The 121,896-nt window shown below is 50.5% G+C and overlaps 3 protein-coding genes and 1 long non-coding RNA gene across 11 annotated transcripts; 2 read left to right on the top strand and 2 right to left on the bottom strand.

Moving 5' to 3' along the window:
- Nucleotides 1-5,573: 5,573 nt before the first annotated feature.
- FARP2 (FERM, ARH/RhoGEF and pleckstrin domain protein 2) lies at nt 5,574-68,658 on the top strand. 7 transcript variants are annotated; one of them, XM_054074093.1, is made up of 28 exons: nt 5,574-5,649; nt 10,901-11,134; nt 23,737-23,841; nt 24,979-25,021; nt 27,742-27,820; nt 29,088-29,185; nt 30,458-30,572; nt 38,453-38,600; nt 39,133-39,228; nt 40,387-40,550; nt 40,693-40,761; nt 41,921-41,978; nt 42,643-42,883; nt 52,254-52,432; nt 53,121-53,210; nt 53,860-53,993; nt 55,615-55,696; nt 56,363-56,600; nt 57,036-57,166; nt 59,304-59,372; nt 59,718-59,807; nt 60,459-60,479; nt 60,743-60,825; nt 61,647-61,765; nt 62,453-62,616; nt 64,808-64,915; nt 66,038-66,189; nt 67,002-68,656. In XM_054074093.1, the coding sequence occupies exons 2-28, from the start codon at nt 10,931-10,933 to the stop codon at nt 67,090-67,092; spliced, it is 3,171 nt and encodes a 1,056-aa protein (XP_053930068.1). In that variant the 5' UTR covers nt 5,574-5,649; nt 10,901-10,930; the 3' UTR covers nt 67,093-68,656. The 7 variants fall into 7 exon arrangements, 5 of the variants coding, with proteins under 5 accessions (XP_053930068.1, XP_053930070.1, XP_053930073.1 ...); XM_054074095.1 differs by having other exon boundaries at nt 5,639-5,771; XR_008451174.1 differs by lacking the exons at nt 5,574-5,649; nt 67,002-68,656 and adding an exon at nt 63,909-64,021 and having other exon boundaries at nt 66,038-66,055.
- Nucleotides 68,659-70,708: 2,050 nt separating this feature from the next.
- STK25 (serine/threonine kinase 25) lies at nt 70,709-89,723 on the bottom strand. Its single transcript, XM_054074791.1, has 12 exons — nt 89,583-89,723; nt 88,147-88,273; nt 81,727-81,957; nt 80,497-80,553; nt 79,311-79,419; nt 77,715-77,872; nt 77,255-77,440; nt 76,328-76,473; nt 75,396-75,510; nt 75,033-75,104; nt 73,206-73,342; nt 70,709-71,721 (listed from the first exon to the last, which is right to left on the bottom strand). The coding sequence occupies exons 2-12, from the start codon at nt 88,195-88,197 to the stop codon at nt 71,682-71,684; spliced, it is 1,302 nt and encodes a 433-aa protein (XP_053930766.1). The 5' UTR covers nt 88,198-88,273; nt 89,583-89,723; the 3' UTR covers nt 70,709-71,681.
- Nucleotides 89,724-94,159: 4,436 nt separating this feature from the next.
- On the bottom strand, nt 94,160-95,386 carry LOC128853071 (uncharacterized). The gene is made up of 3 exons (XR_008451308.1): nt 95,322-95,386; nt 94,430-94,497; nt 94,160-94,330 (listed from the first exon to the last, which is right to left on the bottom strand). It is a non-coding gene; the product is annotated as an uncharacterized LOC128853071 (long non-coding RNA).
- A 65-nt stretch (nt 95,387-95,451) lies between these two features.
- BOK (BCL2 family apoptosis regulator BOK) lies at nt 95,452-113,910 on the top strand. 2 transcript variants are annotated; one of them, XM_054074837.1, is made up of 5 exons: nt 95,452-95,604; nt 96,689-97,067; nt 101,472-101,600; nt 108,778-108,941; nt 112,376-113,910. In XM_054074837.1, the coding sequence occupies exons 2-5, from the start codon at nt 96,845-96,847 to the stop codon at nt 112,394-112,396; spliced, it is 537 nt and encodes a 178-aa protein (XP_053930812.1). In that variant the 5' UTR covers nt 95,452-95,604; nt 96,689-96,844; the 3' UTR covers nt 112,397-113,910. The 2 variants fall into 2 exon arrangements, with proteins under 2 accessions (XP_053930812.1, XP_009565998.1); XM_009567703.2 differs by having other exon boundaries at nt 95,453-95,604; nt 112,372-113,905.
- The last annotated feature ends 7,986 nt before the right edge of the window (nt 113,911-121,896 follow it).

Below are 121,896 nucleotides of genomic sequence, written 5' to 3'. Positions count from 1 at the left end.
AAGAGTTGCGCAATGAAACAATCCCTGGAATACTTATTAAAAAAGTCATCCCGAGTTGTTAGTTCTGTGCACGTAAATAAGATGACCGGTAACTGTGGACGGGGACTGAGCTAGCATCTCATACCTACAGCAACACACCTCATAGCGCTGAGGAAACGCACTGTATGCTTTGTGTTCCACTATGTGTGCGTCAGTGCCAGTGGTCTTCTCAACCCTCGCTGTTACACACTCACGGAGGAAGACATTTTGAATAAAAATAGTTAAAATATTACAATACTTTAGTATAACTATCATTAAAATGATGATAAATGGAACTACCCACTCTGGAAATGTTCTTTGCACGTTGCTTTGCCGTCAGCAGCGCTGGAAGGAATGTTACACTCGGGCATTCCTCAAGCAGCACGTTGACTTATGTGCTTACATGCTGGAACAAGTTTTATTTGACTTTAACTTTGTTTAGTAAACCCAAGCTCTCACATTGGTTTGGAGTCGCAGTGCCGTGTTCGCATGTGGCTGTGCAGGCAAACCCCTGTTTTTTATGTGCAATAGCAAAACACAGCTGGATGTGTTTGGGTGCGGATTTTATTTATAACTGTTTTAAGTTTTTAAACCGTTTTCTCTGAATGCATTTCCAATTTATGCCTGCACTTCCATGATATTTCTCTTCCAGTCCTGTTTGCCCACTTGTGCCTGTTCTTCAACAGAATTACTAAGATTTATTCAGTACTGGAAGCTGCTCAAAGGTCTTCCTGGAGCCCTCTCTTCTCCAGGATAAACTGGAGCCCTTCTGCTGTGAGGACAGGCTGGAGAAGAGAAGGTTGTGGAGAGACCTTAGAGCAGCTTCCAGTGCTGAAAGAGGCTGCAGGAAATGGGGATAGGATGAGAGGGAATGGTTTTCAGCTGAAAGACTTAGAGCAGGTCTTATGCTTCTGAGAGAAAGCTAGAAAGGAATTCTTAATGGATTCCTGCATTGGGAAGAAAGGTTTAGTTTGGGTGATTAAAACCCTTTACAGTTGAACTTGCTGTAGAGCCTTTCCCCCAACGAATTCCAAAGCGTGTTTCTCAGGAGAGTTAGAATGACCAGTCCTGCTAACAGCTCGTCCTGTCCCCACTGTACCTGTCCCCTCTTTCTGGAGCTGCTGGATCTGGGCTGCAGTGCATCCTGTTCGTTGGGACACCTCAGAAGGAACAGGCTGGGCACGTGGTCTGGTTTCCTTGGTGTAGCTGAGTCCTACGAGACCAGCTTTGTGCTGCTGGAGCTCGCAGGCAGGCTGCTGTGGAGCACGGGACTCAGAAGGTCTCTGCACCATCCAAAAACCAGGAGATGCTGCTGCCTGCTTGCCTGTCCTTTCACGTGGAGATGGGAATGATGCTGGAATCAGCCTGATGTCCCTGTAACCGGGTGGGAGCATGTGCAGCGAAGTTCTATTTGGAGTAATTCTGGGTCAAATGCAGAAACTGGGAATGGAAGGAGTATGAGGAGGAAGAAACAGTTTGTCTAAGGAGTGGTTTGGTGGCTGTTGTTGGCAGCGTGGCCCAGACACGATAGGATTGCCTGGCTCTGGCTTGCAGCTGGGTAAGGGTGTGTCAGGGTTTCAGGTGTGTTAGGGAGGTTCTACCGCGTTTAGCAAGGCAAGATCTGATGGAGCTGTGTGACTACAAGTTCAGTTTCGGTGCTTGAAATGCAGGAGACAAATGAGGCTCATTTTCACCCCCAGGAATGAGAGCCTGTAAATCCAGCAAGGCAGAGGAGGTGTCCGGCTGTCCCAGACGGAACAACACGCTATTTGGAAACCACCTCTGGCTAGAGCGGGGGTGGCCTGCAGACAGCCTGCTCGGTTGGAGGGTGGATCCCACAAAGCAAGAAGTGTCACGCTTTGATTGCTGTGGGAACGACAGAGCTCCTGGGTAGAGTGAGGAGAGCTGCGAACTCTGCTGAGCCTGCGGGTGACTACTGCTCGCTTCGTTTGAAACCGAGCTGGAATAGATTTGTGGGGATCATGGAATCCCTTTGTTAGAAAAGACCTTTGAGATCATTGAGTCCAACCGTGCCTGTCCACTCTTAAACCAGATCCCTGAGTACCCCATCCACCTGACTGTTAAACACAGGGATGGGGACTCCACCACCTCCTGCACAGCCTCTGCCCGAGAACCCTGTGACAGGGCATGCTGCAATGAGCTCCAGTCTCGGACTCCTTGGATCCTCAGCTCTGCACATATCTCCCAGGGGGTTGTAACCGGTTCTTGGCATGTCAGCTTTACAGTACGGCTGCATTCCAAGAGGAGTCCAAGTTGCCAGATAACAGTTTTCTGCTCACCCACATGAAGAAAGGGATGGCAAAATGTCAGAGATGTATAAGACATGCCAGCCATTAGCAACTTTGCCGTGTCGAGGTATCCTGCTTGAAGTGCCTCGAGCTGGCTATCCTCCTGGCTTTTATTGAGAAACAAATTGGGGCGTGCGGCAAAGAGTAAGAATTGCCTCGTTTTTTAGGTAGAAGCCAAAAAATCATGGGAAAATCCTGTAGGAAACAGAGGAGCTCCCAAGTTCTGTGAAGCGAACTCGCTGTGTTCTGTAGAATGAGTAAATAAACACCCTGAGAGCCAACGCAAAACACTTATTAACAGCTTCTGTGCTGCTTCAACAGCGGCTTTATTAAAAACCGGGAAAGGCACTGCTAGTAAAATGCTTTGTTCAGAGCGTGCCCACTCCCATGCCTCATCATTTGCAGTTCCCCCTTTTTTAAATGGTTTTGATCCATTTGAATTTTTAAGAAGCTTTTCCATGAGGGAGAGCCTAAAGCCTAGGCCAAGCTTTTCTGTAGCGGCGCTTGCTCCAGGTTCCGAGCAGTTTCTCCTGAAGAGAGGCGTGTGGTTTGGCTCTCCCGCGGTACCCAAGGTAGCAGTTACTGCGCTGACTAGCACTGCCTCTGAGAGGCGCGTACCCAAACCAAGAAACCTGTACTTAAAATCTTCCTTTCAGGCCCAGCAAACAGTGTGAGCTACCGGCTTCATCCCCTTGGAACTGCAGCAGCGCGGTGTCGTGGGTAGCGCAGTCCATGTCCCACCCCTTGGTCCTGCCCTTCGGCATCGGGGCAGTTCCGTGCGCTGTCTCCTGGCACAAGTGGTTTGGTTTGGGCAAGGAGGAAGAATCCAGACATAGAATCACAGCATGGTTTGGGTTGGAAGGGACCTCAAAGCCCATCCATTCCCACCCCCTGTTATGGGCAAAGACACCTCCCACTGGATCAGGGGCTCCAAGCCCCATCCAACCTGGCCTGGAACCCCTCCAGGGATGGGGCAGCCAGGATTTCTCTGTTCTGGAGTCTGTGAGCAGGACTGGGCCTTTTGCTCTTTTGCTTCAAGATGCTTTGTTTTGAACCATGCGTACTATTCACTAGGTTTTTGTGTCACTAGGTCAACTAAAAGTTTTTGGTGTTTAACCAACGCTCGTGAAATGCGGGGGGGATCTTTGTCCTATTAGAATTTCAGATTTTGGAGGAGTAGCGGTTTCTGTGTCTTGTTTTTTCCCCCCCAACACTTCCAGCAGTTTTTGATGTGAATCTTTGAAGTGTTGGACAAGCTGGGGCTGGATGAAACCCTCATGCGGCTCCTCTGGGGTAACAAATACCAGCCTGGTTTGATGGAAAGGAAAATTAGATGAATCTCAATGAGGTTTAAAGAAAAAAAATGGTATGTTTGGTTTTTTTTTCCTGTACAGGTGGTGAGGCCCTGGCCCAGGGTGCCCAGAGCAGTGGGGGCTGCCCCATCCCTGGAGGGGTTCCAGGCCAGGTTGGATGGGGCTTGGAGCCCCTGATCCAGTGGGAGGTGTCCCTGCCCATGGCAGGGGGTGGAACTGGATGGGCTTTGAGGTCCCTTCCACTCCAAACCATTCTGTGATTCTATGATTTTTAGGCCTTGCTCCTTCCAACACGATTGGTCACCCTCACAGTGCAGGTTTGGTTAAATAAAATAGCAAAATAAATAGCATCGTCGTAAAAATAACCATTTCCTTTCTGCTCTGTGTTCAGGCTGTTACAGCCAAACACCTGACACCTATCAAAACACCTTAGGATTCCATTTAAAGCTGATTTTAGAGGATGTCTCTGCTTCTCGGCCCACGGGGCCATATGCGTGGGACAGGGTCTGTGCCTCACTGGCTACTGCAGCCTTAAGGGATTGGTTGGCCCTGCAGGAGCTCTGGCCTGGACTTTGTTTCAGTGTGTGTGGCTCAGCAGCCGTATTTCTTTGCACCTCATAGCTTGTGTTCACTCACAATTTTTGCCCTGCTGCTTTAGAACCGCTCTGAGAGCAGCCTGAGCCTCGGGGGCAGAGCGAGCCTGTTCAGACAAGTGCACCCATCGGACTGAAAAAGCTGCCCAGCCGGTGCGGTGCAGGCGTGCGCACAGGTACGAACATCGCTGGGCTTCGTTTGTGTGTTGTAATTGCCACTTGCACCATGAGAGCTAACTTGAAATACAGATACGATTATGAAAGTCAAAGCAAGTGCTTACAAAAAAGGCTGCATCTCCTGCTTTTTTCTGTTAGCAGGCTGGCAGAACACTTTCCTGTGTGCAAGTGCCCACTCCTGCTCGGAAGAATTGGTTCATATTGGAGGTTTAATTTTGGGTCACAGTGTGAGGGGAGGGGACTTTGCCCTTTGGAAGGCTCTGGTGGACCAGTCCTGCCCAGGTGGCAGCCGGTCACAGCAGCTGCTCTGTGGTCCCGGATCCGGGGCTGCCTGTGGGGCCGGGGTCTCGTGTCCCTGTGGCTCGGGTCCAGAGTTGGGGGCTGGAGCTGTGCACAGGGCTGGCTCCCGGGGTCCACAGTCTGGGGTCCACCTAGGGGCTTGGGGTCGGAGGTCCTGGGGTGTGAAGGTCTGAGTCTGGGGTCCCAGGGTCTGAGGGTCTGGGTCTGGGGTCTGAAGCCGCCTGCAGGGTTGGGGTTGGGTATTCTGGGGGCGGCTGGTGGGTCTGGGGTCCTGGGCTGCCCACGGTGCTGGGGTACTGGGGCTGGAGTCCACCTATGGCACTGGGGTCTGGGGTCCAGGCTCCGGGACTGGAGCTGCTGCTGGGTCTGGGGTCCGGAATGCCAGGTCTGGGGTGCGGGGTCCAGGAGCTGCGGAGCGCCCATGGATTGGGGGTCTGGAGTCAGGGCTCTGTAGCCACCCGTGGGTCTAGGGGCCGGGTCTGGGGTCCTGGGGCCTGAGGTCCCAGGTCCACCCGTGGGTCTGGGGTCTGAATGCACCCGCAGGATTGGGGTCTGGGATCCGGGGGCTGGAGCGGCCGGTGGGGCTCGGATCCCGGTAGTGGGGTCCTGTGCTGCCTCTGGCCACGCCCCCTCTATCCCAAAGCCACGCCCTCTTGTCCTAGAGCCACGCCTCCTCTATAACTAAGCCAGCTGAAGCTCCGCCTCTCTGTCTCTAAAGCCACGTCCCAAAACAAGTCCCGCGCCATCAAAGCCACGCCCCTTTCACCATCGCTCTGCCCCTGCACGAAGCCCCGCCCCCTCATGCACAAACCCCGCCCCTTCCTCTGGCCCCGCCCCCTTCCCGTGGGCCAATGGCGGCGCGGGGCGGGACGGGGCGGGTCGTGGCGCGCCGGCGCGCGGCGGGAGCGGCCGGGGCGGCCCGCGGGGCCGCGGGCGGAGGTGAGCGCAGCGCAGGGCCGGGGGGGACCTTGGGCCGCCTTCCCTTCGTCCCGGGGCTGCCGGCACACCGGGATCGGCGCGGAGCCTCCCGGGCAGGGAGGCACCGGGAGGCGCCGGAGTTGGTTCGTTCTCCGCGGTTCCACCGGGTTACCGGGGGGCAGGGGCGGGGCCGGTAACGGGGGCCGCGTGGAGAAGGCACAGGAGGCGAATCCCCGTGGGCCGGCAAAGCGCCATCGCAGCCCGGAAAGGAAACGGCGTCCTGGGCTGTGCCCGGAGCGGGGGGGGGGACTGCCCGCCGGGAGCCCCGGGTCTGGGTCCGCGGCGTAACGGGGGCACGGAGCTGTTGGAGCGGGTCCAGAGGAGGCCACGGAGATGAGCCGAGGGCTGGAGCCCCTCTGCTGTGGGGACAGGCCGGGGGAGCTGAGGCTGTTCAGCCTGGAGAGGAGAAGGCTGTGGGGAGACCTTAGAGCAGCTTCCAGTGCTGAAAGGGGCTCCAGGGAAGCTGGGGAGGGGCTCTGAATCAGGGAGGGCAGCGATGGGATGAGGGGAACGGTTATCAGGTGGAAGAGAGGAGTTGGAGATGAGATCTTAGGGACAAATCTTTCACGCTGAGGGTGGGGAGGCCCTGGCCCAGGGTGCCCAGAGCAGTGGTGCTGCCCCATCCCTGGAGGGGTTCCAGGCCAGGTTGGATGGGGCTTGGAGCCCCTGATCCAGTGGGAGGTGTCCCTGCCCATGGCAGAGGGTGGCACTGGATGGGCTTTGAGGTCTCTTCCAACCCAAACCACCCCATGATTCTATCAGTGAAGGGATGTGAGTTGAGAGCTCCTGCTGAGAGCGCTTCCTCCTTGCAGGCTCCACCGTGTGTGGGTGGTGGGATCCCTTTGAGGCAGGCACGGATCCCAGGCGCTGCTGGTCCTTTGCACCAGCTGCCGGCACGGGCGAGGGACAGAGCTGCAGTGGCTGTCACTGCACACATACCTTGCCTGGAGGAGCTCAAGTGAAGCCCTTGGTGTCCTGCACGGGTGTGTCTTCCGCGTTAGCTTTGTTTCTAGCTTTACTGCCGGCTGAAGAATGCTGCCGTGCTTCTGAAAAATAAGTTTATTCCATCTAAGTAGAAGCAGAAATTCGTTGCAACTTTGAAGCTATTTAAGAAGGCAACAAAAAGTGCATAACAACCTAAATTTTCATAGAATTATGGAATGGTTTGGGCTGGAAGGGACCTCAAAGCCCATCCAGTGCCACCCCTGCCATGGGCAGGGACCCCTCCCACTGGATCAGGGGCTCCAAGCCCCATCCAACCTGGCCTGGAACCCCTCCAGGGATGGGGCAGCCACCACTGCTCTGGGCACCCTGGGCCAGGGCCTCCCCACCCTCAGTGTGAAGAATTTCTAATTTTAATCTCCCCCTTTCCAATTTGAAGCCATTCCCACTCGACCTTGTACAGGTTTTGTTCCCGGTTGCTTCTTCAGACTCTCTTTAGGCTGAGCACAGGAGTCATCCTGTCTCTCTGCTTCAGGGAGATGGTGGAGCTGTGATGCTGCTCTGTGTTTATAGGGAATTATCAGGATAAATACTCAGTTCAAATAAGTTTTGGGGGGGGTGAATGCAAGGAAAGTTTATTTTTTCTTAGAACAGCTACTTTTGCATTTTGGTTTTGCATTGATGTGGGTGTAGATGGGACCTGGAGCGGGAGGCTGTGGGTGCTGTTCGACTCCTAACCCACATCCCTGAGCACCTCATCCACCCGTCTGTTAAACCCCTCCAGGGATGGGGACTCCACCACCTCCTGCGCAGCCTCTGCCAGGGCCTGAGAACCTTGAGGTGTTGGTGCAGGTTGGGCTCTTTAGGGATGTTTGATGGTTGTAACGGTGTTTGTGGCACGAGGAGGTGCTCGCGGCCGCTCAGGCCGGGCTCTGCTTGTCTAGGGAAACAGGGGTTGCTTCTGTACATCATGTTTTCCGCCCGGGTGCGTGTTTGACCTGAAAATCTGAATATACGCTGACTGGGGATGAATCTGGTGGTAAAAGTTGTTAGGGATGTGTCATCAGACAGGAGCCTGAGCCTCTCCGGGCTAACTTTTCACACATGAGGAAGGGCTTTAGCATCTGCAGCTCCTGTTTGACCTTCCCTGGCTGGTAGCCAGAGCCGGGCCAAGCGCCCTGGAGCTCCTCCTTTGGTCCAGTGGGTGCCCAGCTGGCCATGCCCTCAGGAGCCGGCTGCCTGCAGCGGGACAGGAGGCTCTGCTGAAGGCTCTCTGCCACAAGGCTTCTGTGTGCCTCGGCTGTCGCCGCTCGTGCCTTTTCCTTCTGAGTAACCTCAGTATTGGTCCCATCTTCCAGCAGCTCCTTGTTCAGAACAGGATTGATGGTCATTTTAGGAGCGGCTGTCTTATAAATAAATGGCCTCGTGAGGAGCATCCACTGATCCTGGGCAACTTCAGGTGCTTGTGAGCTCCAGAACGGCAGGAGCAAAGTCTTACCATGAGTTAGATTACACAGGACGTGATATGGAGGTGTAGATGACGCCAAGCTGTGGTTTCTGCTCAGATTAACAGTTAGAAGTGTAGCCTGGACCGCTGTCTCTGCTGAGTTTTGCTACTGTGGTGGTTTTAGAAGTTGTGACCTAGTTTTTTTCCTTGTCTGCGTGGCCACCGGACTGGGAAGTTTGGTGCCTCTGAGAAAAGGTCTAAGAAAGAATCTTTCTGCTCTTCTGGCACCTACTGCCGGTCGGTTGGGCAGTGGGCAGGGTATGCATGCCTTAAAGGTGGTCATAGAACAGTTTGGGTTGGAAGGGACCTTAAAGATCAACCGGGTCCAACCCCCCTTCTGTTGGGGTTGTTCAGCCTGGAGAAGAGAAGGCTGTGGGGAGACCTTAGAGCAGCTTCCAGTGCTGAAAGGGGCTCCAGGAAAGCTGGGGAGGGGATTTTTCCAAGGGCCTGGAGTGACTGCACTTGGGGGAATGGCTGTAAATTGCAAGGGGGAAGATTTAGATGAGACATTAGGAAGAAATTCTTCACGGTGATGGTAGGGGTGCCCAGAGCAGTGGCGGCTGCCCCATCCCTGGAGGGGTTCCAGGCCAGGTTGGATGGGGCTTGGAGCCCCTGATCCAGTGGGAGGTGTCTCTGCCCATCTTTGTTGTGTGTGTTGTCAGCTGGGCGTCTCAAGCCCAACTGGCCCAGCGCGGGGTGGGATGAGGGCAGGGGGCAGCTTGTCTCCTCTCCTGTGAGACGTTTGTCTGTACGGGTGTCTGCAAGTATAAGAAGAGCAAACTGAGAATGCTGAAACCTGCTGGTCTGCACGCTGGGACTGTGTTGGAGCAGCCCCCGTGTGTGCAAGGATTAGAATCTACCTCCCTGCTGATTTGGAAGGACACATAGGGCTGGCTCCGTGTGACTCCCCGCAGTGTGCTGCCTCCGTCCTCAGAGCGGAGAGGCACAAAGGAATGTGTTCAGCATCTGCCTTTCTCCTCTTGAGACAAAACACGTTTATTACGGAACAATAACCTCGCACTCCATTGAACGGTTTGTGGTGGCCATGCGAGGGCTGTCCCAGCGTCCGTGTCCACATACTTTTGATTGTTCAGACGTAGCCTGGTATTTGGGAAATGCCGCCAAAAGCACTGTGGAGCCCTGCAGCGTCCCTGTGAGCTTCTGCTGAGCGCGGCTTCGCTCTGTGCTGGCCGGGCGTGCAGGGGTGGTGGCTTTGGGCGTGTTGGGGTGTCTCACAGAGAGCCCTCTGCAGTCATAGAGTCATGGAATGGTTTGGGCTCGAAGGGACCTGAAAGCCCATCCAGTCCCACCCCTGCCATGGGCAGGGACACCTCCCACTGGATCAGGGGCTCCAAGCCCCATCCAACCTGGCCTGGAACCCCTCCAGGGATGGGGCAGCCACCCCTGCTCTGGGCACCCTGGGCCAGGGCCTCCCCACCCGCACAGCACAATCTTTCTCCCTCTTATCCAAATCTCCCCTCTTTCAGCTTAAAACTGTCCCCCTCATCCCATCCCTGCCCTCCCTGATCCAGAGCCCCTCCCCAGCTTTCCTGGAGCCCCTTTCAGCACTGGAAGCTGCTCTAAGGTCTCCCCACAGCCCCTTCTTCTCCAGGCTGAACAACCCCAACTCTCTTGGCCTGTCCTCGCAGAGGGGCTCCAGCCCCTGGATCATCTCTGTGGCCTCCTCTGTGCTCACTCCAAGTCCCCCTGGCAGTACTGCCGCTGCTCCCGTAGTGCCGTGGCGCTGGGGAGAGGCACACAGCCCGCGTTCCCCGTGGCAAATGAAAGATTTGCTCTGCAGCAACTGCCAGCAGCATGAAAGCACGGATCGGGATGCAGGAGCCAGTCTACTGGAACTTGTTGAGGTTTCTGTAATTGAGATTTTTGCTTGCTGACTGAGCCTGAGCCCGGCGTGGGTTTGCTGGGAGGTGGAGGGGTGCTCCCTGTGTCGGGGATCTGCCTTGCGAAGGCGCTGAGCAGCCAGTGGTGGTTGGAGTAGTTACGGTTCTGCGTGAGTCATCCTTTTGGGAGATGAGGAAAGTTTCTTGTCCCTCATATCTCGGGTGCGGTCCGGCAGTGTAGGGAAGTCAGTGGAAGGGCTGGGTAGCAGCTCGAGGCAGAATCCTTCCCTGCCCTCCGACGCCTGCTCCAGTGCTGCCAGACCTGCGTTAGGGAGCTGCATTGGCAGAAGAATTCATCAGCAATGATGATGTTGGTGTGCAGGGGGGCAGAGGGCACAGGTCTGAGCATCCTGTTTTCTCACCATGTTTTGGAATAGAGTCGTAGGCTGGTTTGGGTTGGAAGGGACCTCAAAGCCCATCCAGTGCCACCCCTGCCATGGGCAGGGATACCTCCCATTGGATCAGGGGCTCCAAGGCCCATCCAACCTGGCCTGGAACCCCTCCAGGGATGGGGCAGCCACCACTGCTCTGGGCACCCTGGGCCAGGGCCTCACCAGTCTCGTGGTGAAGAAACTCTTCCTTATGTCAAGCCTAAATCTGCCCCTCTCCAGTTTGTACCCACTCCTACTTGTCCTATTGCTACAAGCCTTTGTGAATAGATTTGGAGTTTTTTTTCCACTTATTATTCTTCCCATCAGATGGGTTTTTGACCAGAGTCTCATCAGCTTTATTATTGCTTTTAAGAGCAGGATGAAGACCATTGAATAAGGACTTTGTGTGCGATTGTGCTTCAGCAGTAGCTTTCATGTGGGACATCCATGAAAAACAACCTTTCAGGCTTTAATCTTCTGTTTTCTTCCAGGTTTCCTTAGACTCTGCTCACTGCTGAAAGATGGGAGAGATTGAGGGAACATACAGAGTTCTACAGACCCCCGGCTCTCGTTTGGGTGTCCAGAAGAGCGCGGGAGTGAGTACCTTGGAGCCGGGGCAGAACCTCTCCACTGCCATGGCCTCATCGCCTGCCAAAGCGCACGAGCGGGACCTGCCCATCAAAATCAAGATGTTGGACAACACGGTGGAAATACTTGACATTGAGGTGAGAGATTTGAATCCCATTTCACATACCTGTAGCCGCTGATTTATGACAAGCTCCCAGGATGTGGTGCCCTACCGAGCTGGGGCTTTCTCAGACGGTGTCTGAATAAAGATTCCTGTAGGGATTTTACCTGCTTACAAGTAGTTAAATAAGCAGCGCGTCTTGTTGTTTAGAAACTTCTAAGTATAGCAGATGTTTTATGTTTCTAACAGACTTTGAACACAATCACATGCTGTAACAAGAAGCTTTAGCTGTTATTTGCTTTGGGGGAACACTAGCTCTCTGCTGCCAAACTGTTGTTGCTTCTCCAGGTGTGTGCAGCTTGGTCAGTTTGGCAGCTGGGGGAGCAGAAGAGGATTTGTTTAGTTACTGCTTTTTATTGGTTATTGTAAAGCTTTGTATCCTCTTTGACATTGAGGGGCTGGAGCGCGTCCAGAGGAGGGAACGGAGCTGGGGAAGGGGCTGGGGAACAGGGGGTCTGAGAGGTGTCTGAGGGCCCTGGGGCTGTTTAGCCTGGAGAAAAGGAGGCTGAGGAGGGGAGACCTCATCGCTGTCTGCAACTGCCTGAAAGGAGAGTGTGGTGAGGTGGGTGCTGAGCTCTGCTCCCAGGTGACAGGATGAGAGGAAATGGCCTCAAGTCGCAGCGGGGAGATTTAAATTGGACGTTAGGAAAACTGTCTTCATGGAAAGGGTTCTCAGTCTCTGTCAGAGCCTGCACAGGAGGTGGTGGAGTCCCCATCCTGGAGGAGTTTAACAGACGGGTGGATGAGGCGCTCAGGGATCTGGTTTAGTAGTGGACAGGGACGTTTGGACTCGATGATCTCGGAGGTCTTTTCCAACCAAGTGATTCTCTGATTTTCCTAGCTTCCCCATGGCTTTTCCTGTGGCAGCTCGAGCTGCTGTGTTGTCTTTGATCTCCCACTGAGGGGAAGCCCTTTGGCTGCGCTTGCATCTAACAGCCTTGGAATCCTTTTTCACCACTGCCCAGCTGATGCTTGGGTGGCTTTGCACTCCTGTCCTGGAGCTCTGCGCTCGCATCTCCACTGTTCTCCAATCTCTGAGCACCCTCCCTCCGTTCTCACCTGTGCTCAGGACAGTTTCCTGCTTTTGACAGTACCTTGGTTTTTGAAATTGCCTTCACCTGCTTCTCCTCCACCTGCTGGAACAGTCTTGACTGTATCCTTCCAGTTATCTTCACTGCTCTCTGGCTCCCAGTGCTGGCCTCGTTAGTTCCATCCTTCTATCCCACAGCACGTCGTGAGGCTTCCCACCCAGCCCAAATCCAGCTGTGGCTCAGCTCTTTACAGCATCTCAACTCCTGACTGCCTCTTGGCTATAAATAGTATCAGCCTGATGGAATTTAGTTTGGATATTTACGTGTCACGCTGTGCTTCACATGCACAGAACAGAATCTCCTCGCTATTGGCTGGTTTTGACTGCTGGGAGTCTCGCAGGTCTGACCGGTAATGCTGTTTCCGCTCACCTCCGCTTCTCTGGGGTGGTGCTGTTTAACCACACAGCTAAAACATCCCCTTGGGACCACCTCGCTTCACACCATCGCTGTTGTGGTCACCTTGCTGCTGGCTGCAGCCTCTCCGCTCTGGCTCCGTGGGTCCCCATTCCACGGGTCTCTTTTCTGTCGTCGTTCCTAGCCTGGTTGTTTGTTGCCTCGCTCCACTGGCTCCCTGTCTTTGTAGCTTCAGAGGCTGTAGGCTGCTCATCTCTGCGTTCAGTGTCCTTCAGGGCCCTGCAGGACCATTCCCCGACCGACCACAACGCAGTATTTCTATCACTGCTGCTGTGTTTCCCATTGCAACGAGAGGTTTTTGTCGTGATTCAGGCCCAGCCTGGCCAATTGCGGCCATTAAACTGAGCAGCTGGGCTTCCAGATCCCTTCCCGTTCATCCCCAAGGAAAGAGGAAAGCAAAATGAGAGGGAGAAGACTTGTGGGATGGAAACTGAAACTACAGCTTTAACGAAATAATCATTATCATAGAATCATAGAATGGTTTGAATTGGAAGGGACCTTAAAGATCATCTAATTCCAAGCCCCCTGCCACGGGCAGGGACACCTCCCACTGGCTCAGGGGCTCCAAGGCCCATCCAACCTGGCCTGGAACCCCTCCAGGGATGGGGCAGCCACCACTGCTCTGGGCACCCTGGGCCAGAGCCTCCCCACCCTCATGGTGAAGAAATTCCTCCTTCTGTCTAGTGTAAATCTGCCCCTCTCCAGTTCACAGCCATTATCATCATTGTGATGATGAAAAAAATAATAGAAAGTAATAAAATCTATAGAAATACAAGATCGTGCGCCCACCCCACCCTTCGATGACAGGCCTTTCTGCCTCCCAGTGCCCCGTGCGATCGCTGTGAGAGACAAACACACTCTCAAAAACGTGCAGTTCACTTTCAGACAGTGAAGTTACTCAGACGAGAGTGAGTTGGAGTCAGAAAATTGGCTCTAATTTAGGGCAAACCATATGTTTCCCACAATGAGAGCTATGTTATTTTTCTCTTTTTACCTGGAAAGCTCTCTCCGCTTGCAGCATCCACAGAAACACCTGAATTTGGGTGGCCAGTTAATGTCATGCCGCTCTTTACGAGCGCGGTCGGAACCGAGCAGCTTACAAACCTTTCCTGGTGGTGTGAGTGGGGAGGAGAAGCGCCTTTGTTCATCTGCCGAGCGTGGAGGACAAGTCCCATAGGCAGCAGCCGTAGAATTTGAGCCCTGCTAAGGCGCTGCCGACATCTCCTTTCGCTTCTGTCCCAACGAGGTAGTGAATGAGGGCGAACAGGGGAGCGATGTGAAGCTGCTTCGTGGTCTGTTGGGTGGCTGGTGGGATAGCGGGACCTGCGGGCTGCCCTTGGGGATGCGCAGCTGACAGTTCTCCTTTGAGTTTCCATGTTTGCTCTATGGTTGGTGTCGGCTGGGGCAGACGTGGGTCTAAAAACCAGGAGAAATTCCCTGTTAAGCAGCTGTCCCGGTGGGACCGCGGCTCCGGTCGCTGTGCCACTGCCCGCTCTGCTTTGTTTGTGCGGTTTTTTCCGCCGGGTGTAGAAGCGAGAGGTGGTGTTGTCTCCATTACCGCCTTCGTGGGGTTGGGGTTTATCGACTCAGGTCAGCGTAGTGGGGTACCGAGGCTTTGCTGATCGGTGCCGTGGGCACCGCTTTGAACGGAGATGGGACTTACAGCAAAAGACGGGGCTTTTCCTCTCTTCCAGCTGTTTTCCCTTCTGCCTAAGCAGTGTGGAAAATAACTTTATCGCAGAGAGAAGTGGTGTATCGGTGAGAGAGGCCTCTGGAGCCGGGACCTTGTCGTGCAGTGTGAAGGGAGGCTGATGCAGGAGCCCTGGCTGCGGCCTCGCTTGTGGAGCTGCCCAAAACGAGCCGCATCAGCGATTTTAAGTGGGCAGGATAAACAAATAGCTGCAATGACGGTGCAATCCGTGTGGCTTTTCCGTGTTATCTGCTCTTTTCCCTGAGATGTATTTAAGACCTTTCATAGAATTGTGGAATGGTTTGGGTTGGAAGGGACCTCAAAGCCCATCCAGTCCCACCCCTGCCATGGGCAGGGACACCTCCCACTGGATCAGGGGCTCCAAGCCCCATCCAACCTGGCCTGGAACCCCTCCAGGGATGGGGCAGCCCCCACTGCTCTGGGCACCCTGGGCCAGGGCCTCACCACCCTCAGCGTGAAGAATTATCTTCCTAATGTCTCATCTAAATATTCCTCCTTCCAATTTAAAGCCTTTCCCCCTCATCCTGTCACTCCATGCCCTTGGGAAAAATCCCTCCCCAGCTTTCCTGGAGCCCCTTTCAGCACTGGAGTTTCTCTAAGGTCTCCAGGCTAAGTCTGTCCAAGTGGGTGGTTCCAGGGGAATGATCTGAAAATTCAGTTTAATTCAAAGGAGTCCAGGTTTTACAATAGATGTTCTCCCAGCTTTCCTGATTTTCTAAAGACATTAAACGTGGAGGCTTTTGATCAGCATGAAAATATAGTGAGTCAGAAGTGGAAGAGCCTGGGCTTGGTTTGAGTCGCTAAAGTGACTGCGTGGTGTAATTACACTTGTGTGGTGCTGGAGGACCATAGGTTGTGCAGCAGCAAAGGACACTTTGGACTCTAAGAGTTTTGGGTATAGAGAGCTGTGTTTTATCCTTGCTTGAACGCTTTTGCGCTGATTTGCGGTAGAGTTAAAATGGGAGTGTATTAAATACAGAGAATATGGGCTGTGGAAGGTGTGGGGTGCAGCATGGGCTCCTGGATGGAGTCGATGGAGGGGATTCTCCCCCTCTACCCCACTCTGGTGAGACCCCACCTGGGGTCCTGCATTGAGTTGTGGAGTCTTCAGTATGGGGAGCACATGGATCTGTTGGAGAGAGTCCAGAGGAGGCCATGGAGATGATCCAAGGGCTGGAGACCTCCCATACTCAGGACAGGCTGAGAGAGTTGGGGTTGTTCAGCCTGGAGAAGAGAAGGTTCTGGGGAGACCTTAGAGCAGCTTCCAGTGCTGAAAGGGGCTCCAGGAAAGCTGGGGAGGGGCTTTGGATCAGGGAGCGCAGGGACAGGACGAGGGGAAGGGTTTCAGCTGAAATAAGGGAGATTGAGATGAGATCTCAGGGAGAAATATTTCCTGTTCAGGTGGGGAGGCCCTGGCCCAGGGTGCCCAGAGCAGTGGTGGCTGCCCCATCCCTGGAGGGGTTCCAGGCCAGGTTGGATGGGGCTTGGAGCCCCTGATCCAGTGGGAGGTGTCCCTGCCCATGGCAGGGGATTGGAACTGGATGGGCTTTGAGGTCCCTTCCACCCCAAACCATTCTGTGATTCCCACTCCCGCAGCCTGTCCTTGTACGGGAGGCTCTCCAGCCCGTTTCCCTAAGAACGTTGTCAGGGCTGAAGCAGAAACTGTGCAGCTTAAAATGCTGTTACAGAGCAGTTTGGGGTAAATTATGCACCCGTTAAAAACAACGAGCGTGCCGTGGGCACTGACGAACATTTCTGATGGTCGTTGCAGAGGCCATCCCTGCTGCGGGCCGGTCGAGCTCTGGCCTGAGCTGCCTCCTGCCTCTCCCTTCGCCCGCTCAGACCTTCCCTTCATAAAGGCTTTTTTCCCTTCTGTACTGTAAAAGCATTAACAGCTTAAATATGTGGGAAGTGGGAGGGCCGGCTCCTTCGGAATCCTATTAAGCGCCGTGCTGAGGGAACCGAGATGCTGTGTTAGATTCGTGTTGTTCTTCCTTGGCTGGGAAGAAGCAGTCAAAATTCCAGAAGGAATCAGAGCCAGATGTTTGTCGTTGCTCTGCTTCGACTCTCCTAAATATGGCAAATAAGCTGCCTTAAGACTTATTTTTGTCCGACCTCAGCAGAGAAAGTTAGTAATTCACTGTTTAAAATGTGAGTTATTATAGGGTTCGAAAAGGAAGTAATTGAGGCTTTGTGCTGTGTGTGCTGCCTGATTCTACTGCCTATTTTTTTAAGCCTGTTATTTTGTGTCTGGGGGCTCGACTTTTTCGATGCTAAGTAGGAATGTGGTATTGGGTGGGGAAAGGTAAAAGTACGAGGACATTGAGGGGCTGGAGAGCGTCCAGAGAAGGGAACGGAGCTGGGGAAGGGGCTGGAGAAGAAGAGTTCTGAGTGGGGCTGAGGGCCCTGGGGGTGTTTAGCCTGGAGAAAAGGTGCTGAGGGGAGACCTCATCGCTGTCTGCAACTGCCTGAAAGGAGGTTGTGGTGAGGTGGGTGCTGAGCGCTGCTCCCAAGGGACAGACCGTAGGATGAGCGGAAATGGCCTCAAGTTGCATCAGGGGACCTTCAGATTGGACATCGGGGGAAATTTCTCCACTGAAACAGTTCTCAGGCCCTGGCAGAGGCTGCGCAGGAGGTGGTGGAGTCCCCATCCCTGGAGGGGTTTCACAGATGGGTGGATGAGGTGCTCAGGGATCCGGTTTAGTAATGTACAGGGATGGCTGGACTCGATCTCAAAGGTCTTTTCCAACCAAATGATTCTATGAACCACAGCCATTTTATCGACAGACATTTGGGATGTGTGTCTTTTATGTTTTGTTTTGTTTTAAGGAAAGATGTGAACTTGAATTGTATTATAAAAACAATTTACTTCTCTACATTTTTCTGGGCATTGTGTGTCCCATTATGTGAAAAAGGATTTGAGTTACGCAGCAGCAAAGGAGAAACGATCTCAATATTCCTGTCTGAAAAGTCTATTAAATGCACATATTGTAACCCAAAATCACAGAAACAGTTGAGTAAAATGGTGATCATGTGTTATCACGGCCCTGGACACATGGATGCGATGGATGGAGGTCACACTGGTCTGGCCACGCTGTGCTGTACTCTGTGAGCTGCACATGTGTGTGCATGGGTGGAAAACTTGTCTTGAAAGGGTGAGAAGAGTGAATTGAGGAACAGCACAAGAGCCACATTTACTTCAGACTAAGGTGGTGTAACACTGAACTCTTTTTTCTGGTCTCTTTAATTCATCGTAAGTGTGCTCAGAACTTTCTGCCTGTGATTGTTCTGTCTAGATCAAATGTGATCAAGTAAAAGAGGCGTAACTTAATGGTCTTGGCATACGTGTGGTGGTACAATTCCTGTGCTTGATTCCTCTTGGGCACCTTCTGAAGTAACTGGTGTGCAACTCTGTAGAGAAAAGGCTGTTTCCTTGTTGATTGCCTTACTAATAATCATGGGATGGTTTGGGTTGGAAGCCCATCCAATCCCACCCCTGCCATGGGCAGGGACACCTCCCACTGGATCAGGGGCTCCAAGCCCCATCCAACCTGGCCTGGAACCCCTCCAGGGATGGGGCAGCCACCACTGCTCTGGGCACCCTGGGCCAGGGCCTCCCCACCCTCAGCTTGAAGAATTTCTTCCTAATGTCTAATCTAAATCCTCCCCCTTCCAATTTAAAGCCATTCTCCCTCATCCTATCAGTCCAGGCCCTTGGAAAAAGCCCCTCTCCAGCTTTCTTGTAGCCCCTTCAGGTACTGGAAGGTCACTATAAGGTCTCCTTGGAGCCTTCTCTTCCCCAGAATGAACAAGCCCAACTCTCTCAGCCTGTCAAGGAGGTTTGGGCACAGCACCTGGTGGGGCTCGAGCACAAAATGGGAGCGGTAAAATACCAACGTCACTTTAAAAGAAGGAAGAAGGACTCTGTTAGACTTGTCTAGCACCTCCTTCCACTGAAAATCAGGATGGGTGAGCGTCGCTGTGCCCCTCAGCCCGCTTGGGGCAGCCGGCCTGAACCCAGCGGGGTAGGAAAGACTGGAAAGTGGGAAAAGAACAAAGCTTCGGCCTTATCTAATCTCGGCTGTTGGTATTTATTAACCCATCGCCATGGTATTGCAGCTCTGCTCAAAGTACAGTGGGCAGTGATGTTGGGACAGCTGGTGCAAGTTTGGTTGTGCAGAAAACGGAAGATAATTTTGCCCTTTCCTGTCAAGATACCTGATTAGTGTAAAGAGTCTTTCACAATCATCCTAATTCCTTAATGTTTTAAACATTCCTTCGGCTTCCTCAAGCGCTCTGCCAGCCTGGAGTTACCGTAACGTCATGTAGGGAAAGCCCAGATCAAATCTGGTTGATGTGAGCATGGATGATGATTTTGAGGCAAAAGCGTAATTACTGGAGGAAGGGTAGCAATTTTAGTGATCTTTTTTATGAACGAAGGGAAGCAGAGTAAGGACTTCGTTTAAAATCACTTAAAAACATAGTTTTATCTAGAAACACACACACACATGGGTGAAGTGATCGTAGAATTATAGAATCATGGAATAGTTTGGCTTGGAAGGGACCTTAAAGATCATCCACTTCTAAAGCCCTGCCACGGGCAGGGACATGTCCCACTGGCTCAGGCTGCCCAAGGCCCATCCAACCTGGCCTGGAACACCTCCAGGGATAGTTTGAAACCATAGAATGGGTTGGATTGGAAGGGACCATGGAGGTCATCCTGTCCAACTTCTCTACAGTGAGTAGGGACATCTCAGGTTGCTCAGAGCCCCATCCAAGCTGACCTTGAACGTTTCCAGGGGTGGGGCATCCACAACTTCTCTGGGCAACCTGGGCCACTGCCTTACTGCCCTCGGTGTGCAAAATTTCTTCCTTATATTTAGTCTGCTTCTCTTCTTTTAGTTTCAAAGCATTGCCTCTTGTCCTATTGCTACAGACCCTGTTAAAAAGTTTTTTGCCTTCTTTCTTATTAGTCCCCTTTAAGTATTGAAAGGTTGCAAATGTTTTAAGTGATGCTGTGCAAGCTCCTACAGTACCTGCGGTCTGAATGCTCCAGGAGGCCAGGCGTGTTGGAAGCAGCGGGTGTGGGGAGTGCAGTGGTCGCCACAGATGTGTAGGGTCTTGTAGTCGCGTTTGGTGAGAAAAATGGGTTGGAACTGGATGGGCTTTAAGGTCCCCTCCAACCCAACCCATTCTATGAATTTTTCTGAGGCTCCCCTTTTGCTCGTGGTGCTGTTGGGACCCGAATGTTGGCCAAATACTCAACCACGTTGCTGTTGGTTTCTCTCTCTGCATGTGCTACTTCGAGTGCTCCAGGTATTTTGGCACGAGAGGGCTTTCAGAACTCAGGACCATTTTTTTGTCTCTACGTGCGATCTATCTAAGTGCACATTTCCCAGTCTTGTTCACATAATTCCCTCCCTCTTAGGGATCTTTTCCCATGTCAACAGATTGTTGTTTTCCTGCTTTTGGGCATCCAGCAAGTCTGGCCTCTCTGGAAAAGCACGTTTGTTGGGTAGAGCTGGTTTATTTGGCAGCAAAGCGCTTCAAGAGTGCTTGAACCTCTAAATGAGCACGGGGTTTAAAGCTAAACTTAAATTAAATGAGCCAGAGGCTTACATTTCTAGAATAATTTGTCTGGCTGTGACTTGATCCAGTGGGACGTGTCCCTGCCCAGGGCAGGGGGTTACAGCTGGATGGGCTTTAAGGTCCCTTCCACAGTTCTTTCATTCTGTTTAGAAAAAATGAACGACAAAACTAATTCCTGTAATCGTGGGACAAAAAATTTTGGGGAGAGCCTCAGATACTTTTTTTTAAAGCTATGCCCAATATGGGGTTTAATAATGTAACTTAAGGCAGCCCAGAGATTTGTATTTGATTTTGCAGCTTCCGTACTTGAATAAATCTGGTTTCAGTGTAGAGATACCATGGTACTCAACCTTAATAAAAGAAGTACATTTTCAAGGTGAAAATACACGCTATTAGAATTTCTGAAGGAGTAATGGAATGGTGTTTGGGGTGGTGTTGTGTTCTTGAGGTTCTGACTGTGACATAAGGAACGCCAAGTGGCTGCGGCTCCTTGGAGCCTCCTCGCCGTAGTGAAATAACTGGTAGCTGAGACCCATCACTATGTGAGAGTGAAGAAAACAAGACGCGTATCTAAAATACAATTGTATGAACAGAAAAAAATGAAATAATTAAAGCTGGAAGGTATTGTTAAATGTTCAGATAATCAAAATGAAACAGTATTTAGGCAGTATTTGGCCAAGCACCTGACACCAGCGTTGGGTGCGTCTGTGTTTCCAGGTTCCCACTTCTGTGGGAAGGCAGGGACCGTTTAAATTTGAATCATAGAATCACTAGTTTGAAAAAGACCTTTGAGATCAACTCCAACCGTCGTTGTCTACTACCAAACCAGATCCCCGAGCACCTCATCCACGCATCTGTGAAACCCCTCCAGGGATGGGGACTCCACCACCTCCTGGGCAGCCTCTGAGCCCTTTTGGTGAAGAAATTGTTCCTAATGTCCAAGTTAATTGATACAATCAAAGTTAAAGAAACTAATAAAGTCCTGTAAAAGAAGACAGTTATTCTTTACTTTTCCAGTCTATGGATGAAAACTAGATATGGGGCTGTCACTTCTTCTTAGTTTTGCCATGAAATCAAGAAGTTAACGGATGGTATTCCTCGCTGTCCAATATTATTTCCGCCTTTCTAATAAATGCGGCTTACATGTATTTTTCAATGTTCATAAACGCAGCTCTTGTTTATACGGGGCTTTTAACGATATTGGTTAATAGGGAGCTGTGAAGGCATTTTTTCTGTATCACGCTGGCTTTGGACAGAGATCTAAGAGATGACAAAGGGGCCGGGGATAAACAGAGCTGTAAACTCACTGGAGTGTTTGTATACTTCTGGCTCCGAAAGGAAATGACAAATCCGGTGTCGCAGCCACGGCTGGATGCTGGTTGCCATGCTTGGAACTGGCCAACAGACAAACCCGGTTGTTAGGAAAAGCGCTAAAGTGCACCAAAAATGGGGGAAGAAAGGAAAATCCATGAGTGGTGAAGGGGTCTCCATCGAAATCTATTCTGTTTGCTCTTCCTGTGGCTGCCGGCGAGCTGCTCCGTGGTGGCCCCTTGTCCATAGGGATGTCAGATAGAAACATCTCCCTCTCTTTGCGGGAGAGGAGTCATCCCGACTCCTGGAACACAAGCCCTAGGGCAGCCAGGTTTGCTGACGTCGGGGCCAGCAGCTCCTCCAGCTTCAGCTGCTCACTTGCCGTTCCATACCGCTGCTTCAGAACGCTTTAAAACTCCGTTTTTTCCAAACACTTGGCCTTTGGGCTGATATTCTCCCTCAGCGTAGCTGCTGCCAAAAGTGGATTTCATTTTTGGAAAGTCTGAGCCAGGGCAGTTTGTCCATTTTTGAATCCGAGGATCCTACTCGTTATGGAAATACCAGGTTTGGTTGGGTTTTAAGTTGGAATCTGTGGAGGCAGAGAGTTAAGATGTTCTGGCAGACGTGTTTGGGAGTTACCAGGGAAGAACCTGTTTTGGTAATACTGATCTGCGGTTGGCGGAAAATCCAAGGTTGGGTTTCTGTCTGCAAAGCTCGAACACTGTGGTCGAGGGAGGAGCTGCCCTTAGGCTGTGGGAGATGATGTTTGAGAGAAGGGCGAAAGCAGTGGGATGGTAAAACAAAAATAATGCCCTTCTCACTTGTTTTTTTTTTTACTTACATTTTACTCCACTGTCTTAAAAATTGCGGACGTTGAATATGTTTACTTTTCTGACTGAGTGCAAACACAGCAGCTCTGGTTGGAAGGGGAAAGATTTAGATGAGACATTAGGAAGAAATACTTCATGATAAGGGTGGGGAGGCCCCGGACCAGGGTGCCCAGTCTAATCTAAATCTTCCCCCTTCCAATTTAAAGCATTCCTCCTCATCCTACCACTCCAGACCCTTGGAAAAAGCCCCTCCCCAGCTTTCCTGGAGCCCCTTTCAGCACTGGAAGCTGCTCTAAGGTCTCCCCACAGCCTTCTCTTCTCCAGGCTGAACAACCCCAACTCTCTCAGCCTGTCCTCACAGCAGAGGGGCTCCAGCCCTCGGATCATCTCCATGGCCTCCTCTGGACCTGTTCCAACAGTTCCATCTCCTTCTTGTGTTGGGGATTCCAGGACTGGACATGGGGCTCCAGGTGGGGTCTCATAGAGCGGAGCAGAGGGGGAGATGGAAAAGCGTGGAACAATTCAGTAATTCAGTAATAGCAGCAGTCGTTGTCTTGGCAGCATATAAAGAGTAATTGAGACGTTTGGAATGGAAAGTATGCCATGGTGTGAGTTTGTACTGAAACCAGGACCTTTCTGCAGTCATGCAGCTTCTAGCTCTGACGTCAAAACTACAGGAATTAAGTAATTGCTTAAAAGATCTTGCTTTGTGCTGCTTTTATGCAGCTTAAGCAGTGATGTGGGGCTGCCGGCTGTCTAACTTTCATTTTTGACAACCTCCAAACGTAACGCACGACCTAAGGACTAAAGAGCTCTGACCAGGGCTTTCCACAGCAATAATAAAAGATTGTGTTCTGTCTCAAGTATTTATTATGAAACAAATGCTGTTCTTTTAATACTGTGGTGGTGTTACAGTTATTGCTGTTGCTTTGAAGGAAGTACTGGGAAATGGGATATGGCTTAGAATGAGGTTTCTCTTAATTCATAAACGACACCTCTGCTGTGAGGACAGGCTGAGAGAGTTGGGGTTGTTCATACTGGAGAAGAGAAGGCTGTGGGGAGACCTTAGAGCAGCTTCCAGTGCTGAAAGGGGCTCCAGGAAAGCTGGGGAGGGGCTTATTAAAAGGGCCTGGAGTGACAGGACGAGGGGGAATGGCTTTAAATTGGAAGGGGGAAGATTTAGATGAGGCATTAGGAAGAAATTCTTCAAGCTGAGGGTGGGGAGGCCCTGGCCCAGGGTGCCCAGAGCAGTGGTGGCTGCCCCATCCCTGGAGGGGTTCCAGGCCAGGTTGGATGGGGCTTGGAGCCCCTGATCCAGTGGGAGGTGTCCCTGCCCATGGCAGGGGTGGCACTGGATGGGCTTTGAAGTCCCTTCCAACCCAAACCGTTCCCTGGCTCTAGTCTATGATTCTATTCTGTGATCACCCCCTTCCAGTTGTTTGGCTCCTGTGACTCCCGTTGGTGCGGAGCTGTGCCTCGGTATTGGATGTTCGCCTGTTCCAATGGCAAAAGCAATGTGAAAGATCTTCCAGGTGTTTTTCTACAGTTTCTGAAGCTGCTATATTTTTTTCTGATTTTCTGTTGGCTCCCTCAGCTTCAGCTCACCATGTTTCTTTATTTTTTACTTCTTCAGTCAAAATATTACGGCCAGACGTTACTGACAGAAGTTTACAAGCATCTGAACTTGATTGAATCGGACTACTTTGGGATTGAGTTCCAGAACATCCAGTCACACTGGGTATGTACAATTCCCTAACAGATGTGATATAATAAGAAGAGCGGGTAAATGCGGTTGCTTACATGTCAGAAGTTCCAAAGCCTGTGGGAGCTTTCAGTAATATTGACCCTTTGATTCATGTCAATCTACTTCGCTCACCAGAACGACAACGAGATAAAGCAGAGGGGAGGAATCAGGTTCTAATTCTTGGTAAATCTCCAAACATCTTTAAAGCAGTTAAATAGTTGCTGGTGTTCCCACCTTCAGGGATGTTGCTAAAATCCTCCTTCCCTCTGAAAGAAGGAACATCAACTCCATGTGTCCTTTCTGGAGTGTTTGTAATATCATATTGCAGTGGGTAATTCTGGTAGCGTTCAGATTTACCTTCGATTAATCCAGACTTCAGTTAATTTCCCTGAAGAATCATTATGAACCTCTTTACAATAAACACAAACCTCTGCAGACACACAGACCTGCAAGGCTGTCATCACTTGGTTGAAAAGACCTTTGAGATTATCATCCGACCATACCTTTCCACTACTAAACCAGATCCCTGAGTGCCAAGAAAGCTGGGGAGGGACTTTTTCCAAGGGCATGGAGTGATGGGACAAGGGGGAATGGCTTTAAATTGGAAGGGGGGAGATTTAGATGAGACATTGGGAAGAAATTCTTCATGCTGAGGGTGGGGAGGCCCTGGCCCAGGGTGCCCAGAGCAGTGGTGGCTGCCCCATCCCTGGAGGGGTTCCAGGCCAGGTTGGATGGGGCTTGGAGCCCCTGATCCAGTGGGAGGTGTCGCTGCCCATGGCAGGGGTGGGACTGGATGGGCTTTGAGATCCCTTCCAACCCAAACCATTCCATGATTCTGTGACTCTCGAGCCCGGCTCCAGCCGTGTCAGCGTGGTTTCTGTCATCTTTTGCTGACGTGTCAGTTCTGTCCAGATGAGCTTTAAGCACAGCTCCGTGCTTTTTCTATGCGTACATGATAAATGTCGTCTCAAACAGGTAAGGACATGTTTTTTAAAGCAAAGGAATTGCTGCATTACTGAAGTGAGGAAGAAATGCATGCTAATACATTCCTGCTTGATTAGCATTCACTTCAGATGTTTCCGTATTGTATTCAAATAGGAATGTCAATTTGGAATATTTTTTTTCTTTCAGATTTGGCTGGAACCTATGAAACCGGTTATTAAACAAGTACGGAGTAAGTAGTTTTACAAAAGGAAGTTTTTCTTCATTTGCATCTGCTTTATGTGGGTTGCTTTCACAATTGCTGCTTGATTTACTGGTTGGGCTTCCCTGCAAATTGTCCTTGGTGAGGGGGGGTGGTTCCTGTCAGAGCATGCAAACCCAATGTATTCCACGCGTGGAATTCCATGGTTGTGGGTGGAATGGAAACTTAGTGAAGGTGGGATTCTTTTGCACTGATAAATAGTGAGATGGATCGAATCAGTTGGTGTTAAGTGGAACGTGACATCAGCTGCTTGTGAGTTTTTGTAAGTTGTGTTTTCTTATGATGGGAAGAAAATGGAATGCTCCAGCCTCTTGTGCTCACTGTGTGGGTGGAGGTGGCATCTGACAGGCTGAGAGAGTTGGGGTTGTTCAGCCTGGAGAAGAGAAGGCTCTGAGGAGACCTTAGAGCAGCTTCCAGTGCTGAAAGGGGCTCCAGGAAAGATGGGGAGAGACATTTTCCAAGGATCTGGAGTGACAGGATGAGAGGGAATGGCTTTAAATTGGAAGGGGGAAGATTCAGATTGGACATTAGGAAGAAATTCTTCACGCTGAGGGTGGGGAGGCCCTGGCCCAGGGTGCCCAGAGCAGTGGGGGCTGCCCCATCCCTGGAGGGGTTCCAGGCCAGGTTGGATGGGGCTTGGAGCCCCTGATCCAGTGGGAGGTGTCCCTGCCCATGGCAGGGGTGGGACTGGATGGGCTTTGAAGTCCCTTCCAACCCAAACCATTCTGTGATTTTATTTGCTTCTGCAGCACAACTCCTCCTCTTTTGTGAACTTGCACTTGGCCTTGTTGAACCTCATAAGGTTCACACAGCCCCACTTCTCCAGCCTGTTTGGGTCCTTCTGGGTGCCATCCTGTCCTTCTGGTGTGACAACTGCACTTGGGGTCATCTGCAAACTTGCTGAGGGTGCCCTCGATCTCACTGTCTTTACCATCAAGGAAAATGTAAAGAGCATTGGTCCCAGGATGGACCCCCGAGGCATCATTATGTCTTTAATTTTAGTGTTTATTGCCATTTAATGTTAGTCATACTTGGAACACTGCCAAAATCGCTCCCACGGCAATGCTTTCTGTTAATTGGTGTGAGTAACAGGCAGGTCTCTCCTTAACCTTGGGAAGGTCTTCCGAAGGCTCTGTGTATTTTCAGAAATATCATGTAAAATTTGGTTTTCCTCCCTTGGTGCATCTCAAGAACTACAAAATCCTTAGCATGGCTCTAGCCTCGGCCAAATGTGAGTTTTGTGTATCCTTACAGGATGTTATTTCCAGCCTCCTTTCACTTCTGGGTATTCCACTGTCATCAGGATGAGGATTTTAGGGGCTTTGGTTCACCAAAGCTTTGGTGGCGTTGGAGGCTGCAGCTGCTCTCTGAGAGCTGGTTCTCCCAGCGACCTGATAGGACGTAAGGTTTGTTGCTCCCTTGTTAGCAAACGAGAGGGTGTATGAGAAGAGGAACATTTGGCCTGTGGGAATCAGACAGAAGAAATCCATGTACTTTGGGGTTGATGGACTCGTCAAGCTTTAAGAGGTCGTGGTACTCGCAATAAATGAGAGCAGACTGGCTGGTGCTCACCAGCACGCCCAGACAAATTTGATTGTGTTTTTATTTGGCTAAGCTTGCCTTGAGCCGGCAGCGGCACGTGGAATCCCGTCTGGATGGGGCTGGAAGGCACCTTGGGAGGTCACGCATGAGCAGGGCTGCCTTTGAGGTTCAGCCAGGTCCTGCGATGCATGGATAGGTTCAAGGCCAGGTTGAACGGGGCTTTGAGCAGCCTGGTCCAGTGGGAGGTGTCCCTGCTCCTTATGTCCAGTCTAAATCTGCCTCTCTCCAATTCAAAGCCATTGCCCCTCATCCTTTCACCACAAGCCTTTGTGAACAGCCCCTTCCCAGTGTTCTTGTAGCCCCTTCAGGTGGTAGAAGGTCACTATAAAGTCTCTTCAGAGCCTTCTCTTCTCCAGGTGAACAACCCCAGCTCTCGGTCTGTCTTCACAGCGGAGGGGCTCCAGCCCTCGCATCGTCCTTGTGGACACCGCGCCAGGTGGCTCAGCAGGCTGGGTCGTGGCACCCAGACCGTTAACGCAGCCCAGTCACAGTTGGGTTTTCTTGTTGTAACACGTTACACGGAGCTTTATGGACTATTCCAGAGAGTGACTTAGGATTCTGTGTAGATGTAAGCATTGTTGGCTTCTCCCTGTTGTCAAGATTGACCAGAACACTTGAAAATTAGAAGACATGGGTATTTATGGAGATGCCGGGAGCATGTGGGAAATACACTTTCATCTCTGCGGTGAGCCAGCTGGGTCTGGCCAGACCCGTGCATTCAGCTCATCACAGCTCTGGTGGTGAGAGAGCTTGTGGGATGTCTCTGTGCCCTCCTCCCTTTTGGAAAGGCCTCACTGGGTCACCTGGGATGCCTCTGTAGGTAATCAAGGAAGTACTTTGGGGCATTAGAGCTGTCTTGTTGCATGAAACTATCTTTACAGCATTTACACAGCAGGCGTGCCTCGGGAGTAGCATGGAACTTGCCTCTGGAATCCATCTGCTCCATCCCATTGGCGCGGGCAGCCTGTACCCATGGGCCTGAAGCTGGCTGAACATTGCGTGCAGGGTGTCTGCGTGTCAGGAAATACAATGTGCGTATGCTGCTGAAGAAGAGGAGCATTTTGTGACATGCCTGACTTTTCTTCTAGGACCAAAGACTACAACGCTGCGTCTGGCTGTGAAGTTCTTCCCTCCAGACCCGGGTCAGTTGCAAGAGGAATACACCAGGTAAAGTATTTTGGGAGGAGCTGGAGTTGCGTTACCTACTGGAAGAAAAGGCAGGTAAGAGTATGGAGGACATTGCATCTCTTCCTGAACAAAACTCGCACTGCAGATCGGCCGAAGAGCATTGCTCGGCTGTGGCACGGAGTTAGCAGACATGGGGTGGGGAACGATAGTGGGAAAAATACGTTTCAAAAGGAAACACAGTGCCGGGTCAGGCTCACCAAGCATCACAGCATCAGAGAGGCAGGAGACGGCAGATATGACTGTATTAACAAACGGCATCTGTATAAAACAGTGCTGGAATAGGTCCAGAGAAGGCCACGGAGATAATCCAAAGGCTGTGGAGCACCTCTGCTATGAGCACAGGCTGAGAGAGTTGGGGTTGTCCATCCTGGAGGAGAGAAGGCTGCAGGGAGACCTTAGAGCAGTTTCCAGTGCTGAAAGGGGCTACAGGAAAGCTGGGGAGGGGCTTTTTCCGAGAGCCTGGAGTGGCAGAACGAGAGAGAATGGCTTTAAACTGGAAGTGGGAAGATTTAGATGAGACATTAGGAAGAAATTCTTCACGATGAGTGCAGCAGTGTCAGAAAAGGATGTTCAGTTTCTCACTGTCTTTGTAGACTGCAACATGGGAGTCCTGGAACTGAGGAGATGAGCTGAGTGCCAGCAGAAAGGCTTGCTCTTTTTCCTAACAAGCTATTGGAGTCAGAGATGTCCTCCCATCCTCATTGTTACAGATAAAATTGCTTGAAGCGTTCATTAAGGTTCTTTCCAGCTAAAAATTATGGCTGATATATCCCTTTACGAAGGAAAGTTGTTAAAAACATGGTTTTCCTTCTGTTTCTGTGTCCATGTGTGTTCATTTATGCTGGTGAATTGTGCTGAATTAGGCAGGGCTGGTTTAGGTTCATACAATCACAGAATCGTTTGGTTGGAAAAGACCTTTGAGATCATTGAGTCCAACTATCCCTGCCCACTACTAAACCAGATCCCTGAGCACCTCATCCACCCATTTGTTAAACCCCTCCAGGGATGGGGACTCCACCACCTCCTGCGCAGCCTCTGCCAGGACCTGAGAGCCCTTTCTGTGAAGAAATTATTCCTGATGTCCAGTCTGAACCTGCCCTGGTGCAGTTTGAGGGTTGACCTCACCATGTGTGGTAGCAAGGCTCCTGTACACCAGGAGCTGCTGGCTTTATAGATGCTGCACCATTGTTTCTCTGTCCTTTTTGATGTCACCCTTGTAACGCGAGTGTGTGTCACTCCCTCCCAGGTACCTGTTTGCGCTGCAGATCAAGAGGGATTTGGCAGAGGAGCGCCTGACCTGCAGCGACAACACGGCCGCGCTCCTGGTCTCCCACCTGCTGCAGTGTGAGTATGGGCTGGGGGCGGTGGTGCCGTGCTAACCCGAGCTGTGGGTCACTGATAGCATTTTCCATCTCATGGGGTTTCTTCCTGAACGAGCGATAAGGCTGTTGGTTCTGGATGCTGGGATTATCGTCAGGGCTGCTGCGGGGCGAAGCAGCCGGGGCTGATGTACGAGAGCGCTGGGGCTGCGTGGAGGCTATGAAACCAAAGCCCTTGCGTGTTGTCTGTTTTCCCTGGCTCTGCAATCCAGAGCACTCATCTTCCAGACAGCTACTCCTGGCTGCAACCTCGCTTCCTTGGCTTCGTTCCCTGTGGCTGGGGGGAGATCCGTGTATAGAGATTGGGCTGAAATCAGATGAGAAACGTGCCAGGACAAGTTTGGCAGTAGGGCTGTCAGCAGCTTCCCTCCTCGCTGGGAGTGGAAGTGGAAATAGGAAGCAATTGATTTGGAAGCTCTCTGTGTTGCTGCTCACTCTGTCTGTAGTCACCCAAAGACCTAAAAATCATAGAATCATGGAATAGTTTGGGTTGGAAGGGACCTTAAAGCTCATCCAGTCCCACCCCCTGCCATGGGCAGGGACACCTCCCACTGGATCAGGGGCTCCAAGGCCCATCCAACCTGGCCTGGAACCCCTCCAGGGATGGGGCAGCCACAGCTTCCCTGGGCACCCTGGGCCAGGGCCTCCCCACTCTCATGGTGAAGAAATTCCTCCTTATGTTCAGTCTAAATCTGCCCCTCTCCAGTTTATCCCCATTGCCCCTCATCCTATCACTCCGAGCCTTTGTGAACAGCCCCTCCTCAGCTTTCTTGTAGGCCTTTAAGATGAACCTGTTGAACAACTTGAATGGGTTCAGGCAGCAAATCACTCCGAACACGGTGGTTGCAGATCTGTAACCTGAGCTGTGGACGTGGCCTCGGTGCTGCAAAACCACCAAACCATTCTATGATAACACTGCTTTCACTTTTTTTCTGTGTATTTCCTTTTGGACAATGTCTTCAATTGGTACAAGTCTCACATCTTTAGTTGTTACAAAGCCTCAATTTCCCACACGATGTTCAAATACTGCTATAATCCCTGGGAAGTCTGCTTGGGGTAAAAGTGAGGGAGTTGTGCCATGAAGCTGGAAACAAAGCAAAAGCATAAATTTGAAGCTATTAAAGGAAAATCCATTGTGTTGGGGGGTGTCTTTGTGATTCTGTACCCTGTGTTTTCTGTCATTGCGCCTCTCCCATTGTTTCTTCTTATTCTAACCTTGGCTTGTTTTCTGTAATAGCTGAAATAGGGGATTTTGATGAATCGGAGGATCGAGAACACCTTAAAACCAACCAGTATTTGCCAAACCAGGAAAGGATCGAAGGGAAGATTCTGGAGTTCCACAGGATGCACGTGTAAGTGAGGATTAATATATATCCCTAATGTATACCCCTTGGGTGGCCTCGCTTGGCAGAGGGCGACCACTCTGCGCTGTTGGATGGTGTTAAGTTCTGTAAGGGAAACAATGCTTACATCTAAGAAGAAAAGCTTGACGTAGCCATGGGTACGTCTTGACGACAGAGGTGTTGGGCAGTCATTTTTATGAGGTGGTTTCATAGAATAGAATTCTAGGTTTATTTGGTTGGAAAAGACCTTTGAGGTCATCCAGGCACTGGACGAGGCTGCGTAGGGAGGTGGTGGAGTCCCCATCCCTGGAGGGGTTTAACAGATGGGTGGATGAGGTGCTCAGGAATCTGGTTCAGGAGTGGACAGGAATGGTCAGACTCAATGATCTCAAAGGTCTTTTCCAACCAAATGATTCTATGATTCTGTGTTGTTGTGAAGCTTACTGCTGCGAGATGCTCTGGGGTCTAAAGCTGCCAGTGGCTTCGTGAAAGGTTTTGATGACAACACAACATTGGCTGATGACTTTCTGATTTGAGATGAAAGGTGTGATTTTGTACTTCTGGAATAAGCAGAGAACAGTCCTTTCATACCACGTGCTTGGATCCAATGGAGTTGTGTCTGCTTGCAGGAAGTCCTCTTGGTTTCCTTCTCTTGATGGAAAGGTTATGGTTGTCTCCTGAGTGCCAGTGACCGGTGGTTCTATTAATTAGGTGTGAACTTTTCTTTCAAACAAGTTACTTCCAATCGTTCTTTACAGGGAGGAAGGTTTGTGGGTTTGCCTGTCAGGAGGAAGTGAGAGGAAGATTATCAAGAAAAGACTCCTTGCTTCCCAAGTGTTCTTTTCAGGAGTTGAATGAGAATTGCATCTCACACAGCTGTGTTATGAAAATGAGTTATGAAAATGCTCATTTTGAAGCAGTATTTTAAAAGTGCACATTCGAGCTGTGTTACAGTTAAAAGCTGAGGTGTGTAGTTGGAAGAGGTTATGAATGGAGGTTAGCGGTACACGAGTGCCTTGAACACAGGTTTTGAACCCTCAATACCTTCAGAGAATTCTTCTGCCGGGACTGTACTCTTGGAAGCACTGCAACCCTCAACCAGCCGTGACTGCCTTATGGGTCTCTCCTCGCTTCTCTTACCGAGGAGGCACTCGCCACCCTGTTCCATCTCCAGTAGCTGTGAAAGTACCATGTTTTCTCCAAATGTAGACACGTTTTTCCTCATTTCTGTTATAAAGAACTTGTGGGAGCACAGACTTCATGCATTCATCTCCTTCCTGGCAATGCTCAGTGGAGTTAAATGGACAAAATACTCTCTCTCTGATCATTTTATGCATTATGTTTTTACTTTTGCGGTTTTATTTTCATTTTTTATTTCCTTCTGTTGCTTTTGTTATTCCCCACTTCCCTTTAACAGACTGATATTCTCTTCCACATCCGACTGCTTTGACACAGACTTCCCATACAAACAGCGTCTCCAGGCAGGGAAGCCCATTTCTGGCTGGATGGCTCATCTCCAGCTTGCTGCTGTGTCGTCTTCCTTCTGCCTCCATTTTCCTTCTTTGCAGCACTTGCTTTGCTTTGGGCCCCCTTACTCGTCTCCGAGCGTACAGGAGGTTCTGTGTCCGATCAAGTCGGGAGCATCAATCAGGTTTCCTCTGGCTGGAGCTGCGCAGGACTCCTGCCGGCTCTTAGAACGAGAAGAACGTACAGCCGAATAAAACAGAATCTGTTTTGTCCAGTCCGTCCTGTATCAAAGGAAGAGAAAATAGATTGAGAAGGTTGTGTGCAGGAAGATGGGAATTTAAAGCTTGTATTATCGTAGAATCATAGAGTAGTTTGGGTTGGAAGGGACCTCAAAGCCCATCAGTTCCACCCCCTGCCGTGGGCAGGGACACCTCCCACTGGATCAGGGGCTCCAAACCCCATCCAACCTGGCCTGGAACCCCTCCAGGGATGGGGCAGCCACAATTCCCTGGACAACCTGGACCAGAGCCTTCCCACCCTCATGGTGAAGAAATTCCTCCTTATGTCCAGTCTACACCCGCCCCTCTCCAGTTTAGACTCATTCCCTCTCATCCTATCACCACAAGCTCTTGTGAACAGTCCCTCCCCAGCTTTCTCATAGGCCCCAACAAGATCATCCAGTTCCAACCCTCCTGCCATGGGAAGAGGATATTATCCTAAAACCCCTTTAATTTTTTCCTTCCACTTCTACAAACGCTTTCTTTCACTTTCTCAAATATGTTTTCTATACTTAACTTCGCAAATGCAGCGACAGTAAACAGTCTGAGTTATGGGTTTGGCACAGCACGTTACTTAATTGCTTCAGGAAGAGCCTGAATGAATTTTAGTTATTTTATTTCTATAGTTTATTAAAAAAAGAGGTTTCTGTTTTGAAGGTGGAGCATTGATGGTGGTGCAGTTAAATCCTGGCACCCCAGGCACTCAGAATGCAGTGCCCGCTGCCTTCCTGCGAGTACAATCCTTGCTGCGGGGGGAGTGTGGGTCCAGAATTAAAGCCAACCCGATTTGCTTGCCTTCAGGTGGCTGTGAGGGTTTTTGGTGAGTGCATTCAGAAATCGGGAAAGAGCAGGCAGATTTGATAGGTGTGTGTTTGTGTTTACTCTTATCCCTCGCGCCCTTTCACAACTTGTTAGCCTGATTGTCCATCATTTCAGTTCTTTTTGAAAGCAGGATGCTCATAAATAGGTTTTAGATTAGAAAAATGATAACTTTAGGTTACTGCATAGCCTAAACAATTTCTACACATGCAGTGTTTTCATAGTTTGTCTTTAAAATTCTGCATTAGCCCTTGGTTTTAAATGCTCTGTAAATCACCTAACATCGAACAGCATTGATTTGGGCTCACTCTCCCCATCACCACGTGAATATTGTAAGGGACAGCCAGTGTGGCAGCGGGGTTGGAACTGGATGGGCTTTAAGGTCCCTTCCAACCCAACCCATTCTGTGATTGTATTTGTCTGACGGGTTTGTGGAAGGAAACTTGATGCTCCAACCTGTTGCGCTGGCAGCAACTCGTAACGATCACCTGCTGTGCAGGGACCGAGGAGGACTAAGTAGCTTTATCAGCTTAAATGGATGGACAGAATTAGCCAGGGTTGCTTCCAGGCCGGTGTGCGCAGCTTAAGTGCCGTAAACGTTGGAGGATGATTACTCGGGAACAGCTTCTCGTCCGTACCCATTTGTGGGGCAGCATGGGCTGCCCGGCGTCGCTGCCGACTCTCCCCATCCAGGCTCGTCCGGTGGTCAGTGCAGGCAGGTTGAGTGCATGAGAACACCTCCAAGGGATTGATTTGGTTTATTCTTTGAGGTGTGTTGTGCTTTGGATCACGTCTGATGGAACGTGGCGTCACTGTCGGTGATTCTGCACCAGTAACCCCACGCTGCTTGTGAAGAATTGTTAGTACCAGATAGCTCCAATTTTCTAGCTCCCGTTCTAGCCTAATTTTCGTTTGCCTCCCCTTCCAACCCTTCTCTCCAACCTCCAGCACCCTTAGCATCCTCAGCATCCTCTTTAGAAGACAAAGCACCGCTTTCACGCTTAATGCCGCTCTGTTCAGAAGAATTACAGCAGGAATTAGTGTGGGTTGGAGCTACATACGGTGCTCAGAGTGTAACTCAGCAAGCTCTGCCCAAAATTAGTAGTCATTATCTACCTTTATGGTCTTGTATCTGTAATAAACAGGAGCCATGGTACTGCAGCTGTTTTTGATGTGGAAGAAATGCTGGGAACACATAAAGCTAGTGTAAACGTGCTTCTTCTGGCATTGCTTATGTCAGGGAGCGGAGAAGAAATCTGCTTTGCCAGCTGAAGCTCTCAAACAGAGCTGGAACGTGTGGTGGTGACACCGACAGACGTGCAGCTACACTGATGTAGGCTGGCATGTCTTTTTCCTTTTGTGATAGGAGTTTTTTTCCACTATGGTTGTTCTTCACAACCCTGCTACGCATACACGGTCATAGAATCATGAATGGTTTGGGTTGGAAGGGACCTTAAAGCCCATCCAGTGCCACCCCTGCCATGGGCAGGGACACCTCCCGCTGGATCAGGGGCTCCAAGCCCCATCCAACCTGGGACTGACGTTTGGATAAGGTTGGAATTAAGCACTGAGCTTGTAAAGTTGGGAGCTTCTCTGAATCGCTGCTTTCTCCAGCTGGTAAAAGAAATTTTTGGATTTCCTGTTGTAATGCTTTAGATTGTTTTTTTTCCCTCTGGAATGAATAAGGCGATAGAAAACTGTTGAAATCCTGTCGTCAGATGTGTGTGCATTCAGGCTTACTTTCTCAGTGTGTTTCTCTGTGTGTGCGTTTCAGTCTAAGAAGCATTTCACTAAGAATCAAAGAAGCTTTGTTTCTTCTAAGAGCTTCCATTTTTAAAATGTTAACATGCTAAAGGAGTTTCGTCATTGCTCTTGGAATTTTAGAGACCGTTCCCAGATGCAGTTAATATGAATTGTCGTCATCCCTGTTTTGGATCAATTAAAATGTAATCGTAATTCACTTTAAGATTCTCAATTTATGTTTAAAAGAAATCTGTATGGACCAAAAAAGTTGTCTGTTCTGCAGCATGACTCCACTCTTGTGAGACCCCACCCAGAGCCCTGTGTCCTGTTCTGGAATCCCCAACATAAGAAGGAGATGGAACTGTTGGGATGGCTCCAGAGGGGCCATGGAGATGATCCGAGGGCTGGAGCACCTCTGCTATGAGGACAGGCTGAGAGAGTTGGAGTTGTTCAACCTGGAGAAGAGAAGGCTCAGGGGAGACCCTATAGTGGCCTTTGAATACCTGAAGGGGCTACAGGAAAGCTGAGGAGGGGTTTTTTTCCAAGGGCCTGGAGTGATAGGACAAGGGGGAATGGCTTTCAGTTGGAAGGGGGAAGATTTAAGTGAGACGTTAGGAAGAAATTCTTCACGGTGATGGTAGGGGAGGCCCTGGCCCAGGGTGCCCAGAGCAGTGGTGGCTGCCCCATCCCTGGAGGGGTTCCAGGCCAGGTTGGATGGGGCTTGGAGCCCCTGATCCAGTGGGAGGTGTCCCTGCCCATGGCAGGGGTGGGAATGGATGGGTTTTGAGGTCCCTTCCACTCCAAACCATTCTATGATTCTTTGGCTGTAGGTGATCCCACGGAGGTGTTTTTATGGAAGCTGCCTGGAAAGGCAAGTCCGGGTAGCAGGAGGATGTATTTAGTGCCAGTGTTGTGCTTGGCACTACATAGTACCTGAAAATAGATTGTGCGATCATCTAGTTTAATGAAATGCAGATTTAAGGAGGGAAGGCCATTTCTTGGAAAACAAGATTTTTAACATTTATCTGACTGCGTGTGCAGGAATCCGATCTGCTTTCAGCACCACTTGGTTGTAAACAGAATACCAATGCGTTTTTATCTTTCCTACACCATTACATTTATCCTGCCAGACTTCCATGTTGCAGGAACAGCTCAGTCAGTGCTCTTGCAGTGGTGGCTCATGCAGCGCTTTCTTGGAAGTAGCGTAATATCTGTTGTTCCTCATCCTTTTCCGTAGGGATCAAGGGTCATTCTGTACAGCTGTGGCTGAGACAGCCTGACTGCTCCTAGTGCCTGGCAGCTCCCGTGCTGCTTGTGTGTCCCTGGAGAAGAATCTCCAGCTGCAGCGAGTTCTTCTGGACCCTCAACATAAGAAGGAGATGGAGCTGTTGGAATGGGTCCAGAGGAGGCCACAGGGATGATCCAAGGGCTGGAGCACCTCCCATCCGAGGACAGGCTGGGAGAGTTGGGGTTGTTCAACCTGGAGAAGAGAAGGCTCCAACGAGACCCTAGAGCAGCTTCCAGTACCTGAAGGGGCTACAGGAAAGCTGGGAAGGGACTGTTTACAAAGGCTTGGAGTGAAAGGACGAGGGGCAATGGGGATAAGCTGGAGAGGGGCAGATTTAGACTGGACATAAGGAGGAATTTCTTCACAATGAGGGTGGGGAGGCCCTGGCCCAGGGTGTTCAGAGCAGTGGTGGCTGCCCCATCCCTGGAGGGGTTCCAGGCCAGGTTGGATGGGGCTTGGAGCCCCTGAGCCAGTGGGAGGTGTCCCTGCCCATGGCAGGGGGTGGGACTGGATGGGCTTTGAGGTTCCTTCCGACCCAAACTATTCTGTGATTCTCTTATTCTCCTTACACCTACATTTGGCTGCAGCCTTTGCCTCGCGTGTTTTCAGTTGAGAGGCTGCTGTTTGTCATAACGACTGGGTTACTTTGCAGCATAATCGGGGCTCCGTCAGCTCCAGGAACGTTTCCAGCCTGCGTTTCCACAGCTGCGTGCATTTGTTCTTGGAGTATCTTGACCCCCTGTGTTGGGACCCCTGACCGCTACAACCAGCTTCACCAGGTCATCTCAAGGCTTGTGAAATCACACGTTTTGGGGTGGTCCCTGTTTTGGGGTCTGGTGGCGCAGAGCTCTCTACCACCTTCTCTGTCTTGAGCAAGAGGCAATTCAGGCCTTGCTCCTCTCCTGCTCCCTGAACTCGTTCTGCTCCGCGGGGCAATTCAGGCCCTGCTCCTCTCTTGCTCCCTGAACTCGTTCTGCTCCGCGCTGGCTCTGCTGAGGAGCCAACCCACAGTCTTCAGCCACCCCTCCTGTTCTGGACAGCCCATCGGAATGTGCCCTGTAATCCAGTGAACTCCCCCTCGTGGAGAAAAAACAGGAGAAAGGAAGGAAAAAAAAAGAACATACAGGGCTGTTTTGTCATGCAAGAAAACAAAATGTCAGTTGTTTGTTTCCAGCAAACTTGCAGAGACATAAACTGAGGCTGTGAGGGTTGCGTGCCAGCGCCTCTGAGAGCTTCCATAGTGCTTGCTCAGACCTGGTGCACACCAGAACGGAGGGGCTCCGCATCTGCACATCTTCCTCCTGTTGCCAAAGTCGTTCCTTCAGAAACCATTTTAAAACCTTCTGGATTCCTTCCAGTCAGGAACTCATGCAGCTAAAGGGTGGAGGAATGCGCTGCACTAGAGAGCGCTGGTGTAACGGTTCTGCTGCGGTACCAACACCACTGTGGGCACTTGGCTGCTGTATTTGTGTTGTTTCTACCTTGTTGGCTGCGTGGCTCTATTGTCTCCCACTCTTTACCTGGTTAATACGTGTACAAGCAAGCAGAAGGAGCATTGTGGGTTCAATTCTGGTTTGTTCAACTTTCTTGTTTCTAAATTAGAAAAGCTCTGAACCAGTTCTGGAATCCCCAACACAAGAAAGACATGGAACTGTTGAAACGGGTTCAGAGGAGGCCACGGAGATGATCCGAGGGCTGGAGCACCTCTGCTATGGGGACAGGCTGAGAGAGTTGGAGTTGTTCAGCCTGGAGAAGAGAAGGCTGTGGGGAGACCTTAGAGCAGCTTCCAGTGCTGAAAGGGGCTCCAGGAAAGCTGGGGAGGGGCTTTTTCTAAGGGCCTGGAGTGACAGGAGGAAGGGAATGGCTTTAAATTGGAAGGGGGAAGACTTAGATGAGACATTAAGAAGAAATTCTTCACGGTGATGGTAGGGTTGGTCCTGGCCCAGGTTGCCCAGAGCAGTGGTGGGGGTTCAAGGCCAGGTTGGATGGGACTTGGAGCCCCTGATCCAGCGGGAGGTGTCCCTGCCCATGGCAGGGGGTGGAACTGGATGGGCTTTGAAGTCCCTTCCAACCCAAACCATTCTGTGATTCAGCTAAGGTTTGTTCCAGTGTTTTTTAGGTTGGTCACCTGGCATTATATACTGTTCCTGTTACAGAAGTTTGAGTGTAACACTTTCCTTGGAGGGAGGCGGCTCAACCCAATGAGATATAGAACTCCTGTTTCGTGCCATGGTGGCAACGTTGTAGAATCAGGTTGTTCTTAAAACTCTGTTTCCTTCTCTTCCTAACTACAGGGGTCAAACTCCTGCTGAGTCAGACTTCCAAGTGCTTGAAATTGCTCGGAAACTGGAGATGTACGGCATCAGATTTCACCTCGCATCTGACCGGGAGGGCACCAAAATTAACCTGGCCGTTTCCCACATGGGCGTGCTGGTATTCCAGGTGAGGTGGGAGAGCGGGCTGGGGTGTCTCTATCCGCTGGCACATCTAGGGAGCCAGTTTCTCATTTTAACTTCACACGTGGGAGATGGTTTGAAACCTTAGCACGTTGTTACGGTCGAGGGAGTGCCTTTTCAACCCCCAGAATATTGTTTAGTGCAGTTTGTCTTTGGTGCACAGAGAAGAGCATCAAACCCCACAGTGACACCAAAGTAGAAGATTTTTTGGTGTCTGTTTGAAAGTTGCCTGTGGGTTCAGAGAAAATCCTAAGTTCGGGTGGCACAGGCCTGGAACTGTTATTCTGGAATTGTGGTACACGGAATCATAGAATCAAAGAATCATAGAATAGTTTGGGTTGGAAGGGACTTTAAAGATCATCCAGTTCCAGGGAATATCATCACCAGGAGTAAAGCTCCAAGAGAATGCGCTGGGAGGTGGAGGTTTGTGCAGTGCACGTGTCTGTCTGTCCGTCACAGAAGGCTTTTTGCTGCTCTGACTTCTGAAACTTGTGCCAACTTTTATCGTTTTACTGCAGGGTAACACGAAAATCAATACGTTCAACTGGTCAAAGGTCCGCAAACTAAGCTTCAAGAGGAAAAGATTCCTTATTAAACTCCACCCAGAGGTTTGTGTAAGTTTTACTGTAATAACAGGCTGCTCAGTGTTTGTGATTTTATAAAGCCGCTTCTGCGGGGTAGGCTTGGCTTCATCGCTCAAGTCAAAATCGTCCCTTTTTCACCCCGTGTCTGTTGTCTTGGTTTTTTAGGTTGCATGTATCAGCCTCAGCCTGTCCTTGACACAGGCATACGCATGTGTAAACATAAGATAGAAAAGATTAAACCCAAGTATTTTATTGAATCGTAGAGTCATTGTGTTGGAAAAGGCCTTTGAGATCATGGAGTCCAACTGTCCCTGCCCGCTACTAAACCGGATCCCTGAGCCCCTCATCCACCCGTCTGTTAACCCTCTGGGGATGGGGACTCCACCACCTCCTGCGCAGCCTCTGACAGGGACTGAGAACCCTTTCTGTGAACATGTTTCTTAATGTCCAATCTGAACCTGCCCTGGTGGAACTTGAGGCCGTTTCCTCTCGTCATATTGCCTGTCAATGGGGAGCAGCGCTCAGCACCCACCTCACCACACCCTCCTTTCAGGCAGTTGCAGACAGTGATGAGGTCTCCCCTCAGCCTCCTCTTCACCAGGCTAAACACCCCCAGGTCCTTCAGCTGCTCACAGAACCCCTGTTCTCCAGCCCCTTCCCCAGGTCCATTCCCTTCTCTGGATGTGCTGCAGCCCCTCAATGTCCTTCTTGGAGTGAGGGGCCAGAACTGAACCCATAATTTGAGCTGCGTCCTTGGAATAGTAAATTCTCAGAAGTAGTAAATCCCTGAGAGTGCTTCTTGTTGTAGCTTCTTCAAGAACACTGCTCATACAAACGATGGTGGTTTTCTGGAAGTGGTTCCTCTGAGAACTTGTGGAATATGGACTGCTCAAATGATCATTCTGGTAGAGGATCCCTTGATTCTGATGAGCATAACCTGCTGCACCTTGGGAAGGGGTTGACAGCTGAGATTATCCTAGAATCATGGGATGGCTTGGGTTGGAAGGGACTTTAAAGCCCGTCCAGTTCCAGTCCCCCTGCTGTGGGCAAGGACACCTCCCACTGGAAGGTTCATTTTGTTCATTATGTACATTATGTTCACGTAGAGTTGTTGGCATGTATGTGTACACTCCTTTCATCCTCCACTGCCATTTCATTTGCTGCTTAACTTTTATGTTTCGTTCCCAGGGCCCGTATCAAGATACGCTGGAATTTCTTTTGGGAAGTAGGGATGAGTGTAAAAACTTCTGGAAGATCTGTGTGGAATATCACACGTTCTTTAGGCTGTTTGATCAGCCAAAGCCAAAGGCTAAAGCAGTGTTCTTCACCAGAGGGTCGTCCTTCCGATACAGGTAGGGAGAAACCAGAACAGGTTTATTAAAGCTGAGTTTCTTGTATTTTAGAAAATGAGATCAAAAGGTGTTCTAAAGTCATTCCATCTCTAATTCTTATCCACTGCAATTCGTAACTTTTGTGCTTTTGTTGGTTTCACAGCGGACGGACGCAGAAGCAACTGGTGGACTATATTAAGGACAGTGGGATGAAGAAAACCCCGTATGAAAGGCAAGTACAAATGATTCTTTAAGGTGGAATGTAGGTGGAACTTTCACAGTGCCCTTTTCGCTTATGGCAGTGTTTGTAAATGATGTATGGAGGCGTGCTCGTTTGCTGACTTCTCCGTTACTGCGGGGTTGCCTCCTGCTTCAGGGAGCTGAATTGAAGTTAATAAATTAATAGTTTTGTGATAAAATAGAATCAGAATGGGTTGGGTTGGAAGGGATCTCAAAGGCCATCCAGTCCCACCCCTGCCATGGGCAGGGACACCTCCCACTGGACCAGGGGCTCCAAGCCCCATCCAACCTGGCCTGGAACCCCTCCAGGGATGGGGCAGCCCCCACTGCTCTGGGCACCCTGGGCCAGGGCCTCCCCACCCTCAGTGTGAAGAATTTCTTCCTTAAGTCTAGTCTAAACTAGCGGAACTCGGGTTCTGGGAGTCTGAAATGGTGACTGTAAATACTCATGTGTTTGTAAACAGATAAAGAAAGAAAGAAAGACATTGTGACTTCAATATAAAATTGTCATTTACTTACTTGACTGAAGTGTGACATCGCGTCATTCCTGTGTGGGAAGCTCTTCATAGTCTTTCATCTGAGAGATCATAGGAACTGAATAGGAAATGTTCAAAGTTTGCATTAATCAATAAATACTTTTAATGTCTTGGACTCCAGTTGAGCTCCTTTTCTGTACAAAAGATTGATTTTTCTAGCAAATTATTGACATGGAATGAATCTAAGTGTGAGTAGGATGCAGAGTGGCACTTTTTGGGGTGTAATGATGAATTTTTGATGCCACGAATTGTAAGCTGATCTTAATAGTGTTACAGATGAGCTTCTGAAGCTGTTGATTTGTAGATGTTTATACAGATGACAAAGGCAGGAGTTAAACTAAGTGCTGTTTAGCCCGTTCTTCTGCCCCAAGTTGCTCTCCAGTCCTCCAGGGTTGTGGATGATCGGTTCTTACTGTATTCTGTTTTCTGTATGTTTTGTACTCCTGCATTAACTTAAACTCTCGTAAGTTTATAGATCTTGAACTGGTTATTACCAACCATGATAAAGTACCGCTTGAGAGGTTTCTCTTGCCTACTAGAGTGGAAATAGCCAAGCAGGAAGGGGGACGGCTGAGTGGTGTCTTGGCTGCTCACAGGATGCTCTCTGTTCCGCAGGAGGCACAGCAAAGTCAGAGCGTCCACGCGTGCTTCCAACACCGACGTGCCAAAGCAGGTCAGTTGAGCAGTCGGGGAAGGTGACGGTGAAGGGAAGGTGACCCCAGTCACCTGTCTGTGTGGAGCTGCTTTCACTCTGATCTCTGTCCCTGCTGTGCGTGGTTTTTCTTGTCTTTGCAGGGAGTGTCAGTTTTTATAGTCGTAGCAAACGGGGTGTGAAGCGAGTAATACCTCTCAGAGTTCTGCTGAACTGAAGGGCTGTCCTGCTCTCCAATGTGTTGTTATTTGGGAGGGTTAGTTTGTCTCCGAGGGCCATCTAACTGCTTTCCGTGGAAGCCCCGAGTTCTTTGTGTAGGTGCCTTCTACAACCAGGGCAAGAAATAAGAGTCTCACTGAAGGCACATGCTTTACACACGAGAGGTTAAGGAAGCATCGCAGGGTTTTGCTGCTGTTGTTTTTGTATTGCTTTCCCTTGTGGATGCTCTTTCAACAGAGGCTGTAAAATACATGGATTTAATTTTCCATCCAGTTATCAGAATTCAGGAGAAGGATCTTGCCTGGGGCTGCTGGATCTGTTTCTTTATGCCGTGTTTTGTTTGCTGTGAAGTGAGCTCTTCTGAAGCACGGGTTCCTTCTGCATCAGGAACTGGATGTTGCGTTTGTTTTTTATGTATGATAAAAATCATTTTATCTGTTGCATTTCTACTTTTTTTCCCTCGTAGAGTGTCCTGCTCACTGAGGGCTCAAGAGCCCCAGGGTCTCCTGCCTCAGCAGCTGCCCCCTTCCACTTGGTTCACTCATCAGCCTCTCCGACTCCTGTCCTGCCCATCTTTGCAGAAACCAGCCCTCCCTCTTTGGACCCCCGAGCACCATACACAAGGATTCCAGAAAAATCCACTGCGGCGCCTGCAGAAGAAGCGGGGAGGAAACTGATGCAGCAGCCCGGATCTCCCGTGCTCCAAGGTGTTGGGTTTGGTAGTGTTGGAGGAAACTGTGACCCTGTGTGTCCTGTTGTTGTGAGTGCTCGTGCTTTAGACGTAGATGTAGAGAAGAGTTGGAAGGAGAGCAGGGCTGCTGTTTGTAGAAATGACAATGATGCAGATGACTTCACTGCCGGTGGTTTTGTTGCTGAACAAGAGCGTCAGCGCGGCAGTCGGGGCGCCCCTCTTTTCCCCTTGACAAATTCTCAGTTACAGGTGTCGGAGGAATTTATCGATGATGACCCGGCAGAAATGTCCTTTTTCGCTGGGGGCTCTGAGGCGTTCTCGTACGTCTACAGTGGGTTAGAGTTGAAGGGCTCTGATCTGTCTAAGCATGTCTCGGACCCACCTGGGTTAACCGCAGACGCCCTTCAGCAAAACCCGGTCTCCTCCCAGTCGAGCCCAGACAGGTACTCCACCGAAGCGGTAGATATGAATGTGGAAGATGAGTATGAATTTGAAGACGGGAGTGATTTCAATGGCAATGAGAGACCCTCGGCTACCTCGGACCTGTTTGAGGTGAAGGCGCAAGCAAGCAGAATGCAGAGCCTCCTGAGCCCGTCTGAAACGAGTTCGCTCATCAACAACCGCTCGGAGAGCAGCTCCCTCAATAATTTGCCACTGAACGGTACGTCCTCCCTGCACACATACAGCTCCGCCAACCATTCCGAGGCCAGTTCCATGGTGAACTTCCCCGCCTACTCGGTCCGCTCTGAGTCCAGCTCAGCCTTCCAGTTCACGGACATCATTGACCAGTTGGAGCAGCTGAGTTATCCGCCTACCACCACAGAAGACTCCAGCAGCACAGACACAGACACCTGGGACTCTGAAACTGCTGCACCACTGGATGTAAACCTTTTCTTTAGTAACCCTTTTGCTCAAGCCACCGGCGAGAACTTTGCTTTTGACTTTCAGAATAATATCAAGAATGTCACACAAGAAGACTGGGCCGAGAAGGCAGATGTCAACTGATGGAGTCTTGATTTTTGTGATGGGTCCCTCTGTGCTCTTCAGGCTTAGAAGTCAAAAGGGTACGATATCAGTCGTATCAGAACTCTAATCCAGTGGCTGGATTTCGAATCACATAATGTAGTTGATTATTTCTGCCATGTGCCTTTTCAGTTTCCCTCAAAGCATCCTGGCTTTGGTGCTGCGCTCTACGCATCTCACTGCATCCAGAATGTGTCCTAATAGGCTACGATTATTGCAAAATACTGCATTTAGGAAAAATACCACTGATTTCAGAGAAGTCTGGCTCTTGCAGACATAGAATCATAGAATGGTTTGGGTTGGAAGGAACCTTAAAGCCCATCCAGTTCTACCTCCCTGCCATGGGCAGGGACACCTCCTGCTGGATCAGGTTGTTCCTCAATTTTCCTGGAGACTCTTTCAGTCCTGGAAGCTGCTCAGAGGTCTCCCTGCAGCCTTCTCTTCTCCAGGAAGAACAACCCCAACTCTTTCAGCCTGTCCTCATAGCAGAGGTGCTCCAGCCCTCGGATCATCTCTATGGCCTCCTCTGGAGCCTTTCCAACAGTTCCATTTCCCTCTTATGTTGAGGACCCCAGGAATTGGATACGGAGCTCCAGATGAGGTCTGACAGAGCAGAGCAGAGGGGCGGAATCCCCTCCCTCCACTGCTTTGGATGCAGCCCAGGACATGAGTGGTTTCTGGGCTGCAAGCGCGTGTTGCCAGCTCATGTCTAGCTTCTCCACCAGCACCTCAAGTCTTTCTCCGCAGGGTACATCACAAAGTACTGTATATTGAAAGGCTTTTGGCTATAAACGCATCTGTAAGAGTCTGATGTAGGATGCTGTTCCTTCAGCAACCAAAGGCAACAGCCAGTTGTGCACGTGCTGTTAACAAGCAGCCACATTCCGTAAATTCGCTGTTTTCCTGCTCTGGGAGTCTTCACTTGGGGTTTTTTTTTGTTAAAAATGGACAATCTTCAAATCGGCTCTGAAGGCAAGTTTTAAAATGCCAACCTGTGCAACCTGTCTGCAGCGTACTTGGGAGGAGGAGTAAACTGTGTGGCAATCATAGAATCTTCGTTGGAAAAAACCTTTGAGATCATTGAGTCCAACCGTCCCTGTCCACTCCTAAACCAGATCCCTGAGCACCTCATCCACCGTCTGTGAAACCCCTCCAGGGATGGGGACTCCACCACCTCCTGTGCAGCCTCTGACAGGGCCTGAGAACCCTTTTGGTGAAGACATTCTTTCTGATGTCCAATCTGAACCTGCCCTGGTGCAACTTGAGGCCATTTCCTCTCCTCCTATCGCCTGTCACTGGGGAGAAGAGCCCACCACCCACCTCACAACCTCCTTTCAGGGAGCTGCAGACAGCCATGAGGTCAAAGAGGGAAGTGATAAGTTTTAAAGTGGGAATGTGTACACAATCCAATGAAGACAGCAGGCACCAAAACTTCTCATGAAGACAGTCCTGGTGGTTTGTGACTTCAGAATGCCTTCAGCAGCCCAACAACAAACCAGTGCCCTTCTGCTCCGCGGTGGTTTGGAGATACACGCACAAACTATAAAAGCACTTAATCCCCACGGCGTTTGGTCTCACCTTCTGTTCTTTATTTAATCACTCAGTGTAAAAAGTGCTTAAGAATTCATTCATTCATCCAAGTGTCCTTTGTCTGTGGAAGGCGGGCAGTGGCGAACCTGGGGAGAGCTTTAACTTTGTCTTTATAGTACAAGCTGCCTTCAGAAAAACGCCGTAGCCGTTCTGAGAATGGAGCTGTTGGGAGGAGTGGATGTTGGGAGCGGTCGGTTTGATGAAGTGCTTAGGGACATGGTTTAGGGAGTGTTAGGAATGGTTGGACTCGATGATCCAATGGGTCCTTTCCAACCTTGTGATTCTGTGAGTCTGGTGGCTTTTCTGTGAGACCTAGTCTGTAACTTTGAAAGCAGGTTTCAAAAGATGGTTACCGAACCGGTCACATCTAATTTAGCAGGATTTATTGAGGTGAGACAGTAGAAGTTGTGAAACGCCCTTCCTGTTTGCCAATGGGATGTTTTGGGGTGTGGAATTCCGAGCTTCAGCTCATAATCGCGTTTTTCAGAGTGTTTTGCTTTTGTATGAGCAAGGATGTGAATCGCGTGATGGCTGTGGAAACCCTGTGATGGAAACATCTCCTACCACCACTCGCTTTTGGGGCTCCCTGTTGCTCAGGTTTCAATGCTTGGCAGACAGTGCCGTGCTCGGACAATCCCCACCTCCAAAACAAGTACCCGGAGGTCACAATGCTTGATTTTATTCATATCAGTTTTCTAAATGTGGTCTTAACACTAAAAGACCTTTGTTCTTTACCCAAACGTGTAAAAAATACTGTTTTTTTCTGACAAGGCTGATAACTAGAACCTCAAGGGGATTCCTCTCACCCTACGGTAGAACACAGGGAGGTTTTACTCCTTTAGTCACCCGTGTCCTCTCGTTGAGTTGTTACCAAGGTGTGATTGTTCTCCACTTGCTTTTCTGTCGCGGTGACTGTGTTGGAGTGGAATCGCTGGTGTTCTGTGAGAAACCTGCCCGCGTTGCTGGGGCCACAGAACTCTTAAGTGTTAGTTTGGACCTACGAGAACGTACAACAGCTTGGTTGCTCTTTTTGTTTCTCAGTATTACGTGTTAGGTTTATTTTTTTTCTTCTGTTGAACACATGTTCTGTCTCTTTGCGACTTCATTCTGACCCACGGGGGTGATGTTGGCAGTGCGTGATGTGCCGTCTCTAAGTAGATGCGTGGAGGAGCTCTTCAGTTGTGCCCAAAGGGGCGTTCAGTTGTACCTTGGGAGGTGTTTTTAGGCAGTTTGTCTGATTTTCTTCCCACAGCCAACTGCGTTGTCTGACTTGAAAAACAGAAACAAGGCTTCTACCTGAAAATTCTCTTACAGGGTGTAGAGTCATGGGCAAATGTGTAGATGAAGATTTAATTTTCATTTCTTTGATCTTTTAAAATAAGAATCGGCATTCAGCAATTTACACATAACCACGTCTGCTTCTGTTTTGTGCCCTGGTCACACGCATTCTCTCTAAGTGAGTTAGGATGGGTTAAAATGGGAATAAACCCAGCTGCGTTCTTTACGTTTGCAAAAGATCTTGGGGAAAAACTGCCTGGGTTTTCAGCAAACAGGTTGGCAATCCTGAGGGAAGGCCTGCCAGTACATTGCCTTGCACTGCAGTCAGATCAAAAAGACGTCTTCAGTCTATTTCTTAGAATCATAGAAAGGTTTGGGTTGGAAGGGACCTTAAAGATCATCTAATTCCAACCCCCCTGCCATGGGCAGGGACACCTCCCACTGGATCAGGGGCTCCAAGCCCCATCCAACCTGGCCTGGAACCCCTCCAGGGATGGGGCAGCCACCACTTTTCAGGGCAATGTGCCTCACCACTCTTCAGCAATGTGTTTTTGTTTTCATCGTAGAGTGTTGACACTGCTGCATCTCAGTGTCCAGAACTGATCCCTGGTTTTCCTGAGCACACAAGTTTTCTTTACAAGAAGGTGTGTGGCGTGCTGGCAGGTCTGAGGTCGGTACCAGCCCCTTGGGACCTTTGCAGGCCCTGAGCAGTCAAACCCCCAGTAGGAATCGCGTGAAAAAACAGGGAGAGTACTTAGGAAAAACCTGAAGATCTCTGTCGAGTATCCTGTGCACTCTCACCTTGAGAAGAAAGCTTTTAGGAGCAGATGAAAGCTTCGGTGAACCATCACTTGTTGGTGGCAAGTGAGTGGCCATCCCCTCTTCCCAACACTCTCAAATGCGTTCCCTTGGCAAATAAGTTCCCTCACGTGTGATGTCGGCCCCCTTTGGGGGAGCCTGGGGGGACACACATAGGTACCTACATTTCTAGTTGACCTCCAGGTTTTCATGCTGTCTTTTTCCGGTGTGGAGAACCACCGGTTCTGCCAGGTTGGCTCTCCTGACTGCCTCCAGCAGCTGTTGGAGTGGCAGCGCGGCGAAGGGAGCGGGGCAGAGCCATCCCTCCTGCTCCTCCGTGGAACAGGGCTGGTTCCCACCCTTCCACTGCTCCGTTTCCCTGTTGCAGCCGTGGGCAGTGCGTCAGCGTGGTGGCCTTTCAGAGCAGGTTCTGCTGGGGAGTTTTGCTTTCCTGTGGTGCTAAAGGGCTTGAAGAAATGTGTGTGTGGAACGGGTGATGGCATCGGTCCCGGCAGCCCTGCGTGTGCTTCAGCGCTGTTATTGAGGATAAAGCGCCGCTTCAGCCCGTGTTTCATCTCTGTGTATGCAGTTACTGGAACTCTTTATTTGCTCAGGACACGGGTCATGGAATATCCTTTGACCTACCCAAAGTGAAACTCGGTTGCCTTCACTAACCCGCGTTATCGACTGTGTGTAGACTTTGTAATCTTAATGTACTCGTTCATTACTCAAGCAAAACGCGCTGTACGTTGCCCGGGACTTCTCAGATCGGGCTAGGGCGAGATATGGCTCTGCTCTCTACTTTCACTTGAATTTCCAGTGAGTTCAGAGTTGATGGATAACACCGAGCATCCTTTTTCCTGTGTATTTGCGTTCTGGTCGGAGGTGATTTTGTTTAAGAGATGAATTTTTTCCAGTTGGTGGCTTGGTTTGGGGTTTTTTAATTTGATTTTTTTTTTTGGTGATGGTAGTGTTTGTTTAGTTGCAACTCTTGATAAGGGTAAGATTGCCTGGAGACACTAATAAAAGTCCTTCTAATCGTATGCTTTTGGGTGCAAAGCTGTCAGTAAGTCATTCCCATTACTGTCATTTTGCAAAGAGTTCTAAGCCATAATTACCAAGTGTTGATTGAATGAGGAATGCCGTGTTCCGTGCAGTCCTTTAGCTGTCCTCGCCTGTGGTTTTCAGTAGATCTCACATCACACGTGTCCCAAAAGCTGTGTGTGGGTGGGTGGGTGCGCGCCTCTGCTCGCTGTACGACTGCGGGGAGACGTTACAGTTCCAAACATGCATCATAAAATCCACTTCATTTCTGCCCCGCTGCGGTGGGGTGAGTCTACCAGGAGAGCTTGGTGGGTTTCCAGTCTGGAGTGTGGCTGATTGAACCGGGTCGGTGGGGAAGGTGTTGCTATAGATTGCCCAAAGTCACCCTATTCTTGGCTCGGACGCCCCAGGCTTGGCTGGCAGCCAGGAGCGCGGCTTGCGGCAGCTCCGCTGAGCACTAACAAACCCGGAATGCCCCTTTTATTATCGGTACGTACGCCCGCCGTGGTTAGAGCGACTCCCCGATCCAATAGGTGCTGCTCTGTTCAGGAAAGGATTGCCTTAAGAAACCAAAGAGGGCTGGAATTTCTTAATTGATCTCTTGAACTTTTATCTTTTATACAGCAAATGTTTTATTGAATTACATGTTGGGATTTTTCATACCTTTGTGTCTGTTCAGATTGCTGGTTATGAACCTACAGATTTGTACTAATTCATAACTTTAATTGTTTATGCAATAAAATAAGGAAAACTTTGATATAAATGACAACATGGGCTTTTCAGCTTTATTTATCGTTACCCTTGTGTTTGAAATAGAATAAATATTTGCTTTCCTGGCCAAGGCATTTTAGAGTTTCATTACCAGATTTCTCCAGGCAGATTTCCTCCTGTTCGCTTTGGTGAAAGCGGAGCACAGGTGGGCTTTTCAGCTTCCTGCTTTGTGCAGACCTTTCACTTTGGATACAGATGGGTTGTGGTCAGTGAGGGTGGGGAGGCCCTGGCCCAGGGTGCCCAGAGCAGTGGGGGCTGCCCCATCCCTGGAGGGGTTCCAGGCCGGGTTGGATGGGGCTTGGAGCCCCTGATCCAGTGGGAGGTGTCCCTGCCCATGGCAGGGGTGGCACTGGATGGGCTCTGAGGTCCCTTCCAACTCAAACCATGCCATCATTCTATAGTGACATGACTGGGAATTTGTGTAATGAGAAAGTGATGGTTTAAGGTGAGGAGCTACGCTTGCCCCCCTCGCTGCTACAGAAATGCTGTTGGATAATGGGAAGGAAAATTTCAGTATGTGCTTCTGTCATCTGCCAAGATATGCCATCATATTGAGTTTATATCAGACATTTAAATATTAGCATGAAAGATAACACGAGCTACTCTGTGATATTTTGTATTCCTCTCCAGAAAAGACAGATTTTGGAAGCTGTGTTGACCTTGGGAAGTCCCTATGCAGAGTTTGCCATTTCGGTTGGGAGCAAATTCCAGCCGTAGCAGCTCCTTTCTGACTTCTATTTTGTTTCCATCCGAAAAATGAGGAGTGTGCTGTTCTCCCATCACCCTTGGCGCACAGGGAAGGACCCTTCTGTCCCAAAGGAGCGATGGAGGGTCCTTCCCTTCCTCCAGCCAAGGAGGGGCTGGCGTTGGTAGCTCATCCCCTGCCAAGCTTGGGCAGAGGGGAAGCTTCTGCTCCCTGGGTGCTGCTTCTTGTTTCAGGCTTCCCAAGGAGCTGAACTTGCCTCTTGTTTCCATAAATCCCTCTGGCTTTGAGCAGTGGAGTTCTGGCTGTCAGACACAAATGAGCAAGGGTTGGCAATGAATTTAATGGCCAACTTCCTCTGCTGGAGGTGATAAAATCCGCAATAACTTGATGGAACTAGGCAGGCAGCGGAGTTTGTGTAGAGCGAGTTATATCCCTTTTGCTCCCTTTGTATCCAAACACTCGGGCTGTCCAGAAACAGCTCAAGTTACAAACTTTGGAACGTGTCACTACATCGTGTTAAATTCCAAGAGTTTAAGGAAGCTCCTCGCTCCTGTAAGCTCGGAGCCGATTTGTTTGAAGCTGTTGTTTCAGCATCCCTGACGTGGAAAAGCAGACTTCCAATAAACTCCTGTCCCCGTGTAGGTGAAAGAAACACCAAACCTTGGCGCTTCCCTGTGCTGAACGTTAGAAGCAAGGTTTTAAAGAATGAGGAAAATACTCGGGCAGAATCAAAACTCCAGAATGGCTGTACTTGACTAGTGTATTAATAGTTAACTCCGCAGCCTGGACGAGCTGAATCTCTTCCAGGTGACGGAGCGTAGCACTGTTTAGCTTCCTGCATTTGTCAATGTGCAAACACGCGCTGGGGCTCCTCGCCGTTGTCATGCTGCCGGCGCCCTGCCCGGGCGTTGCTTCCCGAGCCGCTCCTGCCAGCAGGGAATCGGGAAACTCCTCACTCCTCTTCCTCCATCTCGCGTGCCCTGGCTCTGTGTCCACAGATACTGGCTATCCGCAGGGGATGGGAGGGTTTAAAGCCTTTTGGGATGACTTTTAAGTGGTTTTGGAATGGACGGCTGTGCTGTCGATTCTTCTTTGCCTTCAGTCAGGTGGTTTAGCTCCTAATCTCTGCTTGGGATGCGCGACACCCGTCCTGGGGAGCCGTGCGAGTGTGGCTGAGGGCTGGAGCAGCACAGTGCCCGCGGGAGATGCTCCCGAGCGGGGTCCCCGTTCGGTTGCCTGCCTGTTTATCATAGGGAAGAGCCCGCAAAAGAAATAGCTGAGCTTAGGTAGGAATTTTATGGGTGTAGCGTGAGTTACGGGAACGTCTGTGGCCTTCGCGAGGTCCCAAAAAGCAGAGGATCTTGAATAGTGGTTTCCCCTGAGGGGCGACTGTGGGTTCTTTCTGGAGAGGAGCAGAAATCACCGTAACGGCGCCTGATGGGTCAGAAAGCTCTACGGGGTCCACAAATTACATAATATAAACCAATCCACAATTAATAACCTAAAGCGAAGCAGCGCGTGTTACTCCCTCTTCAGACAGGTTTAGCTGTGCGAGAGGGTCGCTTCCTTCTGGTCAATACTGCTGTGAAACCCTTCTCCTTTCGGATCCGTAGTGCATTCTATTCACGTACTTAGAGGTACCAGGAATGGAATCTCTCGCATGGTCCCTCTTTGCATAGCAATAGGTTTTCCTCTCCTATCAGTACAATTTTGGAGATTTCCTGTTTTCTGAATGTTTTTTTTAATGAGTTTTACCTTCTGGAGTTTTTTCCAAAGGGGAGAGCAGTGGAACGACTGCTCCCGGCTTTTCCTGGGATGAAAAGGAATTCTTGTTTTACAAAGGAAAGATGAAAAGCAGTGTTCTTGTTGCTGCGGTTTGCTCCTGTGTTGTGAACCCTGCTGCTACTCAACAAAATCCAACAGGATTTGAGCACTTTTTTCCTAACCACTGAACGATTTATCCTTTCCCTTTGTTGCTGTGTGTCCGCACCGCGCTGCCCGGTGAGGGCTGGGTTGTGGGGAGCGCTCTGTTTGCTTGGAGTTTGGCTCTTAGCTCTATGGATGTCTGTGCCTCGCGGTGGGTTTTTGTTCTTTTGCGGTTTTTTGAACACTCTGACACTGCAGTTACGGTTCACGCTAACAGCGGGGAATCATCCAGTCTCGTTCTCTCCCCCAGGCCTCCGCGTGGACCCTTCTCCTCTCTCTTCCCTCGTGCTGAAGAGTCCCTTGGGCTTGAACCCGGCCTTCCAGGTGAACTCGACCGTGACCGGCCAAGGTTCTTCTCCTCTCCTCAGTCCTGTCCTCAGCGATGCCGGTGGTGCCAGGATAGAAGAGGACGATGAAATGAAGCGTAAGGTAAGAATGGTGTGACTGGGAGTTTGTGTAATGAGAAAGCGATGGTCTTTCATAATCTCATGTCCTTTATTTTTGGCCTCTGTAAGTTCACGGTAGAGTGGGTAGAGCTCCTCTCTTTCAGCTGAAAACCCTTCCCCCATGTCCTGTCGCTGCCCTCCCTGATCCAGAGCCCCTCCCCAGCTTTCCTGGAGCCCCTTTCAGCACTGCAAGCTGCTCTAAGGTCTCCCCACAGCCTTCTCTTCTCCAACCTGAACAACCCCAACGGTCTCGTACAGGAGGTGCTCCAACCCTCGGGTCATCTTCCGAGGATTTGAATAAAACCTGCAAGTGGGAGTGGAATAGTTTTGGAAAAGGACTGTATTGTGAACCTGCTCTGCTGCCTTTGATTAGAGAAGTGCTTAAAACTTGGAATAAAGGTTTCCATGTTTTTGTAAAGCGCTCCCTTGGTTTTGGAATGGAAGTTCATATATTTGATGTATAATTGACATTATTTTCTAATACTCTTGCAAGAGAAATGGTGTTTTATGGGAAAGTCAGTATTTGAGGATATGGTACTGGGTGCAGAGTTGCCCTGTTAGGAGTCATCTGCTCTGTTTGCACACATTGAGGGCTCAGGTTTGGGTTCATGCTTAGTAATAAATAAAGCATTTTTATTTTAATACTTATGGATTGCGTTGTATTCTTTCAGCGGTATCCCACTGACAAGGCATACTTCATAGCAAAGGAGATTCTTGCTACAGAGCGGACGTATCTGAAGGACCTGGAGGTCATTACAGTGGTAAGGGGGTGTCCTTTCTTTAATGCTGTTCCTTTTCTTAACAGATTTGTAGTTCTTAATTTGGAAAAACTTGGAATTTCTTCCAGGCAACAGTTTGATAATAAAGCGTAATCCATGAGCCACGTAGATGTTACATTCCTTGCTCTGTAGGTCCTCGTGCAGGAGAGCAGAGGCCTTCTCTGGACTCGTATCGTTAGCTCCAATAGCTACATCGCGTGGCATTCTGATTTGTAATATTCAATATTCCAGAAAGCAGGGAACCCAAAGGGATAAAAAGTGCAGGTTGTGACATGCAACGAGGTGTCTGCAGCTGCTGCACAGCTTGCACAGGGCTGCAGGTTTTGTGGGAGAGCAGTTGTGTCTGTTGCTCGGTGATTTAGAGCTGTGAGCAACTGTCCCATCACTGCATGAAGAACCGTGCTTGTGCCCAGAACCCATAATAAGCCTCATATTTGTAATATCTGGCAAGGAAAGAAATGATAACTTTTTATTTTCTCAGATTCCATCTTCCCTAAGTGTTTCTCCTTCCTCCCGACTCTTTTCCTCTGCACACAGCCTCCTCCCCTGTTGCTGCAGGAGCAGAGTTTTTGTGTTAGCGATTAATTTCTCAAATAGAAACATTTACCATAATCAATGATGTTTCCGACAGTGGTTTCGCAGCGCAGTCATCAAGGAGAACGCGATGCCAGAGGGCCTGATGACATTGCTCTTCTCTAACATAGACCCCATTTATGAGTTCCATCGAGGCTTTCTGAAGGAGATTGAGCAGCGGCTGTCTCTCTGGTAAGCATTAATAGCGTGAGGGCAGCGAGCGGGGGCACCTTTTCCCCCATCCTCACATCGAAACCGTACCTAATGTATTTTCAAACTGGTATTTCTGCTGAAATAGAATCAAGGAAAATGTATTTTAGTAAATGATAGCTTTAGAAAAACGACTAAAGCCATTTTGCACAGCCAGTTTTTCAAGCCTGGCCTTGTACGTAATGGAGAATTGATAGAATGGTTTGGGTTGGACGGGACCATGAAGGTCATCCAGTCCAACCCCGCTGCAGTAAGCAGGGACATCTTCAACCAGATCAGGTTGCTCAGAGCCCCATCCAAGCTGACCTTGAATGGTTCTGGGGATGGGGCAGCCACCACTTCTCTGGGCAACCTGTGCCAGGGCCTCACCACCCTCCGCACAGAGAATATCTTCCTAATGTGTAGTCTAAACCTCTCCTCTTTTAGTTTATACCATCACGCCTTGTCCTCTGGCCACAGGCCTTGCTAAAAGGCTTTTCCCCATCTTTCTTAAAAGCTCCCTTTAACTACCGAAAGGCTGCAATAAGGTCTTCTAGGAGTCTTCTCCAAGCTGAAGAACCCCAGCTCTCTCAGGCTCTCTTCACAGGGGAGGTGCTCCAGGCCTTTGATCATTTTTGTGGTGCAAGTTGTGCACCAGACCAAGGTTGTGTGATTTCAGAGCCACTTAGGTTGGAAAAGACCCTTAAGATCATTAGATCCAACAGTAAATATAACCTCAAAGCGTCTCTCTCACCTTAGAGAAGAGAAGGAACACCAGGTCAAAACATAATGTGTGTGGTTTTGACCCCTTGCAGCTGATGGACCTCCAGGTGAAAATCTTGGAGGTGCTCTTAGAGTTCAGTTCTTGCGGCACAACTGATTTCAAAGAGTGTGGGTTTAAGTCTTTTAACCTTTAATTACTGATCTGAGACGTAATACATGAGAGGGTGATTACCTTTCCAGAGGGGTGCTTAAGGTAAAGGAATTAGGAGCACAAATGAATTCAGGGGATCACGTTATGGATTCAGATGACTGAGAGTTTCAACACGGAAATAGATTTTGTTTCATAGATTCATTTCTATTCCTTTCTCAGTTTTCTAAGCGTGGCTTTGTGTTTGTTATTTTGTGCTTCCATGTTTCCTCTACCGAGTTTTCAAGCTGAACAGTGAAATGGGAACGTCAAATGGCTCAGATGAAGGGGTTAATGTTTGTACTGATTCCCTTGGTTTTAACAAAACAGTCCTTGAAAATACACAGAAAGCTGGGAAGCATTTCTTAAAGGTTCTATCTAGGAATTTCTAGGTTTAGGCTAGACATAAGGAAGAATTTCTTCACCATGAGGGTGGGGAGGCCCTGGCCCAGGGTGCCCAGAGCAGTGGTGGCTGCCCCATCCCTGGAGGGGTTCCAGGCCAGGTTGGATGGGACTTGGTGCAGCCTGGTCCAGTAGGAGGTGTCCCTGCCCATGGCAGGGGTGGCACTGGATGGGTTTTAAGGTCCCTTCCAACCCAAACCATTCTATGAATCTATGATCTTGAAGTACTGGGAGGGTGGAGGGAAGAAAATGGAATTTCTTGACCCCCCTTGTACTGCGCCTCCTTATTTCATCTCCCTGTGTGTGTTTTAGGGAAGGGAGAACCAACGCTCATGTGAAAGGAGATTATCAGCGCATCGGGGATGTCATGCTCAGGAACATGCGCACACTGAAGGTGGGTGAGGGATGGGAGGAATAGGATCTCAGGATTGTTGATTTAGACTGGAGGTAAGGGGGAAATTCTTCCCTATGAGGGTGGGGAGGCCCTGGCCCAGGCTGCCCAGAGCAGTGGTGGCTGCCCCATCCCTGGAGGGGTTCCAGGCCAGGTTGGATGGGGCTTGGAGCCCCTGATCCCGTGGGAGGTGTTGGAAGTGGATGGGCTTTAAGGTGTCTTCCAACCCAAACCATTCCATGACTCTGTGACTGTAGGTGAGCAGAAGGAGGTGGTTTTAAGGAAGCTGCCTGGAAAGGCACGTCTGGGTAGCAGAATTTGTTTAGTACCAGTGTTGTGGTTGGTGCTTCAAGGGAATTGTCTTGGAATGGCAAAGCATCACCAGTGGTGCTGATGGTGGAGACACGGCTGCAGTGAACAGGAGACCACCAAGCAAATAGTTTTATTTTTAATACTCTTTTTTTTTTTCTTCATATGAAGCCGTTGAAACTTACAATGTTCTTAATTGTATTTTTGTCAATCTTTATGACTGTGCATGCAGTTGTAGATCATATAATCATGGTCAGAGCCAAAAGCAGAGCGGAGAGTGGTTGTTTTTTCTTATTCCCTGTGGAATTTGTTTGAGACTGTTTTCTTTTGCTCTCAGTAATTCTTTGTACAATCCCACAGGAGTTTACCAGTTACCTGCAGAAACACGATGAGGTCCTGACGGAGCTGGAGAAAGCAACCAAACGCCTAAAGAAGCTGGAGACGGTTTATAAGGAGTTTGAGCTGCAGAAGGTTTGCTACCTGCCCCTCAACACCTTCCTGCTCAAGCCCATCCAGCGGCTGATGCACTACAAGCTGATCCTGGGGAGGCTCTGCAAGCACTACACAGCGGAGCACCGCGACTTCCCCGACTGCCGGAGTGAGTGAGCGCCCGGCCACGCACCTGCAAGGCGGGAACCGCTTCCCCTGTCTGTGCCCTGGGGGAGACAACGGGCGTTACAGCCGCCCATCCAGTGTAGCTAATAGAAGCACAGAATGGGTTGGGTTGGAAGAGACCTCAAAGCCCATCCAGTGCCACCCCTGCCATGGGCAGGGACACCTCCCACTGGATCAGGGGCTCCAAGCCCCATCCAACCTGGCCTGGAACCCCTCCAGGGATGGGGCAGCCCCCACTGCTCTGGGCACCCTGGGCCAGGGCCTCATCACTCTCATCGTGAAGAATTTCTTCCTAATGTCTAATCTAATCTTCCCCCTTCCAATGTAAAGTCATTCCCGCTTGTCCCATCCCTGCCGTCCCTGATCAAGAGTCCCTCCCCAGCTTTCCTGGAGCCCCTTTCAGCTGTTTTCCTTACAGATGCGCTGAAGGAAGTCACAGAAATGACATCTCAGCTGCAGCACAGTCTCATCCGCCTGGAGAATTTCCAGAAGCTGACCGAGCTGCAGCATGACTTGATCGGAATAGACAACCTCTCGGCGCCCGGCAGGGTGAGAGCTCTTGCTTAGCGTTCGGAGCCTTTGGTGGGTTTATTGCCAGGGAAGTGCCTTTCAGCCATGTGTTCTGCCCCGGCCCAGCCAATTGTGGCAGCTAAAACCGAGCAGTTGGCTCCCAATTCCCTTCCCTCCAAGGAAAAGGGGAAAGGGAAACGAGAGGAAAAAGACTTGCGAGTTGGAACTAAAACTATAGCTTTAATGAAATCATAGAATCATTAGGTTGGAAAAGACCTCTGAGGTCATTGACTCCAACTGTCCCTGTCCCTCCTAAACCAGATCCCTGAGCACCTCATCCACCCGTCTGTGAAACCCCTCCAGGGATGGGGACTCCACCACCTCCTGCGCAGCCTCTGACAGGGCCTGAGAGCCCTTTCCATGAAGACATTTTTTGTAACGTCCAATCTAAACCTCCCCGCTGCAGCTTGAGGCCATTCCGTCTCGTCCTCTTGTCCTCTCACCTGTTTCTTGGGAGGAGAAATCAACACCCACCTCTCTACAACCTCCTTTTAGGCAGTTGTAGAGCTCACTGAGGTCTCCCTTCAGCCCCCCCTTCTCCAGGCTAAAATAATAGTACTACTACTACTAAATATATACAATCGCAAATCCGCCCCTCCCCTCGATGACTCCACATCACTGCAAATGCTGCAGAGGGGACAGGAGGGAAAGGGTCCGAGGTGAGGAGGGAGCTGGGCTCAGGAACACACGGATCTGGGATAAGGGCAGACAGACAGATGAGGTCCTCACTGGACATTGGCCATCGGAGAACAGAATGAGACCCTCGTGATCTCTCAGTTTTATCCCAAGTGTGATGTACACGGGATGGAATCCTCTGCTGGTCCGTGGGGACCCCTCTCCTGTCCACCCCTCCCTGCAGGTGCCGCCCTTTCCCGCCCCTTTCCCTCGCGGCTCCCCCAGCTCCAGGATGGCCTGGGTTTCTGCAGGAATAAGGACAAGCGCTGGCCTTTCTGCATCCCAGTGCCCCGTGCGATCACTGCGAGAGGCAAACACTGTCTGAAAGACACGCAGGTGACTCTCAGACAGTGAAGTTACTCAGAGGAGACTGAGATGAAGTCAGAAACTGATTCTGCTGTAGCTTAAAGCACAACAAGAGGCACTGGGGGGTATCCCGGGGTTGGTGCTGTGTGTGTCAGTGGCAGGAACTCTACTGGCAGCTCTGCCAGACGCAGCCTCTGCCTGTGGATGGCACAGAGACCGTGGCGAAGGCGAGAGCCACCTCCCTAGGCAGCGCTGGTGTCAGGGGATCTGTGTTTCCAGGAGTTTGTTTAGTTCCTGCTTGGATTTTTGTTTCTTTGTTTCTGATAGATGTACTGAGCATCAGTACAGGAGCATCACATATGCTTTGGGGATGCTATGGCAGTGGCTGCGGTGGGATGTAAGTGAAATAGGTGAACTGCTGGTGTCCAACAGGAACTCTGCTCCTTTTCCTTCTCTTGCTTTGTTGATTTAAATGCTGGCTGCAGCAAGGAGCTGATTCCTGGTACAAACAGAAGGAAGGGTGTCATCAGGGGTTTGACCAATCTGTTAGTGATTATTGCTGGGCACCAATCACAGAATCATGGGATGGTTTGGGTTGGAAGGAACTTCAAAGCCCATCCAGTCCCAACCCCTGCCATGGGCAGGGACACCTCCCACTGGATCAGGGGCTCCAAGCCCCATCCAACCTGGCCTGGAACCCCTCCAGGGATGGGGCAGCCACCACTGCTCTGGGCACCCTGGGCCAGGGCCTCACTAAGGAACATTTCTCCCTGAGATCTCATCTCAATCTCTTTCAGCTCAAACCCATTCCCCTCATCCTATCCCTGCCCTCCCTGATCCAGAGCCCCTCCCCAGCTTTCCTGGAGCCTCTTTCAGCACTGGAAGCTGCTCTAAGGTCTCCCCGCAGTCTTCTCCAGGCTGAACAACCTCGACTCTCTCTGTCCGCACACCAGAGATGCTCCAGCGCTTGGATCATCTCCGTGGCCTCCTCTGGACTCGCTCCAACAGCTCCGTGTCCTTCCTGTGCTGATCAATCAACATCTGCTTACTCTGAGATGAAAAAAAATAAACCCATGAAAATTCTCTGTGTTTGGGAAAGATCGAGCTTTGTGTAACTTTTTATTTTCCACTGCAGGAGTTTATCCGGGAAGGCTGCTTGTACAAGCTCACTAAGAAGGGTTTACAGCAGCGGATGTTCTTTCTGGTAAGTTTTGCTTCTCTTTTTCATAAACCCAAAGTCTTCACAATAAAATTGTTGTGAAAGCGTGTTTCCATGAGCTCGTGATGGTGACAGAAAACTCACTCGAGGTGTTTTTAGCTGGAGTGGGACTGTGACCACCCCGTCTATTCAACACATTTCCTTAAGAGCACAGACGTTTAACGGGCTTCTTAAATTAATTGCTTCTCTTGTAAATCAACAAAAGGAAAGCAGGCTGAACTTTTTTCCTGTATCTGCAGTGGCCTTTAGAACTGTTTTTCTAAAAGATGTGAAAGTACGTGGCGCTCCTGCTGTCTTTGTAGCATTGATTGGTTCTTCCTGCCTTTGCAGTTCTCGGATATGTTACTGTACACAAGCAAAGGTGTTACGGGGACAAACCAGTTCAAAATTCACGGACACCTTCCTCTGCATGGCATGTTGGTAAGTGGTTTCCAGTTCTGGTGCAGCATTAAGGAGATGGCGTGGGAGGCTGAGGCATCGCTTCAGGGTGTGAGGACCAAAGCTGCTCCCAGCCCAGCGACAGCCTGTGGAGCTGCCCGCGATGGGCTGGACCTTCGCGTGCCCCAGCCCGTCTGCAGGCGATTATGGAATCATGGAATGGTTTAGGTCAGAGACCTCAAAGCCCATCCAGTCCCACCCCCTGCCATGGGCAGGGACACCTCCCACTGGACAAGGCTGCCCAAATTCCCATCCAACCTGGCCTTGGACACCTCCAGGGATGGGGCAGCCACCACTTCCCTCAGCAACCTGGGCCAGGGCCTCCCCACCCTCATCATGAAGAATCTCTTCCTAATGTCTAATCTCAGTCTTCCCCCTCCCAATTTAAAGGCATTCCCCCTCGTCCTGTCACTCCACGTCTTTGTAATGAGATTGTTCCTTCCACTGCATGAGCAAAACAGCCGGAGCGCGCTTCTGACTGTTGGTTTTTGTGCTGCGGCGAGAGGCTGATCTGGAAACAAGGATTTGTCCTGGCGCTTTCCCCCTGTGCACACACCCAGGCACACAAGCAGCCCTCCTGCCTCCCCGCCCCGCTGTTCTAATGGGACTGTTCTTTCTGTCTTTGATTTGCAGCTGATAGTGCTCGACCCGCCGGTAAGTAATGAGCTGCGTCCTGCTCAGAACCCTCTTGTTCTGCCCTGCTGGATGTGGTGCTGTGCTGCTAGAGAGGCGGCAGTAGAAACGTTCGATATAGACCCATGTAGAGCCAAAATAGACTCGACGTAGGTGGTATCCATAAAAGAGTAGCTGTGTTCACTTCCTGCAGCCAGGGTGTAATCATACTGTGCCAACGAGGGCGGTTCCAGTGTTCGTCAGTCACCAAGCAGTGATGAGAAAACCCTTTTCCTTCTCTGCAGGTGGAAGAGAGCGAGAACGAATGGGCCGTCCCACACTGCTTCACCATTTATTCAGCACAGAAGACCATCGTGGTGGCAGCAAGGTAGCGTTTCTTTTCCTTCTGGGTCCCTTCTCCAAAGAGTTTGTGTTCGATCGTGTGGTGCAGAGCTGAGCGTCTTTCATGTGTCCCCAGGAGAGCACAGCTTCTGAACAGACACAGGACACTGCCCAGCTCCGTTATCAGTGCTGGGCTTTGGGAAGGATGGTTTATCTCGCCCAGCAGCGAGGTGGCAGTGTTTATAAATCCCTATAGGTATATAAAAGACCTTTGAGATCATCGAGTCCAACCATCCCTGCCCACTACTAACCCAGATCCCTGAGCACCTCATCCATCCGTCTGTGAAACCCCTCCAGGGAGGAGGACTCCACCACCTCCTGCGCAGCTTCTGACAGGACCTGAGAACCCTTTCCATGAAGAAAAATTTCCTGATGTCCAATCTGAACCTGCCCTGGTGCAATTTGAGGCCATTTCCTCTCATCCTGTGGCCGATCACTTTATAGCAGAGCCCACCACCCACCTCACCACACCGTCCTTTCAGGCAGTTGTAGACAGCGATGAGGTCTCCCCTCAGCCTCCTCTTCTCTAAGCAGAAGATTGTGGCTTCTGGCTGGCTACTCATTCACTTTGCTGTAACACCTCAGGTTTTAATGGTTATTCTAGTCTTGTTTCAAGCCTTGAAAGTAGAGGTAAGGGCTGTGTGAGATCAGCTTTCTGTCTGGAAAGCTTAGGGGGGAATTTTAACGTTATTTCTATTTGTTTAATGGGAAGAAACCGCTCCGGTATCAGGCAGTGATGAGTCCCTCAGGCAGCACCATCACGGTTCCAGGCTGGGGTGGTCTCCATTCACACTGTTTGTCTCGCAGCACCCGCTTGGAGATGGGGAAGTGGATGGAAGACCTGAACATGGCAATTGAAATGGCCAAGAAATCCACTGAAAAATCTGACATGCTGCTGGAAAACTCAGTGTGCAGCCGCTCCAACAGTAAGTGGGGTTCTCTGCCCTCTTGAAAAGCATTGGGGTTTGTGTCCTTGTCGCTTTTCCTGTTGTGAATTTGATGACATAAGTGAGCTATTTTTATAATTCATATGGTAATGGAGAGCTATTATGCTTTTATTTTGTTTTAATCAAAAGAAAGATCCCTGTTGTCCTAGGTTGGTGTTCCTGATAGCTTCAGATGCAGCAGAGATGCTCCAGTTGCAGAATTGCTAATTTTATAAGGCCCTTATTCATCTCTCCCATAGATTTTTCTCAATTTATCCATGTAGTGCATTTTCTTGTCCGGAAACGTGATGTCTTTGGAGATCAGCAAGTTCTTTTATAGCCCAGCGTTCTCATGCCTGTGTCTGGTGGTGGCACGGAGGTGCTGAAACCTCTAATGTCCCTTCTTGGAGCACTTCTCTCTACTCCTCACTGAGAATCGACTGAAGATGAGATGTGGGGATGTCTGTCTGTTTTACACAGTGCTGAGTCAGCTGCTTCAAGCAGAGCCGAGCAATGAAAGAAAGCCACAGAGATCTGCTCCGAGTGGCCTTCAGGAGCTGGGCCGCCAATTCAACTCAATGTATTTTAGAACTGCAAGAGAAAACAATTTTTCTGAGGAATCCCTTCTTCTCTTGCTCTTTGGATTGCACAGTTTTCTTAAACCGCTGCTGAATTCTCCTCCCCCAGGATCCTCTGATGAGGTCTCTCTAGAACAGGAGTCCGAAGATGACATACACTCCTCTCGTAGCTCCCTGGACAGGCAGAGCCACCACCGTGCCAACACCACCATGCACGTGTGCTGGTACCGCAACACCAGCGTCTCCATGACTGACCACAGTGTGGCTGTCGAGGTACCCGCCGGGGGCAGCTCTCACCTCTCGCTCTGTCCGTCCTGGCTCGCTCGGCCACCACTCACCCTCCGCTCCATCTCCGTCTTGGCCTGAGCGGCATCTTTGTGTCTGCGGGAGCGCGCGGGCCGTTAGGAGGCTGCTGCATGTCCGCTCCGCTCTGTGCATGTCTGTGTGGCTGCGTACAGGCGCTCTGCTCCCCGTGCTGCAGGGTTTGGCTTTGGCAAAGACGCCAGGAGGTCAATTTTAAAGGAAGCCCAGGATATCCCGGGAGGGAGTTGTTCCTCAGGCTTTCATCAGCCTTGCGGGAGAGGGTTACCGCTCCATGGTGTTTCCCGCTGTGCTGAGGTCTGCTTGGCTCCTGTGCTGCACCTGGAGCTAAGAAAGGTGCTTTAAGCTCGGTGGGAATAGGACTCCTCTGCCCTTCCCTCGCTGGAAGGGTGAGCAGCAGGTGTCAGGAGGTGCCGTGTCGCAGCAGGGTCACGTTCTGCTGCACAGAGGTGTATTCCGGGCCTGCTGAGCTGCTGTTACCTTGGTCTCACCACTCGGCACGGCTCGGCGTTGGGTGGAATCCTGCAGGATTCGGGGCAGATGTCGGTTCGGTGCTCCTGATCAGGGCGCCGCTGGCACCCGCGCTGCGGTTTGGCTTCCGGTGGCCATTGGGCAAGGTCGGGTGGGGAGGACACTGCCTGGAGGCCAGCACGCTTGGAGGACTTCCAGCAGCGGGAAGGACCTTAAATACCATGAGGAGATAAAGGAGGTCACTAACTTGCCCAGCAGCAGTGGGGCAGCGTGTGGTATCCATGGACTGGGACCTTCCCACCATTCCTGCCCAGCTCCAAAGGCACTTGTTCTTCGGTGGGAGGAGCTGGAAGTGGGCACTGAAGCGCGGGGGCTTTGGCGATGGACAGAGCGTGTCAGTCAGCTCAGGAAAGGAGTCCTGTAGGTGTTACCTGGGCCTAAGGTCCAGAGGAGGGGCATTTCAGCTGGCAGAGACTGGTTTCTGTCGGAGGGGTCAAGCTCTTTCCCTGCTGAGCGCCTTGTGAAAGGCACCATCGTGCTGTTCTGTACCCGGAGCACGAGACCTCCCTCGTACCGGCTCTGAGATTCAACGTGTGAGGTCTTGCAGCTCCCTCTCACTCTCATCTCTTCCGTGCTCTAACAGTGTCATTGTTTTTCACAATCCATTTTCCATTAACAGACGCCTTCCTTGCATCACTTCTCTTATCCTAATGTTCTGTTTTTCTCTCCCCCTTTTCTCTGCTCAGTTTTCTGCTCTCTTGCTGTTTCTCCAGAGCTTCCTCCTCGCTATTTGCTGGGCCAGGCCCAACGGCCCAACACAATCACCCATGTTTGTTGGTACCGGAACCAGAGCCTGTCCCTGTCTGATTACCTGTGCATGATCCAGGTAAAAATGCCTCTCACATTCTGTGCCAGTGGGGAGGAGCCGTGGGATGCCAAGGAACCGTGGGATGCCAAGGAACATGTACTACCACTCGCTCTGTGATTGCCCAGTGAGCCACGAGTGAGGATGTCCCAGCCAGCGGCAGAGCTGTCGCGTTGTTGGCGCAGAATATCCTCCTCCTTTTGCTTCCCAAAGTGGTTCTCTATATAATTCTGCTGCCTATCCTGTCTTTCTCGAATTACACAACCCATCTGCTGTCATTCCATGCTGTAGGTTTTGTTATCCTGCTGCCCTGGGTGCCTCTAGCTCCGAGGCAGGGATGCTCAGCTCCTCTGCAACCTCCTTGCCGCGCCGGGCTTGGCTTTGCGTAGCTGCCACACGTAGCTTCTCCACACTCTGCCATCCTCCGTTTCCTCCTCTGCTTTATTTCCCTTCTGTGTGTTCTCCGTGGGCGTTTTTGCCTGTGGAAAGGGGTGGCTGAAGGGACGGGCGCCCTCGTGGCTGTCAGCGGTCCCCTGCCCGCAGGGAGGGCCGAGGCCGCGCAGCACCTCCCGTGCAGTGCCTGACGCTGCCGAGAGACAACGGGAATGCCGTTAGTGCGGGGAAATCACTGGGTTGTTCATCAGGAGATAGCTGGGAATTACTGAACTGAAAGTACAAAGTCACTCAGGCACCATGTGGAATCTCCAGGAGGCCTTTCCCAACGCGGGAGCCGGGGCGGGGGGACAGAGCAGGCGGCTTTTCAGCAGCGGCCGCTGGGTTCACGGTGGTGTCTCCGTTCTGTGCTAGAACCAGCTCTCCGGGTACTTGCTGAGGAAGTTCAAGAACAGCAACGGTTGGCAGAAACTCTGGGTCGTCTTCACCAACTTCTGCTTGTTCTTCTACAAAACGCACCAGGTGGGTGAGCGCCGCGGAGGGGACGGCGCCCGGGGCGTGGGGCACCCGGGGGCGCTGGGCTTTCCGCTGCGAGTGCAGCTCCTGATCTTTCAGGGAGAGTAATGAGTGGAAGAGGAGGGAGTTCATAACAAAGCTGTGCTCTGTAGGGCCACGGGCGCTTCTTGCAGGATGGGATCAGTGTTTGCCCTTCTGTTGATGGTACTGAGTCTCTGTGGGGGAGGGGGGAACACCTCCTCATGCAGCGACCAAGGGAGGAGAGGGAATCTCCAGGAGGGTCTTCTAGTGGCCCCCCAGTACTGAAAGGGCCTCCAGGAAAGCTGGATGGGCGCTTTTTACAAGGGCCTGGAGAGATGGAATAGAGGAATGCCTTTAAATTGAAAGGGGGAAAGTTTAGATGAGACATTAGGAAGATAATTCTTCACAGTGAGGGTGGGGAGGCCCTGGCCCAGGGTGCCCAGAGCAGTGGTGGCTGCCCCATCCCTGGAGGGGTTCCAGGCCAGGTTGGATGGGGCTTGGAGCCCCTGATCCAGTGGGAGGTGTCCCTGCCCATGGAAGGAGATGGAACTGGATGAGCTTTGAGGTCCCTTCCAACCCAAACCATTCCATGATTCTGTGAATCGCAGCCCTTGGTCGCTCCCAGTCCGTTGTTGTCCCTGCGCAGCCCCAGCCCGGTTAAACAGACACCAGGGATTGTTCCGCCCTCGGCCCCTGCTTTGGTAACAAACGGTGCTGCAGTGCAGCCTGGGCCTTTTCACTGGATTAACCCAAGAAATTGTGTTTATTTTCGTTCAGGCGTCTTGCCTGGAGAGCACGTTTCTTTGGGGAGGGGTATTTTCCATTTAGTGTTGGATCTGCGCTTGGAATCCAGAGAGCGGGTGTGGGGCAGAAAGCCCGGGAGGCAGTGCCAGGCAGGAGGACAGAAGGAAGTGACCATAAAACCAGTGACAGGAGTTGGGGAAGGCTTCATTCTGAGCTCTCAGAAGCCTCACAAAAGATAAAGGCTGCTCCTCCTCCCATTCTCACCTAAACAAACCCATGAAGCCCTTACCTGTTCCGTACGTTGGGATGAAGTGCGCGGCCGGGGATGCCTCGTGCTAAGGGCTGGGCTCTCGGCTGTTCCAGGACGATTATCCCTTGGCCAGTCTCCCGCTGCTGGGCTACGCGGTCAGCTCCCCGGTGGAGGCGGATGGCATCCAGAAGGATTATGTCTTCAAGCTGCAGTTCAAGTCCCACGTGTATTTCTTCAGGGCTGAGAGCAAATACACCTTTGAGAGGTAACGTTCTGTTTTCTCTCTCCATCTTGGTATTTCACCTGCCAGTTACTCGCTGGCTGGTCGCCCAGAGCCCCCTCTCTGCCCCGGACGACCTCTCTGTCAGAGGGACCATACGGCACATTCTCAGTGATGAAATTCCCCCTTTCCTCCTTCCGATGGTGTCTGGTGATCCCTCTTTCACCAGAGCCGTCCTCTCCAGGGAAGAGCTGGTGGTGGCACCCGGAGCTGTGGCTCTGCTTTGTCCCGTGGAGCTGAGGGGCGGTGCGGGCTGAGGGGGTTTGAGGTGCTCAGCCCCGCTGGGTCTTGGCAGTCAGATTTCTGGGTTATTGAGAGCTGGTAAGGACGCTTTTTCTTCCCTCCCAGTCTCTGCAAACAGGAGATGTAACACACAGCTGAGAGCAGCGAGGGCGGTGCTGCTTTTCCCTTCGCTGCTCTCTCTAGAATTCTGTTTAGCAGTGCTGTTGGGGCCTTCCACACGCGAGCCAAGGGAAATTGTGTTCACGCTGAGGGTGGGGAGGCCCTGGCGCAGGGTGCCCCGAGCAGTGGGGGCTGCCCCATCCCTGGAGGGGTTCCAGGCCAGGTTGGACGGAGCGCTCAGCACTGCAGAGCTGTCAGTCCGTCAGGCACCGCGTTCTGCCGTGTATTTTCTACATCTCAAGTGATGCCTTTGAAGAGTTGGTGTCCTAAAAGATAGAAAGGGAGAAACCGCCTCTCCTGTGTGGTGTAGGGAAGGGGTACAGCTCATTGCTGAAGGACAGGATTTGTGCGTCGGGGAGTGATGGGCTGAGCATTTCTCTCATCCTTTCTTGCAGGTGGATGGAGGTGATCAAGAGAGCCACCAGCTCTCCTGCCAGGTCGAGCCTGCTGCTTCCCAAAGAGGAGAAGAACAGTCACACCGACTGAGGCGAGGCAGAGCTGGGTCTCTGCTGGGAACGTACCAACGGAGCCGGGGGGAAACAGGAGTCTCTGGAGGTGGTAAAGCGAAGAACCAGGAGGCTCGTTTCTACCTGATATGGAAAGTGGAAGCGAGGGAGGTGCAGATGGGGATCACACCCATTCCCGATGCTATGGAAGAGGGTCAAGTCCATTCCAGTTTGAACCTACTTAGAGAGAACCTAACAACTGCAGAGCTCCGGTGTGCATCCTGGAAGGTTGATTGTTCCGGTTGTAGCTGTACAGTAACGCCCTTGCCTGCCCCGAAGCCAAATGCCACCCTGGTTGTACGTTGTGACTGGACAGTCAGCGTGCACAGGAGGGATCCAGAAACCCGGCTCACAGTTCCGTTCCCCTGGCTTGGCGTGGCTCTACCACCGCTGTCCTGCTGCTCTCGGTGTCACCCTGCCGGCACCGCCGTCTTGGAGGACCAGGGGAGCTACAGCTGGATTGGCTTCAACACCATTTGTTTGGAACAGAGACTGCAGCGCTCTCAGAATAGCTCCGCTCTTTGGAAACGGCTGTGGGAGCGTTTCTCCATGGAAAGGGGGAGGATGGAGCCTCTGCTAAGCTGTTGAGGTTTCGGTATTTTAGGGGTTGGTGCAGGCAGGGTGCATGGTTTTTCCTCTGAACTCAGCTGTAGCGCATGCTGAGAGGGTCAATGCTGTTCTCGTGTCACAGCTCTGGAGTTCCTTTATCCCATAGCAGGCGTTTCTTTAAGGCACAGGGTGGCAAACGCTCTCTGCCCTATGTGGGTGATGTTTTCAAGGCATTTAAGCAATATAGGAGAACAAGCTGCTCTGAAAGTCACTGTTGCTTGTGATTCTATGTCATGTAAAGACTTCTGAAAATCCCTATTCTTACCTTTAAATTTGGGGTGGGATCCATCTTCCGTTTGTCCATTTTTGGAGCATTAGTGTCTCTGGACTCTTATTAAATCTCCGTAGTAAATCCGAAATGGTTGCAGTTTGTTCTGTTTTTGTGATGCTGTCATCTCTGGCTGCCTCCACAGAAGGACTGAAATACGCCAAGTGCCACCGGGCGCTGCTGGACGTGGCTTTGATGGGCTCCGGGGACTCTGCTTTTATATTAGATAGACAATCGTTTGTGTAGTAGAAGGAGCAATGAAGTGGTGTAGTGAAAGCAAAAGGCAAGTGTTGCATGTTCTGAGGATGGAGGAATGTGGAAGTTCACACAGGAAGTTCAGAAGCAGCGCGTACGTTCTCCAGGGCTGGGTCAGGTTCTGGTCTAAAACGTGAGATGAGGATTGCAGGGAGGGACTTCCAGAGGGATTTTCCAGACTGCTCACAAACATTTGCATCCTAGAGAAGGCGAGCGGCTGCAGATCCAGCCTTTGCTGTCACCATCACAATGGCCGTGTCCCATGTAAGTTAAATGTACTTAATTTATTAGTATCTTCATCTATTTTTTTTAATTACCTGTTGTAGGTGTGTACGTGTGGTTTGACCGGGTCTGGTCTAACGCAGCAGGATGTGTCTGTTGAAAGTAAATAGCGTCTTGGTATAAAACTCTCTCAGCCTTTTATTCCTCGGAATGGAGAGATTTCGTGTTGATAATCAATGTGTCTTTGCATTCAGTGGTTTTCCTGGATGATCCCGCTGGTCCTTTGTCACGGTCACATCCTGAAGTCTCTCGGCAGAAGCGTTTTCCTCTTTCAGGAAAGCTTTCCCATACAATTCCTGCCCTTTGAGAGTCTCTGTGGGAGCAAATTGCAAGTGGAGGAGCAGGGCCTGGGGGCAGCTGGGGGTCTCTGTTCTTCACCCCGCCTTTACCTGCACGTACCCGTGGTGGCAGTGCTTTCTCATGCCGGGAGTTCAAATATTTGGTTAAGAGTGTTCAAGTTATCCCATTGTCTTCCAAGTCTGTGGGTCTCAGCTCACCCAGCATCAAGCTCTGCTCCATCCACAGCAGAGCAAGCACCGAGTCAGAATCATGGAATGATTTGGGTTGGAAGGGACCTCAAAGCCCATCCAGTTCCACCCCTGCCATGGGCAGGGACACCTCCCACTGGATCAGGGGCTCCAAGCCCCATCCAACCTGGCCTGGAACCCCTCCAGGGATGGGGCAGCACCACTGCTCTGGGCACCCTGGGCCAGGGCCTCCCCACCCTCAGCGTAAAGAAATTCCTCCTTATGTCCAGTCTAAATCTTCCCCCTTCCGATTTAAAGCCATTTTCCCTTGTCCTGTCACTCCAGGCCCTTGTAAGAAGCCCTTCCCCAGCTTTCCTGGAGTCCCTTTTAGCACTGGAAGCTGCTCTAAGATCTCCCACAGCCTCCTCTCCTCCAGGCTGAACAACCCCAAACCCCTGTACAGAGAGCAGCTCAGCAGCTCTGGCGCACAGGTCCCTGTTTGACGCGCACGAGGCTGAGAGACGCAGGGGAAGACCAAGACGACCGCAGAGAAAAGCAACTTGGACAATCACTTTTTCCTTACCAAGACAAAAGTCACAGCAGCCTTATCTGTTTTGTTACTTTATTGAAAGTGGCAGATCCCTTTCAAGGTTTTTAAAAACTAAAACCGTTGTTGCTTTGAATACTGGACAGAGGTTGTGGGGATTGTTTCCTTTAAAAAGTTTACTCGTTACACTGCCGTGCATGTGAGTAACAGTACAAGGTACCTTACCAACACAATTTGCTACCGTCATGAACAGCGACTTTAAAAGCAGCAGGAGCCCTTTCTTTCTGCTTGCCTGCAGCCTCCGCCTCCCATCTCCGCACGTTCCCTGTCTGTACGCCAACGCTGAGGAAAAATGGGTTTGTTCTGTTCCTCATAAACGCAGGCTCTCCCCACGCCGCCCCCGCTCCGGAGCAGCTCTCCAGTGGGATCAAACAGCAGCACCTCTCTCTACGGGACAAGTGCACAGTGTTCGCTGAGCCCATCTGTGTCCACCAGAGAGGAAGAGGAAAGGAGAGTCACAGGCTGAAGTGAACACTGCACATCAGGATGAGGGACACATGGTCCTTTGGAGCTACCTTTAGCCCAGCACTTACAATCTGCAGGTCAGAACCCAAGTACCAAAGCCCAGGCCTCGTTGCTAACAAGGCGGGGCTCTCTTTTAAACAAGTGCTGAACAGCTACAGCCGTTGTTCTCCATGGCTTTGGGTGAGCCACATCATTCACACGACACCCAGACAGAGAGCTGGATACCTATGGTCTTGCTGACTCGATGGGAATATCATTACAGTTAGAGAGCAGATCTCTAAGCAACCAGACATCACAAGTTATTTTCCTAATCCATTTTTCTAGACCTTTCAGGTGCAGATTTAAGATCTGTGCCTTTTCCTGAATTAAAGGTTTGACTTATAAATGCGTATTACACAAAAGCAAAGCCACCTGGGGACGTCACCACTCGAATGCTTTAAGCAGCCACCATGGCAGCAGCTGCTTTAGCTTCTCTGCTGGCAACCACCATCACAGCTTGTCCGTCGGAGCAGAGCCCTGGCTTCAGATCCCCGGATGAAAGAAGAGTCTGAAAGGGAAAGCTGAGGAGGGGACGGAGGTCTTTGGCAAACCCCGACTCGCACCGCAGGGATGCCATCGCTGCCAGCCACCCACTTCATGCCTGCCTGCAGAGGGTGAGTCTCTTGCCTCAAGAACCGCAGCGTGGTATCAGCCTTTTGAACTGGAGCCCCTTTGGCTGTGGTGTTCCCCACACACCCTTTTTAAATCCTTCTGCAACATTTGGGGATGCATGGTAGGCATTTGCTCAGCTTAGAGCCCAGGGCCACCAAACCTGTGTACCGAGCTGCCTCAGCTGCAGAAAGCAGCAAGGAAAGGAACTCCAACAGCTCCCAAACCAAACGTGGCCGCTCTGGAGACCCAGGCAGGTCCGCTGTTACCAGAGTCAGACGAACCGAGGCCTAATGCAAAGTGATGTCCCAGAGCCAAGAAAAAGCGCAGTCAGCAAACCCACTCTCCTGTGAAAGGACAAGCTGGGAAAGAACAGCAGCACAGTAGTAGCTCAGACGCTGCTGTACCAGAAAGCTCTTTGCTACCAGGGAGCGAAGGAGTTGAAGCCATCCTCCAGAACAACTGGAGAGCTGCTCTCACTTTCCCAGAGGCTGGAATGTATGGAGAGCTTCCAAACATACCTGCACTCACATGCTACTGCTCACAAACACTTCTTTGGGAAGGGCAGGAGGCTAAACCTATCAGACTTGCCTTTGAAACATATCGCAATGGAAGAGAATCTCCCTCTTTTCCAGCAGCCAGGCATTTACCAATAACAAGCTGTGAATCAAACCAAGCCAAAATGGATACATCCATAGGGAAACAATTAAAAACTGCATTGATTACATTGTAAAAACAATTAGACCACCCCTCTCGGGTTCTGCAAAAGGTCTAAATTGTACTTGCATTGCAAACCCCACCCTGGGTTATCATGGAAAGAGGTGTGATATGAAGGCTCTGAAATGTCCTGGAGTCCGTAACGCAACGTTACATCCAACAGCGGATGGTGGTCTGGATTACAGATGTAGTTCTGATGAAATTGGAAGAGATCCTTCCCCCCCTCACAATAGCAGCAGGGAATGCAGGTGTCAGCGGGCAGAGGTCAGGTGGTTCCGGCTGTGTGAAAACCTGCAGGGAAGAGAAACAGGAGGAACTGGTCACGGTTGTCAAACCCTCGCCTGGAAGTGGCCCACGGCACCAGCCAGTGTGTCTGCGGATGGAGGGGTACGTCTGGATGGGTTTGTTTCCACTGCCAGTTTTTTAGATATAAAACTCTTGAAAGAATAAAACCAGCATTTTAACAAATGGTACTTTTTTTCACACCTTTAGGATTCAATTTTAGACTAATAAGAAATTTTGAGCACTAACGCTTTCCAATAAGAAACCAACCAGCATCTCTGAGGTTTTGCAAACCTCCAAAGGCCCGGTCCCTTGCACTGAGGTGCGTTCCAGCAGTGCCCTTTCTGGGCTGGCAGAAGTGAATGATCCCAAAACAGTGGCCCTGCAGGTGTCTCGGTGCTTATTGGCAAGTCCCTTCTCCTCAGGCATCACCAGGACACTTTGTGACCTCTGTGGCTCAGCCAGAAGAGATGAGTGTTCTCTTTCTGGCTTTAAATGATTATGAGACGAGGGATCTAAACAGCCCCATTGAACATTTGCTTGAAAGCTTGAATGACTTCATAGCAGAAGCCTTGAAGGATGCCCAGTATTTTTGGTCCTTAATATCTAAGGCTCTTTGCTTGACAGCATCTGCTGGATACTTGAGCTAGAGACCACACACTAAGCCAACTTAAACTCATCAGAAGTGCTTACAAAGCCCAAATTCAGGGGTGTCACAACTAAAAAGCTTGTGTTGTTTTTACACGAGCAACCAGAGCACAGAAGGGCTCCCCTGGTCACATGTATAGCAAAATACTCCAGCCTTCTGACCAGTGAGAGCCCAAACGTTCTGTTTCTCAGCTGACGAGGAAAGGGGGAGGTTTCGGATAGCCTGCTATGAAAGGGAGGAAATTAATGTTAACTGAAGCCTGATAGACCTATGACGGGGATCTGACATTGCTGCCTGCGCTACATGGATGTGACTGAACTCGGTGGAGCAGCAGAGGCAAGACTGAAGCAGCACGGGCTGAGCCACTTACCACACTGCACTCCTTCACCGGCTGAACCTGGAACTGGCTTTAGGGGAAACAGCTTCCTGCTACCTGAAGCTGGGCAAGCAGAGCGACTGGCTGCATGTCGAGCTGTAAAGCACATTCCTCACAATAACACAGATGCTTACTATTCCAGAAGTAATCCTGATGACATTTTTGCACAGTCTTCACCACCAGTAGGATGTCATGTACATCTACACGCAAGATGGAAGTGAACAGCAGCACATCTGTGCTCTGCAACATTCAGAAAGCTGTTCAGCGTTAGAGGGGACTTCTGAGGCAGGAAGAACTGCTTCCCTTAAATGAAAAGCAGCTAAAAGAAGTGGCTTAGGGACTTCTAGGTCAGCTACTGCCCCTTTTTGGGAGTCCGCTCAGCACCAGCCTTCACCGCATCTCTGCAGTAGGACAACAGTTCAGCTCACTGCCAGCTCCACCCCAGCTCCCTCTCCAAAGGACACTCACCTTTGTACCCGCTCCACCATGTGTGCTATCAGTTTGTCAGAGATGCCTGGGCAGGACTCCTCTGCCAAGCTAAAGGCGTTCTCCAGCTCCTCCATAGCTCCCACGTTGCCTCCAGTCTGCTTGTGCTTATCTTTAAGCTGCAAGCCACAAACAGTGCGTTAGTTCCTCCCCTCATTGCAGAAAGTAATGTCCCTTTACCCTTTCAGTACGACTCCACAAGGATGCAGGAGGGCACCCACATCACTCTTAATAAAAAGGGGCTTTTTGTAGCTCAGGAAGATGGAATTAGGAGAACATCAGGAAAAACTTCTTCACTGGAAGGGTTATCAAGCACTAGCTGAGGCTGCCCAGGGAGGTGATTGAGTCCCCAGCTCTGGAGGTATTTAAAAGGTGGGTAGATGAAGTGCTTAGGGATATGATTTATTAGTAGACAGGTATGGTTGGACTTGATGTTCTCAAAGGTCTTTTCCAACGTAGAGATTCTATGAGTTCCAATGCCTGGAGTTCAGACTTTCCCCAGGTACTAACAGCAACTGAAATCCTTAACAAACAGGCCCTGATGTACACTGCAACAAACTAAATGATTTTAGAAATGGATCCACAGCCCTGAAAACCCCTATGCAGTAACAGAACAAAGAACTGCAGCTGCACCTGAGCCAGTATGGTTCCTTGGCTGCTAACTGGCTGTTGCTCAGCACCCAGATGCACACCAAGGCTGGCAGACAGGTAGGGCAGAAAACATCCAAACACCAGGAGTTCATTACCACCACTTCTAACAACGACCAAAAGGGCTGAGTTGTTCCAGTTGTTCCAAGGCAGACTGTGGATCCTGAGCCACTTGGCCTCCAGCGCTACTCCTGAGAGCGAGCTTTCCCCCAAGGGACAGGGAAGTGAAGCTCATGTGCCAGGACCTCCATGTGCAGCACCTGATCTAGATGAAAAACTTCAGCTCACTTCTGTCACAGTTAGCACATTCTGACTAGGCCTCACCAGCCATGAGTCCACTTGCAAGTGGTTCCAGTTGTTAACTGGAAATAGCTAAACCACTGTCAGTAAGGAACTCCTGGTGGGTCACTGGCGCCGAGCCTGAAGGAGTCTGTCATCAGAAAACCCTGAGTCAAACCCTCTGCAGCAGTCCCCCACCTCCCGCCCAGCAGCAGCTCGCACAGCAGCCCCTTCCCTAGTGAGCAGCATTGCTCAGTGAGCTGAGCAGAAATCAAAACTTTCTGTTGATCAAGCAATGTCTGCCAGCAAACCGCTGTCCAGTTCAATTAGGCTCCCGTTAAGCTATGCTGATTAAAGGTCTTTACATAAGCCACATGGTTCTTTGCCTGCAATTCTGTTGCTATGAGGACAGGCTGAGTGAGTTGGGGTTGTTCAGCCTGGAGAAGAGAACACTGTGGGGAGACCTCAGTGCAGCTTCCAGCACTGAAAGGGGCTCCAGGAAAGCTGAGGAGGGACTTTTTACAAGGGCCTGAAGTGATAGGATGAGAGGGAATGGCTTTAAATTGGAAGGGGCAAGATTTAGACTAGACATTAGGAAGGAATTCTTCACAATGAGGGTGGGGAGGCCCGCCCACAGGGAAGTTGTGGATACCCCATCCCTGGAAGTGTTCAAGGCCAAGTGTATTGGAGAGGACACTCCAGGGACATACTTTCCAAACATACGGCACAGACCTCAGAACAAAGGCACAAATGCTTCATAGTCCCTGAACCCTACTGGGCAACTCATCCTACCTTCCCTCTCTAATTAATTCCCACTTACTTATCCATGTCAGATATCTCTTCATCTCCAACCACCACAGACACCAAGAAGGTTCTACTCACCTCCCCAAAAACTGGGTGAACAAGCGTGGAGAGACACTGTGACCGCGGTTGCCTCTTGATGGATTCAGTAGGCTAGAAAGCAACAGGAAAGGAAGTTACAAGCACAGGCAAAGGCTCCCAGGCTCATAAACTACTAAGCCTTTGTAAATCCACAGCACCTCGATGGCAGCCCCCTCACTGCTCTCAGGAACGCCACAGATTGCAGCAGCCTTACAATGTGGAAGAGGTAACTCTGGGGCATTAGCCTTTGATACCAGACTAAAGTAGATTCTAGACAGAGCACAAGCGACTGGGAGCTTCCCTAAGACCCTCAAAAGCTTGTGTAGTTTAGTCTATTTCTGAAGGAACTGATAGCAAACAAACCTTCTGGGAACCATGAAGAGCCATTCCTTTGTGCAGCTTGCTCAAGGAGTTGGGGCGAATAGTTGGTGGGAATGTCCAGATTGGACCCTGGTCTCCATCCTCTGTGTCTCCATCACTGCAAATGAAAGGGGGAAGGTCAAGACAAAGCCTCAGCTCCATACATGGGGCGTTTTACCCATGCATTCCCATAGTTCAAGCTCTCCCCGACCTGACTGTTGCATTGCCACAGCACTACAGGCGTTTTCCTATCCCAGAAAAAATCCCCCAAAGAAACTGCTTCGGTCTCTACAGCCCACAGACAGCACCACAGTGACCTGAACCTCATCATTTTCCAGATCATCACAACGAGCTCCTGCGCCAGCCAGCTTAAAGACAGCTTCAAGTCCTAGTTAAATCTAGAAGAATGTCAAGACAATTGAAACTCATGATTTGAGGGGCCAGGCTTTGACGTTACAACCTCCCAGAGGTCACAGGGAGTCACTCACTACAGATACAAGCTCTGTGACACCAGCCTGGCAACAAAGTGCCCTTTCCCACCCAAGTCTCACAGCCTCACCATTCTCCACATCAGCAGCAAAGCTCCCTATCGGTGAAGACACACACAGAGAGCTGTTGTCATAGTTACTAAACCCTGTAGCTCTTTGAAAGGCAATGTATTTAACTGAATGCACATAAAATACAGGCATCAAGAGCCTTGTTCTACTAGTAATGCACATGCTAGATGTTTCTTGCTACTTGTGATTCCTCACACTCAGCAAAGAGGCTCCCTGGGTTAGTCTCCTGCTCCCACAAACGGATGTTTGCAGGTCTCCCTGCACAACCATAAGATCTCCAGCCCGGGTGGGGAAAAGGACCTAAGCTGTTTGCAGCAGGCTGCCCTGGGGCACACAGGGTATAGCTGGGGCACCCTTTCAAGCAGAACACATACGTACATATCAGAATCACCAGAACTGGAATCTTCTCCATGGCCTTCTGACTTCCAGCGCTTGAATCGATCTATCAGCTCCATTAGAAATGAGGTTTTCTTGGTGTAGCGTGTGATGAACTTGTGCTTTAGCAACTCTTTAGCTGTCGGCCTCTGCAGCAAACAAAGAAAGCATGCTACCATCTCTGCACACCAAGCACGCAAGTGCACTGACTACAACCCTTGCCAGGCTTGCCCATCCATTCTGCAAGCTCAGAACTTCCTTCTAAGCACGGCCAGCAGGGCGAGGGAGGTGATTCTCCCCCTCTGCTCCTCTCTTGTAAGACCCCACCTGGAGCCCTGTGGCCAGGTCTGGAGTCCCCAACATAAGGAGGTGGAACTGTTGGAACAGGTCCAGAGGAGGCCACAAGGATGATCCTATGGCTGGAGCCCTTCTGCTATAAGGACAGGCTGAGAGAGCTGGGGTTCTTCAGCCTGGAGAAGGCACCAGGGAGACCTTAGAGCAGCTTCCAGTGCTGAAAAGGGCTCCAGAAAAGCTGAGGAGGGGCTTTTTACAAGGGCCTGGAGTGACAGGATGAAGAGGAATGGCTTTAAATTGGAAGGGGCAAGATTTAGATTAGACATTATAAAGAAGTTCTTCCCAATGAAGGTGGAGAGCCCTGGTCCAGGTTGCCCAGAGCAGTGGTGGCTGCCCCATCCCTGGAGGGGTTCCAGGCCAGGCTGGATGGGACTTGGTGCAGCCTGGTCCAGTAGGAGGTGTCCCTGCCCATGGCAGGGGGTGGAACTGGATGGGTTTTAAGGTCCCTTCCAACCCAAACCACTCTGTGGTTCTGTGATTCTCTAACCCTCTCCAGGAGCCATGCGCCAAAAGGTCTTCCTGCTAAATAAACCTGTGATACTTTACCCAAATTCACAGGCGGACAGCAACACTCACAAATCTAGGATCCTTATTGAGGCAGGCTTCCACAAACTCCTTGAAAGGCTTGCTGTGGTGACCCTCAAGTGTTGGAGGGTTATTTTTGGGGATCAGGAAAAGAACCCTCATAGGATGCAAGTCAGAATTTGGAGGCTCTCCCTTTGCTAGTTCAATGGCTGTAATTCCAAGAGACCAGATGTCTGCCTGAAAGAAGAGCAAGAACAGTGACAGCACAGAACAGCAAGGAGCAATTCTGAAGCATGGAAGCATGCAACCTTCAGCACAGCTGAAGGGCTGATGACATCAAATCAGATAGGGTATTTCACACCTAAAAGACAAACTTCTTCCACTGACTCTCAACCATGACAGGAAAGCATCATTCTCACAACAAGCAGAACTCCCAGTTCCTGCATTAACCCTCACACCATCTCCTATCCAGCAGCACCAAGCAGCAACCCTCCTTCTGCTTCCAGCTCACCTTGAAGTCATAAGCAGACTGTTTGATGACCTCTGGTGCCATCCAGAACGGAGTCCCCACAAAGGTGTTTCTCTTGATCTGTGTGTCTGTCAGCTGTCCAGCCACCCCAAAGTCAGCCAATTTCACATCTCCTTGTTCCGAAAGCAGTACATTGGCAGCTGTTCACACAAATGAGCATTAACTCCACTGGTTTCTGAATCACCTCCAGGCCCCACAGAACTGAATACCAAGAGTGGACCTCTGGTGGCATCCTCCTTTGCCCCAGTGAAAAGCTACTCAGGTTCCCAGCCTTATACTTATTCTCATGCTCAGAACCGGACAAGAAGGGGACTATTTCTAGGGTAGCAGCAAGGAGTAAATGTGAAGGGCCACATAATCAACTAGATGTGATTCACAGATGCACAAAGAGGAGAGGGCAACATGGCTCAAGATACCCCAAATAGTCTCAACTGTTTTCCAGAGTAGCATTCAGTGCTGGTTAAACAGCAGATGCTCTAAAGAGCTCACACGTCCTGGTGTTAAGCTGAATGAGTGGGAAGTGGCACAAGAGCTCAGGTCTTGGGACAGGGTTTTTTTTGTAGGACTTTTCATCCCAAGAAAGACTCTACCTACAGACTTTCAGCATTTCTCCACTCTTCTGGCAGTCAATAGCCCTGCATAGCCTGCAGGACTCGAAATGTGCAGTCTCACACATGCAACGGAATTTTTTCTCCATGTCTCTCTGCACAAGGTTTCTCTGCTTGCTCGTTCACATCTCCTCCTGCAGAGGGTCGGAGCAGCACTCAGCCATGGCCACATCTCCCCAGTGCTGTCCTCCCACCCTCCTGCTGTCCTCTGAAGCTCTGTGCTTGGTGCAAGACTGCTCTTCGGGAGGCAGACTCCAGGCCTCCCTATGCTGCACACGGCCAATGACTATAAAAATCAGTGACAGGGTAAGCTGACACAAGCTGTCCTGATTTTCTAGGGCTGTGAACCCTGTGTGAGGACAGATCGCCTTCACAGTAAGTTATAACCATGATAACCAGCACACAAGAGCCTCGGGGTTCAGCAGTAAAACAAATGTCCAGACGTAACGGAGAATCATCTAAAATGTGAGTGTCCTTTGCCTTAGCCCCATTGCCTGTCCAAGCTACAAACGCCAGAGAAAAGCTACAGATCCTTACTGTTACTCTAAACCCTGGAGACATGAAAAACATGCAGTGCAATAAAATTATAAGCATCAGATCATAGAATCATAGAATCATAGAATCATAGAATCATAGAATGGTTTGAGTTGGAAGGGATCTTAAAGCCCATCCAGTTCCACCCCCTGCCATGGGCAGGGACACCTCCCACTGGATCAGGCTGCTCATGGCCCCATCCAACCTGGCCTTGAACACCTCCAAGGAGGGAACATCCACAACTTCCCTGAGCAACCTGGGCCAGGGCCTCCCCATCCTCATCTTGAAGAAACAAGATGCAGAAACAAGTAACCCAACAGCAAAAGCAGCACTAAGAAACAGTCTTTGAAACCTCTGAGATTATTGCTGTGGAATACTTCTGAATCTGATGTTAGTAACATCCCTTATGAGAGAGTGCTGAGCTATCTACTCTCACCTTTGATGTCCCTGTGGATCTTCCTCTCCGAGTGTAGATAATCCAAACCCTTTAGGATCTCTCTCAGGATAGTAGCTATGTAAGTCTCCTCCAGGGGTCCTGGCTTCAGCTGATAAAGAGCAGAGAGATGACTTAAAAGAAGTGACTGATGCCTAGGATTTTCTAGCATCTCAGTTTGTTCCTTGGCAACCTTGGCCAAGCAGGTCCTATTCAGCAGGAAGCACCCACTGCAAGCCTGGTGTGCCTTCTGCAAGTGGAATGCTGGACTTTGCCTGCGGCAACTTCAAATAGGAAAATCTTTGGGGATTTCCTGTTAGTCTATTAAAAGTTTTACAGACAAACCAGCAGGATGCTCACCTCTCACTTTGGCCTGGAAATACATTGGTGAACAGAACATCTGAACAGTTTCTCTTGTTCAAGTCTCTCTGCTAGCATGTAAGAACTGAATTTCAGCCAGTGCAACAGTCCAGAGAGAGCTTCTACCCTCTGGCTGTGGAGTATTGGATCAAAGCTCCCCTCTAAACAGGTCCTGCTTTCTCAGAGCAATAACCGAGACTCTGACACTCAGGTGACTGCTGCTGCTGACAGCCACACACCCTCCAAGCCAGCACAGGCTCAGCAGTTTTCACTACAGGACCTAGGTTACTGCTCTGGAAAAACAGGCTTTCATGTTCTGATGAAAAAAGCCACATCTTGGGACAGAATACAGCACAGAACTTTGTCTATGTGTTTGTTCTGCATTGGTATTCCCTTAAGATCTGGGGTAACTTGGTAAACATAATTTGCATTATCAAATATCTGGGAATCCTGATCATGGAGCTGGTCCTGGCTAAGCCTGATGCCATGCAAGCACTAAAAAACAGCATCAACTCTTTGCAGGCACAGAACTTCAGAGGAAAGATGGATTCACACTGTTCAAAAACAGTTGGCCGCTGTTGCATTTCAGTTTGCTGACTCTTCGCATTACAAAGCGGCAAAGCACACTGGAGAGCAGTGCTTTGACAGCTGAGCTCCCTGCAAACACTTTCTCTGTCACAGGACGTGCATAACCAGCGTGTCTGCCCCAGTCTGCCTGGCCTTCAGGCACAGGGCTGTCAAAAGACGGTGTGTGGCAAGTGTGTGTCTGGCTTAGAGGCATTTCACAAATCAGGGCTCCAGCTGTCACTTTTCATGGTCCAGAGCTTACCAAATCCAGAGCTGAACCTCCTCCTAGGTACTCCATGATTATCCACAGCTTAGTGCCCTGCAAGCAAGAGCACAAACCAAGAGCAAAAGCAGTAATAAAAGCAGGCAGAGAAGTGAAACACCCCAAAGGCATGAATAGTCTGGTACACAACCCCAGAGATGCTGCACACCGCAGGTCCCAGAGGCTTAAGAAGGGAGCTCCCAGCTGTCTTTCCTGCACTGCACAGCACTGTAAAGGTGGACCTGACCCCAGTACATTTCTTTCTCTCAGTCTGCAGTTTTATCTGAGCAAGCTTGATTCCCCTGCAGGCACCAGGCTACACAGCCCACAGAGATAAGCTTATTCTCAGGTTGGAGCCATTTCACTTCACTCCAACAGCTCTAGCTCATCTCCTTCTTGACAGCTGTAGCCTTTGATCTCATTAACAGGACAGTCAGCTTGAGGGTACAATCAGTAAGACGCTCTTACTCCTCAGAAGAGAGGTTTCCAGACTGAGCTTTACAGGGCCCTGGTAGGAGATAAGCAGCAGATCTATGAGACCACCTTGCTGCTCTTTTCAGTAGAAGGCTGAGAAAATGCATTATGGCCTTTGAAAGATATGTAAGGAATAATCTGGATCTAAAGAGCTCAAGAGCTGTTTGCTACAGACCCAGTGTCACATGAGTATAGCAGCCAGTGTGTGGCTTCCATTGGGATTCAGTACTGGCAGCTTCCATCAGAGGATACCTAAGCCTGTTCTAAACGGAAGTGGTATAAGCATCCTGCAAAGGCTGTTTCCATTCTTTTCATCATTTCTGATGAAATGATGCTCATAAGATCACAGAGTACACTTTCGAACTCCTCTTCTTTCCAGAAGCATAAAGGCCCCAGTGGTACTACCTTAAACTCATGGTATTTTCAATAAATATTCTACAAACTTCCTTTTTAGAACAGTCAGTGCAGGGAGGGACTTGCCCCTTCAATGAAAGATCTTCTCTCCAGTGAAATGCCCCGCTCTTGGGACCACACTGCACCTCATTTCTATGTGCTCTGTGAGTGCCTGGAAGCCCAGCCTCCTGTTAAGACAGCATAAATGTGGCGAGCAGAGCCACTGCTGTTCCTGCTGCCACACCAATGCTCACAGACTGGGCCCCTTTCAGTTGCGTGTGCCACCACTGGCTGCAGCACTCGCAGAGAAACCCACCCCATTCCCAAACTGCCGACAAGAGAATTGCCACGGCTTCATCCTACCTTCAAGTAGGAGCCATAGTACCGAGTGATGTACGGACTATCGCACTGGCTGAGCACCGTAATCTCCTGCTGAATGTCCTCAATTTCATCCTCAGCCTCCTCCAGATCAATGATCTTGATAGCGACCACCTCCTTGGTGCGGTTGTCAATCCCTTTATACACTTCCCCAAAGGATCCTTTGCCGATCCGCTCCAGCTTGGTGAACAGCTCCTCAGGATCCACCCTGGAGTGCTAGAACAGAAAGCAGAGAAGGGGAAAAGCCCTTTAGGTCCCACAGCAGCCTGCAGAGCACCACAGACACACAACTCATCTCCCTGACTATGCACGTGCTGTGTTAATTCAACCAAAACTCACACATCCTAAAAGGTCTCCACATGCTGAGAAACTTAACACAGAATATATCCAAGACGAGAAGAACTAAATAAGCCTTTTACATGAGCTTTCTGCCCCTTTGGATCATAGTGGGAGAGGAAGGGGAGAGAAGCCCGGCAGGAGAACATCAGCAAGTATCTCTATGGAATGTGTTAGCTCCTTTGGGACAATACTGCTCAATTACAGGCATTAAAGTGGTGCCAAAGCAGCTCCATGGGTTAGTGCTTGTTCACATCCAAATAAAAAGGCAGGCAAGGTGTATCAGAACTAGCCTTCGTTTGAAGATCTGGAAGAGAAAATGGGCAGAAGCAAGAGGCCATGGGAATTTCACAAGGACACTTCCCTAGTCTGCCTTTCTGCATTCAAAGACTGGAATGATCTGAAAGATTTGCAACCTCCCTTGATTATGCAGAGGGTAAAATACTCCAGTAACACAAATACCAGTTCACACGAGATGTCTTCTCTGCGACAGCCCAACTGCCAGGCAGCACCCAGCTCTCTCCCCATGCTTGCAGAGGGAGCCTCCCACCTTTTGGAAGGTCAGCAGCAAGGAGGCCAGACACCTGCCTGTCCCAGAGGACTGGACTCCACCTCCAGACCTGCTTTTCTAGAACAGATGCTCCTCTGGCTGGCACGGCCAAATACAAAAGCAAAGAGCATTCTCCTCATGAGATAAGCACAGCAACTAGAAAGCTACTAACACAATCACTAGAGAAATACTGACTCTCTAATAGCGGCTTCAAAAGTTAACTCTTTATTAAGATGAGTGTGAAGAAGAAAGGGAAGAGATCAGAATAATTTCCTGATGCTATTGCATTCTGTCTAGCTGCAGGCCAGGAGGCCACGCTGTATTTCGTGCTACTCAAAGGCCCATTGCAATTAGTTTTTCTACCTCTTTTTAAAAATAAATCTAGTTTTCTTAAAAAAAATAAAACCTGGAAAATACAGCCCGACCTGCAGGAAGTGGCTGAGCCATTACCACGAGGCTGCCACACCCAGAAATTCCCAATCTCACTTCTGACGCCTCACCCAGAGGGACCGCTCCCTTGCAAGGACCTGAGCTGGTAGAGATTGGATCTGAACACAGGGCAGCTGCGCTTTTCCATCTCGCACCAGGTTGTAGCAGAAGGCCAGCACTGTGCAGCCCAAGGTGCTGCTTAATGATTAAGCCAGTCAGGCATTCCAGGTTGTTTGCCTTCTGGGCTCAGTGCGTTGCTACACAGAGTGAGCCAAGCCCAGAGTGAGCCTTACAGTCAGCTCACTCCGCAGGATTTCCACCTGCATGCCAGCCCAAGATACAGAAGGATAACGAAATATCCTTGTGCACCCATGACAACACCCAAACAGGCTGTAGTTTGAACAAATGCACTGGAAACAGACTGGAGGAGATATCCAGAGATGAAAGGAACTGGAGATAAATAACAGTGACTGGGAAGAGAGGGGCAGGCGAAAGGAAGAGGATCTGAGCTTAAGAAATGCCAGGAGATAACACCGAAATGACGATTGTGCAGGAAGAACAGTCCAGCTAGGCCAGTCTCACGAGAGGCCAGGAGCAGTTTTCACCTTTCAATCACCTTACAGGAAGGGGTAGCAGGCCCAGATGTTGGCCTGCACAGTGACCTACTGCACTGTAACAACACCACTAACCACATCCGCCACTCCACGCATCAGGGGGAAAGGGAGAGAAAGGACCATCTCCGAGAAGCACCTGGCTCAGCTGTTAAAGGAAACACTATCCACACAAATCCTGCAGGGAAGCAACCTTGCAAGAAAACCTTCCTCCCACACAGGGATTTTTTCCATGAGAAAAGACATGGCAAGGTGTAAGTTACTACTCTGCTCCTCAGCCTTGCACTGAACATCAAAGGATCAGGGCTGATTCTCCAAGAACAAGACATCAAACATAAGAACACGGGCTCCTGCAGGCAGCTTTAGAACACCATCATGTTTATGTATTGCGCTCTGTAATCACAGGCAGCTTTGGAAACAAGCTTCCATGCTTCAATGTTGGTTTATCCTGTTTTCTATGGAACAAAGAAGGTCACTTATGGGTGGCAAAGGAGACAAACCTTCCTGACAAGCACATGGAAACTGTGATCCAGTCACCCAGGAAAACAACTCTACTGGGCAGAAGAGGCAGGCCCACCACGTTAGGTTGGAAAGGAAGCTTTGTTTGTAAGTGCTGGATTTACCTTCCCAGTACCTGCCACTTGAAAAGTGATCTGGCAACATCTCAGAGCTCTCAGGTGACTCTATGGAGGCCTGAGGATGTGCAGCCCTTCGCAGAGCTGCCAAAATCACACAAATCATACCCAGCAACTGCCAGAACCCAGTGAGTGAGCGTGGGGCAGTGCTGGTTGTTCCAGCTGCGGCTACCATCCCCTGGGCGCCTGCTGTAGACCAGTCTCTGCTAACCAATTTCCTCCCCTTCTGTAAGCATGGAGAAAGAAACAGGCCAATCCCCAATTCCAGCAGCCCAGTGGAACACCTTGGACACCAAGGAAGACAACACCAGGTGGCATTTTCATGGAAGCAATCCTGAATTCCCATGACATACTGAGACAGATAAAATTACGCTGATCTGCAGGATGCCTGCACAAAAGCTCTCATCCATAAAACAATTCTTGTTCGAGCTGCCATGTGGTAACTTGCTGCTGTTGGGCGAATGTTCAGACTGTTGGGCGTATGAGCCTCAGCACTCACCAGGCAGCAGAATGAGGAACAGAGAGCTCTGCACATCCACAGCTCTGTCACAAGAGAAGCACACTGCCACACTTGGGGGGCTCAGAGGAGGAGAACGCATGCTGTGTCGTCTGGCTCTGCTCTGCTCCAACAACTGTGCACCTGCAGAGCACTCAGAGCACTGCTGTGAGGGGTATAACAAACAGGATCTGTCCCTTTTCTACATATGAACTGATCTAACGGCCAGTCTTGTTGTGAGCGCATCACCCTGAAGCTGCACGGCAGCAAATACACCTGAAAAACTTCATCAGCAGAAAGTAACAGAATCTGGATGAAACACTTTACACCTGCATTACTGAGCACAGATAATCCAAAGGAGCTCATTAATTCCTGTCAACTTTGCCACTGCTCACCAGCTCAGGACCTTTCCTTTGTCTTCCATGCTCACAGAACCTGCCAGGGCTGCAAACCAGAGTGCCAGCCCACAGGCTGAAGAGCTAGTTGACCAACTGCTGTTCCTTGTTCTACCACAACACGTAAAACCTTCAAGGGATGGGTCACCTCCTCACATCATTTTGCTTAACTGAATGTTGCACAGCAGTTCTTGAGCAAAATACCTCTCGCTGTTCCTCGTGCTGCGAGCAGTCAGAATGAAGAGGATTTGGGGTAGAGCACACAAACTGCTATCATGGTTGTAGGTGAAAGAAGGATGAGGACAATCTACTCGTAATGTGCCCCACTTCTGCCCTCCAGGATCTCATCTCACAGCACAGGAATGCTCTGTTGTGACAGGTGGAGGGGTTTTGCCATGATGCCATGGTCTAAAACAGAGCAGCTCATTGCAGACATCAGGAATTAAGAACTGCAGTGTGTTATTACATAAGCCTGGCAGTAACAGCAGCTGCTTCATGGGCAATGAATGGGTTTGGCAGGTCTGCCACCTCCAGCTGCAGAGACATCATAGCCACAAGCCTTAAGAGGTGACTAGAAAAGAAGAATAAATATCTACCCACGTTTCAAAGCCACTACCTGGCAAAATATGCTGCATGTCGGGAACAGAAGCAAACGCCCTTTGAACCAGCTCAAAGTCTTCTCTATAGGCTCTGTCTGGCTTGAACCGAGTCTCAAAAGAGTCATTCAGCATAATGAGCCAAAGTCAAACCTGCATTTCCTGCGTAACACACTGAGAAGTGCCTAAACCCTTTTGGAAGCGAGAGTCCCTTGGTTCGGGGCAGGTCAGGATCAGTGCTCTGTATGGAAGAAGTTTGAAACAGAAATAGATTAGCAAGGCCACAATGCTTTAAGAGCCGAAGCTGACTGGAAGTTTGGTAGTCTCCAAAGAAAGGTTGATACAAAACTACAGCAGTATTCAGTGTTACTTCTGACTAGAGCACTTTCAAACCAGCCAAACAGATATCACTTTCCTCTGCCAAACATAGTGGAAGGGTGAAAATAGTGAAAGCTCAGCTCCTGACCTTCTTTCTGTCATTGCCCTCTCTCCTTCAAACTTCTCATCCAGCCTTCACCCACATCATGTGCTACACACCAACCTCTGGGCCACCAGCAGAGATGCCTGCAGCAGGCACCGTGTTCCCTTTGAGGAAATCAGCTTTGTATCTGGAAGCATTTGAAAACTCCCCTGTCTATATGAAATCTGTGCACTCTTCTTTTTAGCTGCTAAATCTGAGGGGTTTGAACTTCTGCAGTATTGACAGGAGGGAAGTTCGTGTTCAATACCTTGAAAGAGGAATTTGTCTGTGACTCCAAACTCATTTCACAGATTGTGTCTTTCTGCTGCAAGGGAGGGAAGCAGTACTTAGCTGGAGAACTGGAGTGGTTTCTTCAAGGTCACATAAGGAACAACAAAATTAGAAATAGAGCTCACATAAGAGCTTTAAACACTAACTCAAATACATCATTTGTTGGGAGCAGACAGAGTGCCAAAGACCACAGGCCCACTGTGCTGTATGCACACAGCAATGGGCAGCCAAGAAAAGAGAGCACCAGCTACCTGAGGCGGGGAAATTGAGGCAGAGGGAAAGCAACCCAGGGATTTGCTTTGGGTAACCCTGCACATCACCAATAGAACTGGAAATCAAAGGCGAGTCAAGCTTCTGACATCCCAATCCAAGTCTCAGTCTCTCAGCTTTCAAAGTAATTCCCACCATGCCCTGAAGTCTGGTGGACAGAACTTCAGGCCAACTCATACTGCCCCTCCCAGCAAGCCTCAGTTGCAGAGACTATGAGGTGACATCAAGGATTCCTGAAGAGACCCAAGGAATGGACAACATGGACTCTTTTCCTATTCCAGGACCAGACAGAGAGACATGGGGTGACAGAATCTGAGAATGCCTGACATTCACTTAATTTCAGTTAGACAAGTTCATTAGTGACCGTCATGCAAAAAAGGCTCCAGAGCAACCTCCTCTGCAGCTACAGAACTCGGTTCTCAGGACCAGACAGTACCCTCTCCTACTCCATCCAGTCCTCTCCCTGTGCTATGACTCACTCCAGCACTGTATCTGCATTTAATTCTATATATACTTTGGGGAAACAGTTTCTGTGAAAGACAGCATGTGAACTAGGGTGCACTGCAAATCAAATATGAATCGGAAAAGGCTTTGAGAAAGCATCATCTCAAACCACCAAGGGGTTTAGTATTATAATTCTACACCTCGGAGCAGAACAGAAAGTGCCACAAATTCGCATAAAACATGGTTTAACAAGACCTGTGTTCAGTCCTGACATCTGCTGATAATCAAACACACCCCACAACCACACTCAGAACAAAAGATTCAAGCCAACACTATTAACGTGCTTTAGCTTTTAGTCCCAAGTCATGACGTCATCCTTCCACATTCCTCTTAGGAAAATGTCATCACAGCAACAGGATTTAACCACATTTAACGAGGTTGATATCTCTCGCAGAACAGCCAAACGCTGAGTGTCAAATATTGCTGCCTCTTATGCATTAAGGCTACAAGCACTGTTTTTCTCGGGCTACTGTTAGGAACACTTCAGTAAGGTATGTCTAGCACAGCCTGCACACACAGCTTTTCTGTTCCCTTTTCTAGACCTGCCCTCCCCAAAATACTCAGAGCACAATGATTACTGTCTCCCTAGGAAGAGAGGAGTTAATCTCAGAGAAAGGCACCATAACGGGTGAAGAATTTCCTTCCTATATGGCTGGCAACCTAATATTGTCAGTCCAACAACACCACAGAGTAAGACACAAATCAGTTGGCTCACAGAAGTAAGCTGAGATGTGTGCAAGAGAGATAAAGTGTGGCAAAAAGGGATTTTCTGGGGGTGTTATGTTTGCTCTTGACACAGGAGCTTAGAACAAACTTTTTAACCGCCGCTTACCTGGCTGGCAAATTCTCTCAGGTGAGCCATGCCTACGGGATGGGCAGACATCCACTTCTGCCAAATCAAGGAGGGTTGGGACTTTGTAGCAGAGTGGGAAAGCAATGCTTTCTCATCCACCGGTCAACTGTGATAGGGAAGAACAAAACAGATTCAACTCGAGGTCCTCAGAGCCTGGCTCATTCCCCAAGAGCTACCTTCATCTTTTTTCCCTCCTTGATTCACAGCTCTCATTGAACCTACCAGTCCATTCTGAGGATGCCAGCCCCTCCTTACAAACCTCATTTCTCAATCCTTTCCAGACGTGCCTGGGCCTTCCAGGCATATCAAGGAACCTCACTTTAATGATCCTCACTGACAAAGCCTCACGTACTGTCTTTGCCACTATCACCTCAGCACGCTCCCCAGTGTTAACAGCTGCCCCTGCAACACCATCCCCTCAGCACCGCTCTCAGTGCAGTCCACAGCACTATCCTCAGATGCCCCTTGCCTCCTGCTGCTCCCCAGTAACCTCACAGGGAGGGAACCCCCCCCAACACCTCTACATGCAAAGATCAGCTCCCCACTACACTGCTCCGTCCCCAGAGAACCCCAGCCCCACACCATTTCTGGCACTCCCCACCAGTGCTCCCCTGTTCTGTCCCCAGACCCTCAGCCACTGCCACTTCCCCCCCAGGGTTCCCCTTCATCCCACTCCCCTCCAGACACCCTTGGCCAGGTCCTCACCAGGGACCCCCACCTCAGTGCTTGCCAGCACAGCACCCTTGGCTCTCCACAGCCCCCTCAGCATTCCCCCAACATGGGGATCCCACCTCGTGCCCCCCTGCTGTTAAGGGACCCCTCATCCCATCTCACACCTCAGGCCCCTCTTACCTCACTCCCAAACTCTCTCCCTTCAGAGACACCTCACCTCATACCTCAGCGCCCTCCAGCTCAAGGACCACTCACCTCACACCTCGGCCCCTCCTCAGGGACCCACATCCCACCTCACACTCAACTCCCCCCCCCCCCCCCCCCAGGGACCCCCTCAAACCATAGCCCCCCTCCTCCTCCCAGCTCAAGGACCCCTCAGCTCACACCCAACCCTCCTCTCAAGGACCCTTCACCTCAGCACCCCCTCGCTCAGGGACCCCTCACCACACACACCCTCACCCCCTCCTCCCCTTAGGGACCCCTCACCCCAGCTCACACCTCAGCCCCCCCCCCTCACCTCACACCCAAACCCTCTTCCCTCAGGGACCCCTCACCTCACACCTCAGCCCTCCCTGCTGCTCGGGGATCCCTCATCCCACCTCACACCTTAGCCTCCCCCTCCTCAGGGACCCCTCATCTGATATCCAACGCCCCCTCAGGGACACCCCACCCTCAGCCCCCCCGCCCCCTCCCCGTCATGGCCTCCTCATCGCGCCCCCCGCCAGCCCCGCTCCGTGCCGCACCTCCTGCCAGCGGGGCCGCCGCGCGGTGCCATGCCGGGCCCTGGCGCACGGAGCCGCCGCCGCCCCGGGCTGCCCTGGGACGCCGAGCTCGGCCGCGGCGGCGGCGGGGAGGGGGAACGGGGAGGGACGCTGAGCCCCAATGCCTGTTGGGAGTTGTAGTTCTCACGCCGTGCCTACCAGCGGCAGCCGGGCTCAGATGGACTACAATGCCCGGCGTGCTCCGCGCAGGGCGCTGCGGCGCAGGGCCTGCTGGGACAGGGAGTTCTCCGGCGCGGGCGGCGGAGGGGCAGGGGCGGGAGCCAGGCCACCGCGCTGCCTTCTGGGAGTTATAGTTCTTTTGCGGCGATGTTCGGCAGGGAGAGCGCGCTGATGGACTACAGAGACCGGTATGCCCCTCGCGGGGGGTGGGGAGCGCGGTGGCGCAGGGGCTGTTGGGACAGGGAGTCCTCCCACTCGGAGCGGGGTGGGATCGCGGCGCCCTCTGAGGTGGCGGCAGTGATTTCTTTGCCGTCCCGGCTATGCTTCTCACTCCACGGTGCCTCCCTTTGGGCTAGCTCCGTCGCTGTGGCTTCCTTCCCTGCCGTGAGGGCGAGAGGCTTCCCGTGCCCTCCCTCCCCTTCTGCTATCAAGATCCATGGAGATTCCAGCAGAAAAACACTGCCAACGCCCCCCCCCCCCCCCCCCCCCCCCCCTCCCCGTTCATCCAATGCAAACAGAACAGTCTATATCAAAGTTCTCCTTTCTGTTTTCCAAACGAGTAGTTAAGGCAATTTTCTGTCCCTGGCAGAAAGCTCTGGAGACCTACACCAACGTGGTGAAAAGGAGTACCTTAAAAATAACCGAAGTTGATTTTAAAACAGGCAATGTGTGCTCGCAGCCCACCACCCGTGTCCTGGGCTGCATCCAGAGCGGTGGGACCAGCAGGGAGGGAGGGGATTCTGCCCCTCTGCTCTACTCTGAGAGACCCACCTGGAGCCCTGGGTCCAGTTCTGGAGTCCCCAAATTAAGGAGATGGAACTGTTGGAACAGGTTCAGAGATGATCTGAGGGCTGCAGCACCTCTGCTATTAGGACAGGCTGAGAGAGTTGGGGTTGTTCAGCCTGGAGAAGAGAAGGCTGTGGGGAGACCTTAGAGCAGCTTCCAGGGCTGAAAGGGGCTCCAGGGAAGCTGGGGAGGGGCTCTGGATCAGGGAGGGCAGGGACAGGATGAGGGGAATGGTTTTCAACTGAAAGAGGGGAAATTGAGATGAGATCTTGGGCAGAAATGTTTTGCTGTGAGGATGGGGAGGCCCTGGCCCAGGGTGCCCAGAGCAGTGGTGGCTGCCCCATCCCTGGAGGGGTTCCAGGCCAGGTTGGATGGGGCTTGGAGCCCCTGATCCAGTGGGAGGTGTCCCTGCCCATGGCAGGGGTGGCACTGGATGGGCTTTGAGGTCCCTTCCAACCCAAACTGTTCTGGGATTTTATGACGTGATTTGCTACTGCAGCTTTAGGTCCCTTGAGCATGGAGAGCCCTGAAAAGTGGTAACGCTTTCCTAGTGTCAACAGAGCTGTGGAGCGCAGTGCTTGGCCTCAGAGGGTGTGCTGGGTGGTACATGCTCTCCCTGAAGGCACAGTTACTCAGCAGGATAGATGGGTTAAAACTTCACTGTAAATAATGCAGTGGAATAGCTCTCCCAGCGCTGCAGCACTTGTTCGGGAAGGAGTCGTCCCCAGCCCCATTAGTATGCTGAGAGGCTGAAGTGGTTTTCTGTGTCATATTTCTGGAGAGCAGTGATGTGGAAAAGCAGCATTGCTGCATTGCGTGGTTAAGCAGGAGCGCTACATGAATAGAAGGAAAGTCATCTTCCTGATCCTTTGGATTTATCACCTGCCCTGCTTTTGCACCACAGAGCTTTCAAGCCCCAGGAAGGAGTGTACAGAGAGAAGCAAGAGTTGGACTTCACCAGCAGTTTTCATCTTTGCCGTGCTTTACAGTTTGTGTCTGGACTTGGTCGCTGAGCTCTGTGTGCCAGATGCTACTCAAGCTCACCCTGAGTCTCTGCTTGAACATGCAAACTACGTTAACAGTTTTAAATGGGGACATTCTCCCCACTCAGCTTTCTTCTTGGTGGAGGCTTTGAATTGCCCCAGTGAGCGCCTGACCTGAATTTAGCAAAGTGGCAGCAGGGTGCGCTCTAAATCTAAGTTGCTCCTCCGTTCGGGTGAGGCACAGGGCTGGTTCTGCTCGGCATGGGTGCATCACAGCCACTGGTAAGCCTTGCTTTGGAAATAATGGACTGCTCTGGGCCTCAAATCTTGCTCCTTGTAGAAACGCAAGGGGAAATTCAAAGAGGAATCCAAACCTTTACATGACAGATGACATTAAGCTGATTCTGTAGAAATCCACTTGCCTTGATGATAGCTCTCTGTGACATCCCTGCCTGTACAGAAACAGCAGCAGACTGTTGAAGCTGAAGTCCTCTCATTCCTGCTTTCAGACTTTATCACTACAAATCTTGCAATATTGGCTGCATGGAGCTTTCTTTCTGCTGATATTGTGGCTTTCAAGGCTGTCTTGAGTGTTCAGCAAAGAAAAGAGCCTTTATCTCCCAATTCTGCTGGCAAAGTGGAATAAGCAAGAGTGGGGCTTGCAGCTGTAAAGCTCAGAGTGCAGCTGACTCTCCTGTTGGCTCAGCAGCCCTTTGCTTCCCACAGTGACAGATCATAGAATCGCTTGGTTGGAAAAGACCTTTGAGATCATCGAGTCCAACTGTCCCTGTCCACTACTAAACCAGATCCCTGAGCACCTCACCCACCCATCTGTTAAACCTCTCTGGGGATGGGGACTCCACCACCTCCTGCGCAGCCTCTGACAGGGCCCAACACCCTTTCGGTGAAGAGGTTGTTCCTGAATGCCCAATCTGACCCTGCCCTGGCACAACTTGAGGCCATTTCCTCTCATCCCATCGCCTGTCACCTGGAAGAAGAGCTCAGCACCCACCTCACCACACCCTCCTTTCAGGCAGTTGCAGACAGTGATGAGGTCTCCCCTCAGCCTCCTCTTCTCCAGGCTAAACACCCCCAGGTCCCTCATCCACCTCTCATAACCCCTGTTCTCCAGCCCCTTCCCCAGCTCTGTTCCCATCTCCAGACACACTCCAGCCCCTTAATGTGAGGGGCCTAAATTAAAGAAAATCCTTAAATTAAACTAGCATTCTTCCAAGCTGAGAGCAGGGAGTACTTGTTCTTCCAAGCCAGGTGTCTTTCTAGTGGTAGACAGCAATTGGAGAAGGTGAAGCTGAATTCTGGGCTCTTGCAGGCCTTTAGGCTGTGCCGAGGGGAGGAATGCATGTAGTTAACATCATTCCTGGAGGAATTTTTGGTTGTCTACTGGAAGTTGTATGCAGATGGATGGACCCCTGTTCTCTGAGTGGCGAAGGATAGGTTCTGGCATAGTCTATCCAGGGGGTGGATCTGGCACTCATGGACCAGGTCAAGAAAGAGTCCTTTCTGGAACCAAGGAGTACCTGAGGGAACTAGTGTAAATGCTCCTTGAATCAGAGAACAAAACGCTCTGCTGGAACTGATAGAAAAACCTTCTATAGGAAATCTGGGAGGGGCTCTTTATCAAGGTGTGCAGGGATAGGATGAGGGGGAGCAGTTTTCAGCTGAAAGAGGGGAGATTGAGATGAGATTTTAGGCAGAAATGTTCTCCTGTGAGGGTGGGGAGGCCCTGGCGCAGGGTGCCCAGAGCAGTGGTGGCTGCCCCATCCCTGGAGGGGTTCCAGGCCAGGTTGGATGGGGCTTGGAGCCCCTGATCCAGTGGGAGGTGTCCCTGCCCATTGCAGGGGTGGCACTGGATGGGCTTTAAGCTCAGATCATCAACCATTCAGCCCTCATGCAGTCATAGCTACACTGGGAACAGTGGGATTGAATGGTTCTGCACTCTTTCCTGATACTCCTTTGCCACAAGGGTTTTCCAGTATAGATCCAGTGTCTAGCATTGTAGCCTAAACTTTCTATGGAAAGAGCAACTCACATTATACTGTCAACTCCTCCGATGGTAACGCCCTGTTTTTCTGCACTCAACTGAGAGCAGAATGCTGTGATTTTGTCTATTTTTACTTAAAAAGGTATCTTTCAGTGTGAAGCTGTATTTTTAGTGCGTAAATAATATAGGTAGAATACCATGCACTGTTGGGGGGGGTTTATACACCACCTCTCGTGTTTGTCTTTGCTGCAGTGTGGAAGTTGAGGGGGTGCTGCCTGCTGTGACAGTCGGGCAGGGAACACGTGGGATGTGGCACTCACAGATTGCTGGGAGGCACCGTGGCACTTGCATGTGTGCCAGAATTCTGGGAAACATTATCATTACAAAGCACTCCTGATATTTAAGCAATCATTTTTATTTCAGAGCTGTTCTGAATCGGCACAGTTTCAATAGGGCTCCTGTTTCAAACTGCCAGCGGCTGCAGGAAGCTAAAACCTAATTTTTAATGATTTTTCAGCCATCAGAGTTGCAAGCCCAAAAATACAGTTTTCCAAGAGAAAGTTGGAAAAAAAAAAAAAAAAAAAGAGAAAAATACAGTTTTTCTGCAGAGAAGTCACTCTTGTGAGACCCCGCCTGGAGCCCTGTGTCCAGGTCTGGAGTCCTCAACATAAGAAGGAGATGGAACTGTTGAAACATGACCAGAGGAGGCCACGGAGACGATCTGAGGGCTGGAGCACCTCTGCTATGAGGACAGGCTGAGAGAGATGGGGTTGTTCAGCCTGGAAAAGAGAAGGCTCCTGGGAGACCTTAGAGCAGCTTCCAGGAGCGAAAGCACCAAGCTATAGCTCTGTTAATCACCTCCATCATTTCGGACTGACCTGGCACGAGCAGCAGGACATCCCACAGACTTGAAAACAACTGGCCAACATCAACTTTGCAAAAGCCACTGCAGGAGAGCACCGAGAGTTGTCTCTATTTCAACAGTGCATTACTTGCTACCTGTTACACAGGGTAACCTGGTGCGGGAACTCCTCTCCATCTTGCATCCCAGTGTAACCCAGTGCGGGAACCCCTCTGCATCCCTCACCCTAGAGTAACCGGGTGTGGGAACCCTCCTCCATCCCAGTGTAACCCTGGGATAACCTGGTGTGCGGAACCCTCCCCATCCCTCATCCCAGTGTAACCCGGTGCGGGAACCCCTCCCCATCCCTCATCCCAGTGTAACCCGGTGCGGGAACCCCTCTCCATCCCTCATCCCAGTGTAACCCGGTGCGGGAACCCCCCTCCCCATCCCTCATCCCAGTGTAACCCGATGCGGGAACCCCCTCCCATCCCTCATCCCAGTGTAACCCGGTGCGGGAACCCCCCTCCCCATCCCTCATCCCAGTGTAACCCGGTGCGGGAACCCCTCCCCATCCCTCATCCCAGTGTAACCCGGTGCGGGAACCCCTCTCCATCCCTCATCCCAGTGTAACCCGGTGCGGGAACCCCTCTCCATCCCTCATCCCAGTGTAACCCGGTGCGGGAACCCCTCCCCATCCCTCATCCCGGGGTATCCCGGCGCAGAAACTCCTCTCCATCCCTCATCCCGGGGTATCCCGGTGCAGAAACTCCCCTCCATCCCTCATCCCGGGGTATCCCGGCGCAGAAACTCCTCTCCATCCCTCATCCCGGGGTATCCCGGTGCAGAAACTCCCCTCCATCCCTCATCCCGGGGTATCCCGGTGCAGAAACTCCCCTCCATCCCTCATCCCGAGGTCACACTCTCACCCACAACCCCCACCCGCCGACAAGAGAGAAGAAATCCTCCTTAAGAGCGGCGAAAGGGGAGGAGAGGGCGTTGCTGTGGCTGTCAAACCCCTCCTCCCCGTTAGTTCATCTTCCTTAGAAGGCGAAGGGCAGCGCCGCCGCCGGGTCTCGAGGGGCGCGGGGCTCCCGTCCCGGTGTCTCCAGCCCGGTGTCCCCAGCCCGGTGCAGGCGATGTGCGGCTTCCAGAGACACGTGAGAGCGAACCCAGAAAGGAGACACTGATGGGGAGAGCGCAACGTGAGAGGTAAATGCATTTTTCCTTGGGAAAACCCCAAAGAAGTAAGTTTATTTCATTTGAGACTCGTTATTGTATGCAGATGCCTAAAACCGGGGCTGAAACGCGTTAGTGTCTGAATAAAGGCTTCGCTCTGACTTCAAAAGCAGCCAAGTCAGATCAGCAGATGAATTTGTGTGTCTCTGATGAGATTTTGATTCTTCTCTTTAGGCGTTCACACCTCAAAACTCTTCTAAAACCAGCTTTTCTGTTTTGCTCTCCTTGCTCTTGCTGGAGGTTTTTGAGAAGGTGTTCAGTGTTGCTTTTGGGGGGGAAAAAGAGTGGCAGAACCAAAACCTAAACTGAGGGTGTGGTGAGCTGTCTCCAGCGAGTTTCCAGTGCTCCCATACCCCTCTTCTTGCAATAGTGCCCCTGCTCTTGTGGTACTGGATCCCTGACCTACTGAGCTGGAATGTCTGCTGACATCTGGTTGAGCTTCTTGTAGCTGGTATTTGGGATTCTGGATTTTTTTTTCCAGTTTAATTGAAACAAGCCAAGCTTTGTCTTTGCATTCTATGGATGGTTTCCACGCTCTGACCGTCTAGGCTCTCTGATGAGCAATTCTAGGAGTGCTGAATCTGAACTAGAAAAGAAACACCTTGATAGCTCAAACCTGCAGCTCTTCTGTGGTTTGTGCTGCCGGTGGGGGTCAGAGTGGCTGCAGGACCTAACACTTTGTCCCATGTCTGTAAGATGCACCAAGACAGATGTCTTGCAAATATAATCATAGAATCATTTGTTTGAAAAGACCTTTGAGATCAGTCCAACTGTAGCCATCCACCACTAAACCGGATCCCTGAGCACCTCATCCACCCCTCTGTGAAACCCCTCCAGGGATGGGGACTCCACCACCTCCTGGGCAGCCTCTGCCAGGGCCCCAGAACCCTTTGGTGAAGGCATTTTTCCTGATGTCCAATCTCAACCTGCCCATGTGCAACATGAGGTCGTTTCATGCTGTCCTATTGCTTGTTACTACTGACTTTAACGTAAATTTAAGATGTAACACTTGGGTTTCTGATTTACTGCAATGCTTATAGATGCTTTTATTCACCAGGTAAAATGAAAAACCAGCCTTTTGAGAGTAGCTGCTTGGGGCTGTGAGAAACCAAGAGCCTGGAGGCTTGCTGCTCAGCTCCTGCAGGTTCTCATCTGAGGCATCGGGTCAGCCTTGCAGCAAGCGTGTGCTGAGGTGTGGGTTCTGCAGACAAGTATGGAAGTGCTACGTCGTTCCTCAGTCTTTGCTGCAGAGGTGATGGAGGTTTTTGACAGGTCTCCCACCGACAAGGAGCTTGTGTCTCAGGCCAAGGCTCTCTGCAGAGACTACATCAATTCGAGGCTGATTCGAGCCGGTGTCAGCTGGAGCAAACCTGAGCACAACGTGCCGGTGCCCGGCGGGAAGCTGGCCGAGGTGTCCACCATACTGCTGCGACTAGGTGAGTGCCCGCGGGAACGGGTGGGAGTTGAAAGTGTGTGGAGCGATTCCAAACAACCTCCTGGAACTGATGAGTACCAAGAGGCTTTTCATGTGATAATATCGAGGGGTTTTTTGGCTCTGCTTTGGGCATTTAGATTTGGTTTTGATGATCTTCCCTACTCCTTTGCTTGCATTCCCTGGGCCCTTGGAGGACTGCTCAGCACAGCCTTGCTGCAGAGCTACTGCTTCCTGAGGACTTGAGACAACTTCAAAGTATGATGCAGTCTGAGAGAGCCCAGCAACAAACTTATTTTATCTGCATCCAACTCCAGCTGTGTAACAGTTTGCACTGGAGTTTCAGTAGTCTTTCTCGGCTTGGTGCTGTGACAGGTCTTGCCGTGTTTTCACCAGACACAGGTGACGTGGCTGCCGTGACACAACCCAAGCTGGTAGAGCCCAGCTGCCTTGAGACTTGGGCTTCACCAGTGGCTCACCCAGCTGCAAGGACGTTTAATTTGGGGGTAGTTGCTTAGACCACACGTATTGGAGATTTTAGAAAAGCCAGTTTTCAATGGCAGGCTGACTGTTTAATTTTCCTTTGCCTACCTTTCTCATTCAGCAAGACATGAGTTCTCTTGCTTTGTGTGGGAGCAAGGAGGAGTTGGCTGATGTTGCCCAGCATACGTGGCCATTCGGTGCCCAAAGCAGCTGGACCTCACAGCTCAGTGGCTGCTGGGGCTGCAGCGGGAGGGATTGGAAGGCTCTGCCTGCAGGCTGCTGCAGGAAGCTCTGGAGCTGTGCTTGCACCACAACCACCTTCAAAATACCATTTGCCTGTCCTTTACTATAGGTTTTAGCCTCCTGCGTGGTCAAATCCAGCTGTTTGTGTTTTGCCATCTCGACACCCTCATTCCTGGAAGCTGCTCTCCACACCCCTCTTTGCCTGCCGGGTGGTGTATTAGTTCACATCTGGCTTGGGAACTACACTGCCATTTGCATCTAATTTAATTACACCCGAGTTCAGATAGGTCTGGTGAAGTAACGTTTAGCTGGGCCTAACCAACTCAGGACTGAGCTTCTCTCCCCACTTTCTCCTCTTTCTTTCTGTTTCTGTTTGATACTATCCTACATTTCTTCGTAAGGCATAGCTATGTTTCTTTTAACTAACTATTTTTTTCTTTCATTCATTCTTTTTTTTTACTTTTTTCTCTCCTATGCTGACTTTACTTCTATTTTTGTTTTCAGTGATTGTTTGGTGTTCGGGTTTTTTTTTGTTATTCTGTCAATCTCATTGCCTAATTGTTCTCCACTTCTTCTCTGCCTGGGTTGGGGGTTGAGATTTGTTTGCTTTCAACCAGATCTTCTGTGGGTGGCCAGGAGCACAGTAAAGGGCAAGCAGGTGGCAGACAGGATCTGAAGGCGTCTCCTGGATGACTCTCCTGTTACTTATTCATGTCCAGATGGAAAGATTTGGCTGATAGTCCCAGGCACTTGGCGCCTTCTCTGAGCAAATCAGTTTGGAGAAGCCCTGTGGTACCCATGCAACAAGAAGGGTGAGCAGTCCTCCTTATTAGGATGAACAGTTGTTCCTGAACTGTTTGTTCAGAGATGCCACCTGCCACACGACCTGTGACTTTCTTTTCCCCTTTGTGGCTACAAACCAGTACAAGGCCAAGTGGTACCACAGAATCACTGAATGTTTGGAGTCAGGAGGGACTTCAAAGCCCATCCAGTCCCACCCCTGCCATGGACAGGGACACCTCCCACTGGATCAGGGGCTCCAAGCCCCATCCAACCTGGCCTGGAACCCCTCCAGGGATGGGGCAGCCACCACTGCTCTGGGCACCCTGGGCCAGGGCCTCCCCACCCACACAGCAAAACATTTCTCCCTAAAGACCTCATCTCATCTCAATCTTCCCTCTTCCAGCTAAAAACCATTCCCTCTCCTCCTATCCCTGCCCTCCCTGATCAGGAGCCCCTCCCCAGCTTTCCTGGAGCCCTTTTCAGTGCTGGAAGCTGCTCTAAGTTCTCCCTGCAGCCTTCTCTTCTCCAGGCTGAACAACCCTGACTCTCTCAGCCTTTTCTCATGTGGGAGGTGCTCCAGCCCTCGGATCATCTCTGTGGCCTCCTCTGGACTGGCTCTAACATATCCATGTCCTTCCTGTGCTAAGCAGTGTAACAAGCCAGGCCAGTTTTTAATCCGCGCTAGTGCTGAGGAGCCTGTAGAGAAGCGAAGCTGGAGTGTTTCCTAGCCCTCTTGCATGTGCCAAGGCAGTAGAGTCTGAGGGACTGGCTGATGGGTCAGCAGAGGTGCTGGGCACAAGCGATGCAGTTACAAAGTCTTGGGGAGCTCAGTGAAGCTTAGAAGCTAATTAGTGTAATTAATGAGTCAGAGGTGGTAAAACCTAATGGTGTGGCCGCATGAAACAGCTCAGACCAGCCTGCTGTATGTGACAGAGGTCTGCTTTAGCCGAACTTGACTTTCCTGTGGCCAAGTCCAGCCAAGTGCGTTTTCACTGCTGCACAGAGCTTCTGCATGTGGGAATTGTCGTTGCTGCGCTGCTTGTTCCTCTGTGATTACTGGAGGAAGGAGAAGCACAGAAATTGCTCTAAATGTTGCACAGCGCACAGCTGGACATCTGAACATGGGCACTGAGGACTGCCACCAATGTGATGTGCTGCTGGAAAGGTCCTGAGGCTGCCCAGGCAGAGATTCTCTTCTTCCCCCAGCGCTCTTGCGTGTTCTGTGCCTTGCTGCAGGGCAGGGCTGGCTTTAGCAGCATAAGCCTCCAACCAAAACGGGTCCTGACCTCGTCCAGAGCCTGCAGGTACTGCTGTTCAAAGCTGTGACAGTGGCAGGCTACCAAGTGCTGATCCCTGCCTCCCGTGCCTGCCCCTCGGCCAGACACAGGCAGGGCTATCCCTGTTTCCTGGCATTTACAGGGAAGCCTGGGCTCTCCCTGTGAGGAGAAACCAGCTGTGGAGTGGTGTGAGTAATGTCACCTCTTATCAGGGTGGACCATGTGTTTCCTTTTCCTGTGGGATTGTGTGGGATCAGCCTGCATGCACAAAGGACCTGGAGAGCTAGTCTGGGATTCTGTAGAGCTGGGCTTTGCTAGTGCTGTGCTGAGAGCCAAGGACCAATTGGGTTCGGAAGCTAATGACTGTAACTTGCTCCTGTTTGGAGTGGCATTTTCCTTTTCAGTTCCCATCTCAATGAAATTCTTAGGAGGATCTGAAATAATTACTTCTGAAGTCTCTGATTGGGTCAAGTCATTTGGGTCTTGGAGTGGGATGTCAAGCCGTTGTCACAGCTCTCCTCTTCCCCTGGCTGCTCCAGAGCACCCTTGTGTGGGAGGGGGGCAGAGTGACCTTCTAAACCTAAAGGGAAGAAGCCCTTCCATGCACAAAAGGCCTTGGGTGCACGCCATGTGCATTGTGTAACACTCCTACAGCAGCCGTGCAACCCTCCGTAAACATTGGTGGTCACCTATAGAGAGATCAATCCATTGGAAGCTGGGCTTTAGTAATTCTACTCCTCAAAAATGGTCTGGTTTGCTACAGGGGAAAAGCTTTACTGCTGTTGCCCAAGCTCCTTAGCTCAAGAGTCTGGGAGGACGTTCTCTGCCTCTCCTTGGTATTTCCGTCTTGGTCTTCTAGCTAGCCTTGCACCTCCAACCACTTCCCACCTGGGAGAAAACAACCTGGAGGCGAAAGCATGTGTCTGTGTGCATTGGGAACCTTGTTGCTGAGGAGCCAGCCAAGCAAATGAACATCTCTTTAACCATTTGGAGGAGAGAGAACTCTGGATCATCCCTCAGTGCCCGTGTGAGCGTTAAATAGCTGAGCTGATAAGTCTGTTTGCTCAATTCACGCTGTGCAGATCTGGGTGGATCCTTGGCTTTCATCAGCCCTCCAACATTCTTGAGCTGCTCTCATCTCAAGGCTTTTTTGTACAAGTCTGGGATGTTGAGAAAGGGCATGTCTGTGAAAAGCTTACATCAATATTCATGCCTGCTTTGGCATCGCTTGTCTGAGGTCGTTCTGTGTTGGGGGAAAGAGGCAGCCTGGAAACATCATTTCTATCAGGGATTGCTGCAACCACACCACTGGTTAGAGGGCCACTGCCCATCCTCTCTCCTTGTAGGAGGCTCAGTCACAGGGGGTATTATTATTATATGGTGGGACTTGAAGATCTCAAAGATCTTTTTTCAACCTAAGGATTCGATGAAATCAGGGTGTGGGTGGCAGAGGGTTGCATCTCAATGCCCCTAAGCACTCTGCTGCCTGGTTAACATCAGGTGGAGCTGGGGTTAAATCTCTTTGGCTGGAGGAATATTTGGGGTGGCCCCAGTGGTAATTCCTACATGGTGAGAGCAGGACTTGGTGTTCCACGTGCTGACTCCTGACTGTTTGTTTCCAGGGGACGAGCTCGAATACATTCGCCCCAACGTCTATCGGAATATTGCCCGCCAATTGAACATTTCACTGCACTCGGAGACGGTGGTGACGGACGCCTTCCTGGCAGTCGCCGCACAGATTTTCACTGCAGGTACTGTGCCCTGACAGATATGCAGACAGGGCTGGGCAGAAAGGAGCAGGATGGAGCCACCTCTTAGGGAAGGCGTGTTTCTGGGATGACCTGCAAGGTGGGGCACGGTTTGTGAAAGGGCTGTGGGCAGTTTGGCAGCGTGCCCCGCTCTAACGATTTAATGAGAGCTCTGTTGTTCTGACAGGGAAATGCCCTGTTTTATTATATCCTCCTGGCAGGTTCTCGTTCATTCTAGAAGGCACCTCCTGCCCTTCCTCATTAGGAGGTGGTGTTACCTCATTGTACAGGGAGGTCGCTCATTCCAAGCTTCTTTGCTCACCGTTGGCAACTGGAGAAGATTCATTACATGGGAGTCTCCCTCGTTCCAGCTCACGCTGCTGATGCTAAGAGCCAGAACCAACTCATCACAAGGGAGTTCCTCTCCTTCTGGCTCCTTTCCCACCCCTGCAATAGCCAGATCCGCGATGGAGCCCGCTGCTTCCAGTCGTTTCTTCTCCGTTCTCAGTCTCTGAGAGACCGGAGTCTTGGCCCTCAAAGCTAGATCTTCTGGACAAGGTGGTGCTTTGAGCTGTCTCGCTACTGAGACATGAATGTTGTTCTTCTGTTTGGTCCTAGAGGTGATTGTCAAGAGCAAAGACAGGCTCCGTGCTGTGTTCCTGCAAGGGAAGCTTCCCCTGAAAACAGTCCCTGCCTGTGACTGGGAATGCAGCCTGTTGGAATCACGGGAAGAGAAAGGTTTTGCATAGAGATTTATGTCAGGCAAGTCTTGACACAGGTTTTCTGCAATGTCTTGTGTTGTCCATTGAAGCGGCAGTAGATGTTAGAGACTGGAAACAAAACAGAGACAGCCTCTTGCTCACAGTGTAGTGCCGCAAATACACTGGATCCATTGGCGTGGGAAGTGTCACAGTGACTCTTGTTACTTTGGGAGTAGTTGGTGCAGGATAAAAGTCCAGTTGTTATGCTTTCGCGTAGGGTTCCTACTCAAACCCTTTTTCTCTTCACCACAAGCTGTGCTGCTTTGGGTGTATCAACTGCCCGGGAACCACGGACAACCTGGAGGAGCCCTGTGCTCACATCCCGCACTTCAGACCTGTGGTGTGATGTGGTGGAGAGCCCAGATCCTCCCTGGAATCACACCAGTGGAAAAAACAGATCTCTGAAAGGGGCTGCTCAAGCAGGGCTCCTGGCAGGTCGGGCAGGGCAGAGTTACTCCCTGGATCAGGGAAACTGAAGCTGTGTCGTATGGAATTGGGTTCTGTAGCTAGTACTGCAGCCCTCGCCATCCTTTCGGAGCATGCCTGGAATGCAGATTGCCTCTGTGCTGGGCTGGCTTGGGAGGCCATATGGGCTCGGGAAACAAGAGCTGGGCAAGCGTGGCAGGAATGTCTGTGTGTGGCTGTGTTCACGGTGCCTTGTCTTGTCCCTTTGTGCTGAGCTTCACTTGCATCAAGGCTTGCAGAAAAACAAAAGGTCAAGTTGGCAGGCTCAGGTATTTGCATTGCAGGTAAGTAGGTCATCTTCTTAGACAACTCAAACTGCCTGCATTAGCACTGGCCCTCCTCCAAAGCTGAGGTGACACAGGGAATTAAGCCAGAAAGGTGGGTGGCTGCAGGCGGCATGGACTGTGCACGCTGCTGTGCTGCAGCAAGACGATGCCAGGGAGAAAGCTCTGCTGGCTTCCAGGCGTCGGGTTCTCACCAATGTATGTTGGCATATTCATTGAGAGCTGCAGTTTTTGGTGCTCTTCAACCTCTCAGCTCAGGAGTCAAGTGAAAAGTGTGAATGGTATAAAACATTTTAGTGAAAAGTAAAGATAGAAATTGTAACTCTTGATTCTAAACTTGGGGTTTTCAGGGTTGTAAGAACAGGATCTGGACTCAGCGCTTTGAGGCTGGCAATGCTAAAGGCTTGGGAATGCAGTGGAAGCCCAGGCTCTCATCTGGGAACACCATGCTGCACAAATGGCTGGCAGTGACTGGTGACACAGGGCAGATTCAAACCATCCTGATGCTCTGTATGCTCCAAATTTTATTCTTTCTCATCTCTGCCTCAGAGTATCTAACAGGATAACCTGTGAGTGTGAAGCTGGGGTTGTGTGTTCAATTGTTTTTATCAATTTGTTTTTGTAATTTCTCTTGCTAGAAGGCTGATGAGTGCTGGAGGGGGAGGAGTTGGCTGATTTTTAACATTCCTGGATCCCAACTGCAGTCTCAAGGCTCAGCATTTAATGCTAAATCCAGCAAATCAGAGTTGACTGTGGCAGCCAGACATTCATTCTGAATTTTTGTCATAGTTCAGAAGAAAGAGGCTCTTATTGTTCAAAGGTAATGAGAGGCTCAAGTGCAGTCAGAGTTTTCATGCCAATTACCAATGGCTAAAGCATCCCAGCCTGTTTTTCACTGCCCAGCTGATCAAGAAGGTATGTTTTCATGCCACCTGTTAGTTGTTCAGGGTGAGGAGAGCCCACCTGTGTGGAGACTGGTGCTGCAGAGCCCTGACCAGCTCTGGATATTGAAGAACCTGCAGCAGCGTCACCTCTGTGACGGTTCCACTGATTCTGGTGGGTGGTTCAAAGCCGCTCTGCGTCCATCAGGAGACTTTCCACTGACTGTAACAGGCTTTGGATTGGGGCCTGGCTGAGCTGGCATTTACATTAGCTATTTAAATAAATCCCAGAAGAAAGGGGTCACTTGGTGGAAAAACAGGAGAGGAAGAGGGATGTGCATTTTCATTTCCTAAAGGGAACAGTTTTCTCCAGTTGGTAAGAGCTGCTAGGTACGAGGGCTCCCTTAAATCTTTCATCCTGGTTTTGTATCTGTTCAGGTGCTCATCAGTTTTTAATCAAGAGTGCTTGGGCTGAAGTGGACCCTGTACAACAGGGATGCATGGTTGTTGGGCTCTAGGGAGAAAACACTTCCCCTTGCAGAAGGGAATGCTGTTGGAAATGCATCCCACTGCTTCCTCATCACTTAGGCCTTAGGAACTGAGCTTCCTGCCTCATAGAATGGTTTTGGTTGGAAAAGACCCTTGAGATCGAGTCTAACCATTGATCCAGCCCTGCTAAGTCTGCCACCAGACCGTGTCCCCAAGTACGGCATCTACTTGTCTTTTGAACCCCTCCAGGGATGGGGACTCCACCACCTCCCTGGGAGCCTCTGCCAATGCTTGACAGCCCTTTCAGTACAGAAATTCCTCACAATGTCCAACACTTTGTGCACTTCTTTCTTGGCTTCTTTCTCTCCACCAGAGGAAAGTATATTGTGCCCGACTGTATCCTCCCAGCTGCTGAAATGTAGCACTTGATCATGTTTCATTTAGGTCCGATTTGAAAGTTCGGCTTTGCCGAGTGGAGCAGAGGCAAGTTTGAGTCACCGTGGGTAGTGTGGTGCTCTGAGACTCTGCAGCCGTGTCTCGTGGCTTCTTGAGCTCTCCCCAGGGGCAGGCGAGCTGGTGTGCAGCCGGAGCAATTTCAAGAGCAGTTCTCTCCTGCTAATTCACTTTCCCCCGGGCTCAGCAGTGTTTACATACCTTTAGGTCTGTGACTGGCCTTGAGTCTGCAACTTGGATTTCTTATTTTTTTGAACGCCTTCTAAGCAGCTTTACCAGTTTTCCACAGCCTTTTGTTCCGTCTCTCTGAGCAGAAGTTTCGGAGCTTTCTCTGTTTTGATCGCTCTTTTCTAGACCAGTTTTCCATCCCTTCTTGTCGTTACCTCTTGCGTCTGCTACTCCACACAGTGGGAAGCTGTGAATAGATTGTTTCTTTTGGTGATGAGTGCCCGTGTCGCCCAGTCTGGATGGCAGCCAGACCTTCTGAGGAGTTTGCAGCAAGGCAATGCATCGTCTCTGCTCGTGTGCACTGCTCAGATGCAATTCCAGCTTATGCTGAGGGATGCATTGAGATGGCATCACCCTAACCCTGGCCTGGACATCACGAGGGGCAGAGGCATTGCCCTCTCAGTAGGTTGTGCTCCTCTGCCAAGGGAATCCTTGAGGAAGAACAGTTAATGGAGAGTGTGCTGAGGCCGGGCGGCTGCTGGAGCCCACCGAGGGCAGAGGGACCAGCCACAGGCATCGCCCGGCTTTGGCCTAGAGGTGGCTGTTCTTCCCTTGCTTCAGGGCTCCCCTACAGCATCTGGAGTGAACGAAAGTGTAAGCTGTGCCCTGTTGTCTCAGTGAGAATCCCAGGCAGCTGTCTGCCATCTTCTGTCTCCAGAATTGGCGAAAGATTTCCATGCAGAGACGTTGGGTGGGGATTTCCTCTCCCAACTCCTGCAGCCCAGCTCTGCCAGTTGGAGGAAAAGCAGATGGAAAGATTGGTTTGACCCTTATGGGATGCCCCGTAAAGAGGACAGTTATGGGAAGTGACCATTGATCCCCTCGCATCCATCACCACAACAAGCATCAGCTCACAACTTGCTCTCTTCTTGCTGTGCGCTGGGGGAACCCTTCACCGTGCACAAATCCTGCAGTAAGCACCACTGTGCAGCAATCTTGGCCAAGAAGCCGGAGCCGAAGGGCTTTCTTTCCATTCTCCATGGGAGAAGACACGTGGAATGATGTGTCCATAGAGCAAACTTCTTTCCTGTGTGTTAGGCAAACCGTGGGTCTACGGAGCCTCTCTCTTTCATAGGTTGTGGACATTCTTTTCTGCTGTTGGAAAGAGAAACCTGGGATTTAACCCAAGTCAATCAAGACTGTAGGTGTCTTTCTCTGCCAGGGTGGCTTCAGTGCCCTGTGTGTCCCAGTTCCTGCTGTGTAAATATCTCAAAGCTAAGGGTTTTCTTCAGATACTTAAAGAGCGCTGTCAGTAAAAGCTTGGGAATAAGCCAGTGAACTCTCCCCTGGAATCCTGGGTAACTTTGGTTCATGTAACTCAAGATGCAAGGAGCCACATTCCTGCAGGGATGGAGAACAGCGAGAACTGACTTGCACTAAAGCTGAGTAAAGCCAGCTGAGGCTCTGGTCCAGGAGATTGTGGTCAGCAACCCCTTAAAGCCTCTTTCGGGGGTGGAGAGGTACTGCCCTGCCACAGGGCAGCCTGTTTCTTGCCAGGAGAAGCCCTCTGTCTGGTGTTTTCTCCTGTGGTTTCATAGCCTCTTCCTGGCTCATTCTGCTGGCTGTCATGGTGACAGGCAATGTGAGAGAGACAGATAAATAATGTGAATACCACACAGCCAGTGAACTTCCTGAGCAACAGCTCGGGGGAAGGGGCACCACAGAGCCTGCTCAGAAAATAAAACCAGTAACAGCCCATGTAGATGTTAATAACTTCCTCTGATCTTGGTGATAGCGCTGGGGAAGGGCAAGGTCTCACAGGAGAGCTGCTGCTCTTCTGGTGCTACAGAGCCTCACCAAAGAGTTTGATCTTGCATCAGTCATGAGTGAAAAATGGCTTTTTTTGCAACACTGAATGTCATCCAGAGGGACCTGGACAAGCTGGAGAAATGGGGCTGTGTGAACCTCATGAGGTCAAGTGCAAGGTCCTGCACCTGGGTTGGGGCAATCCATGGTTTCAATTCAGGATGGGGGGTGACATGATTGAGAGCAGCCCAGTGGAGAAGGACTTGGGGTGCTGGGGGATGGGAAGCTCAGCATGAGCACTTGGAGCCCAGAAACCAACCGTGTCCCGGGCTGCATCCAAAGAAGTGCAGCCAGCAGGGCGAGGGAGGGGATTCTGCCCCTCTGCTCTGTGAGACCCCACCTGGAGCCTTGTGTCCAGTTCTGGAAGGACATGGAACTATTGGAATGATCGGAGAGCTGGAGCACCTCTGTTATGGGGACAGGCTGAGAGAGTTGGGGTTGTTCGGCCTGGAGAAGAGAAGGCTGAAGGGCTGTGTTTCCACCGCTCTGGTCCTGACAAAAGCCTGCAGAGGGACTGGTGACTGTGGTGTTTAGCCATGGAGAATTTGTACCCAGTGGTGTTGGCAAAGTGCAGGGGAGACTCGGGGAGATTGGCTGGCACCCAGAATTGAGCTCAACCGCTTATCGCGAGCACTAATAGGAAGATGACTGCTACTGGGACAACGTCCATGAAGCACGTGCTGCTGGCAGACCAGCTAGCAGGAAAGCTGTTTTCTGTGAGATTAGGTGATTGACTGACACACTGTCCCCTGCACTGCCTTGGGTGGATGGGATGGGCAGTGTTAAGTGTTGTAGGAAGAGTGCCCAAGTTGTAGAAGCTACTTGGTTTTCAGGTGGAGACTGAGACACACTCCTGACATCAAGCAGGACGCTAAACATCTTGGCCTTGTAGCTTTGCCTCCCTTTTTTGGTCTTGTCTTATGGTAGGGCTGACAAAAGATGCTTATCTCCTGTTGTGCTTTCTGAGTCACGTTGCAACAGTCTCCTCTGATCTAGGAAAAAAAAAAAACAGGAATGCTTTGTCTTAAGGATCTTTTAGAGTTGTTCTGGTCACAAAACCCTCATGTTGCTCAAACTTTGAATGTGATCACCTCCCATGCATGGCTGCAATTAATGGCAATACAAACCATGGTGGTGCACATCTTTTGAGTTGTGATTGTTCAGCCTGGAGAAGAGAAGGCCCAGGGGAGACCTTAGAGCAGCTTCCAGTGCTGAAAGGGGCTCTAGAAAAGCTGGGGAGGGGCTCTGGATCAGGGAGGGCAGGGATGGGACAAGGGGGAATGGCTTTAAATTGTAAGGGGAAGATTTAGATGAGACATTAGGAAGTTATTCTTCATGATGAGGGTGGGGAGGCACTTGAATAGGTTGCCCAGGGAAGCTGTGGCTGCCCCCTCCCTGGAGGTGTTCAAGGCCAGGTTGGATGTGGCCTTGAGGAACCCGATCCAGTGGGAGGTGTCCCTGCCCATGGGAACTGGATGGGCTTTAAGGTCCCTTCCAACCCAAACCATTCCATGATTCTATGATCTTCTCTGTTTCGATGATGCCTTTGGACTGCTTTCTCTAAAGCGGTGCCCCGCTGCTGAGATCAGGTGCCCAGGTCAGATCATTTAATTCTGCTGCTCCAGATGGAAACTTTTCTCTAGCCCTCGTCCCCTGGTATTTATTTTTCCCCAGTGGTGGAACATTTACATTACTGTGGCTGCACCTGAGCTCAGAGCTGGGCAAATATAACGAAGGAAACTGCCTTCCTTTGATTGTTCAAGACTGAGCTCTACGTGTGTGTAAATCTGAATGACCTTTCTTCTTTTTATAGGCATAACATGGGGCAAGGTGGTGTCTCTCTACGCCGTGGCGGCTGGGCTGGCGGTGGACTGTGTGCGGCACGCACAGCCAGCCATGGTTCACACCATCGTGGACTGCCTGGGAGAGTTTGTCCGCAAGACCTTGGTGACATGGCTGAAAAGAAGAGGAGGCTGGGTAAGAGATGCTATCTAATCAAGGTCACTTTCACACACGTAGATCAGAAAATATTCCAGTTAATGAAAATGAGAGTCCCTCCACTGCAGCTTTATGCAGAAAAAGCCTTAAGCTTTATGAGGAACTGCTGAGGGAGCTGAGGTTCCAGGTCTTTGCTTATTTTTGTGGTCCTCCTCTGGACTTGCTCTAACAGCTCCATGTCCTTCCTGTGCTGAGAGCTCCAGAACTGGACTCGGGGCTCCAGGTGCATATCACCAGAGCAGAGCAGAGGGGCAGAATCCCCTCCCTCCCTGCTGGCCACGCTGCTTCTCTGCGAGGCTGGTCTCATTCTCTTCATCCCTGCCCTCTCTAAAACTGTGTGACCTTGAGGCCAGCTGGGTCAGAGAACTGTTTAGTCGGGATGAAAAATAACCTTTGATTTGAATGCCCTGAATGGTTTCATTTTGCATCGGCTCAAAAAATTGTGCCGAGGGTTGAAGAGGATGTCCTGTGAAACGTGACTGATTAAACATCTCAGTTCCTGCCTGTGAAATCCCTGCCTCACTCTCGTTTGAGGCTTTCACTGAGTACCTGTAGAGCTGGTTGAAATATATTCTTTGAAACAATTTTTCCTTTGGAAAAAGTCCAGTTTCATTACAATCAAAATGTTGCGCAGGAATGTGTTTCCTCCTGGTCTCCAACTAATTTTTTTCCTTGTTTTGGGAAAACACTCATGTTCTGATAAGTTAGCATCTTGTTTTAATTTTTGTATTACATTATTGGAGTTCAGAACAGGGTGTTTTGAGAGTTCTAAAGGGATATTTTTGGAAAGTTTGTTGCATTGCAAACAAGCCGCAAGCCCCATCCCCAAACTAGCAGTGGTTCTTTGCAGCTGAGGAGATAAACACTGCCAATCCCTCCTTGGATGGCCAGCACGTTTCTGCTGGAGTCGCTGAACCGATGCTCTCAGGATCTTGCCCTAAGAAAGGGAATCCAATCTTGCTGCCCCTGGTCAAGCAAAACCACTGTAAGAGCTGCTGGGCTGTACTGATTACAACCTGTCTCTGCTCCCTCACCAGTAAGTCTGGGCTGCACCAAGGAGATATTTTTTTCCTCTAGAAATGAATGATCCCGTCAGTCTGGAGAAAGGCAGCTGATCCTCTTGCCTTCTCATGCTGTGCTTCTCTGAGTGTTCTTCTTGATCCTGGCACTTCAGCATGGAATCTCCCAGCCTTGTTCACAAATGGGTCAGGAAAAACAGCTCAGTAGTGAGGGCCCTTTCTGCTGCCCGACGCAGCTGGTGGTTAGCTTGCCTTGGCGTGGGGTTCTTCTTTCCCCTGTGCCCTTGGCCCATGTCTTTTACACGTGGGCTCAGGCTGGAGCTGCCAAGAGGAACCACCTGCTCCAAGCAGTTTTGGAGAAGCTGCTGTGGACACCTTGGAAAGGAATTGGAAAGTCTCCACTCAGCAGCAGGTTCCCATACTGCTTCCACCAAAGCCCAAAACAAACCTCTTAGGAGAAACTAGAAATATTTAACCCTTTGAGGCATCATCTCTCCCTGGGGAGAGCTTACAGCCTCAGTGGTGCCTTTACCTTAGATCAGAAAGATTATTTTTTTTTAGCAGCTGCTATGTACATTTGCTACAAAGAAGAGAATTCAACCTGAACTCATATGAATAATTAACAGGCAAAGACCAAACTGCCATTGCAGCAGTTTATTGATGCCTCACGAGGATCAAGGACCTGCTTTATTAAGTAGCTTGGAAATTTTTGATTTCCAGTGCCTTATCAGGTGTGCTTTATTTGGATAACAATAGCTAAGGCGATTGTTAAACCGCTGAGCAATTGGGTTTATCTAAGCAAGCACCACGTGCATTTGTAGGTGCTCTTGACTGCAGCTCCTGCTGATTGCCACCGGGAGGTCGTTGTCTTTGGTAGGGCATAGAGCAGGTGGAAGGAGTTAACACCTCAGCTGGAAGTTGACCCTCTGCAGCTATAATCCATGTGGTGTGCATATTTGGGGCTTTTACAGGTTCACACGAGGCACTAAAGCCCTTCAGAGCTTAGCTTTCTTATCAATCAGCTCCCCTAGCATCTGCTCTTGTGTTCATACAGGTACTTGCATGTCATGACTTCTCTTGACTAAAGAGAAAGCTTGAACACAACTATGGTTTAGGGATGTGCTGGGTCCTTAAAACTGAATCAGTTCAACTTTTTAAAAACACAAATAAGGTGAATGGCTTGGAGCCCCTGATCCAGTGGGAGGTGACCTGGCCCATGGCGGAGGGGCTGGAACTGGATGAGCTTTGAGATCTCTTCTGACCCAAACCATTCTGATTCTATTTTTGGGGTATTCAGCAGCTTTTGCAACTTTACAAAGGGAGCATCTCTGGGTTGAGAGTCTGACTTCCCTCTGCCTGATCAATGAGAGACTTGTGTCAAAGCCAAACTTAGAAGACTGCTGAGCTAAGCTTGTTTTAAAAAAAAAAAAAAAAGGCTTTGGGGGCTGATGAATGTTTGCCTTCTTTGTGACCCAATTCTTGGTCATATTTGCCACGCAAAAGCCATTTCTCAATCCCACGTTAAGTTCATGTGCTAGCGATGCACCCTCTGCTGCACAACTCCAGCCCATGGCTTCTTGGGCTCAGCTGAAGTTTAACCCCAAACTCAATATAATTGCTGCCAGAACTTTGTTTCCCTTTGTTTCCACCAGAAGATGCAATTTTCTATCTAATTCTGTCCCCTTTGCTTTGCCCTCCAGATATTTTCCACTTTCTCCTGCCAATGCCAGCTGAGATCCTGTTGTCATGAATCTGCTGGATTGTTGTTATTTTTGATTCATTGCAGGCCAGCTTCTCTTCTTGTTAATACCTGAAACTAGCTGCCCAAGAGATCTTTAAATCTGGCCCACGCGTCTGGGAGGCATCTCTGCCAGCGTACATATTTCCACAAACAAGGCTTGCATTGCTTTAGGTTTCAGTGGGGGGTTGGCTTGCTTGAATGGATTCCAAATAGAACATTAAGGCAAGAGGAAAAGTGCAAGCAACTGGAGCTGATATTAAGCAGGACAACCTCTGGGAAGCATCTTACTTCACAGAAAAGGATGAGAGTGCTGATATTGCCAAGGCTTCCTGGTTCTTTTCAGAAGGGGAAGAAAGTTTATTTAGCTTTTCAAAATGGAAAATGCTTGATAATCTTCCTGTAGTGTTTCTTCCCCCAGGTGGCTGAAAATGGGGATGCTTTGCCTTGTTGGTGCAAAAGGAAGACAGTGCATTTCACAGCGAGCCTGATTTAATAACTTGCAGGGTGTGGAAGTGCCAGAGCAAGCATCTGTGGCTGCTGAGAGAGTGGCAAAGCGGTTCTTTGGCAGCAGTGCCGCAGGGCGAGCCGGCGGTGGTGGCTGATGTGGTTCTGAGCATCTCTCTGATGATCTCTGTTCCCTCCTCTTTAGGCAGACATCACAAAGTGTGTGGTGAATACCGACCCCAGCCTTCGCTCCCACTGGCTCGTGGCTGCTCTCTGCAGCTTTGGTCACTTCCTCAAGGCGATCTTCTTCGTCCTGCTGCCTGAGAGATGAAGCTGAGTTGCCGACTGCAGTCCCCTACCCCGTCTCCTCCCCCGCTCCAGAAGCAGTGGTAACGGCAATCTCTGAAGAGGAGGAAGAGAAGATCTGGGATGAAGCATAGGCTTGTTCTCCTCTCCCTTTGGCCGGGAGCAGATGATCAACCGATCTGCTTTTTGCAGCCCCAGGAGCTTCTCTCACCATTCATCCTCTCCAGAGTCTCATTTCCCTGGGTGACGTGTGTGGGGGCTGGATGTGTCCTGTCTCTGGGTACGCTGATCGCAGCTGTGCGCAGCGTGGGCTGCGAGGCATCCGTTCCCGATGGTTGTGTTGCATGCTTATCCTAGTGCCAGGTAGAGGGGAAGAGGAAGGGAGTATTATTTGAAATGGGGTAGAAAATCTGAGTCCCCTTTCAGTCCTCCAACTCACCCTGGCATTGGTCCTTTGTTACATTTGTGCTTGAGTTCCACCTCCTCGTTTCTACCTAACCCTGACTTGCTGGGCTCTGCGCACAGCGTGGTGGAGGGGGTAGTGCAACTGTGGGGTTTTAATGTGGTAAAACCAAAGGGACTGTTGTCAGATGCTTCTCCCTGACATATCTTAGACATCAGACCGAACGTCTGAGGGGGCAGGACTTGAGGGCAGTCGCATGGGATGCAGTTTGCACATGTGTTTCATTGACTCCTCTTACTGTGCTCGCACGCCGTTTCAAACAGGAGAGCGAGGGGTCATGCCTGCAAGCAACAACCCGGGATTGAATTTCATAATGGAGCAAAATGTTTTCTCCACTGAGAATTAGAGCGAAGCCTGGAAGCAGGAAAGGCTGGGGAGCATGGGCAGGAATTGGGGAAACAGTAAGTGAGGTGTCTGGTGTTATGAAGGGGGAAAGCTGTGTCCAGAGTAGATGATTTACGTTTCTCCTTTCATGTTTTCTGAACTAGAACTCACAGTCGTCTTCGTGGCAAACAATAAAAGAAAATAGGTGGTGTTTCACTATTGCAAAGGGTATTGTGTTTGTTTCCAGAGTTAAAAATTCCAAAAAAGGCCAGAACGGCACTGAGATGGATACTCTGGCAATGCTAAAAATACTTCAGCTTTTCCCCTGGTGGAACGTGTTAACGTGTTAAAACTACAACTCCCCCGGTTCCTGCTAGGAATTTAACCCCTGTTCTTGCTGTGTTGGAAACACACTGTTTTCACTGCAGAAGTGAAGTCTTGCTGCTGGTGGCAGCCGTGGAGCCTTTTCTCTGTCAGAGCTTCGCAGGAGCCACCCTGCTCGATGCCTCACTCCCGAGAGCCTGGCGTCGAGAAGAAACACTGTTCTCAATTAAGAACACGTGGCACCACAGGAGGTTTTGCTGGCTGATTTTTCTTGTCCTGCTTTCCCTCCCCTCCCCTGTGTGTAGAGGGACTTTACCGTTTCCATGCCAAAGTTACCAGTGGGTTTGAGAACTAAGCAAAGCCTTTACTTTTGATTATATCTGTGTGGCAGGGCTCTGACCAGCAGAACCCTCAGCAGAGGACGTGCAGGAAGCTGTACCCTTTCATGGTCCAACTTCTGACTGGTCTGCCCTTTTGTACTTCTGCTGATGCCTGGACATACGAGTACTTGGTTCAGTGTCACCTGCAGCACAGCAGCCCCAGGGAAGAGTGCTCTACCAGCTCCGTCTGCTACTATTTTGTAGAATTCTGGAATGGTTTGGGTTGGAAGGGACCTCAAAGCCCATCCAGTCCCACCCCGGCCATGGGCAGGGACACCTCCCACTGGATCAGGGGCTCCAAGCCCCATCCAACCTGGCCTGGAACCCCTCCAGGGATGGGGCAGCACCACTGCTCTGGGCACCCTGGGCCAGGGCCTCCCCATCCTCACAGAAAACATTTCTCTCTAAGATCTCATCTCAATTTCCCCTCTTTCAGCTGAAAGCCGTTCCCCTTGTCCCATCCCTGCCCTCCCTGATCCAGAGCCCCTCCCCAGCTTTCCTGGAGCCCTTTCAGCACTGGAAGCTGCTCTAAGGTCTCCCTACAGCCTTCTCCTCTCCAGGCTGAACAACCCCAACTCTCTCAACCTGTCCTCATACAGGAGCTGCTCCAGCCCTCGGATCATCTCTGGACTTGCATCAACATACCCATGTTCTTCCTGTTCTTCCTCTTTTTCAGTACTAAAGTAATCCTTGTGGACCAAACCCCTTAAGACAACCTCCCCATCCCTACTCCCCCCCCCAAAAAAAACACTCCCCGAGAAGGAGAAAGCCCGTACTGAAGCCGTGTGCTGCCTTTGACAGTGTGTAGGCAGGACTTTGGCTATGGAATTAGAAGTTGGGGGGGTTATACTGACAAAAGCTGATCCTGCCCTGAGGTTGGTGCATTTTTGTGTGTGTGGTTCTCCAAATTAAAACCAAATGACCAAAGGAATATATCTATTTTTTATTTTTCCTGACATGTTATATCAGCATTGGGGGTTTTGCTGACATTTCTCCAACTTGGGATTATCTTCCTTAGTTTCCTGATAGCTCTGGCTATGGAAACATAGACCAGGTATAGCAGACGTGGTGAATTAAACCAGTCACGCTTTGAGCAGCACAGAGAGGATCCCTGCAGATTTGCAATAGATGGAGCGAAAGCAGCGCAGTTCATTGCCGGGGATGCTGCTGTGTTGACTTAAAGGAGCTTATGGAAAAGTACCCTTTGGATTTCTGGAAATACCCTGGTTGCGTGCAGACTTTGGCTTGGACAGCTTCGCACCTCGTAAAGTCCAGCTTGCCTTATCACGCCTGGTGTTTTATAAAGTGTGTGTGAGTTAATGGGGTTAGCGCAGCCGAAACTGGGACTGGCAAGAACTTTCACTGTCGGAGGCTGCGCAGGAGGTGGTGGAGTCCCCATCCCTGGGGGGGTTTCACAGACGGGTGGATGAGGTGCTCAGGGATCTGGTTCAGTAGTGGACAGGGACAGTCGGACTCGATGAACTCAAAGGTCTTTTCCAACCAAACGATTCTGTGATTCTCAACTTCAATGTTGTTTTGGAATGTAATATTTAAGGCTATAACTGCTTTTTTAGTAAATGAAAAGGAACACAAAGAGTTAAACGCACCAATTAAGTGGCTTTAACGAAAAGATCATAAGCCAAATAAAGCAGCATTGCAGGAAAGGAATGTGTGTGGGTGGGAAGGGGGTTACACAGGCAGGCAGACAAAGACTCGGTCTGGAAGCTGCTGATAATGAAGAGGTGGTGGAGCTCCACACAAAGAGGTTTCGGACTTCTGGCTTTTACCTTTCTTGTTGCATTTGTGTACATACAGTGTGATGCTCAGTGTGCACTTAGTGTTAAACTGGGATGGTCCTTTTACTACTAAACATAAGGAAGAATTTCTTCACTATGAGGGTGGTGAGGCCCTGGCCCAGGGTGCCCAGAGCAGTGGGGGCTGCCCCATCCCTGGAGGGGTTCCAGGCCAGGTTGGATGGGGCTTGGAGCCCCTGATCCAGTGGGAGGTGTCCCTGCCCATGGCAGGGGTGGGACTGGATGGGTTTTAAGGTCCCTTCCAACTCAAACTATTCTATGAGTCTACCCTTCTCACTCCTGCAATAACAGTCTTAGGACTGTGTCTTACAGTTTAGCTGTTAAAGAAAATCAAGAATGTAAGTACTGAGGTTGGTACTATTATTTGAAAGCCTGTCTGTTGTCCATCTTCCAGCACCACAAACTGAACGCCCCAACACCAGCCATCTTGCAGGTTTTTTCCCCACAGTGTTCCCAGTGAGCTTCAGCACTCCTTTGGTCACAAGAACTTGTTCCAGTAAGGATTATCGTTCTCCTGGCACTGTTTTTCATTCTCGGCTTCTTTGTAATAGACCCGTGTTCAGTCAATGGAAATACTTGCTTTATCAGAAAGGTAAGGAACAGAAAAGCCGTCTTGGCCTGGGTATTTCAATGGCAAGCATTTGAGCAATGCTTATCATGTCCTAGACGTGACATTGCTTCAACCACAGCCTTACTTATGCCTCTCCCTTGTCAAACATTGCCGGTAGGTTCATCTCTTTCAAAGCACCTGGAGAAATAGAAGTCACCTCAGTCTCGCAGCAGATGTCACTGTGGTTGGAAGGAACTTTAAAGATCACCCAGTTCCAACCCCTGCGATGGGCAGGGACACCTCCCACTGGCTCAGGCTGCCCAAGGGACATCCAACCTGGCCTTGAACCCCTCCAGGGATGGGGCAGCCACCGCTGCTCTGGGCAACCTGGGCCAGGGCCTCACCACTTATGATGAAGAAATTCCTCCTTATGTGCAGTCTAAATCTGCCTGTCTCTAGTTTATACCCATTGCCCCTTGTCCTATCACTACAAGCCTTTGGAAAAAGTCCCTCTCCAACTTTCTTGTAGCCCCTTCAGGTACTGGAAGGTCGCTATAAGGTCTCCTTGGTGCCTTCTCTTCTCCAGGCTGAACAAGCCCAACTCTCTCAGCTCGTCCTAGTATGGGAGGTGCTCCAGCCTTCGGATCATCCTTGTAGCCTCCTCTGGACCTGTTCCAAAAGTTCCATCTCCTTATGCTGAGGATTCCAGAACTGGACACAGGACTCCAGACGAGGTCTCACAAGAAAGGAGTAGAGGGGCAGAATCCCCTCCCTCGCTGCTGGCCATGCTGCTCTGGATGCAGCCCAGGACACGGGTGGTTTCTGGGCTGTGAGCACACGTTGCCGGCTCATGTTGACCTTCTCATCCCTAACACCCCAAGTCCTTCTCCTCAGGGCTGCTCTCAGTCACATCATCCCCCAGCCTGGATTAAAACTGTGGATTGCTCTGACCCAGGTGTAGGACCTTGCACTTGGCCTTGTTGAACCTCATGAGGTGAAGCCCTTAGTTTGTCAGCCTTGCATCAGCCTGCTGCACTGCAGTATGGAACAATCGCATTGAGGAGCGACAGAGAGGTTTCCTGGCAAACTGCGATACCAAACTTCCTCGTTTTCAAACTCGTTTTGACCCTGAGAAAAAGTTTTGCTGATTTTTTTTTTTAACTATTTTCCTTTTAATGTCTGCAAGCGGGTGTTTTAATACACAATTAAACTGAACATAAAGCAGGTTTCGAGCCCCTTTCTGAAAAGATCAGGCCCCCAAGGCATTCCAGCAGCTTTGCCAAGAGCCTTTAAATGTGCCTCTCATCAGTGCTCCTTAAATTTCTTTACTGTTGTTGTTTTCTTTAAGTCTAGTATTTTGAATTGTTATAGGCATAAATTTACCGCAGATTAATTATCCTCTTAGGGCAACATGAAAACAATGCATGCTACTAAATTAAAGACAAGAAAACAGTAATTTAATGTACTGCTGGCAGGGTCTATGCATTTCCTCTATGCAAGAGTTTGACAGATGGAGTTTAAATACTCCCTCAGAAAAGCCTGTAACCTTTAACTCTAAACATTTTGACCCAGTGGGATTATGAGCCCCTCGCACAGCTAAACAGAGCGATCCTTGGTTGAACTTTACACCGTCACCCAGGACCTGGAAGCGCATTTCGCGTTCGAGCAGAGGCTGTGGGAAATGGAAACGCTCCTGGGTCAATCGCACAGCACGCAGTCCATCTCCAGGCAAGGTCAGATGAAGAAAAGCTTCCCTTCCCACAGGAAAAAAAGAAAGTGTTGAGAAGGGAATTTCCAGCTTCCTTACAAGCCTATTTCAGAGCTTTAGCTTAGCAGGAACTTCATCTCTTTTCTCTGCCCACAGACCAGCAGACAGCACCGGTCTTCTCCATCACTGCGGGAAGACTTCATGATGTATCTCTTCTTATATCAAACTCTGAATTATGAAGCTAAGCTCAGAAAATGAGCACTGAAGAGCTCAATCCTCAGTTTTAAATGTGCACTTTTGACCCTGTCTCATGATCTTCACACTCTTGTTAAGATCTGCATTTCAGCAAGATAAGATGTGTCCTCTACCTCCCCGACGGAACGTGACTTGCGCTGGGCTTGATCTTGAGCCTCCTTCAGTCAACTAAAGGGCGACTGGTTTGGACTTTGGAGGACTATGGGAGGGATCTTCGCTGCCACTAATCCGGTGGGAGGCAGGACTGGCTGCTTGGCAGGATCAGGCCCTGCTCGCTCTGTCCTGCGGCACAAGATCTCCCCTCACTTGCAGGAGAGGAGCTGGAGTTCCCATAGCCAGTGACTGCAACGCTGATCCATTCTCGTGATGCTCTGTTACGCTCCAGGGAACGTAAAGCCACCCAAAAGTTGAACTGGAAGCCCTCTCAGCATCAGGGTGTCACCTTTTTGTGTGACTTTGAGCTGTGCACTGGCTGCCGCGGGGACAGTATGTTCCCGTTTCCCACCGGAACCGAGCCTGGGATTTCTGGTAATTTAAGAAGGGGATTAACACACCCTCTCCCCCTCAACAGACTTTTGGTTTGATCTCGTTGGCGCTTCAAAGGAATAATGAAATCCCTGGTTGGCTGCTAGAGCAGACTGTGCTCTCAGCTCCTCAGCCAGGAGACTGCTGTGCCCGAGCCTGGGCAGCTTCTGCGGGCAGAGCCCCTCACTGCGCTCTCAGGCGCTCCCCCTCAGTGCCTGAGGTGTTTCACACTTTACACAAGGGCCTGGAGTGATAGGACAAGGAGGGATGGCTTTAAATTGGAAGGGGGACAGTTTAGATGAGACATTAGGAAGAAATTCTTCATGCTGAGGGTGGGGAGGCCCTGGCCCAGGGTGCCCAGAGCAGTGGTGGCTGCCCCATCCCTGGAGGGGTTCCAGGCCAGGTTGGATGGGGCTTGGAGCCCCTGATCCAGTGGGAGGTGTCCCTGCCCATGGCAGGGGGTGTGGAACTAAATGATCTTTAAGGTCCCTTCCAACCCAAACCATTCTATGATTCTAAGAGCCTGCACTTGAGCCTGAGGCTGTGCCTGCAGCCAGGCGACGTTCAGCGCCAGGGTGGGAAGGAAGAGCGCTGCCATCCATCGAGAGGGCTTGGCCCTCATGGCCACCCCTCCTGTGGGGCAGGCTGCAAGCCTGTCTGTGCTGCACAAGGATTCAGGATGGCCTGACCCTGCCCTCTTGGGTCACCAGCAGGTCCAGGAGGTGATTCTCCCTCTGTACTCAGCACTGGTGAGACCGCACCTTGAATACTGTGTTCAGTTCTGGACCCCTCACCACAAGGAGGATGTTGAGGCTCTGGAGGTGTCCAGAGAAGAGCAACGAAGCTGGTGAGGGGCTGGAGAACGTCTGACGAGGAGCGGCTGAGAGAGCTGGGGTTGTTTAGCCTTGAGAAGAGGAGGCTGAGGGGAGACCTTATTACTCTCTACAACTACCTGAAAGGAGGTTGTGGAGAGGAGGGAGCTGGGCTCTTCTCCCAAGTGACAGGGGACAGGACAAGAGGGAATGGCCTGAAGCTCCGCCAGGGGAGGTTCAGGTTGGATATCAGAAAAAAATCCTTCACGGAAAGAGTCATCGGGCACTGGAACAGCTGCCCAGGGAGGGGGTCGAGTCACCTTCCCTGGAGGTATTTAAGGAACGGGTGGATGAAGTGCTTAGGGACATGGTTTAGGGAGTGTTAGGAATGGTTGGACTCGATGATCCAATGGGTCCTTTCCAACCTGGTGATTTTGTGATTCTGTGATTCTGTGATTCTTAGTTCGGGAAATGTTACTTGTGTGAGTGAATGCTCAAGCCTAGTTCCCGCTTCCGCAGTGGAGGAGAGCTGGGGTTCAGAGCATTCGGTCCTGAGCTGGCAGGAGGGTCGCCCCATCGGTTTTAGGCTTCAGCTCTGGTTTTAGAACTGGAGCTGGAGGAGAATATAAGCATCGGGTGATGGGAAAGGGCACAGCACCTCCCTGAGCAGCCACTGCTGTGAGAAGACAGCTTGGCACCCACGTCAGGGCTTTAGCCACTCGCCGTGCCAAGGGGGTGTTTATAGCTGCATGTAACTTCATATCTGTTTGTATCTGCCATCTCTCAAGGCGAACACGGCTCCAGGGCCAAGCAGAAACAAAGCCCTGGGGACACCAGGAGCCTGAAGTGACAATGTGCTAGGATTCATTTGCAGTTACTTAAATCAGCCCATTTAGGAGTTCATAAAATGTACAGCAGTGAAGGAAAGGAGAAGGAAAAGCTGTAAGGAGAGCAATGTGACCCATGGAATGTCCCATGGATTCACAATGTGCTTTCCAAATCCCAGTCATCCTGTGAAGATAGCTTCTTCTTAAGAAGCATTTCTCGACTGCATATGTTTATGTCTGCAGACATAAAAATTTCAATCAGCCCTTCTTTTGAAAGGAAGAGGAGCAGCTGAGAAAACATTTGCCCTTTCCCAAAGAGCTTTATTTACGTGTGGATCACAGTGATTCAGCACGGAGGCACCAGCCGGGGCCGGAGGCAGCGCTGCACTTGCCTTGAAGATGGAGTTGAGGATTATCTCAAAAGTGGAATCTAATCCTGCTGTCTTTCATTTGAAGATCTAGCCAAGTGCCTCCATAGAAGCATAGAATGGTTTGGGTTGGAAGGGACCTCAAAGCCCATCCAGTTCCAACCCTCCGTGGTGGGCAGGGACACCTCCCACTGGATCAGGGGCTCCAAGCCCCATCCAACCTGGCCTGGAACCCCTCCAGGGATGGAGCAGCCACCACTGCTCTGGACAACTTGTTCCAGGGCCTTCACAACCTTATAGTGAAGAAATTCCTCCTTATGTCCAGTCTAACTCTGCCCCTCTCCAGTTTTGACAGCTTCTGAATGTGGACTTTGGTGGAGCATGAGAGGCTGAGAGAGCAGAGCGGGGTTTATCCTGGCTCCCGAAAATGGGCAGTTTTAAGAGGGCAATACTACCTGCCTGAAAAGCCTGATGTGATGAAGAGCAGCAGCCTCTCCTGGGGAGACTGTGAGAAGCTTCTGATGCTGTTTCCCACGGCCAAATCCAGGGAAGGACCCAGGGCCGAGTCCCTGCAGATATCACTCGCACGCTGTCGTGTCCCCAGGGTGGCAGCATCAGTGCGTGTCAGGGGAGCGCTTGGTCCCCCATACAGCACAGCCAAATGGGATTTACAGCCTCCCGCTCCCTGCTCTTACTTTCCAGGAACATCAAGACTACTCCTGGAAGACGCTGAGGAAAAACAGCCCAAAAGACTAAAAACACTTAAAATATGCCTGTTCTCCAGACATTCCTTGGAGATCATAAACAGAGTGCTTGGAAAAAGCCCCGACATCTTCCTTTCCTCTGTGAGCTCAACCTGCTGAAAACATGTTATTTGACTTAAAAAACAGGCCGGGAACTTAAACATCGCCCTCATCCATGCAGGTCCGGTCTCTCCAAGCCAGTCCTAAGCCCCACAGGCTTCTGTCATCACCTCCCAGGCAGCAGCAGTGGTGCCGAGTAAACCCACCCACAGCGAGGAGGTCCACTTTGGTTTAAAATGTTTGTAATTAAGAACTCTGCTTCCCTGGTGAT

Source organism: Cuculus canorus, chromosome 9 (assembly GCF_017976375.1).
Source record: "Cuculus canorus isolate bCucCan1 chromosome 9, bCucCan1.pri, whole genome shotgun sequence".
Lineage (NCBI taxonomy): Eukaryota > Metazoa > Chordata > Aves > Cuculiformes > Cuculidae > Cuculus > Cuculus canorus.
This window is presented reverse-complemented; position numbering and strand designations above follow the sequence as displayed.

Bases quoted from the DNA above. Each gene is read 5' to 3' on its own strand.
- FARP2 (XM_054074093.1), top strand. From the start codon at position 10,931: ATGGGAGAGATTGAGGGAACATACAGAGTTCTACAGACCCCCGGCTCT. The intron at 62,617-64,807 runs GTACCCGCCGGG...GTTCTGTGCTAG, and splicing joins ACCACAGTGTGGCTGTCGAG to AACCAGCTCTCCGGGTACTT. The intron at 66,190-67,001 runs GTAACGTTCTGT...CCTTTCTTGCAG, and splicing joins AGCAAATACACCTTTGAGAG to GTGGATGGAGGTGATCAAGA.
- BOK (XM_009567703.2), top strand. From the start codon at position 96,845: ATGGAAGTGCTACGTCGTTCCTCAGTCTTTGCTGCAGAGGTGATGGAG. The intron at 97,068-101,471 runs GTGAGTGCCCGC...GTTTGTTTCCAG, and splicing joins CACCATACTGCTGCGACTAG to GGGACGAGCTCGAATACATT. The intron at 108,942-112,371 runs GTAAGAGATGCT...CCTCCTCTTTAG, and splicing joins TGAAAAGAAGAGGAGGCTGG to GCAGACATCACAAAGTGTGT.
- STK25 (XM_054074791.1), bottom strand. From the start codon at position 88,197: ATGTCTGCCCATCCCGTAGGCATGGCTCACCTGAGAGAATTTGCCAGC. The intron at 80,554-81,726 runs GTAGGATGAAGC...TCTTGCTTGCAG, and splicing joins ACTATGGCTCCTACTTGAAG to GGCACTAAGCTGTGGATAAT. The intron at 75,105-75,395 runs GTTTGTTTGCTA...GTTGCTTTCTAG, and splicing joins CTCTTCATGGTTCCCAGAAG to CCTACTGAATCCATCAAGAG.